The sequence below is a fragment of the Sapajus apella genome, unplaced genomic scaffold (genome assembly GCF_009761245.1).
Source record: "Sapajus apella isolate SASKATOON/1434 unplaced genomic scaffold, GSC_monkey_1.0 scaffold89, whole genome shotgun sequence".
In the NCBI taxonomy this organism is placed as follows: domain Eukaryota; kingdom Metazoa; phylum Chordata; class Mammalia; order Primates; family Cebidae; genus Sapajus; species Sapajus apella.
The window spans coordinates 3,707,065-3,808,097 of NW_022437029.1; the positions used below are offsets into that span (position 1 = coordinate 3,707,065).

The following is a 101,033-nucleotide window of genomic DNA, read 5'->3' on the forward strand; positions in this document are numbered from 1 at the left end:
GGATCACAAGGTCAGGAGTTCAAGACCAGCATGACCAATATGGTGAAGCCCTGTCTCTACTAAAAATGCAAAAAAAATTATCCAGGCATGATGGCAGACACCTGTAGTTCCAGCTACTTGGGAGGCTGAGGCAGGAAAATTGCTTGAACCTGGGAGGCAGAGGTTGCAGTGAGCCAAGATCACAACACTGCATTCCAGCCTGGGTGACAGGACAAGAGTCCATCTCAAACAAACAAACAAAAAAAACAAACCTCTCTCTGTCTGTCCTATGCCTCAGGGTGAGATACAGCAGCTGGTCTTGAGCTGGTTCGAAGATGGTTTAAAAGCCGTATTCTCTGAAGGAGGTCTGAGGGTGCAGGTGCAGTCTTGGCCTTTGCACATGCTGTTCCTCCATTTGGAATTCTTTTCCACTCCTTTATCCACTTATCTACAGCAGTAGAAGATATCATTCTAAAACTCAGTGGTTTAAAGCATAACTTATTATTTCTTACAATTCCGGTGGTTGACTGGGCTTATATAGGTGGTTCCCACTCAGGGCTTTTCCTGCAGTTACAGTCAGAGGATGGCTGGGGTTGGTACCATCAAAGCCTTCCTTACTGGATTGCCTGGGTTCTGCTGGGGTGGCAGGAACAGCAGGAGACTGGTTGGGTATCTCTCTCTCCGTGCTGTCTTTCCATGAGGCCAGCTTGGGCTTCCTCACAGTATGGTGGCCTCTGATAGCTGTACTCCTTACTTGGCCTCTGACTTCCCCCAGGCATGTTTTCTGAAAGGTCTGGGCAGAAGCTTAAGGCTTCTCATGACCTAACCTCAGAAGACCAGGAAAGTTGCTTCTACCACATTCTACGGGCAGGACTAGGGCCAGGCCAGAGTCCGGGGAAGAGGAATCCAACTCTATCTTTCAGAGAAAGGAGGAGCAAAGAATTGTGACCTTTAATGCGTGTCTTGTGACCATCTTCAAGCCATACACCCTGTTTCTCTGGCTAAGCACTGTTTCATACTTTGAGTTTCATATTAAATGCCATTTTCCTAGGAGGGTCTTTCCTGAGCCACTAGACTAGGATGATTTCTCCGTTTTGTATGTGCTTCTATAGAGCTCTAATACCCACCCCCCGACACACACATAGGTCTTTCATACTTTCACGTTTGTTTAATATCCATCTTCCCCATAGACCATAAATCCCACAGGGCAAAGTCCATGTTTTTCAGTCTTTTACTCACTGCTGGTCCCAGGCATTTATACAGTGCTGGGCTCAGTGTTCAGCTTCTGAATTGAACTGAATTGCTGTTGGGTTTTCAGTTAACTGAGGGAAGGACGAAGCAAAGATTTGCAGGGGGCTCAAAACTAATTTAGGTTGTATCCCAGAGCAGCTCCCTCATCTCAGCCTTGCTGGCCATTTCTCTGGTCATATCCTTCCCTGAGCTCTCTAAATGAAAGGCCTTGATGTTTCAGGAGGCTGATGGTCATGTGGGCCGACCCCCGTAGACTGGGAGGATTCCAAACTTTGTGGTGGGACAGATCCTAGGGGTAGACCCCTCTGCCAGGGCTGAAGGAACTCCCATCCCCCAGGCAGAACATGGCAGTAGAGGTGCTGGCACAGTCAAGAGGTGGCCAGTCATCCAGTCTGCTGTCAGACAGAGGCTACGGGGGTCCCGACAGCTGGGCAGAGCACAGACACAGGGAATTCCGAGCAGACCCTCTTCAGAAATTGAGGCTCAATGGGCCCTGGGCAACGTGGTCAGCAGATGGTGAGGCTTCATCCGTCCGCTGGCGGGTCAGCTCAGCAGGACTCCTGTCTTTGGAAGGGAGGCTCAAGTCTTTACTCTGTACCAATACAGAGATAGGGGCCAGGAAACAAGACATGCAACCATTTACTATCATCAAGGGGCGAGGTGGTGCTTGGCACATGGCAGAACTGGTCTCTGCCAGCGCCACACATCGGGAGGAACCGCTTCTCTGTTTTGATCCCTCCTGTTCGTGTGTGAGAGGCATTAGAGCTGCCTCGTGTATAGCTTTGTTCTCCAGAGTCTGAGGACAGGGAGGACCCATTTCCTCATTTTCCCTCTTGTGACTGGATGGGACCCTGCTCCCAGTTCTGATGGAGACCAACATGCTGAGGTTACCATTTTCTTTGTGGGACCAAGAAAAGAGCTCTAATTTGGCTTGAAGTGTGTGTGTGTGTGTGTGTGTATGTGTGCGCAGGAGGACAGGTGAATGTGTGTAATGAGAGTGTGTCAGTGTGTCCATGTGTGAGAGTGTGTATGTGAGTGATTGTGTATGTGTGTGTGAAATGTGTGTGATAGTGGTCTGTGAATTTGGAGAGTGTGTGTGTGGCGCATAACTGTGCATGTGGATGTGTAAATCTGAGTGTGTATGTGTGTTAATGTGTGTGTGACTAAGCTGTGTGAGTGTGGTGTGTAAGCCTGGACATGTAAGTGTGTGCGTGAGTGTGGAAATGTGTGTGTGTACATGTGTGTGAGCATGACAGAGTGTGTGAGTTTGGGTTGGGCACAGGCCACAGCCAGCCCCTCTTGGGGTGTTAGATCTCTGCAACCCAAGCACCCCAAGTCGCCCTCCTTCTTCACTCCATCCTGAGCTTCCCAGCTGACTGCCTCTGCTCCAAACTCCCACAGGGAAAGCAGCGTCTCTGGGACCAGGGGCTCTGAGCGTGGCATGGTGCCAAGTCTCGTCTCTCGCCGCCTCCTGAGAACCTGGGTGCAGCACAAAACAGTCAAATATTTTCCTCTTCTGTCATCACTAACTAGAGCTCCACAAGTTCCCAGATTGCTGTGTTAGCTCTTTGCCATAATTAGCAATTTTCTGATATCATACTAACACTCCTTAATTATTCCCTCAGAGACAAAGCAAACCTGTGGGATGCCGAGGGCACGCAGATAGCTCCTGCTTGGGAGAGAAGCTCCAACACGTGTCCCAGGCAGGGCCCGGAGACCAGGAGTGTGGCCGCCAGTAGGCATCCAGCTGGAGGACGAGCAGGTGGGTCTCAGTGGTGGCTGTGGGGTCCCTGGACGCTGCTCGCCACTGGCCTCTGGAAGCACTGGAGGCTTTGGGGACCTGCTGGTCCTCCAGCCCTAAACGTGGCCCTAAACATGGCCCTAGCATGATGACAGGAAGTTTGCCATCTCCATCTTCCTCAAGCTGCCTGTGCACCCCAGTAGCGCCCACCCTCTCTGTGCTCCTGTCTGCACCTCACGTCCTGGGTCCCTGCTCTGTGCTGCACCCGATGACAGGAACCAGTGCCCCAACTTCTCCCCTCGGGGACACACAAGCACTTTCACAGGGAGGCTGCTTCTCACGGCTTCTGCAGGCAGGGCCTCCTGCAGGGACGCTGGATTCAGAGACAGGTCCAGGATGCAGGGCTCGGCCCAGGTGCAGCTCCTCTCACACCTGGTGCAGGTGGCCACTCTCCCCGCAAGGTGCCTTGTCTCCCTGGGGAGAACGAAAAAAGGGAACTGAGAGTTCAGTGTTACATGGGACATGCCACAACCCCCCAAAGACCTATTGGGTGAAAAGACGAAAAACAACCGCAAAGATGTTTTCACCTGAGGTGGTCTTTTGGCGGAGGCAGACGCCTGGATTACTCAAACCAGGCAGAGTCTCCTGCCGGGATTACTCAAATAATGACCCGGTGTGCCCTCCTTCCACCAGTGAGAAAGTCCCTTCTCCGTGGAAAGTTCTGGGTTGAGGTCTTTTACCTGGGGCCTCTTCTTTTTGTTTAAGATGGTAGTTTAAAAGAATTAGTCTTGATGTTTTTTAGAGAAGTGTTTGTTTCCAGCAAAACTGAGAGGAAAGTACAGAGGTTTCCACATCCCCCCCACCGAGCACACGCACAGCCTCCCCACCACTCACGTGCCCCATCGGTTATTCATTTGTGACAACTGATGAACCGCCATGGACACGACATCATCACCCAAAGCCCAGTGTTAGCATCAGGGTTCATGCTTGCTGTTGTACATTCTGTGGGTGTGGAGAGCATTTAATGACATGTGTCCACCATTTTAACAGAATACTTTCTCTGCCCTAAAATCCCCCGTGCCCTTCCTGTTCATCCGTCCTTTCCCCCAGTCCCCGCCAACCACTGATCTTTTCACTGTCTTCGTTGTTTTGCCCTTCCCATAAGGCCATGTAGTTGGAAGCATTTACACTTTCTCCATTTTACTCAGTTGTGTTTAGTGCTGAATAATATTCCATTGTCTGGATGTACCTGTTTATTTATTTATTTTGAGACACAGTCTCAGTCTGTCACACATGCTGGAGTGCAATGGCGTGATCTCAGCTCACTGCAAACTCCGCCTACCCGGCTCAAGAGATTCTCCTTCCTCAGCCTCCTGAGTAGCTGGGATTACAGGGACCCACCATCACGGCTGGGTAATTTTCATATTTTTAGTAGAGACGAGGTTTTATCATGTTGGCCAGCCTGGTCTTGAACTCCTGACCTCAAGTGATCCGCCCACCTCGGCCTCACAAAGTGCTGGGATTACAGATGTCAGCCACGCGCCCAGCCAGGATGTATCTGTATTTTATCCATTTACCTACTGAAAGACACCTTGGTTACTTCCAAATTTTGTCAACAATAAACACAGCTGCTATAAACATCTGTGCCCAGGTTTCTGTGTGAACATCAGTTTTCAGTTCATCTGCACAAATACCATGGAGCATGATTGCTGGATTGAGTGGTAAGGGGATGTTTAGTTTTGAAAGAAACCGCTAAGCGGTTTTTCACAGAGTCTGTGCATTTTGCTTCCCGCTAGCAGTGAATGAGAATTCCTGTTGCTCCATGTCCCCACCACATTTGGTGCTATCAGTACCCTGGATTTGGACATTCTGATAGGTGTGTAGCATCCAGTAGGTATGTCTCGTTGTTGTTTTAATTTGCATTTCCCTGGTGCAATATGGTGTGGAATACCTTTTCATCCGCTCATTTGCCATCTATGTATTTTCTCTGAGGCGTCTGCTCGGATCTTTGCCTTTGGCCTTTCGTTAACTCTAAACACAGAGGAAGCTGCAAGTGTGTCTGGGCATGCGGGTGGCTTCGCCTCTCCCTGCTGTCTGGCCTGGGATTTCCCCAGGCTGTCTTGTCACCCAATTCTGTTTGGTTGGGGCCACCTTCACCAGGGATCCCACCATCTCAAACTCCTCTTGAACACATTGTGTGTCCAGGAGGGGTCTGTCAAACTGCAGTTTATGATCTATAGGTTCAGGCAGCTGCTGCTAAAGTGACAAGTGACTCTCTGACCTGGCTTCCTGGGACTGTACAAGATGACATCTCATATCCTGGCTTAATGGTTACAACCCCCACCCCACCAAAGTGTCTCAGTTTGGACAATAACTGTGGTCACCCTACTTGTGAAAGGACGTTTGGGCTCTGACATCTGGCCTGGCTGAATCACCTGCTCCCTGCTGGATGGGGTCAGGGATCAGGATTGCGTCCCTGCAGCTCTGGAAAGGCCAGTGAAGGTGAGGGAGGTGTGAAAGTAGAAACTGCTGGAAAGAGCAGACTGCTCTGTCCATGGGCAGGGACCTCAAAGGCTCTCACTTCACAGCCACCTCTGTGACTGTCCAGCTCCACTTTGTAAATGGCCACCAGGGTCCTGAAGCCTTTCTGAACTTCTTCCTGTGTTTCTCCAACCAGACAATGAGCTTTCTTTGAGCCTCAAGTCCACACTGAGTTTATTTCTCCTCCCTTAGGACAGTCTTTCTCCAGAGAGACAGCCTAGAGCAAGGCTCAGGGATGTGTCTGCCTCTGCTCAAACCCCAGTTCTAACATGCAGCCGCTCTGCGACCTTACGCCTCAGTTTCCCCATCTGAAAAATGAGGATTGTCATAGTGCCTGTCTCTTAGAGTCATGTCTCTGTGGTCACCCTACTTGGGAAACGACGTTTGGACTCACATCTGGCCTGGCATTCTCATGAAGAGGATAGAATACATGTGATGTGCTAAGAACAGCCTCAGATACATGGAAATGTTCCCTGTTATTTTAAGCACCGAATCTTACCTTCCCCCAGATTGTAAGCATCTTCCCTTTAAAAGAGCAAAATTCAAAGTTATTTTTTGGGTAATGATCACATGCCAGGTGCTTTCACACCCACATTAATGCTCCTGACTCTGAGAGCTGGGGGTCATTGGCTCCAGTCCATAGGGTGGAGAAGAGGAAGTTCAGAGAGGTGAACTAATAGGCCCAGGTCACACAGCAGAGCAGTGAAAAGATCATGAATCACTTAAAATACTGACCCTTCCTTCAGCCTCTCTCTCTCTCTCTCTCTGTCTCTCACACACACACACACACACACACACACACACACACACACACACTCCCTTCATAAAAATCTCACAATAGTGAGTGTCGTACACAAGACACACAGAGAAGTTCCCGTGAAGAGGGAGGCCGAGACCAGAGCATCATAGCCACAAGTCAAGGAAGGCCGACAACCACCAGAAGCTGGAAAGGGTAAGAGCAGCTTCCCCTTGCTGCTTTTAGTGGGTGCGTGACCCTGCCAATACCTTGATTTTGGACTTCTGGTTTCACAGTTGTGAGATAACACATTTTTATTGTTTTAAATCACAATTTTGTGGTAATTTGTCATGGCTGCCACAGAAAACGAATACAAATAGTTGCCCATCAGCACATCCTGGTGATGCATGTGTTTGCTTTGAAAACACGTCATTTTTACCTGCAAAGTTTCCTAAAACGGACTGTGCAGAGGGATTGCTGCAACTGAAGCCAGCATTGGCCCCATTCTGTTAGAACACCTCGCTCAGGTGCCTACTGAATGAATCCTCTGGCTCTTGAGGTGGTCTATGCCTTTACTGAATGCCTTCTTTGTTGGGGTCATTCTGCTGGGAAGATATTCCCATTGAAAGATGCTGGACCATCCCTTTACCACATCAAGCATGACACGCCTATGTTAAGAAACTGTCCATATCAAAGCTGTGACAGGCAATTCATAGAAGAAAGCAGGATGATCAATGGCCTTTGAAAGGATCCTCAGGTGGCTGTGGCCAGGCGCAGTGGCTCACCTCTGTAATCCCAGCACTTTGGGAGACCGAGGCAGGAGAATCACTTGAGCCCAGGAGCTCCAGACTGGCATGGGAAACATGGCAAAACCCCATCTCTTTAAAAACTTGGCTGGGTGTGGTGGCATGTGCCTGGAGTTCCAGCTACTTAAGAGGCTGAGGTGGAAAGGTCACCTAAGCCCAGAAGGTTGAGGCTGCAGTGAGCCACCATGGTGCCACTGCACTCCAGCCTGGGTGACAGAGTGAGATCCTATTAAAAAAAAAAAAACTCCTGCTGTGCTAAAATCAGAAGAATGCAAATGAAAATCACAGTGAGACACCTTGCAATCACATCGGATCACCTGAAATCAAAATTGTTTCACAACAGCACTGGTAAACAATGTTTTTTGTTTGTTTTTTGAGATGAAGTCTTGCTCTGTTGCACAGGCTGGAGTGCAGTGGCACCATTTTGGTTCACTGCAACCTCTGCCTCCTGGGTATAGGTAATTCTCCTGTCACAGCCTCCAGAGTAGCTGAGATTACAGGTGTGCACCACCACACCCGGCTAGTTTTTGTATTTCTGGTAGAGACAAGGTTTTGCCATGTTGGCCAGGCTGGTCTCGAACTCCTGACCTCAAGTGATCCGCCTGCCTTGGCCTCCATAAATGCTAGAATTATGTAACAATGTTAATAATTGTAGCTTTGTTTAGTTCGGGGTGGGGGGGGAAGGAAAGAACCTAAATGTTCACTGGAAAGAGGACAGACCGGTACATTGAGACATAGTTATACAATGTGAATTACCGATAAAGCAGGGCCTAGCTGCAAATTGCAGGAGATATATACAGGACACCGCAGAAGGTTGGCTGGTGTTGAGGACTGGAGTGGGTGAGAACACACACTTGGTTAAGGTGACTTTCACTTTTTTACTGAGGAACAGCAGGCAAACACCACAAAGCATGTAGCCAAGTTTAAGGATGAAGTGAATGGCTTACATTCCTTTTTAAGCCTTTAGTTCCTCCAACGAGCCCCATAGTCAGTGGTCTCTACAGCCTGTACAGAATGAGGAGTTTCCCAGGCTAGAGGCGGGATCTGAGGGCAGACTCACTGCCCGTGTGTGTGTGTGTGTGTGTGTGTGCGTGTGTGTGTGTTTGTGTGTGTGTGTGCGTGTGTGTGTGTTTACGTGCATGTATGTGCCTGTGTGTGCATGTGTGCACACACAGACATTGGGGGAAGGATACAGCAGCACTCACAAACCTGTTATGTTTATTATACTTTATTATATCGTACTAACTATAATTATTTACTTCTTAAAATCCATAAATTGTTCACTTCTTAAAATCCAATTGTTCCTTCTTAAAATCCAGGAATCAAATCCATCAACATGTTAGGATCTGATAGAGCCAACAATGGGGCCAAAGGTGAGATTATGTGCACAGGACTTTTCTGTAGTATGCAACATTTCATTTCAAAAATCTGTCCTTGGGTCCTGTCAAGTTGCCATCTGCCATCCCAGGTAGAAGTCACAAACTAAAGAACTTGCCAAGATTTGGGGACCTTTGCAAATTGACCATTTTTGTGCTTTCTTTAACATGGTCTTTCCTTGCAGGGGTTATCAAAGCAGTTCTAAAAGCAGAAGAGTCCTGTGTATATATGTTTTGGGGGTCAGAAGAAAGAACTGAGTGCCCAGGAGGTAGTGTGGAGTTTTGATGAATGACCCCCCAGGCTCGTTTCCTCCTGAACCAGAGCAGGCCACCAGACAGGTGCTCCAGCCCAGGGGAGAGCTATGCTCAGCAGACCCCAGCTCCGTGGAAAGTGATTCCCCGGGCCAGGGTGGAGGGTCCGTGTGGTGGAACCATGCTTCTAGCCCTGAGGAAGACTTGGCAGGCCTTCCTGCCCAGCGGCTTTGGTGGCTCCTGAGCCATCTTAGGAAAATGCTGCTCAGTTCTTTAGAACCTCGGAGGATCCATTAACATGCTTTTTCCTGGGCTGACCTTAGGACCAGTTGCCTTACTGACACGAAGCAGCATAGATTTAAAAATGAGCCGTGGAACCAAAGAGAACAGGAAAGCAGAGAGACCCATGTCCACACTGAGCAATGGGTACAGAGGTCCCAGCTGATCATCCCTGACCTTGACCATTCCCTCCCCTCCCTTCAGCTGCAGCCTCTCATGCCTTTTGATTACAGTGCTGATGAAAGTGGAGGAAGCAGTTCTCTCAGCATCGGCTACTCCGCCTGTGTTTGGGTTGTGCTTTTTTTTTGAGATGGAGTTTCCCTCTTGTTGCTCAGGCTGGAGTGCCACGGCGCAATCTCGGCTTACCACAACCTCCGCCTCCTGGGTTCAAGCGATTCTCCTGTCTCAGCCTCCTGAGTAGCTGGGATTATAGGCATGTGCCACCATGCCTGGCAAATTTTGTATTTTTAGTAGAGATGAAATTTCTCCATGTTGGTCAGGCTGGTCTCAAACTCCCGACCTCAGGTGATCTGCCTGCCTCAGCCTCCCAAAGTGCTGGGATTACATGTGTGAGTCACCGCACCCGGCCAGGGTTGAGCTTTTCAAGTAAGGGGACGTTGCCACTCTGGGAATCATGTTGAAGTGTTCTTCATATTTAGGGCTCCATGGCACGTGCCTGCTGACTCAGTGAAGGTCCTATTGGATGACAAAAAAAGCAGACCAAAGACTCAGAGTGACAGATGCGGTCTGAGTGGCCACAGCTTGATTTGGGCTAATTTTAGAGGTGCCCAGGCTGTGCTGTCCTGTCCCAGGGCCACTGGCTGCACACAGCTGTTGGGCGCTGGAAGGGTGGAGACTTGAGTGGAGATGGGTGTTGAGTTGAAAACCCATCTCAGATTTCAAAGACAAAACAAAGGAAAATAGCTCATAAATAGTGTTTCTATGAATTACATGTTGAAGTGCTAATTTTTAGCTAATATATTAAGTGAAATAAAATAATATTAAAATTGGTTTCATCTGTTTCTTTTCACTTTTAAAAAATATGGCTACTAGATTACCCATATGGCTTGCATGTGTGGCTGACATTGCATTAAGTTGTTTTAAGGGGATGTTACCCTATATATACTAAAGAATCCAGGCTTAAATAAACAAAAAACAAACACCCCAAAATACAGCGACCAAACCAAACACTCTGCCCAGGTGACCTTGCTGTTCCAAAGGTTATTTTTATTGATTGATTGATTTTTACCGATGGTGGTGTGAGGGGCTGGCCTGAGCACAGGAAGTAAGAGGTGCATTGTCCACAGAGAATGTAAAAATAGGAAGAAAACTAACTCAAGGATAGCATGCTTTTCATCACCACCGCAGGCCCCGCCGTGAACAATGTCAGTCCTGAATGGCGGCTCCTGCCCGGATGAGCAGCTCCTGCAGCCCTGCCAGCCCCGCCGGCCCAGGTGTACCATGTCAGGTGGCTGTGCTGTACCTTGGTGTGGCTCCTGGCCCTTTCTCCCCTCTGATCAGGGGCCCTCTGGATCTAAGTGGCCATTGCTACCTTCCTACAACCAGGCTTCCTGACTTCTCCCAGTTTCCCCTCAGCCTCCCGGCTTTGGGCTCGCTCTCCAATGTGAAGTTTCTTGCCTCCGCTTTGAATCAGTACTCTGTGGCCTCGCCACCACCTGCTAGCCACCTCCTACCCTTCCTCGGGACCCTGCCTGGCCTCTCCAAGCCTTTAGTGTCTTGGTCAGTTGGGGCTGCAATAATAAATTACCATAGACTGAGAGGCTTCAACACAAACCTTGATGCTCACAGCTCTGGACGCTGAAGTCTCAGGTCAGGGGCCACATGCTCAGGCTCTGGTGAGGGCCCTCTGACAGCTTCTCCTTGTGTCCTCGCATGGTGGAAAGAGGGCAAGAGAGCTCTTGGGGGTCACTTTTACAATGATTCCAATGTCATTTATGGGGGCTCCACCCTCATGTCTCAATTACCTCCCAAAGACCTGCCTCCCAATACAAAATTTCGGAGTTGGGACTCCAACATGTGAGTCTGGGGCACAAACGTTCTATCCATAACTGCCCCTCCATGCAGAATGCTGCTGTCAGTTCATCCATTGTGCTGGCTGCACACCTTAGGGTTGCACTTTAGTATTATGTTATACTTTTTTATCAATAAGTAGAGCCAGACTACTTGGGTACACACCCCAGCTCTCGCCCTTGAGAGCTGTGTGACCTTAGGCCAATCACTTAACCTCTCTGTGCCTCATATAAAATGGGGTAACAGTACCTCCTCCACGGGGCTGCTGGGAAGATGAAATGAATTAATATGATACAGTAGTCTCCCTCATCCGTGGCTTCACTTTCCACAGTCTCAGCTAGCAGTGATCAATGGTGGTTCAAAAATATGAAATGGAAATTTTCAGAAATAAGCAATTCCTAAGTTTCACGTTGCTGCCGATCCGAGCAGCTCGCTGGACTCCGGTTCTGTCCCGCCCCCTCCTTTTGTCTCATCGCGCATGCGTTGTACCACCTCGCTTCATCACAAGAAGGGGGTGTGGCATCATCAGATATTTTGAGAGAGAAAGAGGCCATGCTCACATAACTTTATTACAGTATATTGTTAGAATTGTTCTATTTTATTATTATTAGTTGTTAATCTCTTACGTTGCCTAATTTATAAACTGATCTCTATGCTGGGTATGTATGTTTAGGAAAAAGCAGTATTATAGGGTTTGGTACTCCCTCAGGTTCCGGCACCCAGTGGGAGTCTTGGAACTTTTCTCCCATGGACAAGGGGGCGACTATAATACACAGGGCTAGAATAATACCAGAACGGTGCGTGGCGTGCTGAGCGCCATGGAAGGTGCTAAGATCAATATTGGGGGTGACGCTGCGTCTGTCTTCCCTGGAGGGCAAGCCTGGGCTTTGCTCACTTTCCAGTATCCGGAACCCGTTACAAAGCCTGGGCAAGGGAGGTGCTTAACTGTTGTTTTCTGAGTTAATATGTTGTTTTCTGAATAAGTGATAAGAAAGGGATCTTGCAGTGCGTCTGCTCTGCCCTGGGGCCCCTCTTGGGACACTAGGGTTGGCTTTGTCCCCTGGCCCCCAACCTGATCTCTGCTGGGGCCCCCAGTGGCAGGGGCAGCATCTGAGGGGGAGGCTGCATTCCGACTTCTACTTGGGAGCCACAGGCCGACATCCCCTCTGCTCCCACCTGTCCGTCGCCGGCCCCCAATCGCTCCTAACCTCCAGTCCTGATCACGCTCCTTCACCACCCTGCCCACCTCCTGGGCCTGCATTTCCTCCCACAGCCCTTCCTGGAGGGCAGGGAGGAGGAAATGCCCTTCTCAGGGACGAAGGTCTGCTGGGCAGGGGTCCTCGGGGTTCAGAAGGCTTTTGTTGTCCCCACCATGGCTTTGATACTGCACTAAGTGTCCTGGGGCTGCAAAAAGCATAGAATAGAAAAGCCTAGATTAAGGTTCCCTGGAAAAACAGAACCAATAGAAAGTGTGTGTCTATATTCACAGAAAAAGAGTTCTTCTAGGAAATTGGCTCTCGCAATTATGGAGACTGGAAAGGCTCAAGTCCACAGGCCTGATGCTCCAGTTAGAGTTCAGAGATGGCAAGTTATTGGAGAACCAGGGGAAGCTAATGTCCCTTTCAAATCAAGGCAGTCAGGCAGGAGAGGCACCCACTTCCTCAGCCTTTTTGTTCTAGCTGAGCCATCAGTTGATGGGAACCCCCTCACCCCACATTAGGAAGGGCCATCTGCTTTACTCTGTTTATTGATTTAAATGTAAATCTCATGCACAAACAACCTCACAGAAACACCTGGAATCATGTCTGCCTAAGCATCTGGGCACCCTGTGACCCAGTCAAGTTGACGCATAAGATTGGGCATCACAGCTCCTCCCAGGTGGGTGCCAGGGAGTGATGAGGAGAGGAGGGGCCCTGCCAATGAGAGAGACCAACAAGTGGCATTGATCTTCCGGCTTGGATCCTTAGCTGCACCACTGCCCCCTGTGCAGCCCTGGGCGGGCCATGTTGCCTCTTTGTGCCTGTGTCCCTGTCTATGCAGTGGGGCCAGGGCAGCACCCACCTTGGAGGCAGCACATGCAGAGGGCGCAGGGCTGTCCCTGGCATCCTAGGTCGTGTCATTGGTAGTTTTATAGTGTGGTTGGGACCCTGGCCAGAGAAGCCAGATAAATTTGGAGCAAGGAGAATGAGGGGTGAGCCAGGAAGGGTCCCCATTAAACTAAAAATCACTCCCGTGGCTTTGCATCTTATTTTCTTTTACTGCATTTTAGCTTTTGGATTTAGGGCCTTTTGAAGGTGGAATTCCATCAGATTGAAGAACTGTGAAAACCTGCTTTTTCTGGACTAAATACACACAGGAGGGTCAGATACCCAGAAGGCCCAGAGCCCCTTCCTCTACAAGGCACTGCACCTTCCTCCTGCCCTGCACCCTCCAGGGTCTTCAGGGTCCTGCATTCATGCAGGAATGCTGAGTCCAATTCACCTCTCTGCTCTCTAATCTGACTCTTTCTAGTGGGGCATTTTAGGTGATTCGTCCTGCAGCCTGCACGAATCAAAGCTAAAAATAGGCACATTTTCATGTCAAGAGAAAACAGAGTCCTTAGAAAACACGACGACTCTCAGAAAAACCAAATCAATAATCCAGACCCTGGTGGCCCTGGGCAGATGAGCAGTCATGGGTCCGATTTGCATTTCCTGAGCACCTACTGTATACAGGGTGCTGGGGCGGGGGGTACTTTTTTCTCTCTTCTCGTGGATCACAGAAGAAGGAGTTTCCCCTCCTCTGTCACCCCAGGGGGCATCTGAAGTTAGAACTTGACATTCATGTCCATCATCCACCTGTGGGCACAGCGCTCCTGCCCCTCCCACTCCCGGCTCCATGCTCATGATCCTGGAGGCATCCTCCTGGAGGATGCTCATTCCACCGGTGTGCCCAGATAATTTCAGGTGCATAGACTTGGTTGGCCTAAAGAAAATATCTTCCAAATAAGCTATCCTGTTAGCATAATCTCTTCAGAGACACCCCACAGGGCCTGGGAGGGGGGCAGGGAGCTGGGGACGGCATTGGTACAGGGCAGGGGTAACTCTGTAACTCTGACTGTGGTGGAAAGCCTGCTCCCCCCGACCTCAGATGTGTGAATGCCAGCAGGGTCACCTAAGCTCCCGGAGTCTACCTTCCCTCTTCTGTAAAATGGGATAATATTTGTGGAGCCACATGGGCTTGTGGTGAGGAGCCCACAGGTGTCAGACGCTGTGGCTGTCCTCGTCATCATCATTATTAGGATGGCTCCACCAATGGGGTCTTTGCATTAGCCATCTGAGGAGTGTCCAAAGGCCACAGAATGTCCCCACATCTACATCCAGCCCTGTGGTTCTCTCTCCTTTTTAACGTTCTTCAGAAAGCATGCATTTTTTTTTTTTTTTTTTTTTGCAGGTGGATCTGGGATGAGACCTTATTACTCCCCTTGCACGACCAGTAAAAATCGGCACACCTTATGATCTCATTGCCACCCACTGCTGGATGCCAGAGCAGGGAATAGAGGAATTAACAAGTAACACCTGGAGCCTGATGAGGGGCATCAGGTAAGGTAGGGGTTGGGAATGCCCAAGAGGAAAGGATCACTTTAAGGAAACTGACGCTGGAGGCAGACTCCACCAACAGGAGAATGGCAGAGGCAGGGCCGTGCCCGCCACCCTTCCTTGGGTGCAGTGGTTTTCTGACTCTCAAGCACAAGTGTGGCTGCTGCAGATTTGTTAGACCCAGCTGGCTGGTCCCCACCCCAGAGCTTCTCATTTGGCAGGTCTGGGATGGAGCCCAAGACTGCATGTTTGGTGAGTTCCCAGGCGATGCAAACATGGCTGGTCTAAGGAATGTACTTTGAGAACCATTGTTTAGACCCAAATGTTTCATAAGCCAGGGAACCCTTTGGTCAAATGAAATCTTCGCAGGCAAAAATAAAGCAATGAGGCCAGGCGTGGTGGCTCCCACCTGTAATCCCAGCACTTTGGGAGGCCCAGGCAGGTGGATCACCTGAGGTCAGGAGTTGGGGACTAGCTGGGGCAACATGGTGAAACCCCATCTGTACTAAAAATACAAAAATTAGCCAGGCAAGGTGGTGCGTGCCTGTAGGTGGGAGGCTGAGGCAGGAGAATCACTTGAACCCAGGAGGCTGAGGTTGCAGTGAGCTGAGATGGTGCCATTGCACTCCAGCCTGGATGACAGAGCAAGACTCCATCTCAAAGAAACAAAAACAAACCAAACAATAAGGCATCAAACAAGGTGATGGTATAGGGCTGGGGTGCCTTGCCAGACACGTCCTAAGGCACAATTCCAAACCAAATGGAAATTCTGAAGTTCCCCCCTGGCTTTAAAGCAGGCATCACAGAGCAGAGAGTCCAGTCCTTGTGTTGTCCATCTTAAAAGAACTGGTTACAACCACATAGTATTTAGGATTGGGTGCCCCAGCAAGCTGTGTTTCAATGAACCCAGATGTTTCTGAGTGTGTAAAGGTTGAGAGGTGCATATCACTTATACTGGCTTCAGTTTCCTGTTGATGCCCACACTGGCACCTGTATCTCATCCTAGGTGGCAGCCTCAGGTCTCCCAAGCTCCTGGCTGGCTCCACCTGCACCTGCCTTTCCCAGGCTACTGAGAACTTACATCTGAACGTACAGCTGAGCTCAGCACCTTCTCCCCAGCTTCTCCTCTTCCTGGGCTCCCTAACCCGAGAAGAGCATGGCCAGTCATTTACTAATTGCTCACCATGTGCTAAGCACTGATAGGTACTCCATATACATTAACTCCAAACCAAGGTAGATATTAGAATTTCCATTCTATAAATAAGGCTATCAAGACTCCAAGAATGGAAGCAGCTTGCCCAAGGTCACCTAGCCAGCAAGGATTGAAACCCAAGCCTGGGGCCCGCAGCACAGTCCCTTCACTCTACCACACTACCTAGCATCATGCACCCAGCAGACAGAGCCAGAAACACACTCACCGTCCAGGACCTGGATTTGTTGCATTTGATATTTGCACCTTTTTACAGAGAGGATCTATATATTTCATCAGCTGTGAACAACAACAAAAAGAGTATGTAGGAATTCCAAAATCCTGTAATAACAATGAAAATCATGGTAAGAGTCATATTTTGGAAGACTGTTTTCTGGGTCAAAACCTTACACTAAGCGCCTTCCCTCCTGGCCATAGTGGGGGACTTAACTTGTCCCAGACAGCTCAGCTTTGCAGAAAAGGAGCATCTCCCATCCATTCCACAGGCAGCCGCTTCCTCCAGTCCATACTTCAGAGACAGAGGCACTCAGCTGCTGTCTCTCCATTCCTGAGGGTACAGTGACCCCATGTGGCCAATTCCAAATGTAGCCACTTGATGGTCATTGGGCTGTGACTGCTGTTTTGTCACCATTTAAACAATTCTCCAGTTGCTGTTTTTTGCTGGAAGTTTTGGTTTCATTCCACTGAGGAGGAGAGGCAACAGAGGCAGCTCGGACTGCGGAGGGCGGGGCTGAGCATGCAGGGACAATGTCCTCCTAGCATGCGGGCCACAAGAACCCTCCAGCTCTGAAGGTGGGCTGAGAGCGCCCCCTTCAGGCCACATTGGAGGGGCAGCAACAGGTGATTGGGATGGCTGGCCTAAAGCCTTGTAGGCCCCAGCCTGGCTGCTGCATCGCAGAGAAAAGAGAGACAGATGAGACCAAGGAAACTCTGCACTGAGTCACCCCCAGACTCAGGAGGTGGAAGTGGGGGGCTGTCATGTGAGAGTTGGAGGGCCCATGGGATTATCAAAGTCGTGCCCACATTTTATAAAAACAGCAAGGGCTGAGTGTGACAAGTTCTCTTCTTACGGCCACCCACTAATATGCGTGAGCCAGTGAGGAACTGCATCCAGCTGCTGCCAATATATGCCGACTCACGGGGGCTTCAGCTAGGTCGGGGGTGTCTTTCTCTTATATAATCTGAAATGTCTCAGAAGCAGGTGGTCCAGGGCTGCTATGGAGGCCCCACCATGTCATGAGAGACCCCAGTGCTGTCTTCTGCATCACCAGTCCTAAAACATGGCATTCATCCACAAGGCTACATCACGGTCACGATGTCTGTTTCAGCTTGCCCATCACTCGGGAGTCCCAGGCAGGGAAAAGAAAGAAGAGGGAAAGCTCCAACGCCAGGTGTCAGAGGCATAAGCTTCCCTTTCAACAGCATTTCCTGAGGTTTCACCCAATAACTTCCTTTTATTGTATGGACCATTGGAACTGTAGTTTGTAAGCTGAGCGTATTCCTAGAAGGAAGGGGAGAATGAAGGTGTAGATTTCTAGAGGCCTTACCCGTCTGTACTGGGGATAATAACAGCTACCATTTCTCCGGAGCTTACTATGTTTCTATGAATTTATCTATCCTCACAATAACCCAGGCAGATGGAGTTGTTATCCCATTTTACAGGTGAGGCAAGTGAAGTTTAGTGAGCTGAGGTTAACTGAACCACACCTGGTAAGGGCTGGGGACAAAGCCTGAACCTAGCTCTCACTGAAATCCCATGGTCTTCACCTCATAGCACCCAACAAAGGGCCAGAGAAACAGGACTCAGGCTTTAAAAGCTATGTTACAAAGCCGCTCTCCCTTGGCGTGGTAACCACCGATACTGCCTTGTAAATGGAGAAAGCAGCATGAAAACATGCGTTTAGAGGAAGGGGCTGTGGCCGCTGTCACCATTATTGGGAAGGACGGAGCACTGTCCTGGGTCTGTATCCAGTAAGCAAGTGTGCCCAAGAGTTCATTTTCCCAGACCCTTAATCCATCCTCTGACCTGCTGTCACTCTTACAGACTCAAGGAGAAACCTTCCACAGGACCATGGAACTAGGTGATTTTGGTTTCACCATGATCAGTAAAAGATAATCAGTCCATCATCTTTTACTATTTGTACAGCTGTGTCCAGGATTAAAAAAAATCGTTTAGATGTACAAAAAAGATGAATCCTTTGTCTTGAAGGTCTCCAGTATTTTTTAATATAAAATATTTTAAAGTATTAGCCACTCAGGAAAGAGACCCGAGGACAGAGAAACTTAAAGCTAGAGTGTGCGACACAGCGCCACCTGAAGATCAACCGGAGGTGAAGCAGCCGGCTGTGTAGGTCAGCCGGGAAATTGGTTGAGGATAGGATCTTCCAGTTGGCCTCTTTGACAGAGGGACTTCCAACTCCACCTAAGGCATGTGACAGTGGAGACACATCTAGGGTAGGCGTGCTCCACAGTGACTTGGCCTATGCTTTGTTGTCTTGAAGACATTCATCCTGGGATCTCAGCCAAGCCTTGTCAATGTCGCTGATGTATCCCAAATCTTTGGAAAGCAGGGAAATCCCTGCCTGCAGCTCATATGCGGGCACTCCAGCCCTCTGCAGTACTGCAGAATGTCCAGCAGGTGGCGCAGAAGACAAGGGCTCGCCTTATCCATTTCCTGTCCTTTAGAAGGAAATTTGACCAAAATGACAGCTCCCTCCTTTCTTCCCTTCTTCCTTTCCTTCCTTCCGTCTTCTCCTTCTCTTCTGTCCCTCTCATTCTTCTTTATTCCTTGAATCATCAAGTATCCATAAAAGCCTGCAAGCGGAGCCCTGTGCAAGATACTTGGGTGATGAATTAGGACAGGGTCCCTTGCCTTTGAGAAACCTGGAGTATAATAAAAAGTAGAAAAATAAACAACTGAAATGCAGGAGGTGGCACAGGTTTTGAGGAAACAGTGTCCGCCTTGAGCAGCATCATCGCAGCCTGCAGGTTCTGGAGTCAGACCAACCTGTCTCGTCTGTCTTCTAGTCGCGATTCCACACTTGCTGCAACCTTGTGCAAACGCCTTAGTGTCTCAGAGCCTTGGTTTCCTTATCTGTAAAATGGGGATTACAATAGATTGCCCTGAGATGCGCTCATGAGGTTGGTATAAAGGAGTTAACATACCTAAAACATTTAGCACATGTAAAAAAGCCCCCAGAACATTATTTAAAACATGAAACTCCTTCATTCTTGCAGGCATTAATTTATTCTACAGACATTTCTATGCCAACCATGTGCAGCAGGCTGTCCTTGTTATTATGGGAGGCACAAAGTAAATAGAAGGAATACTCCTGTGTGCAGGGATTTGCAGTCAGGGTGAATAGTTCTTCAACATCTTCTTGAACACTTTTCTCCACGACAGTCAAAACCAGCCTGGACTGAAAAGAGAACAGAGCAGCCCAGCTGTTAATCTGGCTGGGAGGACAGACTCCGATAAAGCCAGCTGCAGCATCCACAGAAAACGCCGTTTCTCCCAACATCAGCCTGTAGCTGGAAAATGCCAGGATGATCTCCCTTGAGTGACCACGGCCTTCTCACCAATCACGCCCCAGACGCACTTTGCGCATCCCTCTTTTACTATGAAACCCCAAATGCCTACCCCTCCTTGCTCTTGCTGACACCCAAACCATAGTCGATCCCACTTCTCCTAAGACTACCTTGGAGACAACAGCTGGCAGAGGACAGACCCCACTTTCCCAGACCCTCATCAGAGTCTCCAGGGGGAGCCCAGGTCTTCTAGAAGGGGCTGCTTCTCTCCCCACCTCCCCCCGCCGGTGTGCAGCTTCCCCAGGCTCTAGAGAGCATCCTCCCTCACCGAGTCATGCCAGTCAGCTGCATTTTGTCAAACCGAGGGGTGCATGCTGGCCCTCAGCAGATGGAAACTCACTTTTGCAGGCTCCCTGATCGTGGGGTGCGGGCCTCCACCTCCTCAGAGGGCCCTACAGGAAACCTTGGCAGGGAGGAAAGCAAGGGAGGAACAGGACCCACCTGGAACCCTGACTGAGGCAAAGGTGGTGGAGGAAGGTTCAGGGCAGTGGCTGCAGTTGTGTGAATCAGATGCAGCCCCGGCAGGGCTTCTGGTGCCCAGACTGGAGCACCCCAAGTGCCCCTTGAGCTATGAGCATCCAGCGAGACTGGACGTGCACAGCCTTATGGAAGGCTGTGGCATCGAACCACTGAATGAGAGACGGTCTCTGCTAGAATCTGCCCTTCCCTCCTTCCCTCCCTCCTGCCTTTCTTCCTACCCTCCCTTTCTCCCTTCCTCCCTCCTTCTCTCCCTTCCTCCCTCCTTCTCTCCCTTCCTCCCTCCTTCCTTCCCTCCTTGCTTCCTTCCCTCCTGCCTTCCTTCCTTCCCTCCTGCCTTCCTTCCTTCCTTCCTTCCCTCCTTCCTTCCTTCCCTCCTTCCTTCCTTCCCTCTTTCCCTCCCTCCCTCCTTCCTTCTCTGTCTCTCCTTCCCTCCCTCCTTGCTTCCTTCCCTCCTTTCCTCCTTCCCTCCCGCCTTCCTTCCTTCTCTCCTGCCTTCCTTCCTTCCCTCCCTCCTTCCTTTCTTCCTTCCCTCCTTCTCTCCCTTCCTCCCTCCTTCCTTCCCTCCTTGCTTCCTTCCCTCTCTCCTTCCCTCCTGCCTTCCTTCCCTCCTTCCTTCCTTCCTTCCTTCCCTCTCTCCCTCCTTCTTTCCCTCCCTCCTTCCTTCCTTCATTCCCTCTCTCCCTCCCTCCCTTCCTTCCTTTCCTCCTTCCCTGCTTCCCTCCCTCCTTCCTTCCCTCCTTCCATCCCTCCCTCCCTTCCTTCCACCCTCCCTCCCTCTCTCCTTCCCTCCTTCCTTCCCTCCCTTCCTTCCTTCCTTCCTCCCTCCCTCCCTCCCTCCCTCCTTCCTTCCTTCTTTCCTCCCTCCCTCCCTCCCTCCCTCTTTCCTTTCTTTCACAAGCATCTTTGTGCAGGAACTGTGTTGAGTGTTGGGAGCAGAGATCAATGCCTCTGGCCAGTCCCAACATCCCTAGGTTTCTGAAGATTTTGTTATGACACAGTGACAGTGGAGGGACAACCTCCCAGGTGGGGTGGCCTCTGGGGGCAGGTGGCACCTGCACAGCCTTGAGCATGGGTTTGAGAACAGCCTAGTGTTCCATTTCTGGGGCCTGAGCCAACACGCAGATCTGGGCCTCTGCAGGCCTGTGAGGCTGGTTCCTCTCAGCTGGTGTCTTGGTTATTTGCTGGGCAGTTGGCGACTGCTCCTTCAGGCCACAACGCATGCCACTAGGCCCATGTTAGGGACCTTAGGTCTCAGGGGTCTGTGGGATACCACGCCCATCACTCTACCTGGAAATGGAGGGGTGTGAGACACAGCACATTCTCCTTCCTGGCCAGACTGTGGAGGTCTCCACCTCCTCCCCTAGAAATAAGGGCACAGTATGTGTTGTGCTAGAAGTCAAAGCCCCCACCTCAAGACCGGGACGAGGAAGGAAAGGGACCCTGGGGCATGGAGAAATGCATGACTCCCACCTCCCCAGCACCCACCCTACCCTTCTCCTCCTGCCCAGTCCTGAGCCCTCCATCCCTGCAGGGAATGTCAGCTGGGTGCAGGTGCTCGCCCCACATATGCTGTGCTGAATCTTCTGGATGCTCCGGCACTGCCTGGCCTGGATCCACTCTTTGGAGGCCATGCACTCTATGAAAGGGCAGTGGCTGCAGCTGTCTGAATCAGAAGCAGTGGTCCTGCCTGAGACTGTGGTCAGGCCAGAAGCAGGGATCCAGGAGCCCTGGGGCCTAGCATAGGCCCAGGTTAGTGTGCGAGCTTGGCGGTTCTCTCCTTTGCTTTGAGTTCCAGTAAGGGGCTGGGTTGTTGTGCAAAAATTTCCCTTTGGGGACCCAGACATTTCAACCTGCAGAGCTCAGAATTCAGGGCATGGGAAGGCAGATGCTCCAAGTGCACTCCTGGGAACTGGAGTCAGCACGTCTTGGTTTCCAGACCCGGGGGCTTTCTACTGGGGACAAAGTTTCATGCAAAAGTGCTTGATCCCAAGTGCCTCCTGCATCCTGGAGGGCAGCATCCCATTCTTGTAAAGTAGGGCCTGTGAGCTGGCACTAGGCCTTTAACAGCCATGGCAATTTCATATAAGATCAGAAGTGCCTGTCTAGTTTAGCAGGTGACATGCGTCCACCATCACAGCTCCTGCTGCGTCCTTCATGCTGGAGATGCTGGCCACTGCTGACAAAGCCAACCCTCTGTGAGCCCTGTAATAGTGCTTCTGATGGAGGCCCTGTGGTTGGGAGAGAGAAATCTCTACTCAGAGTACCAGTCTATTTCTATTTCAGAATGAATCACTGGCCCTTTAGCTTTCTATCAAGTTCAGCATTTGTCTCCATTACTGGCAGATTGGAGATTTGGTGGAAGCAGTAGCTACATTATCTTTGGTAAGTAGAAGCCCATGCCATTGGGCTCACTCATAGCTTCCATCCCTGCCACCGTGGTGCCAGCACTGGGTGGCCAATGACTCAGGCTGGCCCGTGTCACCTGGCCGAGTCATTTTGCCTACTTGGCTATTAGAAGCCTCTTCTATGGTGGATGCTCTCCAGGGAGCACCACCACGTCATAAGACTGTCATCACGCTCTCTGCCCGTTGCTTCCCTGTGCCCACCTGCATGCCTCTACCAGAACTCCTTGCTCTGGATCTTGCAGCCTTTTCTTTCCAGGCTCCTCTAGCCAGATAAGTCATTTGGCGCTGCCCATGAGTCCATATATATTTTAACTCTGGCCTAGTTTTCTTTCCATGTGAAGTGGATGACCAGGTACTCTGCCCCAATTCTGCCCATTGGGAGGTATCTCCATCGCTGCTCTCTTTCGAGGTCACCCTTGATTGAGGCTGTATGCAGCTGCCGTCTATGTTCAGCTCACTCAAACCTATCAGGCCCCCAGACCATGAAGTAAGCTGGGATGTTTTCTTCCTCCTTTGGTTATAGAGAATCGCCCACACAGCCATGGGCACGAACTGGTAAGACGCACTGGTGCGCACAGTGGCGGAGGCTGGGCTATGTCTGTGTAGTGTGCTGTGCTCTGGTTTTGTCGTGTGAAACCGTAGGGATACCACTTCCATCTTAAGGTGGATTTTTGTGGGCCTGCCTCATCTCGTGACATGATAGGTCTGCCCAAACCTAACTCTTCGGGCAGCTGTGGCTGCATGTCCACTTTGCGCCAAGGTCAAGGGCTCTGTCTCTCGGCATGCTGGCAGTCTTCTGATTCTCCTATCGTGATTTGCCATAAATCCCACAAGCTCCTTTTCTCTGTTGTGTTATTTTGCTATGGTTGCTATAACAAAGTACCACGAACGAAAGACTTAAACAACTGCAGTGTATTTTCTTGCAGTTGTGGAGGCTAGAAGTCAGGATCAAGGTGTCAGCAGGGCTCGTCCCTTCTAAGGGCTGGGAGGGAGGGATGTGCTCCAGGCCTCTCTTCTGGGCTTGCAGATGGCTGGCTTTCCCATGTCTTCACATGAGTGTCCTCCCTGGATGTAGCTGTGTCTAAATTTTCTCTTATAAGTACACCAGTCATATTGGATTAGGGCCCACCCTAATGACCTCATTTTACCTTAATTAACTCTTCTGCAATGACACTGTTTGGGTCACATTCTAAGGTACTGGGATTTAGGACTTCAACATATGAATTCTTGTTCGAGGGGATGTCAGCTGACACAGTTCAGCCTACAATACCCCCAAGGGATCCTGCTAATGTCACAGTCGGCCAGGTTACGTGCTCAGGTGTCAGCGCTCCATGCAACACAGCCTGGGCCCAGGGCAGAGCTCTTTACTGCACTTGGCCCTCCCCAGAGCAGGCAGCCTTTTTATTTCTCCCAGGACACAAGTCTGAGCAGCCCTCCCAGATGTGTCATACGCTGCCTCCAAAACCGAAAGCAGCTTACAAGGTACTGAGCTTCTTTCCTCACGGCAGGTGCCAGATGCAGTGATTTGTCCTGAATGCCCCTCATCCCTGCCTCCCTGGAAATTTCCCTGATGTGGAAAGCCCTGGATCACTGTAAGGTTTATCTCCCATCCTCTGGGGTGCGTGTGTTTTACCCAGGCCTCTGATGTGCTAGCCACTTCTTGCTCATCCAGTTTGATTAGATGCTACCATCAGTGATGTCGTAGATTGAATATGAGGTTCTACAAATCTTCTAAATGGTCCATATCTCTTCCTACTTTAATTATGACAAAGGGCAGGTGGGTCAACATTAGCCCTGGGGCAAAACTATAAATGTACACATTGTTTGTTTCATGTGAAAGTAAAGTGCTTTTCAGATAGAAAACACACTTGCAAAATCAGTGTGTGTATAACATTTGCTTCAGTCCAAGTGACTCTGTCCTAGCAAAGATATAAAAATATATCTGGCACAGCAGATGGCAATGAGTACTAATCCTCAGTTGAGTTTACAGGAGTCTACTCTCATTTTCTAGGGTCCACCAGGAGTTTTCAATGGCAAGACTTGTAAGTTAAATAGATAAATGATGGGCCACAACCTCTGCCTCCTCTAGATATTTAACAGCGATGCTAAATTCTGCCACCCTTCCTGGGACATGATACTGTTATTTACTACAGTGGCCGAGGGGAAGAGGAAAGAGTTTTAGAGGCTTCCGTTTCTCCTCTTCACTGTAATAGCTCTTGCCTCTCCGGCCAAGAATACTCTTAAATGTGTCCCTTCTGATGATATTGGGTACCAGGAAAAAAATTAGGTACCAGGAAAATGACCCACTGTGACCCAAATCCTGACTGAAGCTGCATTTATTACCTGGTCCTCATGTACCCCATTCTAATAGGGGTCCTCATGTACCCCATTCTAGTATGTTCTATGTTCCTGGAAGCAATGTGGATTTGGACCCCCAGAGTCCTTGAAATGCACCACCTCCCTTTCCTGCAGTGTACTGTTATCTGAGCAAACGGTGACGGCACTTTCATCAACGGGAACCCAGCCATGGTACTGCAGGCCCTTCCTCCGGGAGAGTGGTTCTATTCTTCAGTCAATGGGTTCTGGGTCTGAAACCAGCTCAGACATGGAAACCAGACCAAGGGAATGTGAATATTCATGAGGACCGTGCCTCCATGGCTCCTCACCATCACTCCTTATTGCTTTTAGTGGGGCTGAGCGGCTCCCTGCCAGCTATTTTGCCCCGAGAGAGTCACTGCTTTACTAACCTCTTCTGTACCTATGAGCCAGCAGCAGCCCTCCCTCGACTCCCCAGACACAGTGCCTCATCACAGTCATTGTGCTCCCCTGGCTCCTGGTGGTTCCGCGTGGCCTCTGTTGTTTTGGAATTGTGCCATCCCGACAGCCATGAGGGAGCCGAGTTGTGTAGCAGCCTCTCCTGTCATCGTCTCTGGCTTGGACTTCAGTGTGGCTGCTGTCCCTTTCACTAGGATAATCTCCCATCCCCTGGGGTCCATGTCAGTGTGCCAAATCCTGAATCCCAGGAGAGCACGCGCAAATTGACCAGCTCTCTTTTATTCAACACTGCCTATCAGTCCCCTGGATAAAACACCCTCAGATTCCCACCCAGCAGTTTCCTGGCTTCTGCTGGTCCATGCTTGCTAGGACTTACAGCTCCTGGGGGATGTAGTGTTTCCCTCCCCCCACACCAGGCTCAGAACATCCCAGTGGGTTTCACTGGTACTTCACCCTAGCTACAGGCTAAGTGACTAGGAGGGAAGGTGAGGTAAATTCAGCGGGGCATGTGGCGTCAGCCCCTGCAAGAAGCCGCCTTTGTACCATCATCTCCAAGCTACTTCTATAGGTGCAGGGGAATGTCGATATTCAAATTCTTCCCCTGGTTTCAGCTGGTGATTAACTATTTATGCATTTAATCTTTCTTCCAGATAATTGACCAATTTTAGTGATAGCTACCCAATTCCATTGTCCTTATAGTTATGATTTACTCCATATTTCTTAAAGGGCTGATATGCTGCAGGAGCTAGTATGCCATCCCAGTTCATAACCAGCGAATGTTTTAAAAATTGGACTGTCACTTCATGACGAGGCTGTGTTCCATCTACCACCAGTGATGGGGGAAAGTGATGAGTGATCCAGCTGTAATCCCCACTCCTGGTACTAACTAAGCATTGCAGGCTGACTCTATGGAAGCAGATCTGAGACAAGGACTTAGCAGGCAGGATGCTTATTAAGGAGTGTTCTTGGGATTAATACTGGTGGGACTCATGCATGAGGAAGGAAGTGGCTGTGGGCAAAGAGAGAAGTCCAGCTGTCTGCAGGCGCAAGACAGCATCAGCTAGGCTCAGAGCTCAGAGCAACCTGGCTCTTCAGAGTTGTCCCATGTTTAGCTGAGACAGCCAGGCCTCTATGTGATGACTCTGATCAGTCACAGAATGTAAACTTTCCCAAAAAGGAAGAGACTTTGGGTGAGGTGGCCCTGTGAAGGGGCAGACAGCCGAAAGCCACTGCCGGTAGAGCTCCCAGCAGCTGCAGCAACCAGTTTCTCACTGAAGGGAAGGTGGGCCATTGACCACAGTGCCCACCACAGAGAAATATGTTGTAACAGTAAAAAATAAACCTTTGCCACTGAAAACACTGAGATTTGGGGGATGCTTGTTACCACCATGTCATGTAGCCAATCCTGAGTGAAACACCTGACTTCCTGTGAAAGGAGGGGAAGAACATAAAGAGGAACCCATCCAGAAGTATACCCGTGTTCATTTTCAAACACGTTGATTCAGCAGTCATTCCGAGCATACTCGGGTGAGTCAGGTGGATAACTTTGTTTATAATAAACTTTGGTTAGTTTTCATCAAATCCACTGGTTCAGGCCCCAGTCTGTGGACACAGTCACTGGGCCTGGAGGGAGGCCCAAATGAGGACACCAAGGTGGGCCACAGGGCCGGGAGGGGACAGCTTTCTGGGGGAAAAGCCAAGTGTTAAAATTGAATTAAATAAAAATTCAGTTTCTCAGCCACACTAACCACATCGTCAGTGCTCAACAGTGACACGTGGTTGTTGGCTACCACACTGTACAGCACAAATCCAGAGCATGTCCCTTGTCATGGAAAGTTTCATCGAACAGTGCTGAAGGATTTAAGGTTACTCACTGCATGAGGAAGTGGGAAAATGCCTGACCCTTACCGCCCAAGACTTCATCAGAGTTTTCCCAAATTTGACAACAATCCTATTTAAATGACACTACCAATAATGACTTGTGAAAACAAAAACGTCTAGTCTATGATTTTTGCCCCATATCCATGTTAGAGGAAGAACCTGAATATCATTCTCTCTTTAGCAACCAACACAAAATTGTCTTAAGAAGGAAGAGATGATTAAGGAGTATGCAGGGTTGGGTGTGCTGGCTCACGCCTGTCATCCCAACATTTTGGGAGGCCAAGGTGGGAGAATTGCTTGAACCCAGGAATTTGAGACCAGCCTGGGCAACAGAGCAAGACCTCATCTCCACAGAATGTAAAAAAAATTAGCTGAGTGAGTGGCATGCACCTGTGGTCACAGCCACTAAGAAGGTTGAGGCAGGAGAATCCTTTGAGTCCAAGAGGTTGAGGCTGCAGTGAGCTATGTTTGCACCACTGCACTCCAGCCTGGATGACAGGGCAAGACCCTGTCTCTAAAAAAGAAAAAAAAAGTATGTAGGTTTAAAAAAAAAAAAAAATGGAGGATGGAAAAAGTATCACAAAGGTGCCAGGAAGTTAATAAAAATACTTATCAGTATTCTGTAGAGTGTGTAATGCCAAGTTTTAAATATTTTAATTTATGCCTTTAAAAATTCTAAATAAATATGTGCTTTCATAGTTAACCCAGCATATACAATTTGTATTCCTTAAGAAAACAAGCCCCTTCCTCCCAAATAAACAACTAGACATGCTTCAGTTCTTGTTAAATCTTATCTGCCTTGGATAGAAATGATTTTAAAAAGTAATCATGGTTTTAAGACAAGGCCGTTGGCAGTACTCTTTCCTTTTTTTCTACTTAAATTGGAATCATTCCACATCTGCACTGGGTTGAATAGTGTTCCTCTAAAATTCATGTCCACCATGACTGGCTGTAACCTTATTTGGGAATAGGGTCTTTGCAGATGTAATCAAGTTAAGATGAGGTCATCCTGCATTAAAGTGGGTGTTAAATCCAGTAACTGGTGTCCTTCTATAAGGAAAGGGACATCTGGACACAGACACACAGAGGGAAGAAGGCTGTTGACAGACACGGAACCTGGAGTGATGCAGCCACATGCTGAGGAAGGCCGAGGTCGGCCTGCAGCCACACCAGCTGGAGCAGGCAGAGAAGGAGTCTTCCCAGGGTCTTCAGACAAAGCCCAGCCCTACTGGCACATTGGCTTTGGATGTCTCATGTCCAGAAATGTGAGTGAAGAAAACTGTTTGATTTATTGTGTGAAAAGCTGCCAGTCACATCCCTATGACACTAACACCACAGCCTAGGCACTGATTTAACCTAACTTCTCGTCAGTCTAGCCTATTACTTAGGTGTGATTATTTATTAAAGAACATTTACAACACTGTACGTTTTATTGAGTTCAAATATCACATATTAGATATACAATACCAATTAATTGAAATGAACAGTACAAGAACACATGTAGTAAATACTGTAACATTTAAGTTTGGTCTCATTTAAGCAACAAGAAATACTGAGTATTACTATAACATCTTCAAACCAGACTTAAACTTAGGAAACATAAGGCCAGATGAGTGACCTCTATCACAGGATATGACAACACACTGCCTATTCCAAACAGGAAAAAGCATGATTATTACGTTTACGTATACCAGCTTATTTATTCAAATTTGCTCTAATTAAATAGAAAAAAAGTACACATTCAATTCTTAATTGGTATAATCATTTCACAACTCTAAAATTAAGATGCTAATGACACCACTCTCCACTAGCATGAAAGAACAATATATGAATAGAGTACACAGCTTTCCAACCTATCTACTAACAGATGTTTTTTTTTTTTTTTTTTTTTTTTTCAGAATTGAGTGGAAAATTGTGTGTGGGGTAAACAGCATGACAGAGAAGTTGATCACTGGTTGAACTGTTTATAGTACAAAAGGTGACAAAACTTTAATGTATGGTAAATACTGAAGGTCCCAATGCAATTTTTTTAAAAAAATGATCTCTGAAAAGCAAAAGGTTAGAGATATTCATGTTGGAAACTCCATTTTCATCCTTTAAAGGTCACATGTGCCAACCAATTCAGACTCATGACAGCAAACTTCTCAGGGTTCTCTATTACGGTCAGGGCCAATCCCCTGCCTTGGGAACTGTCATAGTACCCAGGGAGCCTCACGTGCCTCTCCCAGCCCCTCCCTGCTCTGAGTGACTGAGAGGAGCTTCCTTTGCTGCAGGGCTGTAGGCAGGTGCTTCTGCTCCTCAGTTCCCAAACACACCAAGGGGTGCCTGAAGGTCCAGGCCCGCCCCTCTCTAGAGGAAAAACCCGCTCATTTGGAGACTACAAACCTCTTCTAGCAGCTGTATCCTGAAATGCCAGAATGAACTTATATTAATCATGCTTTTTTTTTTTTTGACAATGTATAATGTTTTGACACCTCGGGGACCTCACTGACTGGGGAGAGACTGCCCTTCCCAGGGTAAGCCAATTCTTAGAGCAAAGGGCTCTCTTGGGAGCACACCTTTGCACACTAACCAATTCAGAGCCCGTCCTCTGAGCCAACTCCTCGATCTGTCTCTTCTACCCCAGGAGGCAGTATCCCCTTGTCCTCATCACCCAGGGCCAGGCACCAGACAGCTGGAGACCACCTGTATAACTACAGCCTAAGAGAGTCAAACCTGCCAATCCTAAACTCTGCCCCTGCCCAGCTTCGCCTTTGCCATGGAGACACATGGAAAGATGCCTACCTGTGCTTGTCCCTAGTTCTGCCTCCTGACCACTCCAGTGCCTCCTCCTCCTGTGGCCCTGCATGGCATGGTACGCTCCTTTCCTCCAGAAGTGCAAGTAACAAACTTTTCTTCCAGTGACATCAGCCTTTCCTTTATGAATTAAACATGTGGGTGCATGTTGATACCACTGGCACAGTGAGCAGGTGAGTCTGTGTGTGGCAGAGGTCATGCCTTGCCTCTTGGCCACGCGTGGCTTACTAGCTGGACCCACCCTGGGGAGCATGGCCACTGCTGGTGTTTGCACTTTGGCTGCACCACGTAGGCTGTGTCTGCCAAAGCGTCTGTGACAGTCCAGCCTAATTTATAAGAGGACTGAGCTCATTCTGTTCTTGGTGCTGCAGATTAGGGTGATGTCAATCGTAGTCTCCTATGCGGCACCTTCTGGGACATATAATTGGATGCACTGGGTCCCTCTGAATTCTCTACCTGAACATACCTACTTGCTTGGCTGGTGGTCGCTGGGCAGTGAGGCTAACTCCCTCCACAAGGAGCAACGAACGTTATTCCCTGCGAGCTTGTGTTGGATGAGAGTCTGATAACTGAGCCAGCAACGCTGAAGTCAGTGGTGGGCTGCTCACCTACAGGGCCCACCCCTGACATCCAGTAAGGAATTAATTGCACTACAGGGAAAGGATCTGGCTACTGGCCTCCAAGTGCTTCAGGGATCCTCCAGCCTTGTGGCTGGTGAGAGACGCTCTCCTCACAGAAATGACGGCAGCCAAAAGGTTTAAATGTTGCTTTAGGAGCCTTGCAGCTGTTGTGACCCGTTCCTCCATCCAGTGGGATACAAAGGATCTATCCACAGAGACCAGTGGCTCAAGGTTTAAAGAAAATGGGAGGGGTGGGGCACTTTGTCCCACTCCCCTGAGACCTGCAGCAGCCCCTGAGCTATGTGAGCCTGTAACCCCACCGTGGCCAGCGTGCTTGGACACTCCGGAACACCCTGCTCTCAACATGCTGGGAGCGCCTCCTTCCAACTAAATAGCCACAAAATCAGGAAAAAAAAAAAAGAAAAGAAAAGCAAGAAAAATCCTAGGTACAAGGGGAGAAAATGAAAGGTAAATAAATAGACTGTGTGTGTATATGTGTGTGTGTGCATATATATACGCATACACACATATAGATAGAACATTTTAATGCAAATATAGAATAAATTATACACGTATTGTACATATACAACCAAACTAAAATGGAGGTCCCTTATCTGATCCAATTAGATATCCAACACTTAGGCACTAAAAATTTATGCAACAAATTATATATTAATATTACAAATAAATAAATTTTTATACTTAAAAAATTGATATAACCAAAAGTTAAAAGGGTGCCTATTGGCTTTTGTGTCTCCATAACTTAGGTTCTAAATTAACTGTAACATTTGCTAAAATGTACCCATTAAAGCTTCATAGTCTTAATACTGGGGCTCAAATTACAGTTATACCTAGAGATCCCACTAAATCTAAACACTGTACCCCCTATAATCTTTTAAAAAAGGCAACCCAACATAAAATAGGGGAAAAGAAGGTATGCTTCACTTTAACTGTAGCCTGCCTAAGTTTCCCGTGGTCATAGTACCCAGTGCCCCAATATCCCATATTGGACACAGATACTCTAATATAACACATAATAAGTTAAAACTAAAATCAGTCTTTGGCACTTATAAACTAGCTTGATAAACGATGTCCCTGGACCTCCAGTTAAAACAGTTAAATATGAGGCCTTCAAGAATTAAAATGTACTAATTAATAAAGAGTAATTACACCCATTGCCTCTCCACTGAATTTTTTCTATCCTTAAACCTGGAAAAAAAAAGGGGGTGCCTCGTGGTGGACTACTACAACCTTATTGCTGTGGTCCCATCTATTACCCAATTTCCAGTATTATTAAAATTACTAATTCTATACCTTAAATAACTGGCCAATATTTTGATCTTACAGACTTGGCTAACATGTCCCATTAAGTGCCTGCTTGCACAGCTTCTTGGCTGCAGTTTGCCTCCTGCTCTGAAGGGACACATAGACCTTTGCAGGCCACCCACAGGGAGCTCCACAGCTTTGCCACAGCACACAATCTCTGCAGACAAGGTCTATACCACATCCACCTTCTCCAGTAGCACAAATGAGGAGATTCATCATCATGCTCATTAGGGACATGCAAGTCCAACATCTTCAAATACTTTTGAGGTTCTGATGGCAATGTAGTCCTCATTTACACATTCTACTTAATTTTCTTGCTGCTGCTTACGAATCAGCTTGCTTTAAATGGTGTTCCCTCTGAAAACAACCTCTAAAATCAAACGAAATTCAAATCCATGGGCACTCCTGTTGGTGCCCTCAGAGGCCCCCTCATTATAGAAACCCCGGCAAGCTCTACGCAGGCCTGGAGTTCCAGCCCACTTAGGATGGACATAGGTGCCCAAGGGCTTCGGATGGAAGAAACTGCCCCTCTCAGACTCATGCTATACCTCATTATAACAGTAAATGGCTGGGTGCCTGCTGGGCTCTCCTGAACACAGAGGCTCCTAGAGACCTGAGCCTAAGACCCCAATCTCCAGTTGCTCATCATAAGCACCTAACAAGCTCAGCAAAACTACTGATGCCTCCTTAGGACAGGATGGATCCAAGCCTGGGCCCTCTGCTGCATTCTATCCTCAAGAGAGTGGTCTTCCATGTCCTCAGTCCCTTGTGAGGTCATCTTCCCCCAGATCCCTTGGGGTCCCTTAGATTAACTGAGTGAATAGCACTGGGAGTTCACAAACAGTAGAGATGACATTGCCAACCCTCATATAAATGATGGAGCCCAATAGAATGTTGCTTCTTTCCATCCTTTAGCCAGGATGCCCTGATACAAATCGGAACCCAAAAAGCAATGCACATGGCCAATGTCAGGCAGTCGTCTTAACGCTGGAGGCCCTGGTCAGCACAGGGCCCCAATTTCACATTTATGGCCAACTGTTGGACCACTGCTCAAGAGTTGCCCCCCTTCAGGATAAAAAACTCTGGGACTCTTCCTCACAGATATCAAAACCTAAATCTAAATCACACCTGTTCACATGTGCTACAGCTGGGATACAAGGTCTTGCCGTGGTACTCCTCGTCCCTTCAGGGTGGCTGGCATCACTGAAAGTAACTGAGACACACATTCCACGTCTCAGAATCCACCATACTAGGCTCTGGGAAAAGGCCTTCGTCACAACTTCCACAGCCCTGACAGGTTTCACACAACCGGTTTAACTAAGAGACATAATGTCTCCTCAGACAGCTCCATTTCAAATTCTGGTCTGCAAATGGACCCCGAAATGGGTCTCTATCTTGCCCCACAAACCTTAATCTCTCTTAATTTAGGGCCTCTCGGCTGACTCACACCTCACACAAACTTTAAAACACATTACCATAGCCCCCTTTAAACAAAAAGAGGACTACGTCTTGCTTTCTTGTATATAAAAGCTCATTACATATTAGGGCCTTTTATAATGTTTCTCCCTATTCCTATAAATTTTGGATCTTGTGCCCACCTGATAAGTGCTAGAGACCAGAAAGAGAATATGTTCTCTCCTGGATCCATTAACCCCAGGGCTCCCACAGGCCAGGCAGCTGCTCATCTGATACGGAGCCCACTTGAACCTAAACTTCCACCAAAAAGGAAGAATCAAAACCCTGTCAGGTGCAGCTGTACGCATTCTGGTGTCTATCGATCTTGTTACCACTGATCTGGGGGCTTTCACTGGTTTATGATCTAAAGGCCCAGACCCTCCAGGTAAGCCACTGTTTCAACCAAGTGCTGGGAACCACGTCAGCACAAGTAGGGATCCGCTTAGCCGGAGACCTCACATCCCAGAAGACACTGCCCAGCCCAGCAGCTCATGGCTGAAGATGACATGGCCCCAGCCACAGCCTCACCGTGGGAGATGACTTAGTCCCAGATATTAAAACCTCTGCCCTAGTGATGCCCATGGGCTGCCTCTTCTGAGGCACCAAGTGGGCATATGACATTTTTGTTGTTCTTCCTTTTAATATTGAGGAGTCCACTATGTTTCCTGGCCTCCCATCTGCTTAGCCCATGATCCTGACACATGCCCTGCTTTCTGCCAAAACATGGCTCCCTATACTCCCATGTCTAAATGAAAACTCTGGAAGAAGGGACTACTTAAGGGAGTGTCTTGCTTTCCCAGGAGGGAACTGCCTCCTATCAGTCAACTCCTCAACCCCTGGGGGAGGAGCACCCACTCCCAGGGCCTTCTCCTACCGCCCCAGCTGGCTTTCCACACGACCTCCTGTCCTGCGCCTCCATAGACACTCCCTCCCTGTGGTGACACATGAACACCACGAGTCTCTGCATATCCTTTACTGAACTATCACTGCGCACCCCCAACCACACAACTGCCAGACCTGCCACCCCAAGCCGAGAAACACCGCAATATCACCAGGCTCGTATGTTTAACACGTTAACAACTGCACCAAGAAATTGGTAGAGGCCCCCCAAAACTGCAGAACTATGTTCTTGACTAATGCCATATACATGAGAGCCTTAGCTATGGGCCAGCCTAAGGGACTCCTGTATTTCCATGTGTGTTCCTCCTTTCTACTCTCAGAATAAAACGTTTTCTATGCTTTTTAAGGCAATGCCCTACTCTTTAAAAGTTTTTGCTTTCGAAAGTGACCTCAGTATCTCAAAACAGCAGAGGGACCAATTGTATTAGTTGTGAGTTCTATATTTTATGATATTTTGACATCTCGGGGACCTCGCTGACCCAGGAGAAACCGCCCGTCCCAGGGCGAGTCAATTCTTAGACATAGCAAAGGGCTAGCCTGGGAGCAAAGTAACCAATGCAGAGCCCATCCTCCAAACTGCCTTCTCTATCTGGCTCTTACAAACTAGGAGGCAGTATCTCCCACCCTGATCACCCAGGGCCAGGTGCCAGATGGCTACAGACCACCCATATAGCCTAGAGTCTGAGCTGTTACTTAAATCAGACAGTCTAAGCTGTTTGCCTGCCCTGCCTGTCCTGCAGAACAACACCATAGAGGGTCTAAGCCATGCTCTCCCTCACTCCTGCTTCTGCCTGTCTCCAGTGCTTCCCCTCATGCCCTGGTGTGGTCTGCTGCCTCTCATTCTCTCGTGTCTACAGGAATTGTGAGGAACAGTAAACACTATCCATGGCATCCACCTCTCTATGTCCTCATCCAGTCACCTTTATCAGACCTGGGTGCAAATCAGAGCTAACGTCCCCAACTTGGGGAATTGCAATGGGTGCACTTCAACTTCTTCATTATTTCTGCTCTCCTAAAAGCTGAGAAACTGCTAAAAGGCTATTTGATGAAATTCAGCAGTTGAGAAGTAAAAGTCAAGGTGAGGCTGAAGTAAAGGGAAAAAGCCTTTCCCTGGGAGTCAGAGCCAGTATGCCGAATGATGTGTCTCACCCTAGTAGAGAGGGGGTGATGCTGGCAAAGGGGTTCAGTTATCTCCCTGTGTGGGCGATGGCTCACACAGCTGATCTTTCCTATCTGGAGCTGGCTTCCCTGGGAATTAGGTTTTGGTGAACAACAGAATCAGAATGTGGCCTTCAGGAAGGTGTTGAAGGGGAAGAACTCCTTCCACTGGCTGCCACTGCTGTCTATGCTAAAAAGTGGGGAGATAGGGACCTCCCTACTCAACTTGATAGCCATACTGGGGAAAAATAAAACTTTGTGCTGTCAACTAAAAGAAATCACCCACATTTATTTTCTTCTAATTTGCTTCTAATTGCCTTTCTTCTTCATATCTTTTGCATTCCTTCTTATTTGATAGACAGTATTTGAATTTTGAAGAGTAGCATTTACCCGAGTAATTTAAGTGGTGGGGCACAAAAGAAGACAAGAAGGAGAATAAACAGATGGTGCTTTATAATTTTTAAAGCACTTAAACATTATAACAAATTCTATGTAACATAGGCAATGGATTATTGTGATGGTAACAACTGCCAATTTTCCAAAAAGGTTATAATACAGTGATGATGCCGCAGTTCACTGTAATTCTACCATCCATAAACTTCAGTTGTTCCTTGATTATTCAAAAGTCCTATGGTAAGACTTGACATACGTTAAGAGTTGTATCATTTGTTAAATGGTCTTGGTGTTTTTTGTTTTTGAGGGGGAAGAGGTTTAAGTGCAAAAATGACACATTTGTGACCCTATAAATGAGATAATACTATTGAATTTGGTATATGAATTGGTTAAGAATTATTGTGTTTCTATGGATAAACCTTAACATTTTAGGTAAACCTTAACATTTTAAATTCTCTTGAAAATTTAAAAAGTATCCTAACTTTCAATTCTGAAGATGAGGACACACACAGGAGATGGGATATGATAAAAAGGCCATGGTGCCTTTGGGATCTTACTTGCATTTCAAAGACGCAGGCAGGTTTGGGCAACGAATAGAAAAATACCGAACAGCAGGTATTGTTCCTCAAGAAGAAAAATGACTCCCCCACTCTGCTATTACTCTTTTTTGCTTTTATTCCAATGTAACTAGAGCATGACTGTTGGAGCACTTTCAGTTCAATTAAGCTGGAATGTCCTGACTTTGAATGAGAAATTAAATTATTTTCTGAGAAATGCTTAGAATTGGCATCTCCCTGACAGAAAAGGGGCAGAAGAGGGCAGGCAGAGGAGGAAGCAGACGTTCTGCTTTGGCTTGATTGGCAGCAAACTGAAGCTGGGGGTTGTTTTGTTTTTCAGTTTGTAAAAGGAGGCTTCCTTCACGACATGACCATAGGACGCAGTCATCCTGACTCTGTTCCTGATGCATAATGTTTCTAAGTGCTCAGTAAGTACCAATCTACTCCCACGCTGCAGCATGTGGGGGTGGAATGCTGAACAGAGAGAGCACGATGTGATCATAGTTAATTCCCTCTGGTATCAAAAAATAAAAGCATGTGTTGCTCTCATCTGCGTCATCGTTGTTGTTCAGGCTTTTACATAACAACATGCAGAATGAGAAGACCAGAAAGGCAGGCAGAATCATGAAGAAATAACTGAATAGTTCTGATTCTAAGAACTGTGTGACATGACATTTAAAGAGTGAGGAAGAGAAAGCAACAGGTTCCAAATGTTATAGCAAGTGTACCAAGTTAACTTTAGGAAGGCTCGTGGAGAAGCTGTGATCACATTGTGGTTATCTAGACACTTCCAAATGGAAATGGCGATGATAACTATTCGGCTGTGATATGAAGGTACAAAAAGATTTTCCAAAAGAGGAAGGCAGAGAATGGTCAATGCAGATCAATTTTCATAAACCACTTCTGGTTAAGGTCTTCTGGCATGTGAGCTGCATTTTGTTTCCTTTTAAATCATTGGGTTAGGTTATAATGCCTAAGAAAGTTGAATACTATTGTTAATGCATAAATTAATAAAATCTCTTAGAAATCACTTGGCCAAACTGCCATTAAACCATCTCAAGATGATAGTTGAGATTCACAATAAGTGAGGCACTTGAAACACTGGATTGGAAAAGACTTTCACATTTTCTCTTATAATTAAGTGACGCTGTTATTTTCTAACTCTCATGATAAGACTAAGTTTTATCTACTGAAAACTACAAGAAAAATTAATAATATTGTAAAGTCTTTCTACTAAATGCTTGATGGATTGATAACCATCAACATTGTGTATTATGAGATATATATTTAAAAACTAAAACATCACATACAACTTCAATGAACAAAGCAAAACTTGCAGCTGTGATGTGCTCTTTAGTGGTTGTGACCCTCTGGTTAATAATGTCTACCTTGCAGATGAGGAAGCCAACTCAATGCACCAGCTGGTTAGGCCAGAGAGAACATATGAGTATCTCAGATTCAGTTATTCCAATCAATATCACCGATGTGCATTACAGGATGGAAGTTATAGTACTGTCCGTTAACAGATAACACATGGTCTGATCACTGTAAAACTTTCTTTCAAAAATATAATCTTAGGTTGGTGTTGGAGAAAAACCTGCTGAATATTTCCATCTCATACCGTCCATCCTCCCTTCGTATATTCTGATCTATTTTTCTGAAATAGACAGATTATCATGGTATGACAGATTGTTAATGTTTTTGTGTATTAATAAATGGATAGTAAACTGAATTTACTGATGGGTCTAATTTCTAATTAAAATCCCAGTAGAAAAGATGACTTTTCTAAATGCTTAGTAACCATTGGTCAATGAGACAAGGTTCTACTTTCAAGGCGTTCTTTGCACTTGGCGGTTTTATGTTTGACATCCCAATGTATATACAATTTTAACTCACTTTTGCTCACTTTATTGTGTGTAAATATATATATATATACATATATATATATATATATCTCCTCAAGTGAACTATACTGTTCTTAGGTTTTTCTATATCCAAGGTACACTTTCTTATATTTTGACATTCATTTGATTACAACATGCAATTTACAACACCTGGGACTACAACAGAACACTAAACACAGTTCTACCCGGTGGCTACTACTTCTTGGGTAAGGACTAGTTTGGGCTCCCACACTGAACAATGGTGTGATGATTCAATTTCACAGATAACTTCACAGCAACACACAAAGCCTAGGCGTCGTTTTAGTTAGCCTGTGTTCTAAGAAATCCACTTCCAGATAAAAACGTGCTTCCTCCTACTGTCTAGACACTTAAGCACGCCTTTTCCACCTGGCAGAGCAAGATACTGACTGGGAAGGGAATCCTTCTTTCTCGTGAAACCTAAACCACATGTAAACCATCTGCGGGGTCCTGTGCTGTCAGTGAATTGCATTCCCCAAGCATCTGCCTCTAAGAGATTTTCTTAGGTTGTTTTTCAACTATGGGCTCCATTCAGACTTCAGGCTAACCTTGTACAAGGTCAGATCCCACCAGACACAGAATTGTCATTTTTGAGGAGGACTCAATATTTGGCAAGTGTTCCATTTTGGAACCTTATCCACAAGCACTTGACAAAGCACAATGAATGGACAGCTATTCGTCCATGGCTGACATTTATGAAAGTACAAGGGCTTCCAGAAACCTTAACAGAGAGAAAAAAAAATCAATTATTTCTCTGCCTGGCATTAGCCAGCTCCTGCCGACTATTCATCTTACGCGTGATGATGACTAATATCCGTCGGATGGCAAGGAGCCGCTCTTTGAGTGAGGTCATGCCGAGGATGGCCAGCTGAGCCTTGCGCTCCAGGGGCAGCACGGCCAGGATCCACCAGGACCAGGCAGGGCCACTGGGATTACTCTGCAGAAGAGATGAGAAGAAAGCTTGATTAACACTGAAAATAAAAGCCTGTTCCCCACACAGTCTTGTGCTCCACCAACAGACACCTGAGCAAGAATTAAATGCCACCTTGTATTTTAGGGCTATTTCACAATTCATTCAGCTCTCAAAATATATAGTTCACTTTTATGGTACACATTTAAAGGTGGGAAACTCAAAAAAGGAAGAGCCTTCAAAGAGAAGCATCTTCCACGGCGAAATTCTATGAATTAGTTACTTCTCATCTCTCAAGCCTTCAGTTAAGAGTATATTCTGGTCAGAAGAGAAGACCATCATTTTTACCTTCACTTTCCAATGTTCTGTGCTATTATTTTGTACGTCTTAAGCATGCCATATAAAGCATAATGTTATAAAGGCTAAAAGTATGTGTACACATTTGAGTGACATACTCGATGTGGCAAATGAGTGTATGTATGAAACATGTATATGTATGCATGCTATATGCCAGAGTTATCATAAATTAGATACATAAGAATTATTATGCTACCAAATAACCTTTATTTTACATAATCAGACAAGCACTTCTGAGTGCTAGGCAAAAACTGATCATAAATTGTTCTCAATATTCCTGGTATTACAACCAAGATATCCAGGTCTTTTTGTTTCCAGGGTCTTGGATTCTTGACTCTTTTCCTCCTCCAAAAATGTGCAGGATGCCCAAGTTGCCTTAGTGTAGGGTGAGGTAGATTATACTGGAGGATTAGAAATAGCATTGTGGCCAAAGCTCACCAGGGGTAGCCCAGGTCACTGTGAGGAAGGCATCGACCTGCCCTTCAGAGGGAGAAAGGCACAGATGGAGAAAACAACCTTTTATATAGATTCACACTCTTTTTACCTCCTCATCTCACAGAGAAAGAAAAAAACTGAGTAGCATGCTTAACGGGAAGGACTCTAAATAAGAAAATTGATGTATTACCTAAAATCCCACTGTAGTCAGCAGAAAAATGGTCTCCCCCAAAGACTAATTCCTGAAACCTGTGAATATGGTACCTTATACGGCAAACGGACTTGGGGGATGTGATTAAGCTAAGGACTTTAGAATGGGGAGATTATCCTGATGGCCCAATGTGTTCAAATGGGGTCCTTTCTGGGCTGTGGTCAGAGGGACATGTGGCTGTGGAAGAACAGTCAGAGAGGGGCCATGTTGCCAGCTCTGATAGAGAAAGGAAGTCAAGGAATACCACCAGCTTCTATAAGCCGCAAATGCAAGGAAGCAGACTCCCTGACAACCTCCACAGAGGAATGCACGCTGCCATCACCCTGATCACAGTCTGGCCTGCAGAACCAGAACTGGAAGGCAATAGATATGTGTTGTTTTAAGCCACCATGTTTGTGGTAATTTCTTACAACAGTAGTAGGAAGCTAATGTACCGACCAAGTAGAGATTGATTAATTTGGTTAATAAACAAAAACTCCTAGGAAAAAGACTGACTTATATTCTAATGCAAGTCAGTCTAATCACCTTGCTTTCTGAATCTGAGTTTCAGGACAGTGTAGAACAAAGGCTTATGCAAACAGGGCGAGCTAGGAAGGACTTGATGGCAATCTCTGGCATTTAAAGCATTATTCTGTGTTTGGAAAAGAAAGAATTCAGGCAGTGGGTAAAATATAGACATTCCAAGAGAGAGAAAAAAAGTTAAAATGGATGGAGAAAGACACAAAAGACGTTTCACATCACCCTAAACGAGCTGGGAGCCAATCCCTGCCCCTACTGTCTTTGACAGCTGAGCAGTCATGTGCAGGTGGGAAGTATACACTCTCATGCACCATCTGAAACCAGCCCAGCCTGGCTCACCCATCTAAGGCAGAGGAGAGGGCCACCTAAGCTTAGAAATGCTCCACAAACCTGAAGGTCATTCATTGCTTAAAGAATCAGCTTCACCAAAAGCACTCGTAGGGAGCACTGGAGAAAGCCCATGACACCTGGGTAGCAGGGTACACAGAGGACAAGGAAGTCACACTTCTAATGTCACAAGAATGATAGGATTTTCTCCTCACTTATCCAACATCCGTATACCAGGTGCAAGGCAATGCTATGTGCTGAACGTAGAGTGTTCGTGCCAATGCAATAATGTTACTACTTAAATTTTAAAATGTGAGTGAAAGAAGCAAAAGGCTACGCAAGCTGACAGCCAAGCAGAATAAATTGATTGTTGTTAGAAAAGAAATTATGTTCTGTTAGAAAGCCCTTAAGCCTTTGTTGTTATGCTTCATAAGTCATGTGCTGCTACAGTAGGTGCTTCTTGGGGCTGTGAGTAGATGAGCTGGTTCATAAGCAGCCACACTGGGTACCCAGCATCATACTGCCAAGCACTCCACCAGAATCCCGGATCAGCACACTACAGCAGGAAATAATAGAATTATAAAGGAGAAAGGAGGGGATACCTGAGGCTCAGGTTCTCTCTCTGGCATCACCCCAAAATGACTTAAAATTTGTTCTCTCATGCGATCCTGGAGAGACGCAAACCAGGAAACAGCCTGTTGATGCACGGAGTCATGGAGAGCGGCAAGTTCTTCATATTCTGGACCCTCCACCTGATCGGGGAAAAGGCACAGCTCTGGGAACCATTCATGGTTACGCACACAACACAGTTAGTGACCTCTGCACCACCACTAAGTGGATTTGTGACATTTAGCACTTTAATAATTCATCAATTTCACAAAAATGGTACATGCTCAACATAGAAATGTGTATTTTTTTGCATAATTGAAATCTATCAATTGTATCCTGATTTTTCTTTTCATACCATAAGTGCATGTTTCAGGTAATTTTTGAATATTTTTCAATGGCTGCATGCAATTATATATTTAAGATATACACCAATTTACTTAGCTATTCACATAAGTTATTTAGAATATTCTAGATTTTTATTTTTGAAAATAACACAGTAATATAAGCATTTATGAAAAATTGTGGGTTTTTTTTGACAAGGGAGGGAGGTATGATTTCCTTAGAATAGTTTCCTAGAGACCTTGACAGAATTATCAAGTCAAAGAGTGACATTTTAAAAACTGTATTCCATATCACCAAGCTATATTCCTGAAGGCTTGATAGGACAACACTGTACTTATGACATCGGGCTGGGCTGATGGACCCCAGCTTGCGGTCGGCCACAGCACCTTAGACGGACCAAGCTTGGCCTCTAGTCCCTATGTCACTATCAAGTCTGTCATTTAAGTTATGCCTCCATCCTGTTCGGGAACACCTGGAAGAGGAGGAAGGGCATGGAACTGGAAATCAGGGGGCCAGGGTTCATTCTGGCTTCATCACTGACTCTCATGTGTGAATTTAGCTAGTCTCAAAGCCTCATTAGGGCAGAGTTTTCTCATCTGTAAAACAGGAATAAACCATGAAGGTCCTTTCCTGTTATAAAATTCCAGTACTACAAAAACTATGGTGGGCTGAGAAATTATAATGTAATGCATATACTACCCTCAATTTGATTTACAGAATTCAAATATTCATATGTGACAGAGGATTTTCTTTTAAAAATAAGCTAAAGTTATTTCATGTTGTAGCTAAGCCCCCATTTTAAAATAAACACATACACTATTAAAAGCTGTCATCTCCAACAACAGCCAATAAACCCTGCCGTCAGGTCTATCAACCCAGGAGAGGGATCCTGAGAACTATCACTTTCAGCTATAGCTTTGAAACCCAACTTTCTGGTCCAGGCTGGGCTCTCTGCTCTGCTCCTCTGCACTGGGATGACCAGAATCAGCAGCTGGAGGAGGCACAGAGCTAGCGTCCTGGGTGTGACTCCATTCACAAATCCTAAGCGTACACCACTGTCCACAAAATGACTTCCAGTGTGATGTGGGGTGGCTACATACCCTCACTTCCGCATTTCCAAATGTCAACCAAAGAATTTAAAAGAGGGATACAATAATTCCAAGGATTTCCTCATTTTAAGTATTTTAAAATGTCTTGCTGCAGTATAATTTACAGACCGAAAAGTACATAGATCTTGTTTAGCTCGAAGAGTTTTCTCAACTGTATACACCAGTCTGACCATCACCCAAAACCAGACAGACAATTCCACTACCTAGAAGGATTCTTCAACACCACCCTCCCCAGTCAGTTACAAAGCCAACCCCACAAGCTTTTTCTGACTTCCATCCCCAGAGTTTAGTTTTGCCTGTTCCTGAACGTATACAGATGATGTCACACAGCACACGTTCGTCCTGCGTCTGGCTTCTCTCACTTAACATCATGTCTATGAGAGTCATCCATGCTGTTTGGTGCACCAGCAGTTCATTTCTTTTTATTGACAGGTAGAATTCCATTGCATGAATGTACCACAGTGTGTTTACTGACTCAATGGAGATCAGCACCTGGGTTGCTCCTGGTTTGGGGCTACTATTGAGTAAGACTACTATGGACATCCTTGTGCAAGTCTGTCAGAGAATCTCTCAAAACATTTTGCTAATTTGTCAAATTATATGTCCTGATATTTCTATTAGACACATAAAAAGTTCTTAAGGGTAATAAACTCAAGGTTTTTATATTTAGCTTTGAAAGGTATTTTTAAGTTGCAGATTTTTGTCACATTCTGAACTAACACCAACACAGAGAACAGGAATTGACAAATTGCTGTTCATGAGTCAGCCCATGCTCACCACCATGTTTCTGGAAATAACATTTAATGGAAAACCAGTCATGCTCATGCCTTTACACATTGTCTATGGCTGCTTTTACACTGTTAGGGCAGGACTGAGTAGCTTTGACAGAGACCATATGGCCTGCAGAGTCTAAAGTATTTATTATCCGGCCCTTTACAGAAAAAGTTTGCCAGCTCCAGGTTAGAACATCCAATAACAAATCACAAGCCTATTTTTCAATGTGCAGTTTTACATGCTCCATAAGTACAGTAAGGTCACTTTTTAAAAAAGAGATTTCTCTTCCAGCTCCCAACTCAGGTAAAAAACCACTGAGAAAATAAATGACTGCCAAAGGCAGTGGCTCATGCCTGTAGTCCTAGTGCTTTGGGAGGCCAACGTGGTAGGACTGCTTGAGCCCAGGAGTTTGAGACCAGCCTGGGCAACACAGGGAGACTCTGTCTCAACAACAAAAAAAATTTAAATTAGCCACGTGTGGTGGTGTGCATCTGTAGTCCCAGCTACTTAGGAAGCTAAAGCAGGAGGATCGCTTGAGCATGCGAGGTCAAGACTGCAGTGAGCCAAGATCATGCTGCTGTACTGCAGCCTGCACGACAGAAGGATACCTTGACTCAAAAATAAATAAGTAGGTAAATAAATAACTTAAGTGATGAATTAAGGGCTTATGTAATATTGTCAATACAAGTTTGACAAAGCTTTCTTACAATGCAGAGGCAAACAAGAGGAGAGGACCGAACTCTGTAAAAATATACCAGTACAGTTAGCCTTACCCTTTCATCTTCAAGATACTCAATGTCCGCTGTGTTATAGCCATCTCTGTGGCGGTGGTTTAGCACTCGGAACCGACTGATGCCAATTGCGTCTACAACGGAACTTCCATCAGGAAATGTTCTCACATCCTTAATCTCCAGCATGCACCCGTACTCTGAAAGCCTGAAAAGACGGTTGGGAGAAATGATGGTGATTTTTAAAATGCAGGAGGCCTTTATTTTTCCCTGGATGAGAGTTTGCTTTTAAAAGGAATACAAAGCCACACAAAACAGTGTCTCCATATCAGACCAGCAAGGTTACTGTTGCTAAGAGACATGTGCAGACAGTCGCTTCTGTTAGATTCTAAATATAGTGGTGATGGTGGCTGCAGAGGAAGGGCTCCAGGGGAGACAGGACTTGTACCTTAGCAGTTCCAATGGGCTAGTGTTTTGGGAAGGACCCAAGAGATGGGAAGAGACAAAATCTTAAATGTGGCTCCTCAGCTGCCTTGGCCAGGCACCATCAGGACCGCCCAGCTGGCACCATGCACACATTCGGCTTTCCAAAGCTCTCCCCAGCTCTTACCCACACTCTGATTGTAACTATCATCCGTATCCTAGTGATATTCTTATGCTACCACGTGCCAAGCACCACACAGAGCAATACATACAAATTCAAGCCCACACTTAAAATTTGATTCATCAGAAGTCAGTAAAGTGAAAAAATAAGCTATAGAAGTTCCGTGTGCACTGAGAATATAGAACACTGAAAAGAATGTGAAAAACAACAAGAAAAATCAGATAAACCACAAAACATGTCTCTCGAACCCATCAGAGATCGGAGGTTTCTCTAGGTAACCAAACAAAGATCCCACAGGGCAAGAGTAGACAGAGCCCAGGAAGAGACATAAAAGTGTGTAGAAAGAATTCAGCTAATTTTTTTTTTTAAAACAAATTGCCAATGACCTGTGTGGGCTGGCATCAGAGTGTAGGTCCTTGAAGAGCTGCACTCACAAAGGGAGTGTGCATCACACACAGGCTCTTGTCCACAGATAAGAGGCTCCTTGGTGAGTCATGCCCTGCAGTGAGGCAGGCTTGGAGGAGCTGACGTTTATTTAGAAGGCTCTGCTGGTGCTGGTTGCTAGGGCAGCAAGCCCTCTTCCTTCAAAGGCACTCAGTTCCTCCTCCGTCATGCCTTTGCCCACAAGGTCTTCACCTCATTCCAATTCTGCCAGCTCTGCCCTCCCCAACCAAAGTGCGATAGAAAGCAGTCCCCAGCCACTGCCTTCATCTCCTTGCCTCCCTTTCACTGCTCCATATCCCACCGTTTTATTAAAATGAATCCAAAAGAAGTCAGAGATGTCCTCTGAATTGCTCAAAGCACTGGACAGTCTCCTGTCTGACCCCTCTAAGGCACAACCCTGCAGACTGTTGCTGAGCCAATGCCTCTGCTCTCCTGCACTCTCTCTAACCAGCCCAGCCTCTTATACCCCTACCTCTGTCTGTCCCTCCCGCTCCATGCTACCCAGCCCAGGGTGGTGTCCTAAGCTATGTCTATTCTCATTCCGAAGCTCTCCCCAGATCTTACCCACATTCCAGTTGTAACTATCACCGTAATCTAGTGATATTCTCTCACTACCACGTGCCAAGCACCACACACAACAGTTTATAAAACATATGAATTCAAGCCCACAAAACACGGAGGCTCAGAGGAATTAACTTATCCAAGGCCACTGGGCGATTTAGAGCCGAAATGAGAACTCAAAACAGTGTGATTCTAAAGTCCTCATGGTAAGCAGCTTTACTATACCTCTCCCAAACTAATGAGCAGCAATGATTCCCAAGTTACAGGCCTGTACGTCAAACTGCCGCCTGGATGCCTCTACTTATATACTTAATAAAACTCACTCTTCCTGTTCACCTAACAGGATGATCTCACTCATAGCATGGTGAACCTGGAGGCGTCCTGAAGATCCCTCTTCAAGAGAGGACTTGCTGCCCCAGCAACCAGCAGAGGCCTCCAAATAAATGTCAGCTCCTCCAAGCCTGCCTCGCTGCAGGGCATGACTCACCAAGGAGCCTCTTATCTGTGGACAAGAGCCTGTGTGTGATGCATGCTCCCTTTGTGAGTGCAGCTCTTCAGGGACCTACACTCTGATGCCAGCCCACACAAGGTCACCGGCAATTTGTTAAACAAAAAAAATTAGCTGAATTCTTCCTACACACTTTTATGTCTCTTCCTGGGCTCTGCCTACTCTTGCCCTGTGGGATCTTTGGTTACCCAGAGCAACCTCCAATCTCTGATGGGTTCAAGAAACAAATGTTCTGTGGTTTGTCTGCTTTTTCTTGTTGTTTGGATAGGAATAACATTCTTTTCAGAGTTCTATATTCTCAGTGCACGTGGAACTCTTATAGCTTATTTTTTCACTTTACTGACGTTTGATTAATCAAATTTTAATATATTCTAATTTATTAATCTCTTTTTCTATTGTGTATTCTCAGTACCTTGTATGAGAATCTTTCCCCATTCCTAATTATAAGGTGATCCCCAATATTTCCTCTTAAATATTTTTAAATTTTGTTTTTCACATTAGAAATGTAAATGTGTTATTTTTCATTTATGGTATAAGGTAAAGTTTTTTCCCCCCATCTTATTTGGACTACCCGATAATTTTCTGGGCACCCTTTATTGAGTAATTTGTCTTTTCTCATAAAAGTGCCTGTGAACATGGCGTCCACATATGAGTGGGCCTGTTTTGGATCTCTACATTATTGTTTCATTGGTCTACTTACTACCTACTGTTTGTAAACTTGACACTATAGGAGTGTTCGCCCGTTTGCTCAGCCGTATCTAGGCTTGGTGTTTTGCTTTTCCATACTGATTCTAAGGTCAGCTTGAGCAAGTCCATGAAGAAGCCCCCTGGGGATATTAATGGGAATTACTCTGGATTTGTGGAACTGCATAGATATGGCCTCTCCATGACATTGAGTCTGTCACCAATGGACGTGGCATTTCTTTCCATTGATTCAGAATTTCTTGAACATCTTTCAATAAAGTTTCAGAATTTTCTCCACAAAGATCCTACATATAATTTTAAAAAGATCTGTCCTTAGGTACTTATGGTAGAAAATTCTGAGTGGTCCTAAAAATGCACTCTCCTCTTCTTCCTGGGCACATGGGTGGACTATATTTGCCAGGCTCCTTTGCAGCAGGTGTGAACAGAAGGTAGCCCCCTTTCTTTACAGTCCTTTAGGGGCATGTGCATCTCCTCCACAGCTAGCACTTGGAGGCAGTGACCTCATCATGATCATGTAGGGCTGACAAGTTCCTAAGGGATGGGAGGGTCCTGAGTCCCCAAATCAGTCCACAGAGAGGAACAACCTGCTGGCTTGCAATATTCTCCCTTGACATAGACATGAAGTGAGAGGAAGTGAAAACCACATGTAGTGTGTTTTTATAAGACTGAAAATGATTTGGCTGTAGAGACAGGGAAAAAGCTTTGTAAAGGATGTAAAAATTTTTCATTTTAGAAATTTTTTGTAGAGATGGGGTCTTCCTATGCTGCCTAGGCTGGTCTCCAACTTCTGGGCTCAAGCAATTCTCCTACCTCAGCCTCTCAAAGTGCTGGGATTACAAGCATGGGCCACCGAGCCCAGCTGTAATTTTTCTAGACCTCAAAAGTTGGACTAGGTTTGTTTGTATATAGATGGGGATAAAGAAACTTGCAGGCAGAGGGAAGCACGGAGGTGTGGAAGCATGAGCTGTCACAAGAGAAGGGCAGGCAGCATGGCAGTGGACTAGCGGGTGTGACGTTGAAAGGAAGAGGTGGGCAGTGAGGGATGGGACCGCATTATGCGCAGCCTTGAACTTGGACTTCGTTACGTAATAGGAGTCACTGGAGGTTTTCAAGCATCAGCCTAAACCATTCTGCAAGAAAGATGACAAACAATGCCCTTAATTAGGACCCTTTGAATGCCGACAGTTCTTACCCTGCGTGCTCAGCAGATAAACACATGCCAAATCGCCTGGTGCCCGTTTCCATGCATCTTCTTATCATAAGCCGATAGCGGGGCTCAAAGACATGGAGTGGACATGGGACCGTGGGGAAGGCCATGGCACACACAAAGATGGGGACGTCTCTGGTCAGACTGCAGGGCAAGGGGACACGTTATCTCAGATGTATGAGCTGCTGGATCAGAGGGTAGTACTGGCCGCCAAAATAGCAAACACTCAACCTCAGTTCTCCCCGCTACAAAACAAAACCCTCAGGTTAAGAGGGACAAGAAAGCCAAGGACCACAGCCTGTGAACATTCTCTGCTCACCTAGGTTTCCTGACAAATCTGTCTTATTTAATTAGAGAAAAGGGAACCTGCTGAATTATATTACTTTGCTTGGAAAAGTTATAGCTTTTGAGCACTCTAAAAAAATTCTGATAAAAGCAAAAACTACATAATAGTCAAAGGCAATGAGTTTTAAATAGCAGAGTGGAAGAGTGATAAGATCTCTACAAAAACACAAAACTTCCACCATTTTAAGTGATGAAAACTGTCAAACCTGTTGTGATTCGCAATCCTGGGCCTTGCTTCTCGCTCTACTTTTTAAAATTGTGCTTCACTTCACTCCACTTTGCAGATATTACATTAAAACATTTTTTGAGGTAAAATATACATATATAGTCTACTATCCTTAAGTGTACAGTTCATCGGTAACAAATACATTTATATTCTTTTGTTTATTTCTAACAATTATTTTGATATAGAGAAAGGGTCTTGCTACGTTTCCCAGCTTGGTCTTGAACTCCTAAGGCTCAAGCAATCCTGCTGACTTGACCTCCCAAAATGTTAGGATTACAGGCATGAGCCACTGTGCCCAGCCTTCTCTGCTTTTTAAATCCTGAAAAATTCAGTATCACTTACTTATATACATAAAGCAACTATGTAATTTTGTTAAAACACTTTAAAAATATCTTATAAAAAATTTCTTATAACTTCTTGCAATTACGTTTCCAAAAATATTTTGCAATTAACATTTTTTTCCACCTACAGACCAAAAGAGTTCCCGGCCATGAAAAGGAAACCTGAGGTAAAGTTGAGGTTGACAAAGTTCAGTCTGAACCTAAGACCAAGGACATACGTGAGCACTTACTTTGACAGTTCCGACATTTCTTCATCATAAATTCTCTTCCTGTCAGACAATTCATCCGACAAATACCGAATTATTAATTCTTCAGCCAGAGCAGTTATATTAAAGTTTCTGCTTGCCAATAGCTGTAATAAAACAACAACAAAAAAGTCAAATGATACCGTATGGTAATTGACGCTAAAGGACCAAGTTTCCCAGTCGAACGGTGAACAAGGAGGTGGCGGATGGGATCTCTGAGCAGGTAAGGAGGAGCAGAGTGGAGAGGGAGGAGGGCCAGCTGTGCCAGGAGCAGGGGCAGCCCCTCCACTGTGAGAGGTGGTGTTCACCTGGACGAAGGATGAGGCAACTCAATCTTGACAGCATCTACATTTTCAGCCAAGTGCCACGATATTAATGAGAGGGGAGGAAGTGAAGTAGGGCATGCTGGGAGAGGAGAGACATATGCAATGATCAGCTTGGAGAGTAAAGAACTGCAACTACTAGAGAAAGAATGTAAGAATCATTACTGATGTTTTAAGTCTAAGACTTAAAATCGTTCATCTAAACTGACACCAATCTTCCCAATGCTGTGTTTTTTTTCTAGCTTTGTTGTGTTACTTAGGATGCATGCAAACGGTAAAGGTTGACTTTTTTGGGATTGAGAAAGGGAGTAAGGGACCATGGATTAAAGCTGGATGTGAAGGGAAGGTGGGAGGAGACTAAACCAGGAAGTGCTACAATTCGTGGGTTGCAGGGCCACAATGTGGCTGAACTACTACTCTGTATGTGTGCATATGTGCATGCGCGCACGCATGTGTGGACACACAGAGTAGTAGTTCGGTAGGTTGCACTGTTTTATTGCAGTCATGTATACTAGCATATAGTAGCTCTTTTCATTGACATTCTGATACACATCAGGTGCTGTTGCAGGTGCATTATTAGTCCTGAAAACAGTATAATGCTACAGTTGTTCTCTCCACTGCGCTCATAAAGCTGTGACTCAGAAAGGGTAAGGGTGAGTGCTGAGCCACCATGGCATAGTGAGGACCCCAGGCCTGGCAGGTTTCAGGGCTCTGCTCTTTGATGGCCTGCTGCATTTATGAGCTTGGGATGGCACCACGTATTTCCAACACACCTTGGCTGGGTGAGTCCTTCGAATCCTGCCAGGTTTCCCTGTAGCTGGTGTGACACAAACTAAATGTATTGCTGTGACTGAGAGCCAGGAGTTCAAACTTTGGAAAGGCCTATGTTTGGGAGCCGCTATTGCAGGTTAACTGGTTGAGAAACACGCTATCATCTAATTCACAAAACTGCCTCATAATTGTCATTATAAATGGTTTATAATGTCCTTTCATTGAAGAGTAATACAATAAAACATGCTCTACTTGGCACGATGCTAACCACTTCTGTAGATTCATATATAAATGATGATTCAGGTCCCTGGTAGTGTATGCAAAGGTGTCTATGAGCATGATGTGATTTCTGCAATGAAGAAAGACCAAATGATAATTTTGGATTTTATTTCATTTTACAGTATTCTAATCTCTGGAACATTAGTAATCCATGTATAGTTTGCATATAATCATTCATTCATTCACTGATTCATTCATTATTCAACAAAGACTTCAAGAGTCTCTGGTGTATGTGCCAGTCCCTGTAAATACAGGGAAAATGGGTCACAGGAAGTCTCAGTATATAAGCAGCTTCTATTCCAGTGCTGACTTCCAGATACTGCATCTTCACTCGGCCTCCTACAAGGCAGCACTGAAACGGAAGTGAGTTAGATCTGTGTTGTAAATAGGGCTCACGCAGACATGCATTTTATTCTTGTAAGAACAGATGAGCCTATTCTGGCCCAGGCAGGCACCAGAACAAGAGGCAATGGGTCTGAGGCATCTACTAGCAAGAAGAGACAGCAAACACCAGGAGGAGGACTGCGCAGGAGCTGCCAAAGAAACAGCTCTTCAAACTCAGACGCAGCCACCACTGTGACGCAAAGCACACAGCACAGTCATTGATGTTCATGAGAGCTCTGAAGAATTTAGAAAGATTCAGTATGCACGCAATTTAATAAAGTATGTACATATAATGTTTTAGAAAATGGTTTCAATGGTAACTGGTTATTTTAATCTTTTGGCAGTGAATTTTTTTTTTTTAGAGACAGGTTCTCGCTATGTTGCCCAGGCTGGAGTGCAGTAGCTATTCACAGGCACGATCCCACTACTGATCAGCAAGGGAGTTCTGACCTGCTTCATTTCCGACCTGGGCTGGTTCACCCCTCCTTAGGCAACCTGGTGGTTCCCCCACTCCCAGGAGGTCACCATATCGATGCCGAACTTGGTGCAGACACCCAATCGCCATAGTGCATTACAGCCCAGAACTCTTGGGCTCAAGCGATCCTCCCACCTCAGCCTCCTGAGTAGCTGGGAATACAGGCATGCACCACCGTGCCCAGCAGTAAATTTTTTTATTATACTTTAAGTTCTGGGGTACATGTGCAGATCATGCAGGATTGTTGCATAGGTACATACATGGCAAGGTGGTTTGCTGTTTTGGCAGTAAATTTTAAAGGTTATAATTATTTAAAACTTCACTTAAGTATAATACCTCCTCTTATCACATCAGATTTAAAAATATTACTGTACATTTGTATAAAGAAAAAACCTTTATCCTACATAAAATGCATTCAATAAGTTTAATCTCTGGAAAGTAATTAAGGCAAATATTATGTCACATTTAATGAATGAAAAACAAAAGAAGACACTCCCCACCCCCATAAGATGTTGAATGACTTGCTTCATATAAAGTTAGTGGCACTAATGGAACCATAGCCCAATACAGCTGATAAGAATTTGCTATTTCAGAAATTGATCAGAGGTCTTCAGCTTTTAAATATTCTTTGTTGTATTTGCCACACCTAATGTAAACAGATTTAATAGTTTATATTAGGGCTAAATATCATTAAATACCTTCCCCATGGGACCTGAATTTTACTGATTTTGATTTTAGGCCAAAGACAATAATAATTGACAATTGGTAAAAGCTCTAAGGGGACTTACCAGTGGTCAGAAATGATCAAGCCTTCAATCCTATGAAAAACTCTCAAGATGAAAATGAGAATTTCTGGAACACATTAACTGTACATGACAATGTCTCAACCATTTACAATGAACGTGATGTAAGGACTCAATAATACTAGCTATTTTCAATATCTCAACTAAAATTTATACCTAAAAATTTCCTGAAATTTTTAGCAATTTCTGCATGTAAACCTTCCTTGTGTATTTCTTGATTAATCAAAGAGATGAGAAAAGAGCTATCTTTGACTGGAGAAATCTCTTTCTTTAACAGTTGGGTGGGAAATGCAATGCAAGACAGGGAATATGCGTCTACCAAGGGATGAGAGGAGGAACTGTCTTGTCATTTCCTAAAATGTACTTACTTCCGAAAGTTTGTCTTTGCACAATGGACACTGTGGGGAATGGTCAAGGCAGCGCTCAAGGCATTTCAGGCAAAATGTGTGTCCACAGGGCGTAGTGACAGGTTCAAAGAGCAACCTGGAAGAAAATATCTGTTTTCAGCAAGAAACGTCCAGGACAGATTTTCAAATCATGGATTTGTTTTGGAAGGATTCCTCATGCAATTCCATTACTGTTCTAGAAATCACTTGCATGTACTTCCATTTTTACATCTTCTTTATCAAATCTTTAGAAAATAAATCAATTATTACTGAGCTCTACATAGTTTCCCCAATAACAAAAAGCCCATTACACTTTGGTACACATTTCAGAAATGCTGAAGTTTCAACGAGTTGCATGGAATTTGTATCATCCTACCTCATGCAGAGGGCACACTCAAAGTCAGTCACATCAAGCGAGAGCCACTGACTTTCTTCCATATCAGAGTTCAGGCTTCTTTGAGGTGAGAAATCTGAACATGAAAAAATTTAGAACGCTGTAATTAACACCTAAGCATCTGAACAACAGCAAGCAAGAAATGTATTTCCTCTGGACAAAATGGGCTGTATCAATGTAACAAATCACGTGGCCAGAAATAGTTCCTGTCCAGTTAACAGCATACAGCAATTATTTATCTGGATGATAAATGTGAATAGAATTTACAATTATAGCTAAATTTTCTCTGTTATTTTTGACTATAAAGTCTTTGCTGTGTAAAACATCTAAAATGCTCTATAATCTTAGAGCTGATATAATCATTTAATTACTAATATTAAATGGTACAGAATTTTAAAAAATATATTGAATACTAGCTAACATTCTATCACTTTGGAGTCACAGAACTGCCTGATGAAAATAATTCACTGACCTTTCTTGGGAATTTTTCCAGGAGCGTTCAGGTCAGGTGCAACCTCCATGTCATCTGGAAACTGTCCCTTTAAGCCAGCGTTGGGTGCTGTCGGAAGGATGCTTTCTAACACCTTTTTATCCTCTTCAAAGTGCAGACCCAGTATGAAATATAGAACTACAGAATTGGTATTTCCAAGCATATCAGATTTCTCAGATGAATTCTGGTTAAGTAGGAAAAAAAGAAATCCTGAATATTAAAGAAATCATAGCATAAGAGAAAAAGAATTCAGTAGCCTGTACTAGAAATATTTGGAAAAAAAAAGGGCTTACATTCTTCTTGCATAATTGGTTTCATCTATTAATTTCTAGGATGAGCTTTATTCTTTTCACAGTAAAATACAGGATAATTTCTTCCTGAGCCAAGGCAAGTGAAAAGTTATCTTCATATGCAATCTATTTATCTACACACACACACACACACACACACACACACACACACACACACTCATATACAGTATCATATTCAAATCATCCCTTTTCTTTATTTTCTCCAAGCCAAGATAACTTCAAGTCTCCTGTCGTTGTGGGTGATTTGGTGGTGTTCTAAAGCTTCTTTGAATCTTTAATCACTTTCATTACTTCCACAGACTGTGTGTAAAAGCTCCAACTCCCAGGTTGAGGAGCTACAGCTGGTCTTGAGAAATATGTCTAACTAACACAACGCCATAATGTGTGAATAATCTGTAGACTGTTTAAAATGAAGCAATTACATAAACCTTAATCAAGAGAATCTTGACAAACACATGCACTTCATACCTCAGAGCTCCCTGCGTCACCGTCTTCCGGCTGAGACTGGGCATTCACGTGGCTGTGACCTTGGGCCTCTAATCTACTTTGGATGGAAGATGTTAAATTCTCATGCACACTTTCTGCAGCTGAAAACAGCACTTCACACATTACCTATAAAATTGCCAAGAAAAGAAAACATATCTTAAAATATTTTTGTAAAACATAGTATGTCTTACAGATTCCAAGAAAACTATGAGGCTAAATAAGCCTAAAATGTTGAAAAGAATAATTTATCTGCCAACCTTTTGAAAAACAAACATTTTTGAAACCAGAGTCAATGTTTTAAGTATTTTAGCTTCCAATCCCTTTCCATCTTACACTTCCCAATGACAAAATGATAGTATTACCACTTCCTTCTGGCCGGTCCTTACACATCTGCTATATAAAGTCTCCCCTAAAAGCCACACAGATAAGAGAGAAAGAGGATGTAAAGATTGCTGGGGCCTTGAATTAAATCTAAGCTGTGATCACCCACAGGACTGAGGTCACTCTACATAACTGCTCTATTTATGAGAACCAAAAAAGCCACCTTATAAAGAACTTTAAAGGGAAAGAGAGGGAAAGGCCATAGTTCTGGCTCAAGAACCAGGGAGTGGCATTCGTTGGGGCAGGGGAAGGGTGGACAGTGATGGCCAGTTAGGCATTCTAGCTGACACCCAATTCTAGTGGACACTCACATGGTCGTGTCAAACCTCATGGCCTCAGCTGCATCCAAGGCTTGAGAAAAGCAGAAAGGAGTGACTGAAAGCTAAACAAAGACTCCTCCCACTCTCCACTGTTCCTCGTGGTTCAAGGTGGGTACACTAGAATCCATGGCTCTGTTGCAATGCGTACCAGCACTCTTAGCAGCGACATTAAGGTCCTCAGTGCCAGTTTTGAGAGCTTCAGCAAAGCTGCTGGTGATGGAGCACATTCCATGTGCTGCTGGTTGACATTCCATGTCAACAGGCTAACACTGTTTTTGGTACTGTCTGTGATACAATATATCTATCAGCCATAGAATGCCCAGGGGAAAACACCACGTCTGAAAAAGCTCCAGGCAAACAACACCCACAAGACCTAAACCCTCGACCAGGAACCTTGGTGAATATGCTTAATCTCTTTGAGCTTGGGCTGCCTTTCTCAGAAAAAGGTCATGGAATTAGTTGAGACATGTTTTAAGATTCTTAGGAAGTTTGCATACAGGACAAAGCAGGCAGAGATAGCTGAATAGCAGGCTGAAGATGCAGTATTATTTTGACAGGTTGAAATGATGTTCAAAAACCAATGAGTGACACTGGTCAACTGAACAACTGTCAGGACAACTGAACAGGACTAACACCAATCTGCCAATCAAGTACAAAAGAGAAGATAAAAAACATTGCTAGAAAGTTCTTCTTTTAAAAAAAAAAAAGATGATCTAGGTATTTAGAAATAAACATGACCCCTAATTTGAACACAAGGGAAGGTAAAATTTCACCAAATGTGGCTGTCACGTGTAGATGCTAAAATATAGGGTACATCAGAATGCATCCAGAAGAGGAAATCTTAAAAACCCCATTCTGTGAGAAAAGAATGTTTGACCCACATGGTGATGTTAAGGCAAAGACAATAGCTGTTCTCAAATATCTAATGTGGGTTGAATTGTACAAGGAAGAACTGATTCATTTTCTGTTGCTCCAGAGAAAAGAACTGGACAGGTAAGTAAAAATTACAGGGTAAGTATATGGTAGAAGTTGAAAATATACAGCGTCAAAACAGGGAAGTACAAACATAAAAACAAAAACTCCTGGTCATTGGAAGTGCTAAGTAAATATCAGGCAACCATCGTATAGGCTTTTTAACAGAATAGATTTTTATATTCAGTGTGACTGGATGATGGGTAAAAGAGACGTATTTCTGCACGGTGTTGGTGAAGCTTTGCTAAAAATTACAAGTCACCCTATAAAGCCGAGTTGATCAACTCGGCTTTATAAGACATAATGTCTTTCATAAGGCTCCTACACAAACTACATAATACATGAAACTACAAACTCTAGGACAAAATACTTTGCCTCCCTAGCCTCACACAGCAACCTTGCCTTGCCTAACGTGTGTCATTACATCAACAGAATTAAGGTATGTTTATGCTGTCTCATGAAACACTCTACTTTACCCAGGGACAAAACATAATGTTTGCCTAGAAGTGATCCAATGCATGAACCTTATAATTATTACCATGTATTCTGTAACACATTGTCATGAGCATTCAGAAATATATTTCTTGTTTATTTCACATGCAAGGGTTACTCAGCATGAACATGAAGGCCATAAATAAGACCTGAAGGAGAAAGTCCTTTAACAGAACTCATACCTTCTGTGCTTCTTTCTTCACAGCGTTACATTCAGGATTTAGAGCAAGGCAGTAGAGAAATTCCTTTAACACTTCCTTACTTCTTCCCAATCCAGAAAGAGCTTGAGCTTTTACATGATGTCCCTAGATTCAACCAAGACAAAGTATGCATTTTTAAAACCTAGCATGATTACATACTTGAATACAAACTTCCCTGAACAAATTTATTATAATAACTTGTTTTAATTTCACACTAAGTAGAATAAACAAAACCCACCAAGGATGACTCTATTGCTACTGTAACTCACTACCCTGGAAACTCAGCAAACTTCAGTAGCTCATAAATACAATCTACAGTCAGAACACAGGAGTTAACATACCTAAAATGTACTGCACAAAGGAGTTCCAAGGGACGTGCTAAGAGGAAACTGGCTATCAACTTTAAATTCATTCAGCAATTACAGGTCACTATCATCTTCCTACCTTCCAGGAGTTTACAGTCTCATGAACCAAGACAGACATGACTAAAGACAATTAGAATACAAAGCATAATATAGTAAGTGCCACAATAAAAATAAACAAAATACAATATGGGTCAGTAATTTCCCATGGCATTTGCTTTTCAACTTATGAATGCAATATTTTCTCAAATCTGTAAAAATACTATTTTTTTGTTTTCTACTGGTTTACATATAGTTGAAAGACCTTCTCTTAGCACTTTGAATATGCTGTTCCAATGTCAACTAGCTTCCACAATTTCAGATGACATGGCAACCATCAATATTATTTCCTTGTATGTCATTTTGCTCATTCTCATTTCATGTCATTTTTCTTTACTGCTTTCAAGGCTTTCTTTTTATCTTTGGCTTACAGCATAGCCATTTGATTACGATTAGAATGTATCAATGCTTATAACTTGAGTTAACCTTCTTGGAGCTGAAATTAATGTTTCCCACTAAGTTTGGAAACTTTTCACCCATTATTTCTTCATTTTTTTTCTTGCCAAACATTTTCTGTCTTCTTATGGGATTCCAATTGCACATATATTGTGCCACTTCATATTATTCCACAAGTTCCCAAGATTCTTTTCATTTTTCTTTAATCTTTTTTCTTTCTGTTCTTTGCATCAAATAATTTCTGTTTCTACAGATCTATCTTTAATTTCACTGATCATTTTGCCATGTATAATGTGCTATTGGGCCTACCTAGAAATTTTAAATTTCAGCACGGATAACTTTTATGATTTCAGCATTGATAATTTTTATCTCTAGAATTTCCTTTTTGTTAAAAGACGGGGTCTCACTGTGTTGCCCAGGCTGGAATGCCGTAGCACGATCAGATCTCCTTGTGACCTTTAACTCCTGGGTTCAAACAATCCACCTCAGCCTCCTGAGTAGCTCAGACTACAGGCACATGCCACCCTAACTGGCTAATTTTTAAATTTTTGTAGAGATGTAATCTTATGATGTTTCCCAGGCTGGTCTTGAACTCCTAATCTCAAGCGATCCTCCTGCCTCAGCCTCCCAAAGCATTGGGCATACATGCATGAGCCATGACACCCAGTCAGAATTTCCATTTTTTATAGTTTCAATTTCCCTGTTGAGATTGCTCTTAATCTCAATCAAAGATAATATATTCTCCTTCAGTTCTTTGTATGCAATTTAATACTTTGAACTTATTCATAATAGCTACTTCAAAGTCTCTTTGTGGAAAATATAATATCTGTGCCCACTCAGAGACAATTTTAATAGGCCGTTCTTTATCCCAAGTACAGGTCAACATTTTCTGTTTCTTTACATGGCAAGCATTTCTGGCTGAAACTAAACTCTGCACAAAACATGTTGCATCAACCTCTGCATTTTGTGGTACTCTTTTGAGAATTCTGGGTTTTTGTTTTAATAGGCAGTTAACCTTGCTGGATTCCACTGTGACCTGTTATCTCCTTCACTGTACAGAGCTGGGAAATCTCTGCTCTGTTAATATGCTATTCCACAGCTCCTTTATTTTTATTTTTTACTTCAGACTGAGCCTTGCTCTGTTGCTCAGGCTGGAGTGCAGTGGCACGATCTTAACTCATGCCAACCTCCGCCACCCAGGCTCAAGTGATTCTTCTGCCCCAGTCTCCCGAGTAGCTGGGACTACAGGTGCCTGCCACCACGCCCGGCTAATTTTGTAATCTTTTTTTTTTTTTTTTTAGTAGAGATTGAATTTCACCATATTGGCCAGGCCAGTCTCAAACTCCTGACCTTGTGATCCACCAGCCTCGGCCTCTGAAAGTGCTGGGATTACAGGCGTGAGCCACTGCGCCCAACTTCCACAGCTCCTTTTTAAGTCTTGTGGTTCTCCCAAATGCCTATGAAATTTGGTAATAAGCCAGGATTTGGTCAGAGCTGGGAATCATCTGCCCTGGGATTTCTCTGCGTTTAGGGATTCCCCTAATTTCCAGCTGTTCTGTTAGAACTCTGAACTCCTGGTACTTTTAGGTGGTGATGCTGAGTGTTTGTCCCACTACTGTTTTCTTGCAGCTGCAGCTGTGGAGACAGACAGAACTCAGGGGCCAAAAAGACAAAAATAAAAGAACGAACAAAAACCCCCACACAGTTCTTATCCCTTTCATGTGCAGGTTTTTTAGAAACTCTGCTCCAGCTTCTGTTTTCCGATGCTTTACAATGTATTCTTTTTAATCCAGTTTTTATAACTGCTTTCCCCTCTGGGTTCACATGACCACTTCGCTCCTTCACTGTTACTAGAGGTAAACCACAACCCCTGTTGCCATCATTTTAATTATTTCTGTACTAAAAATGCTCCAGAACATTGGTAGCCACTAATGGGTAAATGTAAAGGTCCACTTTCAGGTCCTAGCTTACCAGACTTCTCTCTCCACTGTTTAAATACCATAACCGTGCTGATGGTGCCCAGGCTCCATCTCCAGCACCAACATCTCTCCTAACATTTGCTAAGTGTCTATTCATCACATCCCTTACCTTGCAGCTCTCTAGAAGAACAGCCATTTCAAAACACATGATGAATATTTTAGACAACAAATCATCGGTTTCATCCCTGAGCTCCCTGAAGTCTCAAATACACTTCAGATAATCAACGATTCCTCTATGGGACTTTACATTTATAATAAATGTGAAGTTTTACTAATTATCTTATTCTCCTTTCGTAAGAGCAGATTCAATTTTTGTGGAGCCTTAATCTTACATAATTTGGAAAGTCTGTTTAAGGAAAAGTTCAAAATTGTTATTATTATTATTTTTTGAGATGGAGTCTCACTGTCACCGAGGCTGGAGTGAAGTGGCGCAACCTGGGCTCACTACAACCTCCACCTTCCAGGTTCAAGTGATTCTCCTGCCTCAGCCTCCTGATTAGCTGGTGTTATTGGTGTGCATCACCACGCCTGGCTCATGTGTGTGTGTGTGTGTGTGTGTGTGTGTGTGTGTGTGTGTGTGTATTTTTAGTAGAGACAGGGTTTCACCATATTGGCCAGGCTGGTCTTGAACTCCTGACCTCAAGTGATCCTTCTGCCTCAGCCTCCCAAAGTGCTGGGATTACAGCCATGAGGCACTGCACCTGGTCAGGAAGAGTACAAAATTATGAATACGAAGTTCCTAGTGCCCCTTTCAGGCCTTATAAAAGTCCCCAACTTTCATGTTTTAGTAGTGTCTAAATTTGCTTTGATTATCAAAACTTCTGAAAGAATACTGTATTATATGTACAGAGAACTTCACATAAAGTTTCAAGTATTTCATACATGTGCACAGAATCTCAATCAAGATTTACATTTTTGATACCACAGTGTATCAGTAAATGTTTGTTAACTGAATTAACTGGCTTTTATGTAATTTTAAGTCTTACAGGTTTGATGTTTGGATAAGCTCAAACTGATCATGTGCCTATATCTATTTATGCAAATGGGCAAATATTTTGCTGGCAGTGGCTTATCTCCAGTTGCTCCAAAAGCTTTGACTCATTAGCCATGATGAATATTAGCCATGACTAGCTGCTTGAAAGGGCAGTTTTGCTTGAATTAAGACACACTGCTGTAACATCCCCACCTCCCCTCAGAATCTAAAAGTACTTCTCAAAGTGCTTGATTCTAAACCAGCTTCCATCTCAGCTTGACCACACTCAGCCACCTTAGTCAGTCTTCCCCTCAGTCAACTTACTTCCCATTTCCTTAACTTATCTTCCAATAGCACTTCTTCCCTAATCCTTAGTTATAATAATACACTTAGAATTTGTCTTTTACTATCTTAAACTTACTTACTAAACTATGTTTTGGCTGAAGCTGCTCTTCACTGGGCATCTGTCAAGAACTGAGGTCCACAGATTTGCAATAAACCCTGCAGATATGACCACCATCACCAACACTAAATAGTCATTTGCTGCCTCCCTTAAAAAGTTACAATAGGCTGGGTGCGGTGGCTCATGCCTGTAATCCTAGCATTTTGGGAGGCCAAGAAGGGCAGATCACGAGGTCAAGAGATCCAGACCATCCTGGCCAACATAATGAAACCCTGTCTCTACTAAAAATACAAAAAAAATTAGCTGGGCGTGGTGGTACATGCCTGTAGACCCAGCTACTCGGGAGGCTGAGGCAGGTGAATCGCTTGAACGCGGAAGGTGGAGGTTGCAGTGAGCCAAGACTGCGCCACTGCACTCCAGCCTGGCGCCTGTCGACAGAGTAAGACTCCATCTCAAAAAAAAAAAAAAATTACAATAAGCCATGTGCTTCTGTAGGAATTAAGTCTATCTTTTGTCAGAGACATACTGTCAAGTTTTTAGCTCAACGAATAATACTATGGAGAGGAATCTAGCTTCAGAGGGCAGTGCAGGGCTGTCAGTCAGAAAGAATAGTTATAATTAATAATAACTAAGGCTTGATCATTACTGATAGAAATTACCTTAGAAGAAGAGAGGCAGGCAAGAACTGGGGAGATGTTGGTCAAAAAATACAAAATTTCAGCTAAACAGGAGAAATCAGTTCAAGAGATCTATTGCAATACAATATGTTGACTATGGTTAGTAACAACGTATCGTATTTTTGAAAACTGCTGAGAGGATAAATTTTAAGTGTTCTCACCAAAAAATGGTATGTGAGGTAATGCATGTTAATTAACTTGATTTTGCCATTTCTTAGTGTATACATATTTCAAATCAACATATTACACGATAAATATATACAAATTTTTGTTTGCCAATTAAAAACATAATTTTAAAGAATGGGTGAAGGCATATGAGAAAAGGCATTTGAAATTGGAGTCCAGATTTTGTTTTAGGAAAGCAAACAAGCAACAACATAGATTTCTGAACTTAGTCCAACAAACATCTGCTCCCATTCTTGGGCTTACCCCCAGGTTGAACTTGACACTCAGGCTAATCTGAAAACATTTGTTTTAAAACATGGGAGGGAAGAAGGGCAGGCTTCCCAGAGCTTGACTACTAACCTGGTTTATTGTCTCTTTAATGTTTCTAAGGCAAAGATGATATAAAGTAATATAGCAGAATAAATATTTTTAGTTATTAACTGACTAATAGAGCATGCTCTAGCTGTTAATTTCATCACAAGTTCTTTAACACTTTAAAATTCAAAGATTCATGAAAAAGCTTTTATTCTTTGGCTTCTTAAACTTCTTTAAGTACAACTTAAGCTATCATTCTCAGATCAGCAAAGTTCATTTTTTGTCCTGAGAGACAGAAATATTAAACCTTTCCAATCAAAACACAGAGACTAAAATTAGTGTAAAATGTACACAAAATGTTAACCCCTTCACCAAAAGCATTGATTTGCTTATATGCATATGAGAACCCAACAGCTAATCATGATCAAGTGATTTTCCTATTTACGTTGTAATTTTGAATATTTTCTCTTCACTTATAACTTTATAAAATTTGATGACTTTGTTTATATATTTTTTCAATGTAGAGAGCATATTATTCAGTTAAATATCTATTAAGTGTAATCAACATTAGTGTTTCTCAGCTAAATCCAGTTGGAGATTTAGTCTTTTAAATTAGGTTGCTTTATGAAGTAGATTGCTAAATGTAGGTACAGTAACTTGAGGGAAATGCATGTTATCTACAGGTACCTGATCACAATAATCTTACTTTAATTTTTAAGAAAATCCTATAAACTTTATATTGATTATCTCCAAGGCTAATAAATACAAATACCTTAATCAAGAGAGGTTCATTCTGACAAACTGTGCTGGCATCCTGGAGAGCTTGCTCATAGTTCTTCGTGATCAAATATAACTCTGCCCGCAGCAGCAATAATGAATTATCATCAGGAACTGAAAGATAGGAGGAATGCAAATCAATAAAAATGACTGCATTTAAAAACAAGTAATCTTAATGTCATTACATATACTAAAATATATATAGATGTATGAAGTATAAATACAATACAATAGAAAATAAGTATAAAGAAAAAATAAGAAAGAATTCCTCCCTCCAATCATATTTAGAGTTTAGTTGTTTGATAAGTATATTTTAGACAATGCCTCTCAGGAAAACAGGAAGAAGATAACAGGGCTAAAAACAGACTGCCACTGAGTATTCCTACACACACACAAGCTACAACATCATCTCCAATAATAAACTCAGCAACTGATGAATCCTCTTACTGCTATACCTAGGTATTTTTAAAAGAGATTTAAAATAACTTTTGTGAAAGTATGCAAGGAAATTCATGTTTAAGAAACAGAAAAGTAAAACATAATTTTCTTTCTTCTTCTTCTTCTTTTTGTTTTTTTTTAGGCAAAGTCTTGCTCTGATGTCCAGGCTGGAGTGCAGTGGTGCAATCTTGGCTCACTGCAACCTCGGCCTCCCAGGTTCAAGTGATTCTCCTGCCTCAGCCTCCTGAGTAGCTGGGATTACAGGTGTGTGCCACCACACCCGGCTAATTTTATGTATTCTTAATAGAGAGAGAGTTTCACCATGCTGGCCAGACTGGTCTCAAACTCCTGACCTCAGGTGATCCACTTGCCTTGGCCTCCCAAAGTGCTGGGATTACAGGCATGAGCCAACAGGCCTGGACCATAATTTGTTCTTCTACACAACTTGGTAGATGTTGATTTGTCCCCATAATTGTACCTAGCATATATTCTCTTAAGGGGAGAAAGGAAAAAAAATCCTTTCTCTCCATTCCTCAACAGCAGAGATCCTGATAATGACTCACATGCTGCTACAGACATAAGTCCACCTACACAGAAGCCAAGACTGGCTCTCTCTTTGAGCTGACTTGTAGTCTATGAAATATTGACTTGGCAGGGTCCCATGGAAAAGGCAGGAGGCCAGACCTCAGGAAGGCAGAAGTATCACAGCCATTTCCCACACTGAAGGGCTTAGCTTACTCTACCTATACCCATCTATGATCCTCGTAGGAGGGCTACAGCTATGCATTTTAGTTCATCAACAAATTTTCTGAGCTCTTAAGATGTGTTCTCATCCCTCTACATCATATATGTTTTCAGTTTCCTCCAAACCCTCCACCTTGATTCGTTTTCAAACTACCCACTTGGTCCTTTCCAAATGCTAGCAGCCTCCTTTTAGTTTATGTAGGTAACTGAGCAAGTGTGCACCAAAGAACTTATGCATAAAGATATTACATCAAGACATGATGAGCAGTAACTACTTATAAATGTGTCATCACCACATATGTGTAATATAGAGAAGGTACAACAAGAAAAAAAGCAGAAGGGGAAAGAAACAACAAGAATGAAACAATACAATTTGAATTATTAAAAGAGACATTGCCGGGTATGGACAACTGGCTACAGAAGGCAGCACTTTTTTTCTGTAACAGACCAGATAGTAAATATTTTAGGTTTTGCAGACTAAGAGGCAAACTGAAGGATATTATATAGATACTTGTTTAACAAGAAGGAAAACAAATTTTCACAGATTTCTTATTGATGCAATTTAAAATATGGTAACAGTAACAATTTAAGTACTTTTTTGTAATACAGATCAACTAATGAGAAGAATGGAATTCTTGTTTGGGGAATAACATTTTTCTTAATTAAGTTTCCACATTAGTGTTTCCTATCATCAAAACAACTGAAAATGTTCATCTGTTAATACGATCTAATGTGAGATTTTATGTATTTCATCTTTGAAATGCATATAGTAACTGTGAAATGCTGGCATCAAGTCATATGATTTTAAATTCAGCATTTTAATTGCCAGGAAGACATTATAGAATTCTATTAGATTCTCCTCATGGTATCTGCCTTTTTAACATGTTATTGGGTTATTTCCAACTAAAAGATTGGTGAAAGTGCCTCAATCGCACAGTTAAATGCATTTTGAAATATATAATTCTCCTTTGGAGATTTTTGGAAATCTAAAAAAAAAAAAAAAAGTGCTCCTGGAACTACAGGTTTTTAGGCTTGGGAACTAGGTCTGCTGCAAATCTGTGTGAGAATGGAGATCTCGTATCCTGTTTCCATTTGGCTAAAGGTTATTAGTTCAATCTTCCAGTGAATTCTCTTGAGTGTTTTAAACAAGAATGTAATGTGCAATTCGCTCTTTTTCATTCTAGTATTTACATATTGTGCCTCCTATTTCCTCACACTCTAATACTGCAATAATAGTGAGAGCATGTTCTCTTATTCTTGAACTTAAAAAGCATGTGTCTAATGTTTAAAAATAAAATCTGTTTCTTGTAAGTTTCTGAGAGAAAATATTTATCAAGTTAGGTGATTTTTCTCCTATTCCTAGTTTTCAATAAGGACTTTATAACAAGTGTAGGTGTTGAATTTTATAGACTGCTTTCAGCATCTGAGAGATTACATATAGTCTATCTCTTTCAACCTGTTGCGGTGAATTACTCTGAAAGATTTGTCTAGTGCTGAATTATCCTTACAGTCCTAGTATGAGCTCTTCTTGAGCTTAACTCCTATTACACTGCTGGACTCAAAACACTAAGAAATTTAATTAGGATTTTGACATCTATATACATATGTAAGACTGGCCTATATATTTTTTTTCTTGTGCAAGCTTTACCTGATTTTGGGGTCGAGATTATACTAACCTTATTACACGAGATGAAAATCTTCCCACATTTTTCTATGATCTGAAATAAGATGGAAATTAATCATTGAAAGCTGTAAGGACTTGCTTAACCTTAGTGCCTTTTCAGTAGAAGAGAATCCCTGAGGAGCATTTCAATTTTTTAACTGGTTCATGTCAGGCTTTTACTTTCTCATGGATAAATTTTGATAATTTGTATTTTCCTTAAAATTGTCTTTTTATATAAGTTTTTAAATCATTTTAAAATATACTTTCATATCTGCAATTATTATTCTTTATTCCTAATGGTATTTATGCTTTGCTTTTTTCTTCAACATATTTGTCAAATATTTGTTCTTTAATGGTCTTTGTAATGAACTAGTTTCTGACCTGTTAGCTCATTTTTTTCTGTTTTGCCAATATCTTGTTCATTATTCCTTTGCTTATACTATCTTTGTTAGCTTAACTAATCTTCATAAAGTTTCCAGTGTTAAAAATACATTTCACTTACATTTATTTTTAATCATTCTTTTCTAATAAATGCATTTAAGTTTCTACTCCTCACAGTCTAAAAGCTGCTTTAACTGAAGTCCAAATTTCATAAAATTCACTTCCCTGCCAGGTGCGGTGGCTCACACCTGTAATCCCAGCATTCTGGGAAGTTGAGGAGGGTAGATCACGTGAGATTAGGAGTTTGCAACCAGCCTGGGCAACACAGTGAAACGCCGTCTCCACTAAAATACCAAAAGTTAGCCGGGCATAGTGGTGTGTGCCTGTAATCCCAGCTACTGGGGAGGTTGAGGCAGGAGAACTGCTTGAACCCGGGAGGTGGAGGTTGCAGTGAGCCAAGATTGTGCCATTGCACTACAGCCTGGGTGACAGAGTGAGACCCCTTTTTTTTAAAAAAAAAAAGGAAAAAAAATTCACTTTTCATCTATACTTGATATTAGCCAAAAGGCCAAGAAGCAATCACTTCTCATCTAGACACTGAATGAATCAAACTGTCTTCTTTGTTGACTTCTACCATTTGGTGATACATTTATGCGGTCAGCACTTCACAATTTAGTCTTTTAAAACACGTAAAATAAATGCCTACACATTTTCTAAGCATTAAACCTTAGGCTTAACAAAGCTAAAGGAATTATTCAAGGGCCACTCAAAAATAAGTGGAAGAGGAAGTGCAAATTAAAAGTCTTTGTGTAGAGAAAATATGGAAGAAAAATGTACATATGTACTTTCCAAAGAAATGACATAAAATTTCAGTAGGTTTGCCAATTAACCCCTCTATGGGGAAAAGACACAAGAGAGCAGGAGCAGCCTAAGACCCAGGCTTTGTGAGGAAAAGAAGAGATATGTACCATGTTTGTGTTTAGGGTTGATCAATGGCTGTTTTCCAACTGTAACCCCTGTTGTACTAGGAGCTAGGGTTACTGCTATAAAATCTGTCAAATGTGTGCAGTGGTGAGAAATGGAGAACTGTATGTTATTTTAAATTAGTTAAATGAGCCGGGTGTGGTGGCTCACGTCTTTAATTCCCAACACTTTGGGAGGCCAAGGTGGGCGGGTCACTTGAGGTCAGAAGTTTGAGAACAGCCTGGCCAACATGGCAAGACACCATCTCTACTAAAAGTAAAAAATTAGCCAGGTGTGGTGGCACGTGCCTGTAATTCCAGCTACTCGGGAGGCTGAGGCACAAGAATCATTTAAACCTGGGAGGAGGAGGTTGCAGTGAGCAAAGATTGTGCCACTGCACTCCAGCCTGGGCAACAAAGCGAGACCCTGTTTCAAATAATAAACAAACAAACAAGTTAAATGAACGGACACATACAGCAATAAAAACAGAGCAGTGTTCCCTGTGGATAGAAAGAATGAATGGCAATACTTCTCATAGCCTATTTATTCAAATTGATGGGAGACTTACCGAGTCAAGTCCACAAATCTTAGGTATATATCTTGAACCTTTACATACATACCCATACAATCACCATACAGATCATTCCCAGGGCTTAGGAAGGTTCCCTTGAGCAATATCCCACTTAGTGTGCCCCTGCTAAAGGTAACCGCCATTCTCACCTCTATCACTATGGATTCCTTCTTCCTGTTTTCTAACTTCTATACATGGATATTTATAAATGGACTGTACATTTTTGTATCTGACTTCTCATTAAATTATCATTCTGTGAGATTCATTCATATTGTTATATCTTAGTAATATTTTAAATTAATGTTTAAATAAAATTTAAAAATTGCTGTGTAATATTACACTGTATGACTTATTTACTCATTCTACTAGTGATGAACATTTAGACTGTTCCCCAAAAGTTTCTGGCATATATAAATAAAACTGCAATGAACATTCCTGTACACATATTCTGATGGACATAGGCATTCATTTTTATCTAGAATATACTCAAAAGTGGAAGTGCCGTATCAGAGGTTGTATGTGTTTAGCGCTAGCAGGTGCTACCAAACATATTTCTTGAGTTCTTGTACAAACTTGTGCTTCCGCCAGTAATTTAAGAGTTCCAATTCCTTCAAATAAAAACGAAGTATTGCCAGTTCTTTTCATTTCAGCTACTCTGGTGGGTATGTACTAACTTATTTTCATCTTAATTTGCATTTAATCACTAATTATGTTGCACAGTCTTTTAGATGTTAATTGCTCAGTTTGAGATCTAGTTTTATAAAGCATCTGCTTAACTCTTTGCGTATCACGTAGTTTCAGCTGAAGCCGTAGTTTTCTGTCGATGGTGTTAAGTGAGCACTTACTGTGTTTAGACAGATTGGCTTTTCTTTTGGAATCACAGGCATTATGTATTCTGCATGGTCTCAGTAAGATATTTGTATACTCGTCACCTTCTCACTCTTTTGGGGGTGTGGAACAAAAGTTTCATAGCTATGCTTTTTGTATCTTATTTAAGAAATAACTGCCTACTCCAGGCCCATGGAAACAGTCTCCTATGACTCCTAGATGTTTAATTGTAATTTGGTTTTATGATGTGAGCTAGGCATTCAGGTTCATTTATTTTCCATAGAGAAAAGCAACTGACTCTTTTTTCCCCACGGAATTTTCCCCCATTGAATTCCATTGGCATCTTTGTAGTAAATCAAGACACTGTATATGTGAGAGCCAGTTTCAATGTGTTTATCTTTGAGCCAATAAAATGCTGTCCTAATTACTGCATCATTATAGTAAGTATTGGTATCTGCCAGTGTAAATCCTCCAGCTTTGCTGTTTTTCTTCATCATTGCCTTGGCCATTCATCAATTTCCATCAGAAACATTGGCTAGGATTTTCTCTGAGACTGCACTGAATTTACCATTCAATCAACAGAGAACTGACATCTTGCCAATAGAGTTTTGCAATCCATGAAAAAATGACATATCCATCCATTTAAGTCTGCTTTATTTCTCTTGGAAATGTTTCATATTTTCAGTGTATTGAAATGAAATTTTCTGTGTAGAGGTATTAAACATCTTTCAGATATTTCAGGATTTATTCCAAGGAATTTCTTTATATAAATTGTTTTAAAATTTTGTTTTCTATTTGCTTTTTGCTAAGTATATAGTTATCTTTGGTACTTCTATATTAACCTTGTAGTCAGCAATCTGGATAAATCATTTATAGTTTCTAATAGTTCATACATTCTTCTGGAGTTTCTATGTACACCATGTCATCTACAAAAATGATAGTTTTTAAAAATATTTTATTTTTCTAGTCTTAATACATAGCTAGCTAGAATCTCCAGTGCAATGCTGAATGGCAATGACAACAGAACATTGTTACCCTCTCATTCAGTGGGAAAACACTATTTTATCATTAATTATGATAGCTGCCATCTCATTTTTGTAGACTTCTAACAAATTAAGAAAGTTCCTTTTTATTTATAGTTTCCTGAGCGATACTAACATGCATCATATAATTTTTCTTTTTTCTGTAAAGATAGTGAATTACATTCCTTGATTTTCAAGGATAAAACAAAACTTAACCTGCTTGATCATGATGTGATGGTTCTTTAAGGATACCAGTGGATTCGGTTTGCTAATATTTTGTTTAGGATTTTTGCAAATATAAGAAACACTGGACTGTATTTTTTCTGTCTTTTACAGATGTTGACTCCTTTTTTCTTCTTTATATACTCTTTGGATTCTATTTGCTTTTCTTTTTCTAGCATCTTGAAAAGGAAGCCTAGAGATTACTGACTATCAGCTATTCTTTTGTAGTATAGGCACTTAAAACAATAAGTTTCCCTCTTAAGCACTGTTGCATTGCATCCCATAGTGTTTGATATTTGTATTTTCATTATCATTCAGCTAAATCAGAAAAATTTCTAATAATTAGAAAACTTTCTAATTTTTGTGATTCATTTTATCCACCATTAGATAAAAATATGTTGCTTAATTTCCAAATATTTGAAGATATTCTGTTTATCTGCTCTTTAATTTTAGCTTAAGCCCACAGTGTTTAAAGAACATATACTGATTTCAATATTTTAATATTTATTTCAACTTCTTTCATGGCCTAGCCCAGGAGTTGGCAAACACAACCACAGGCCAACTCCAGTGTCATGGGAGCCTAAATGGCTGGTATTTTTGCAATGGTTGTATGTAGTGACACATATTAATTAAATCCAAGTGCTGAAGTATGTTGTATCTATATCCTTACCTATTTTTCAATTCTTACTTTATTAGTTACTAAAAGCTTTGTTCAAAATCTCCCATTATTTCGCCTTTTGTCTCTTTTTGTTCTCTCTGCACGTGTGTGTGTACACCTGTTTTTAGGTACATAAGAATTTAGGAATATTATTATACTTTTTTTTCTGTTGAACTGACCCATTCATCATAAGTGTCTGTATTTCTTCTGATAGTCCTTGCCTTAAAGAATAGTCATTTTGCCCTACCAGGCTTTTTTTTTGTTTTTTTTTTTTGGTCAGTCTATGCATAGTATGAGTTGCCATCCTACTAATTTTAACCTTTTTTGTGTTCTTACATCTAAAGTTTACCTCATATGTAAACAGCATGTAGCTACACTTCACTTAATACAGTCTGCCAATATTTAGTTCCTAAATGGAAAATTCAGGTATTCACATTTAATGTGAATTAAACTGCCATTTTGCTGTTTCTTTTCCAGTTGTCCCATTCATTCTCTGCTGCTCTATTCTTCCCGCTCATTTTCTTTCGGATTAATCAAGTATTACTTTGCTGTTCCACTGTAGCTTTCTAATTTTACCTTCTTTCATTGTCCTGTTGGCGGTTACCCAAGAGAGTAGAATATACAAATCTGATTTAGCCGTCTGCTTTAAATGAGTACTTTTACTACCTCCAAAAAAGTGTACAAACCATACAACAATTTAACTGTATTTATCCGTTCTGGCTTTGTTCTATTGCCATATTGTTCACTTTTATGTATGTTACAAATACTACAAGACATTATTATTGTTACTTGAAACAGTCAATATTGTCTTATGTTGTTACACCTTCTAGCACTCTTTACTCTGTCCATTAGTTCCATGCTTCCAAAATATGGATAATTTTCCTTTAGCCTGAAGACTTCCCCTCAGTATATCATGAAATGCAATTCTGATGGCAATGAAATCATTTAGCTTGATTTATTTCTTTGGTTTAAAGTACCTTGATTTTGTCTTCATTTGTGAAAAATGGTAAAGAATTCCAGCTAGGTTTTTTTTTTCTTTCAGCACTTTAAAGACATTATTCCCTTATCTTCTAGCTTTAATAATTTTGTTTAAAAGCCACCTGTCAGTCTTGCTATGATTCCTTTGAAGGAAGTATGTCCTGTCTTCTCTAACTGCATTTAAATTCTCTTTATCTTTGATTTTCAGGAACTTGACTGTACTTGGATGGGTTTTGTGTATATGTTTGTGTATGCACTTGTGTCCAACTTGTGTCCACCCTGTTGGGCTTTGTGAACTTTTTGATTCAGTAATTTAAAGTTTCTCATCAGATTTGGAAAATTCCCAATTACTTTTTTCTTTAAATATTTCTCTTGCCCTTCCCCTCTCTCTTCTTCCAGGATTCCAATTTCATTGTTGTTGGAAGTTCTGTCTGTGTCTCACATAACTCTCATGCTCTCTTTTATTCTTTTTCTGTGATTCAGTTTGGATATTTTCTGCTGACTTGCTTCTGAGTTTTCTCATTCAGACTTCTGATGTGTCCCATCTGGTTTGTAACAAATCTAATTAATTCTCAACTTCAGATATTGTATTTTGAATTTCCAGAATATCCATTTGGTTCTTTTTTTTTTTTTTTAACAGAAAACTGTCTATTGAATGTTTTATATTTTCATACATTCATTTACTTCTTTTAACATACATACTAGTCATTTTAAATTCCACTAATAACTTATTGGCCAAAAGTAGTCACATGGCTCCACCTAACCACAAGTGGACCAGGAAGTGCAATCCTGTCTTGTCCGGGGAAGGTATAGAGATATACATACTTGAAGAACAGCACTAATGACTACCACACTTGGCTAAGGTCACATAAATAAGTGTTAGAGGTCAGGTGCAGTGGCTTATGCCTGTAATCCCAGCACTTTGGGAGGCTGATGCAGGCAGATCATGTGAAGACAGCAGTTGGAAATCAGCCTGGTCAACATAGTGAAACTCGTCTCTACCAAAAATACAAAAAAAATTACCAGGCGTGATGGTGCATGTCTATAATCCCAGCTACTTGAGAAGCTGAGGCACGAGAATTGCTCTCAAACCCAGGAGGCAAAGGTTGCAGTGAGCCGAGATCATGACACTGCACTCCAGCCTGGGTGACAGAGCGAGACTCTGTCTCAGAAAAAAAAAGTCAGAGCTTGGATCTAAATACAGGTATTTTTGATTCCAAACATCTTTGAACTTTTATTACGTATTTTTTACTACAACAAAACCTCTTTTGGAGCTATTGTGAAACTAAACGTTTTTATAAAATTTTATATTAACCTTTGAATAATGAATATATTGAATGGGTTCTATATAAGTTCTCATATGAATTAACTGAAATAGTCTATTAAAAAACATATTTAAATTAGGTCTAATACATACACAGAAAAGCTAAAAATATAAGTATATAATTCAATGAACTATTGCGAAGTGAACACACTTGTGTAACCATCCTCTGAGTCAAGAAACAGAACATCACCATGACCCCACAGATCCCTCTCATACTTCCTTACAATCACTACTTCCTTTTCATCCACCCAAGGTAACCACTGTCCTTACTTCTAACATAATATAGTAATTTTGTCTGTTTGGACTCACGGATAAATAGGATCAGACAGTAAAAACGCTTGAGTCTGACTTCTTTCACGTAACATTATGTTTGTGAGATCTGTCCACACTGTAGTTTGTAACTGTAGTTGGTTTATTTTCTTTCTGTAGAGTATGCTAAGAAGACACAATCATATATTCATTCCTTCTGCTCTTACTGCACATTTGGGTTGTTTGAACTTTTGGGGTATCTCTAACAATGATATACAATCTTGTACCTACTTGCACATTTTTCCTGGACACATATGCATATACCTCTTTGAAACGATTAGCCAAGGATAAGCTCAACATCTGTAGCTACTACCGAATAATTTTCAGGGGTATAATTTGCAGTCCCATCAGCAGCATATGAATATTGCAGTTTTCATTTTTCTACATCTTCTCCAACATCTAAATATAGATGAAGTTATTTCCAATGAAAATTTGGTGTTGGAATTGGGTAGTGCAGTGAATGCCAAATATATAGTGAATTTGAAAGGCTTAGTTTAAAAAAAGTAAAATCTCAATTATATTTTAAGATTGAAGGCATGTTGAAATAATATTTTGGATGCACAGGGTTAAAAATTGCTAAAATAAATTTCATCTGCTTTTTTCCCCTCCTTTTTAATGTAGCTACAAGAAAATTTCGAATTATGTGTGGCTTACACAATAGTTCTATTGGATAGTGCAGCTCTAACACCATCAATACCTAAATTAGTAGAAAACTCAAAAATATGCCTCTTAAAGTATGGATATGTTGGTTGCAAAAACCAGAATACTTGTTACATAAGCTGAGTTAAGTGTGCTATTCCAGCAGAGAATATCTCAATTAGATACAGACATTGAACACTTGCTCAATTACTAGATCATTTTTTTTTTTTTTTGTAAGACAAAGCTGAATGCTAGTCAGTTTGTAATCTGTGCCTCCTAAAAGAGAAAACCTTAACCTTAACTTTAAACTACCATGCGTATTGCCTGTAGCATGCTGGAAGATTCTTTTAGTAACGAGATTCAACAAGTCTTCTTGGCTAGTGCTTTAAATCACATATACCCTATGTTATAAAACCAGTGAAACCAGAAAGCAAACCGTTCTCCTCACACTGCCCAAAACACCTGCTAACAGAGCGCATACTCATATACCAAAGCCAAAACGATGACAGAAGTTTGTTCTTTTTAGTTTAACGGAGTTAACAGGTGGTGGTTGGGTGAAGGCAGGAGAATGTCTGTTGCTGGCCTTAGGCCTAAGATAAATAAGGGAATGAGTGAATGAATAATTAAAAACGACACACACTAGTCAGTGTAACTATCTAGTAAGTTAAATACGCCATGACATCTAATGATGGCCTTGGAGACAGAGAGCAGGCTGGAGCCTGAGCATGTGACGTGATGACAGCCGAGTGGAAGGGGTTCCGTCCTGGCTATACTAGCTGAAACCCAAAGCAAATCCTGCCCCAGCACAAGGCACCCCGTTCTGCGCCTCCAGTGTGTCAGTCAGCTACGTGCATTTTCCTTCAGGATGGGCAAAAATACTTCGTCATCCTCCCACTCCCCAACAGCACAGAAGGGGCCGAAAGGCAATTACAGGCCCTTACGGAGCTGCTCCAGGGGCCGCGAGAAAGTTATCAACATCCTGGAAAAGACAAACCCAGTGGGGTGCACGTGGCCTCTGACAGCGACCACCATCGCTGCACGGTGTGGCCGCCCCATCTTTCACTTTCCCATCGTTAGGAAGCAAAGCGACCCCTAAGCTTGGACAAAGCGCGCGAAAGCCCAAAGCCTGTCGCCTCCACCGGTCAGCTCCCCGCTCCGCTGCTGGACCCGACAGGTGTCGGGTAGGCGGGCCCGCCCCATAGCCTACTCACCCAGCTCCAGGGCCTGGTCGCACCTGAGCAGCGCGGCCTCGGGCTGCTGCTGGCGCTGCAGGCTCCGCGCCAGGCCCGCCAGCCTGCGCACCCTGCACTCGGCCGGGAAGCACCTCTCCAGCAGGCCGCACAGCACCACGTTCACGCGCCGCGCCTGAGGCCGCGCGGGCCCCGGCTCCACGCAGCGCTTGCAAACCGTGAGCCCGCAGGGCAACGTCACTGGCCTGTACAGCAGCCGCCGGCAGCGCGGGCAGCCGAGTAGGTCGCGGGGCGTGCGGGGCGCCGGGGCCGGCCCTCCCTCCGCAGGCGCCTCCGGCTCGCAGCCCGGGTTCTCAGCGGACGGCGGCCGCTCGCGCAGGTCTACGGCGCGCACCAGGCCGCCCGCCAGCTCCTCTAGTTCCTCCGGCCGCAGCGCCCCGAGCCGCGCGGCGCCACGGAAGGCGCCCAGGGCCTCGGGGAGGCGGCCGGCGCGGGCCAGCGCGTCCCCCAGCCTCAGGCACAGGCCGCGGTCCGGTTGCGCCAGCCCGGCCAGCAAGGAGCGGAAGAGCTCGGCTGCCATCTCGTACTCGCCCGCGCTGAAGGCCTCGTCGCCCTCCTCCCAGCGCTGGGCGATCGGCTCCGCGCGGTCGCAGCCGGGGCACTGGGGCGGCGGCGGCGGCGGGACGGGCTCGGGGCTCATCACCGCGGGGCTTCGACGACGCGAGTCCGGAGCGAAGGCGCGGAGCAGGGAGGATGCGCTGCTGCTGCCGCTGCCGCTGCTGCAAACTGGCCGGCGGGAGCGCGGTCTCAGCCTTCGCCAGCAGCCACGCGCGTCTGGGGGCGGCGCGCTGCCAGCCGCTGAAGTCGTGGGCGGGGGCGGGCGCCCGGCTCGGGCAGCGTCCTCAGCGCGGCGTGGGCGGCCGGCTCCGCAGGGTCGCAAGCGCTCGGGGGCGGGAGCCTCACAGCCCCGTGGGCTGAGGTAACCTAGGTCGCTGCGGGAACACGGTGACCTCGCTCCAGCTCTGAGTCTCCTCCGATGCTTTCCCCCTCTCCTGGGGGCCCTTGCGCGATTGCACGCGCGTCCTCCGCCTCCCTGCGGAGGTGCGTGGGCCCTGTGAGCAGGTGGCTTTGGCTTTGGCTGCTCGCGCGCGCGCACCGCGGCACCTGCGCTTTCCCGGAGGCCTGGTCTCTCCCACAACCTGTGGCTCTGCTTAAGCGAGAACCCAGGAAAAGTCACCAAAGAATCACGCGTCTCTAGCTTCGACTTAGGAAATTGTCCTAAATGACTGGGGAGGCTGAAGTGGGCACCCAGAGACCCCCGCCCTCAGCGAGCTTCTCTTAACGAAACTCTAGGCTGAGGCATTTTAGAACTCATTTTAACAGAAGAACGTGGAGGGCCAAGACAACCAGATGTCGGGAGGAGGAGGGATTTGAGAAATGGACAATTGTATTGTGCCCTTGATTAGAAAGCAGAAATCGAATTAGAAATAGAATTCTAATTAAAAGAATTGGAATAGAAATAGAAAGTGTGCCTTAACATGGAGTACTGCAGACAGCAGTTGCTGGAGAGAGGGAGTTAAACGCTCCGTTGGTGTACAAGCAAGGACTAAATTAAAATCCTCTGTGCGCATTAACCAGGTTCAGAATTTCTCCTCTGTAGCCTGTTCCCTTCTTCCTGTCGCAGTATGTTTTATCCTATATTTGAGTACATTAAAATGCATTACGATATTCTGGAATTCATACTACTCTCCATATTTCAAGAAGAGTTTTAAAAAAAAGATTGGAGAGGATTTTCTACATCTAAAACTACTGGCTAAAGAAAATATAAAATACCTCGACCGCATCTGGCTTTGGGAAAGGAGAAATGCATCAGTAAGTGAGAGAATATTTTAGACCAGTTCCTAAAAGGGAAAACGAGGCAACTTTTGGTCAGCCTTCTAGTTCTACAATAAACAAATGCAGAGTACCCACCTCCCTTTCCGTGAAGGATTTCCCCCAGCTGTCTCCTTAATTTAATTGATAACAGTCTACTGTTCGGGTCTCTTTTTCATTACTGAATTATTTCAAATTCTCTTTTTCAATCACTGTTTGGATTTTATCTGATTTCTTTGTTAAATAACAATTCACTTATATTTGAAGGTGATCTATCCAGCAAATTCACAACTAACAATCAGGAAGCAATAAGGAAAGAGCTTCAGAGCACAGATCATACAGTAAAGATTATGGAACCTTATGATCTCAGATCCTATTTGTTCTTATTTTAGACAAATTTCTAGCAAGAGAACAGAAAGAAGCTTGCTGGAAATATGCCTGCTGAGAGGAAGAAGTGTTTAAAGCAAAAATATTAATGTGTTGTGAGGTTTATAACATGTAGAAGTAAAATGTATCACATAACTAGCACAAAGGCAGGCAGAAGAGAAATGGCAGGATACTGTTGTAAGGTTCTAATGCTATATGTCAAATGGCATAATGTCACCTTCAGAAAGACTGTAATGAACTAAGGATGTGTACTCTAAACCCTAAAGCAACCTCCTAAATAACACAAAGAGCTATCGTTTAAAAGCCTATAGAGATTAAATGAAATTGTTAAAAAAAAACAAACAAAAAAACAAAAACTATTAATCCAAAAGAAGGCATAAAAAGGAAGGAAACAATTAGATAAAACAAATAGAGAACAAATAGCAAGATGGCAGATTTAAACCCAACTATATTGGTTAATGTTCATTAATTATTAATTATCAAAATACCTTAATTAAAAGGCAAACATTGTAAAAAGGAAGACTCAGATATATGCTGCCTACAAGAAAAACATTTAAATATGAAAATACAAATAAGGTAAAGGTAAAAGGATGGAAAAAGATGTTCTAGTTAATGCTAACTAAAATAAATCTGGAGTGACTATATTGATATCTGACAAAGTAGATTACATAGCTAAGAACATTGCTAGGAGAAAGGATGGCCATTTCATAATGATAAAGTGTCAGTTCATCAAGAGGACATAATAGTACTAACCATATGTGTTCCCAATAACAGAGCTTTAAAATATTTTAAGCAAAAACTGAAGAACTGTAAGGTGAAATAGATAAATTAATAATTATAGTTGGATATTTAAATATCACTATTTCACCACAAAAAGGAGCAAGATCATGTCCTTTGCAAGGACATGGTTGGAGCTGGAAGACATTATCCTCAGCAAACTAACCTAGGAACAGAAAAACAGACACTGAATGTTCTCACTTATAAGTAGGAGCTGAACAATGAGAACACATGGACACAGGGAAGAGAACAACACACACTGGGGCCTGTCGGGGGTGGGATTGGGGGAAGGAGAACATTAAGAAAAATAGCTAATACATGCTGGGCTTAAAACCTAGGTGATGGTTTGACAGGTGCAGCAACCCCCCATGGCACATGTTTACCTATGTAACAAACCTGCACATCCTGCACATGTAGCCAGCAACTTAAAATAAAAATAAAATACCCCACTTTCAACAATTAATACAAGTATACTGAAAATCAGTAAGGATATAGAAGACTTAAGCAATTCTACAAACCAACTCAACCTGACTTACATTTATGGAATACTCCACCCAACAATAGCAGAATACACATTCTTTTTTCTTTTTTTAATATATGTATATATAGATTTTATTGTACTTTAGGTTCTGGGGTACACCTGCAGATCATGCAGGATTATTGCGTAGGTACATACATGGCAATGCAGTTTGCTGCCTCCATCCTCCCGTCACCTATATCTGGCATTTCTCCCCATGTTATCCCTCCCCAACCTCCCTACCCCTCACTGTCCCCCCCTAGTCCCCCGCAACAGACCCCAGAGTGTGATGCTTCCCTCCCTGTGTCCATGTGTTCTCGTTCAACACCCACCTTTGAGTGAGGACATGTGGTGTTTGATTTTCTGTTCTTGTGTCAGTTTTCTGAGAATGATGGCTTCCACATTCATCCATATCCCTTAAAAGGACATGAACTCAAACATTTTTTATGGCTGCATAGTATTCCATGATGTATATGTGTCATATTTTCCTCTTCCAGTTTATCATCGATGGGCATTTGGGCTGGTTCCAGGTCTTTGCTATTGAACATACATGTGCATGTGTCTTTATAATAGAATGATTTATGAACATATGTGTGCATGTGTCTTTTTAATAGAATGATTTATAATCCTTTGGATATATACCCAATAATGGGATTGAACATACATGTGCATGTGTCTTTATAATAGAATGATTTATAAGCCTTTGGATACATACCCAGTAGTGGGATTCCTGGGTCAAATGGAATTTCTATTTCTCCATCCTTGAGGAATTGCTACACTGTCTTCCACAATGGATGAACTAATTTACACTCCCACCAACAGTGTAAAAGTGTTCCTATTTCTCCACATCCTCTCCAGCATCTGTTGTCTCAAGATTTTTTAATGATTGCCATTCTAAGTGGCATGAGATGGTATCTCAATGTGCATTTCTCTAATGACCAGTGATGATGAGCATTTTTGCATGTTTGTTGACCTCATATATGTTTTCTTTTGAACAGTGTCTGTTCATGTCCTTTGCCTGCTTTTGAATGGGTTTGTTTGTTTTTTTTCTTGTAAATCTGTTTTAGTTCTTTGTAGATTCTAGATATGAGCCCTTTGTCAGATGGGTAGATTATAAAAATGTTTTCCCATTTTGTTGGTTGCTGATTCACTCTAATCATTGTTTCCTTTGCTGTGCAGAAGCTGTGACGTTTAATTAGGTCCCATTTGTCTATTTTGGCTTTTGTTGCCTATGCCTTTGGTGTTTTAATCATGAAGTCCTTGCCTATGCCCATGTCCTGAATGATATTGCCTTAGGTTTTCTTCTAGGTTTTTTATGGTCTTAGGTCTTATGTTTAAGTCTTCAATGCATCTTGGAGTTAATTTTAGTGTAAGGTGTCAGGAAGGGGTCTAGTTTCTGTTTTCTACACATGACTAGCCAGTTTTCCCAACACCATTTATTAAACATGGAATCCTTTCCCCATTGCTTGTTTTTGTCAGGTTTGTCAAAGATCAGATGGTTGTAGATGTGTGGTGTTGCCTCTGAGGCCTCTGTTCTGTTCCATTGGTCTAGATCTCTGTTTAGGTACCAGTACTGTGCTGGTTTGATTACTGTAGCCTTGTAGTGTAGTTTGAAGTCAGGTAGCGTGATGCCTCTAGTTTTGTTCTTTTTGCTTAGGATTGTCTTGGCTATGTGGGCTCTCTTTCAGTTCCATATGAAGTTTAAGGTGGTTTTTTCCAGTTCTGTGAAGGGGGTCATTGGTAGTTTGATGGGGATAGCATTGAATCTATAAATTCCTTTGGGCAGTATGGCCATTTTCACAATATTGATTCTTCCTAACCATGAGCATGGAATGTTTTTCCATCAGTTTGTGTCCTCTCTTATTTCCTTGAGCAGTGGTTTGTAGTTCTCCTTGAAGAGGTCCTTTACATCCTTTGTTAGTTATATTCCTAGGTATTTTATTCTCTTTGTAGCAATTGTGAATGACAGTTTCTTCTTGATTTGGCCCTCTGTTAGTCTGTTATTGGTGTATAGGAATGCTTGTGATTTCTGCATATTGATTTTCTATCCTGAGACTTTGCTGAAGTTGCTTATCAGTTTAAGGAGATTTTGGGCTGATGCCATCTGCAAATAGAGACAATTTGACTTCCTCCTTTCCTACTTGAATACTCTTTCTTTTTCTTGCCTGATTGCTCTGGCTAGAACTTCCAATGCTATATGGAATAGGAGTGGTGAGAGCGGGCATCCTTGTCTAGTGCCAGATTTCAAAGGGAATGCTTCTAGTTTTTGCCCATTTAGTATGATATTGGCTGTGAGTTTGTCGTAAAGAGCTTTTATTATTTTGAGATACATTCCATCGATACCCAGTTTATTGAGAGCTTTTAGCATAAAGGGCTGTTGAATTTTGTCAAAGGCCTTATCTGCATCTATTGAGATAATCATTTGGTTTTTGTCTTTGGTTCTGTTTATGTGGTGAATTACGTTTATAGACTTGCATATGTAGAACCAGCCTTGCATCCCCAGGATGAAACCTACTTGATCATGATGGATAAACTTTTTGATGTGCTGTTGTGATTGGTTTGCCAGTATTTTATTGAAGATTTTTGCATCTATGTTCATCATGGATATTGGCCTGAAGTTTTCTTTTTTTGTTGAGTCTCTGTCAGTTTTGGTATCAGGATGATTTTGGTCTCATAAAATGATTTGGGAAGGATTCCCTCTTTTTGGATTGTTTGGAATAGTTTCAGAAGGAGTGGTACCAGCTCCTCTTTGTATGACTGGTAGAATTCTGCTGTAAACCCATCTGTACCTGGGCTTTTTTTGGTTGGCAGGCTATTAATTGCTGCCTCATCTTCAGCCGTTGTTATTGGTCTATTCAGGGTTTCAATTTCTTCCTGTTTTATGCTTGGGAGGGTGCAAGTGTCCATGAATGTACCCATTTCTTCCAGGTTTACTGGTTTATGTGCATAGAGTTGTCTATAGTAATCTCTGATGGTAGTTTGTATTTCTGTGGAATCAGTGATGATATCCCCTTTATAGTTTTTTTATTGCATCTTTTGGATTCTTCTCTCTTTTCTTTTTTATTAATCTGGCTAGCTCTCTGTCTATTTTGTTGATCTTTTCCAAAAAACCAGCTCTTGTATTTATTGATTTTTTGAAGGTTTTTTTTTTTGTCTCTATCTCCTTCAGTTCTGCTCTGATCTTAGTTATTTCTTGTCTTCTGCTGGGTTTTGAGTTTTTTTTATCTTGCTCCTCTAGCTCTTTCAATTTTGGTGATAAGGTGTTGATAGTAGCTCTTTCCTTGCTTCTCATGTGGGCATTTATTGCTATAAATTTCCCTCTAGAAACTGCTTTAAATGTGTCCCAGAGACTCTGGTATGTTGTGTGTTTGTTCTCGTTTGTTTCAAAGAACAACTTTATTTCTGCCTTTATTTCATTGTTTATCCAGTCAACATTAAAGAGCCAGTTTTTCAGTTTCCATGAAGTTGTGCGGTTCTGAGTTCTAATTTGATCTGTGATCTGAGAGACTGTTTGTTATGATTTCCATTCTTTTGCATTTGCTGAGGAGTGATTTACTTCCAATTATGTGGTCAGTTTTAGAGTAGGTGCAATGTGATGCTGAAAAGAATGTATGTTCTGTGGATTTGGGGTGGAGAGTTCTGTAAATATCTATTAGGTGTGCTTGGTCCAGGTCTGAGTTTATGTCCTCGATATCCTTGTTAATTTTTTGTCTCGTTGATCTGTCTAATATTGAGAGTGGAGTGTTAAAGTCTCCCACTATTATTGTGTGGGAGTCTAAGTCTCTTTGTAGGTGATTAAGAACTTGCTTTATGTATCTGGGTGCTCCTATATTGGGTGCGTATATATTTAGGATTGTTAGCTCTTCTTGTTGCATCGATCCTTTTACCATTATGTAATGTCCTTCTTTGTCTCTTTTGATCTTTGTTGGTTTAAAGTCTATGTTATCAGAGATGAGAATTGCAACTCCTGCTTTTTTTTGCTCTCCATGTGCTTGGTGAATCTTCCCCCATTCCTTTATTTTGAGTCTATGTGTGTCCCTGCACATCAGATGGGTTTCCTGGATACAGCACACTGATGGGTCTTGACTTTTTATCCAATTTTCAGCTCCATCAAGTTGTGTCTTTTGATTGGAGCATTCAGCCCATTTACATTTAAGGTTAATATTGTTATGTGTGAATTTGATCCTGCCATTGTGATGCTAGCTGGTAGTTTTGCCTTTTAGTTGACACAGTTTCTTCGTTGTGTCAATGGTCTTTATAATTTGGTACTTTTTTGGAGTGTGTGATACTGGTCGTTCCTTTCTATGTTTAGTGCTTCTCTCAGGAGCTCTTGTGAGGCATGCCTTTTGGTGACAAAATGTCTCAGCAATTGCTTGTTTGTAAAGGATTTTATTTCTCCTTCGCATATGAAGCTTAGTTTGGCTGGATATGACATTCTAGTTTGAAAGTTCTTTTCTTTAAGGATGTTGAATACTGGCCCCCACTCTCTTCTGGCTTGTAGGGTTTCTGCGGAGAGATCTGTTGTGAGTCTGATGGGCTTCCCTTTGTGGGTAACCCGCCCTTTCCCTCTGGCTGCCCTTAGCATTTTTTCCTTCAATTCAACCCTGGTGAATCTGGTGAATATGTGCCTTGGGGTTGCTCTTCTTGAGGAATATCTTTGTGGTGTTCTCTGTATTTCCTGAACTTGAATGTTGGCCTGTCTTGCTAGGTTGGGGAAGTTCTCCTGGATAGTAACCTGAAGAGTGTTTTCCAGCTTGGATTCATTCTCTTCGTCACGTTCCGGTACACCTATCAAACGTAGATTAGGTCTTTTCATATAATCCCATATTTCTTGGAAGTTTTGTTCATTTCTTTTCCCTCTTTTTTCTCTAATCTTGCCTCCTCATTTTATTTTATTTTATGATCTTCAATCTCTGATATCCTTTCTTCTGCTTGGTCGATTCAGCTAGTAAAATTTGTGTATCCTTCATGACGTTCTTGCGCTGTGTTTTTCAGCTCCATCAAGTCATTTATGTTTTTCTCTAAGCTGGTTATTCTAGTTAGCATTTCATCTAACCTTTTTTTCAAGGTTCTTAGTTTCTTTGCACTGGGTTAGAACGTGTTCTTTTAGCTCAGAGAAGTTTGTTATTACCCAGCTGCTGAAGCCTGTTTCTGTCAATACATCAGACTCATTCTCCGCACAGCTTTGTTCCCTTGCTGGTGAGGAGTTGTGATCCCTTGGAGCAGGAGAGGCGTTCTGGTTTTTGGTGTTTTCATCCTTTTTGTGCTGGTTTCTTCCCATCTTCATCTACCTGTGCTCTTTGTAGTTGGTGACTTTTGGATGGGGTCTCTGAGTGGACATCCATTTTGTTGATGTTGAAGTTATTTCTTTCTGTTTTTTAGTTTTCCTTCTAATAGTCAGGCCCCTCTGCTGTAGGACTTCTGGAGGTCCACTCCAGACCCTGCTTGCCTGGGGATCACCTGCAGCAGCTGCAGAACAGTAAGGGTTGCTGCCAGTTTCTTCTGTTACCTTCATCCCAGAAGGGGCCCGCCAGATGTCAGCCGGAGCTCTCCTTTATGAGGTCTGTCTTTGGATATATGGGGGTCAGGGAGCTGCTTGAGGAGACAGTCTATCCTTTATAGGAGCTCAAGTGTTGAGCTGGGAGCTCCGTTGTTCTGTTCAGAGCTGCAGGGCAGGTATATTTAAGTGTGCCTCAGTGGAACTCATAACCACCTTTTTTCCCAGGCGCTCTGTCCTGGGAAGGTGGTGCTTTATTTACAAGTTCCTGACATGCTGCTGCCTTTTTTCAGAGATGCCCTGCCCAGCAAGGAGGTAGTCTAGTCACAGTCTTCCAGCAGGAGCATTGCTGAGCTGCCATGGTCTCTGCACAGCTGCCGTGTGAACTTCCTTGCGGTTTGTTTACAGAGGTACAGTTAGAACTGCCTCAGTAATGGTGGGCTGCCTTGGTAATGGCAGATTGCCTTGGTAGTGGCAGACTGCCTCGGTAGTGGCGGACTGCCTCGGTAATGGCTGATACCCCTTCCCTTGACTGAGCTGGACCATCCTGGGTCCAGCTGCACTTGCTGCAAAACTATCAGTCCAGATTGTTTTGGATTGCTAGTCTTTGTTGAGGTGGGACCCACTGATCCAGATCACCTGGCTACCTGTTTCAGCCCCCTTTTTTTCAGCTGAATGGGTGACTCTGTCTCCCAGCATTCCAGGTACCAGTTGGAATGGCCGCCCGGATTTGTGTGAGTTTTTGTGCAGAGACAAAAACTTTTCAGCCCAGAAATCTCCTGGTCTGTGGGCAGTAAAAACTCATTTGGAAATGCAGTGATCACTCACCCTCTGCATTGCTGTCTTTGGGAATGGCACTCCAGAGTTGTCCTATTTGGTTATCTTCAGAATGTACATTATTTTCAAGTACATATGGGACATTTACCAATATAGAACATCTTAGAGCCATAAAACAAATTTCACCTTAAAAGTACTTTTTCTAGGGCACTGATAATAAATTGGATCAAATTAAGAACTTCTGCTTTTAAAAGACACTCCTAAGACATGCTGCACACTAGGAGGAAATATTTGCATATCACATAGCTGATAAAATATGATCCAAAAATATATAAAGAGCTCTAAGAACTCAATAAGAAAATACATAACTGAATTAAAAAGTGAGTGGAAGATCTGAACAGTCACTTCAGTAGAGAAATCATATTGATGGCAAATAAGCACATGAAAAGATGCTCGGCATTATGAATCATTGGGAAATGCAAATGAAACCCCAAGCAGCTAGTATTGTGCACATACTAGAATGTCTATGATTATAAAGGCTGACCATGCTGAATGCTGGCAAATACAGGGGGCATGCAGAACTCCCACACACTGCTAGAGGGAGTGTACCATGGTACAGCCACTTTGGACTACAGTGTGGCAGTTTCTTAAAATGTTAACTGTATACTTATCATATTAACCAGCCATCCCACTTCTAGGTATTTATCAAGAAATAAAAGCATATGTCATCGATGGGCATTTGGGTTGGTTCCAGGTCTTTGCTCTTGTAAACAGTGCTGCAATGAACATTCGTGTGCACGTGTCCTTATAGTAGAACAATTTATAATCCTTTGGATAGATGCCCAGTAATGGGATTGCTGGGTCAAATGGAATTTCTATTTCTAGGTCCTTGAGGAATCGCCACACTGTCTTCCACAATGGTTGAAGTAATTTACACTCCCACCAACAGTGTAAAAGTGTTCCTATTTCTCCACATCCTCTCCAGCATCTGTTGTCTCCAGATTTTTTAATGATCGCCATTCTAACTGGCGTGAGATGGTATCTCAATGTTGTTTTGAGTTGCATTTCTCTGATGACCAGTGATGATGAGCATTTTTTCATATGTTTATTGGCCTCATGTAGGGAAAATATGGCATATATACACCATGGAATATTATGCAGCCATCAAAAATGATGAGTTTGTGTCCTTTGTAGGGACATGGATGAACCTGGAAACCATCATTCTCAGCAAACTGACAGAAGAGCAGAAGATCAAACACCGCATGTTCTCACTCATAGGTGGGTGTTGAACAATGAGTACACATGGACACAGGGAGGGGAGCACTACACATGGGGGTCAGCTGGGGGGAAATAGGGGAGGGATGGTGGGGGGTGGGGAGCTGGGGAGAGATAGCAAGGGGAGAGAAGCCAGATGTAGGTGATGGAGAGGAAGGCAGCAAATCACACTGCCACGTGTGTTCCTATGCAACAATCTTGCATGTTCTTCACATGTACCCCAAAACCTAAAATGCAATAAAATAAATAAATGGGAAAAAAAAGAAAAGAAAAAAAAATAAACTAAAAAAAAAAAAAGAAATAAAAGCATATGTCCATTCAAACACTTCTACATGAATGTTTATAGCAGCTTTATTTGTAATAGCCCCAAACTAGAAATAATTCAAATATCTATCAATGGGTGAATGAACATATTATGATTTAGCTACACAATTGAAAACTATTCAGAAGTAAAAAGGAATGAACTATTACTTGTAATGTATCAAACAACATGGATGAAATCCAAAATAATTTTGCTGAGTGAAATAATACAGCAAGGGAGAGTACATATGTATAAATTATTCTATTTATACAAAAATCTTAGGCTGGCTGCGGTGGCGCACGCCTGTAATCCCAGCTCTTTGAGAGGTTGAAGTGGGCAGATTGCTTGAGCCCAGGAGTTCAAGACCACCCTGGGCGACATGGTGAAACCCCTTCTCTGCTAAAAATACAAAAAATTAACCAGGCATGATGGTGCATTCCTGTAGTCTCAGCTACTCAGGAGGCTGAGTTGGGAGGATCACCTGAACCCGCGAGGTCAAGGCTGCAGTGAGCCGTGATTGTGCCACTGCAGCCTAGGCTACAGCAGTGAGACCCTGTCTCAAAAATAATAATAATAATCTCGAAAGTATGAGTGAATCTACACTGATAAAATCTACACTACAGATCAGTGGTCATATGGGGATGGGAAGAGGAATTACAAAGATCCATGAGGAAACTTTTAGGGGTGATGCATATGTTTGTTATCTTGATTACAACAATCATCTCGTGGGTGTATTTATGTGTCAGAACTTCTCATAGTATAAGCTTTTTATTACAAAAGCCATTTTTTATTGAGATGGGGTTTCGCTGTGTTGCCCAGGCTGGTCTCCAATTCCTGAACTCAAGTGATCCATCTGCCTCAGCATCCCAAATTATTGGGATTACAGACATGAAACACTGCACCTGGCCTATATACTTTAAATATATGCATCTTATTGTATTGCAATTATATCTCATTAGGGCTGCTTTTAAATATGTGTCGACTTAAAGAGAGATACTTTAAAGGCCATTCTGATGATATACATATATAAAAAGATACTTAAAAATTAAAAATTTAAAAAATATATAGGATGCTTCTAAAGCTATATTTTACAGAATATAATAACCTTAAATGCTTATATTAAAAAAGAATAAAAACTAAAAAACAATTAATCTTGGTAAGAAAAAGATACAGGTATCAACTCAGAAGTGGGAAAAAAAGAGTAAAGGGGCAACAGAATGAAACACTATAGTTAAGAGGACAGAAGTAAGTTCAAATGTATCAGAAATGTTAATAAATGTACGAAGACTAAACTTACCAGTTAATCACTGAATGTATCAGATTGTAAAATAATCCAATCCAACTATAAGTTCTTTTAAAAAGATTCACCTAAATTATGAAAACAGATATAAGTTAACAATAAAAAGATGAAAGAAGACATAGGTAAATACTAACAAAAATAAAGCTATGATGGCTATATTAACAGCAGATAAAATAGATTCTAAGGCAAAAACATCATTAGTCACAATGATACAAGGTTCAACTCATCATACACATACTAAATTCTAAGTAGGTGTGCAATTAATAAAAGAGTCTTGAAATGTATTAAGAAAAGAAATTGATGCAACTACTTGTGTAGACAAGAAGTGGTCAGTGGAAGTGAAATTTTACTCTTTTTAAAAGGATTTTTTTTTTCTTTATAAAGTCCCTTATTATACAAGGTTTCAGGCAGGCATAGCCAAAGCAGAGAGGAGAGCAATAGCAACGCACCGTGTAACCATCTCCCAGCTTCAACTCACAGCCTATCTTGTTTCTCACTTTTCCCTCCTCTGCCCTTTTCAACGGACATCTCAGATATCAAATTGTTTCATCTGTGAATAACTCAACATGTATCCCCAAAGGGTAAGGAATTCTTTAAAAAGAAAACACCACACCTTCGTCACATAAAAAAAAAAAAAAAAGTCACGTGATGCCATCAAATATCCAGTCAGTTTGGCTGGGTGTGGTGGCTCACTCCTGTAATCCCAGCGCTTTGGGAGCTCGAGGAGGTCAGGAGATCGAGACCGTCCTGGCTAACATGGTGAAATCCTGTGTCTACTAAAAATACAGAAAAGAAAAAAAAGAAAAAAAAAATTAACTCGTTGTGGTGGTGCGCACCTGTAGTCCCAGCTACTCAGGAGGCTGAGGCAGGAGAATCACTTGAACCTGGGAGGTGGAGGTTGCAGTGAGCTGAGATGGTGCCACTGCACTTCAGCCTGGGCAGCAGAGTGGGACTCCAGAGTGAGACTCGATCTCAAATATATATGAATAATATGTATCTCCAGTCAGTTCATAAATTGACACTCCATCTCAAATATTTGTGTGTGTGTGTGTGTGTATATATACATATACATCTCCAGTCAGTTCATAATTCTCAGACTGTCTTATAACTTTTTACTTTTGTTTGCTTGAGTCAGAATCAGAATTCAAATAAGGTCCATACATTCTTATTGGTTTATATCTCTCGTCAGCGTCTTTCAACATAGAAGTTCTCCTTTATCTTTTTCACTTTGTCTTTTCACCATAAAAAGGAACAGGATCATATCCTTTTCAAGGACTTGGATGGAGCTGGAAGACATTATCCTCAGCAAACTAACGTAGGAACAGAAAAACAGACACTGAATGTTCCCTCTTATAAGTAGGAGCTGAACAATGAGAACACGTGGACACAGGGAAGAGAGCAACACACACTGCAGCCTGTCAGGGGTGGGATGGGAAGTAGAAGCTTCTGAAATTTGGGTGCTGAGATTTTTTTGACATAACCCTGGAAGTCTTTGAGAGCTTCCTTGCATTCTGGAATGACAAGATATTATAAGTTCTTTTGGTACATTTTCTGTGCTGGATTTGGAACCAGCTGTTTCTCCAAGGAGCCCTGGTTTCTTTAGTGGGAAATAGTAATCAGAAAATAATCTGGCCTTAGAGGTGCTTGTTTCATTGTTTCTTCTGGGTGGGTCACCGTTTCTAGATGTCTTCTATGGAAAATGGTTTTCATTTTCTCTTTATGCACCATGTTTTTGAAAAATATGCATATATATATGTATTTCAAAAATTTTAAGGAGTTATCTAGATTTTAGAGCTATGTTTTACATTAAAACATAATGTAAGTTTAAAACATATATGGTATTCAACTTTATGCTTTTTCTATTAAAAATAAAATAAATGTTAAAAATATATGTGGTACCCAACGTCATCTTAGTTCTCTAAGACCAAAAAAAAAATTATTTCAAGATTGGTCTGAGAGTGTGGTCTGGCATTTCAAACAAAGCACTAAGTACCTACTATTCATCTAGCAATAAATATCTTTAAGGATACCAGTAAAATAAGCAAATGAGAATTCCTGGCACTCCGACTGTCATTTAATTTAGATATTTTTAAAGGAACTGATAGTTATGAAATACCTGGTATGAAGAAGGCCATTTTCCTTTGTAATTAATTCCAGATAATTTGATAAGCAGTACTATTTTTTTCACTTACAAATAACAATGTCCTAGAGGCTGAGATGTGTCACTTCGTACAGCACTGGAATGAAAGATGCAAGTTATAAAAAGAAACTTACAATCGCATGTTCCAATCACTTCTCAGCCACATGTTCCAAGAAACATTCAAGTATGGTAACATGTATGTGGATGGTTACCTGTAAAATAAGTTAAAACACTTCGTAATAATTTTGTTATGATAGTCAGCAGAGTTTTTTTTTTTTCCAATCTGACTTGTAGATTGTTTCTAAATATTTATATCACCATAGGCTCATCATCTTACTTCTCTATGTCTTATTCTGTCTTGTATAAAAAGAAATTAATACACATTCCTTATACTACCATATATTCACTACACTCTTTTTGGAAAAATTCAACTGCAAATTCTGTGTGAAATGCCTTTGCAATGACATCTTTGGAAAAGTATACTCTTTTGCTTTTTTCCTGCACATTCTAAAGGCTGTCACAGTATCTATATCTTGGAACATGTTTTGGGGTAGCAGGGAGGGAGTTCTGCATTTGAAAGGGCCCAATACTTGGCTAGAGTGGAAGAACAGGATGCTGCAGGGCTCTGATCCTTCCTGCAGAAGGGGAGAGTCCACCTTGACAAATCTAATCTTTACCTTGTAAGATCCTCTGTGACAAAGTTTCTCATCTGGTTTCACTAGTGAACACTTTTCATGGAAATATGTAATTACAGACCCCCTCTAGATCATAAGTTTTGTAAGATGTATGAAAAAAAGGTGACTTTCAGTTAAAATCTTTTAAGAACAGGATGTTATTTTTATTTTTATTTTTTTATTTGTAGGCCGGGCATGACGGCTCACTCCTGTAATGCCAGCACTTTGGGAGGCCGAGGCAGGCGGATCACCTGAGGTTGAAAGTTTGAGACTAGCCTGACCAACATGGAGAAACCCTGTCTCTACTAAAAATACAAAATAAGCCAGATGTGGTGGTACATGCCTGTAATCCCAGCTACTAGGGAGGCTAGGCAGGAGAATCGCTTGAACCTGGGAGGTGGAGATTTTGGTGAGACAAGATCATGCCATTGCACTCCAGCATGAGCAACAAGAGCAAAACTCCATTAAAAAAAAAAACAACATTTTTTTTAAGATAGGGTCTCGCTCTGTTGCCCAAGACAGAGTGCGGTGCCGTAGACTTCACTGCAGACTTGCCCTTCCCGGGCTCAGGCGACCTTCCCACCTCAGCCTCCCTGAAGCTGGGGCTACAGCTGCACGGCGCTATACCCAGCTAATTTTTAAATTTTTGTCTTGACATGTCCTCTCTATGTTGCCCAAGCTGGTCTTGAACTCCTGGGTTCAAGTGACCCTCCCACATTAGCCTCCCAAAGTGCTAGAATTGTAGGCATGAGTCACCACACCTGGCCAGGAAATTATTTTAAAATTATATTAAAAGTAATACTAGTACCTTTATAAAGTATTATGTAAGGAAAAAAATACTGTTTTCCCAATATTAAAGATATGTCACCCAATTTGTATTAATTACGTAAGGAAAGAATGCTTTGTTGACAAATGTACAACTGCTTATTGTTCTTGTTTTCAGAAATGAATGCGCACTAAAGTGTAGATTGAAATTTAATTAAGGCTTAGGCCTAAAAATACACAAAAACCTCTGTTATGTCTTAATATTTGGAATTATTGAATTTTGTGCTTCACAAAAAGCAATAGATTTCTACTTATAAGTAATATTTGGTTACTAAGCAACCAGATGATAGAATTTCAGACTGCTTTTTGTTAGACATTTTATCTGAAGAATAATGTGTTGCAGATGTGGCTAGTTCCTCCCTCTCTCGATAAATGAGGAGCAAATTAGAAATAATTGTCACTATATTTTGTCTTTTAAAATGTTGACTTTTTAAATACTAGAGACAGCTTGTTGTTCTGTATTAGAATTTTGATGAGAGGAAAACCAGACCATCAGTTCATTGGTCTAATGAAGGTCCTTCAGACTCAAATTTTTAAGTTCCTTATGAATTTTGTGCATTTCAATAGCACTATTTATTTTTTTTTCCAAACCAACAGTCAGTTTTGGGGATGAATTAAACAACTGTTTCATGAGAATGAAGCCAATTTAAAAGTGTGTAACAGTCAACCCCCACCCTCCCCAGAAGAGAGGGGTGTTCGGTGGACACAATGAATGGGGGGTCACCTGTGTGAGCTCCTCTCTGCTGAGCCTCTCACTACATCTACACTCAAGACTCTGAGACTCCCTTGTTTTCAAAGGTAAAACCTATTAAATTGTTATTTTATTTATTGATTATTAAAACATGAAGTGGTAGCAGATGCTATTGCTACCTTTAAAACACTGCCCTAAGAGAATCAGATGTATTCACCCAAGTATCTATGACACTATTGTTTACTGGTTGGTTGGGTAACCTCTCATTTTTCATCTAAGGTCTTTTGATGGCTGAAGGATAGAATTTGAATTGGACAGAAACATGAGCACGATGTGATTTGCCCTGTTTCTTTATTTAATGATTTATTTGTGTAATTGCAAATGCTCCTAACATTTGAGAGGTTAAGTGATTTTAGTTCAAAGTCAAGTCACAAATCTATTCAATGACAGAAATACATCGAGACCCCAATTCATTTTTCTCAGATCTGGTGTCCTTCAGAGAGGAGTATTTCATGGGACTATTTGCAACTATTTATTGGATAAGTTCAAGATCACCTCTCAGAATTATAATCGCATTCCCCACTTTACCTAATTTCCATTATGGCAGGTGTGTTGGCTTTAATAGCAGACTAATTACTGCTAAGGACTTAGCAAGAACAATTGAATACACGTCATCCATCTTTTCACCAGAAGCATGAGGTATGCTGTAATCTCATTTACCAAATCTTATGCTCAAAACAGACATACTACTGAAATTTGTAAATTATTTTAAAAACTCAGTATTGCCTTACATCAGACAGAACACAGAGCAGAACTCACATCCAGGCAAGCAAGTTTTGACATTTTCCTGTACTTGTTAACACAAAGTTGAAGACAGAACAGGGCTGAAGCCTGGAGAAATCTTGAAATGGGTGAATTAGTCTTTGGAATCTGACATTCCCTTTTCCTGGGGACTTTTCTTCCTTTGTATTTCAGCTAGAATTGGTGGTGGGGCTGGTCAAGTGGTTACCAATCTGTAGCAGATAAAACACAAAAAGGTCAACACGCAGCATTCTAGCTCCCAAGCAAAAGATATTGTATATCAAATAGGAGAAAGGTGGGAAAAACAAAACCAACCTGTTCTCTTGACTATTGTGAATAGGTGGCGAATAAAGCTGATATATTATAGCTTTCTCCATCTCCACACCAGGCAGGTGAGCTGAAGTGATATGGGATGGGGGCAGGAAAGTGCTGGATAGGGTGGGGTCCCTGGCGTGGGCTCCACCCTAGATTCTATGCCCATGGACCTAAGTGAGGACAGGCACTCCTGTTTTTGTACCCAAATGTTTCATTTTCCGAGACCACTCCGGCCTGCCACACACCCCATCCTGTGCCCATAAAAACGCCGAGACTTTAGCAGGCACAGACACAAGTGGCTGGATGTCGAAAGGAGCAGAAGAGCACACTGATAGACAGCAGACACTGACAGGCCATGACAGCAGGACAACATGGAATTTGGTCAGGGGCAGTCAGAGGAGGGTCCAGCTGCTGGGCAGTCTGACTCCAGGGAAGACCACCTTCCCACTCCATCCTCCTTCTTGATCCCAATCTACCTAGCTTAGAGTAAACTCCACCACTCAGTAAAACCTTGCATCCATCCTCCAAGCCCATGTGTAATTCGATTTTTCTGGTACACTAGGTCAAGAACCCAAGATACAGAAAGCCCTCAGTCTGTGGAATAAGGCAGAGGGTCTAATTGAGCTGATTAACACAAGCCACCTGCAGATGGCGAAACTGAAAGAGCACACTGTAACACACACTCACTGGGGCTTCGGGAGCTGTAAACACTCAACCCTAGATGCTGCTATGGTGGGACCCCGAAAATGCTCCCCATGACCTGCCTGTTTGCATGCTCCTGCTAGGGGTTTGAGCAGTAGGGAACTGAAGAAGTGAGCCACACTTTTGTCACACGCCCTGTGAGGAGGATAAGGGAACTGTACCCATTTCAAAAGACAGCCAGGAGAAAGGGACCCTGGACTCACACTTCCTTTTTTAAGATATAATTATGCCATAACACTAAAGCAACAAACCAAAGACTGAATATATGAAAGAATTTAGTACTATAATCAAATCGAATTTTACAGCAAAGTTAATGTGATAGCTATTTAACAATACAAATAAGCATAGTTACCCTCAAATGCTAGAAAAACGGGTGTAATGTGCAATACTTAGAGTGGATAGTGAGAATTCATGCTAATAGCTCCAATATAACTAATTAATAGAAATTTGAATTTCCTGGGTAAATTGAGGAAATGTGGAGTGAGCAGAGGAAGAAGCCACTCTGAGTGTCTTCTGAAAATCTGTGGAGCCATAATCCTGGGGATCCTAGGGTGCTCTGTTTTGCTGGTAGGTTATCTTCATCCTGTATTTTCTAGAGACCAAGGGCCATGAACTCTCCTGTCCATTCCCCCTCCTTGGGGCCTGGCTTTATAGTACAGAAAAGTGGAGTAACTCACAGCATTGCTACCAAAGTGAGGTAGTACTCCAGTCTATGATGAGTACATAAACAGAGGGTAAACATTTAGAAACCTCTGCAGCATGTGACATGGTGACACTGTTGGGCTATCCAAGCCCTGGGTTTCTCGGGGCATCAAGTTTGGTGTTGTCAGGCCCTCAGCATAAGCCTCCTGCACAGCAGGACCACTACACAACATGTGATTTTTGCCAAATGTATCCTACAAGTGTATAAAATACAACAAAACTTAAGTATTTATTTTATTTTATAATTGTTATTTATTATACTAATTTTCACAAAGTCATTTTTAGAAATTTCTGGTTTACTGTGCTAAAACAGAGAAGTAAATCTGTATTATTTATTTGAAACTCTGATTTACAGATTGGCAAAGAAGCGTCCCTGGACTATTTTGTCAAGTGAAGACACAGGTTTTCTGCATACAGCCGTAGAAGTGAAACAGTAAAGCGTGTGATGATGATGTAATGATACGAAGAAGTAAAGACCAAAAACGTGAGCTTCAGTTTTCCTCAGAAGTGTGATTTTTCACATATTGAGCTTGGGTTTCTGGCTGTGATTGATGGTGAAAGGCTGAAACCACAGTGTGTTACTTGCAGAGATGTCCTGGTTAGTGAAACAATAAAATCATCAAAGCCTAATGGCACTTACAATTAACTGTAAAGAATTAAGAGCTAAAACTGAAATAATTCTTTAAGAAAAGGGTTGTTCTGAGGCAGGCAGATCACTTGAGGTCCAGAGTTCAAGACCAGTCTGAGTAACATAGAGTGAAACCCGTCTCTACTAAAAAATACAAAAAATTAGCTGATGTATGGCGCATGCCTGTAGTCCAAGCTACTTGGGAAGCTGAGGCAGGAGAATTTCTTGAACCCAGGAGGTGGAGGTTGCAGTGAGCCAAGATTGTGCCACTGCACTCCAGAGCCTGGGTGACTCTGTCTCTCAAAAAAACAGGATTATAAAAGCTGACAGAAGAAACATTTAATACTTTACGTATGACATGAGTGCCTCAAGCACATCTTACAAAGTAATACTTTGAAACACTAAGAAAAAAGATATAGGTACATGCACACTTATATGTTAGTGGAAAACTGCATCAAAGATGTTTGTTTAAAATGTTGAGTGAATCTGAGACAAAGAGAATACCCAGCTCAAGAACCACTTCCCAGTGACATGTAGCACAAAGGATTTAAGAACTGACTAATGTTACAGAAAACAAACAGAGCAAATGAAACTAGCAAAGCATTGTTTATTGCAACTTGATGAATGTGCAGATAGTATTAACATGGCAATTCTTTCAGTAGAATTTGAACACTGTGTTGATGTGGAGAATCCCTTATTACAACATTATTGCTAACAAACACAACGAGCTCTGAATAGTATACAGGTAGGAAGAACTGCATGAGAAAAATTACAGAAAAGTGTTTTGATTTTAGGTTTTGTGTAGGCATGTGTTCTGATGGTGAATTTGCAATGACAGGAAAACATTCTGGAGTTGTCAGATTAAGCAGTTGTACCAGAATGTAAAATAATGCACCACTGCTTTCGTGGAGAAACGCTTGCTATGAAAATAAGTCAGCTAAACTAAAGTCACATAATATAAATAGCAAAATGTGTTTAATTCAAGATTATCCTTTTTATTGTGTGAAAACATGACAGCTACCACAGATAACTATTATTATTGGATGTTGAGATATTTCAAAGAAAAAAGTTCTGCTGAGAATGTTTGAACTTCAGAATGAATACTTAGAGCTCTTGCAATATAAAAAACAAGTTCAATCCCACTTTTAAAATATGTAAATTGGACAGTCAGATTTGTTTGTCTGGTATTATTTTTTAATGGTCTTAATAATATAAGACCTATTAAGAAATTATTTTTAGGCAGCTAGAAGGGGTAAAAGAATTCTTAGTGGAATATTCCTTTAATAAAAAGCAGCCCCCTAACTATTTCTCTTTAACAGAAAGCAGCCTGAAAGATCAGGCCACAAGCATAGATACACAAACCAGAAGCTTTCATATGTCAGTGCCAGGTACATTCAATATGGCGTTTTCTGCTCTCTTTTCCTTGTTACCACGTGTGCGAGTGTCATGGAACTGTCCAGGTAAAACCATGTGTGCAGTGTCATGGCCATGGCCAGGTAGAAGTCACGTTTGCATAATAAAAGATTAGGGTGGAGGGCCAGTCTTTTCTCTGGCTATGTAAAGGGCGCAACTGGTCAAATCAATCCCCTGGACCGTATGTAAATCAATCACTGCCTCCTTAAACCTCTGTACAAAATCGATTGCGTTCCGCCCCAAACCGTGGACCTTACCTTGGGCGACCCGCTGTCCCAGCACGAGGAAGCTTTCTTTTTTTCTCTCTCTTCTTTTTTGTCTATTAAACTTTCCACCCCCAAATCCCCTCCTCGTTTGTGTCTGCATCCTGAATTCTTCCTCCGCACGAGAGAAAGAACCATGGGTAACTCCCCGCACAACGGAGCCATCTCATTAATACCTCCACTTAAGGAAGGAGTGCAACATGTTTCTCAATTTCAGATAAGATGGGGGGCAAAAGAGAAAGTTGGAAGCACGGAGGAACGGAGTTTCTGCAGATTGTTAGAACATGCGTGAGCTAACCTCAGCGATCAATTATTTAGGTGATGCTCTTGATATTACATAGCTGTAAAAAGTTATCATCACACTTTTTACACATTTGATATAATGCTTTGAAGTTTCTTTTCTTTTTTTTTTTTGAGACAAATTCTTGCTCCATTCCTTTGGCTGGAAGACTGGAACACAGTGGCACGATAATAGCTCACTGCAGCCTTGAACTCCTGGGCTCAAGCAATCCTCCTGCCATAGCCTTTGAGTAGCTGGGACTATAGGCCTGCGCCACCACAACTGATAATTTTTAATTTTTGTAGATATGGGGGGGCCTCACTATGTTGCCCAGACTGGTCTTGAACTCCTGGCTTTAAGTGATCTTCCTGCTTTGGCCTCCCAAAGTGCTGGTATCACAGGCATAAGTCATTGTGCCTAGCCCTGAATTTAATTTGTCATCAAAAGAACTTCTCAGAAGAAAGTCATAGATCAGGAATAATTTCTTTCATCAAAAGATAATTCAAATTCAATTCTAACTTTACAGGACAAATTTGTTGGAACTGGCTACTGATGAAGGATTGAAGATTAATTTTGAAAATGCAGTATAGTATCACTTGCTTCATTTTGGAAAGAGTTCAAAATAAATATCCTGAATTCCCTGAAATTCCTTTAAAATTTAAATATTTTAAAGTTAAATTCTGGTCAACATTCCTCTGTAACATGGTTTTCTCTACTGCTAATGTTATCAAAATATGGAGCAAAACAGAAAGCTTGTCTTCCACAAATGACATTGTTGGTAACCTAATTTAGATGATATTAACACACAAGAAGCAAGCTCATTTGTCACTCTAAAGACTTCATGTATTAATATACATGGTGCTTATTCAGAGGGTGCATACAGACATTTCATATGGAGAATCATCTTTCACTCACTGCATTTTATCTAGTTACATTGGTGAAACAACCAAAAGTTACAAGTATACGGACTAATAACCCATACAAATGCGTGCTTTCAATACCTGTGTATAACTTGTGTAATTCTTCCTTTTTTCTAATGTTATATTTGTGCTGATCATATTTACTGAAGTATAATTTTATGTTGAACTTATTACTAAGTAGATTCTGCTGAATCTGTTAATAAAAATCTGGGCTTGTATTTTGTGTGTCTTCAGTTATTTTCTTTTGTTTTTCTTAGTTTTTTTGTGTGTTTTACAAAAATATCTGCAGTGACTTGGAAATTAAAAATAGTTTGACAAAGACTGATTTACTGAAATCCCAACATTTTTTCCCCATCCAATACTTCCATTCTCTTTATTTAGATTAATCAGATTGAAATGATTAATGCTCACTCCTTTGCCTTCCTTCCCAACTCTTTCTGGGGTGTGTGTTTGGATTATTTAGCCAATCCTATCCTTCCCTTACCACTCCCTAAAATTACACCAATGAATTTTGGTGTAATTCAAAATTCATCCAACTTGACCATGTGAGAGAGGAGGGAACAATGCCAGCATTACTGCATACATGCTTTGGTGAATCTTTACCCCAGCTTTTTATCACTTCCTCTATCTGTTCAAAATATTTCACTGCTGAACTGCTGGCCATCTCCTCTCCAAATGCCTCTACTTTAATTCTCGAAATTTCAAAGTCTGTATACGTACTCTCTGAGAGCGGCTAATGATTACTTACTTGCAGTGGCTTGCTGTTATGAATAGGGCTTAATCCTTTAAAAGGATATTCATACTTTAAAAAATGAAATGAGTTAACCCAAGTGGATGAGGGCTGCTCCTGTATTTAGAAACCCATTTGTGACCATGCTGCTGTAATCCATCGTCTTTCCTTACCTGGTCAGGCAGCAAAACACAAAAGCCACAGAGCCACCACCCATATCCACCCTTGTCCCATTTACAAACAAAGCTCAGCTGAAATAAGGCCAAATAGTTTAATCCTAGAACCAACATGTACTGGTAGATGGTGAACACCCAACACATGGAAGCCAGACCCAGCTTACTTTGGGAGATAAAATTTGAACACATCAATACCCTAAAACTGCTTAAATAATTAAAAAATGTAAATGAGATGAACCTGGCACCAACTGCACAGGTGCTGACAATGGACAGCCGGAGGACAACCCCGATGGTGCCACACTCCCTCACCATCTGCCACATGTGCAGGCTATTCCTGTGCTTGTCTCCCTCATGAAACTGTGAGTTCATGGCAAGGGATGACATATGTCCCCAACAGCTCCTAGCAGGGGGTCTAGCCCATGGTTTACGCCTAATGTTGGATGAATATATCTCACCTCTTCCAAATCCACAAAGCTCAGTGACCCTGGAGCCATATGGCCAGTTCCATTTATAGAAAACGGGAGCCAGTGAATGAGAAACTCAGATGCTTGCCCTTTAAGAGTGGCCATCCTGGGAATTTTTCTTATCAACCTACTCCCTCACCTGAGCATATACACCAGAATGCGCTTTGCCTTTGATTTTGAAGCCTCATAGAACAGAGAGGAAATTGATTTTTATCCAGGTGCATTGTGCCTAGTGATCCCAACAGAATCAGGAGCTCTCAATGATCTTATATGTTGAATGGCATAAACAAGCCAACTGGAACAACAGGTTGACTATGCTCAGGCACCGAGTGGTCAGGGAGAAGCTGCTTCCACCATAGTAGCCACGCCACCCTGCTCTCCTTCCCTTGACAGATATCAAGAGGAGGCACTAGATGTATGGGGAGCTAGACCCCAGAGCCCAGCTGCCAGCTTGGCCTGGTGGTCCCAGCATGCTGGTGTATCAGCACACCAGCTCTGCCAGCAGCTGGACACCAAGGATCAGGGTGAGCCAGTTCCACAGCTAGGACCTCAGAAAAGAACGTTCAGATGCTGCAGTGAGCAGATGGGAGGCTGCAGCCTCTGTGTCGGCTTCCTTCCAAAGCTCCTACCCCAAACAGGAGATGTTTGCAGACACACCTGTGCTCATGAGGTGCTGAGATGCTCCCTTTCCTAATGAAAGACAAGGTCAAGAGCACACCCCTGACGCTCCCCACAAAAGGACACCAACTCCCCAACTTCTCCTCCATACTTCTCTTATTTTATGATAAAAATAAAAATGAGAAAACTGAGCACAAAAATAAAACTGAGTTTTTGTACTCCGCCTGAGAGGCCATGGAAAGGCCAGTGCTGCTATTTGAATCCAGGACAACAGGTTTCAAGTTCTCTACCTATGACCACTACGTACCCTATGCCCAATGACCAGCGATGCTCATTTCCAGGATTTAGACATCTGCAGCCTCATTTGTAGTTGGGGCTGTGTGGTGATCCAGTTGTTAGAATACTTCAGGCTTGGCATGAAATATACCTCCTATGAAAATATTTTTACAATTGCCTTCTTTTTATATATTATCTGGGTGCCTTGGTCTAACCTCAAGATTATCTACAAAATAACCCGCTTATCTTTGGCAATATTTAGAAAATGTCTGCCCTGTAATAGTCATTTTCACAGGGGTGACAACTTGGTTAGTGTAAATGAAAAATGATATGTCTTAATTCCTGAATTCAGGTGGGCCAATGAGACTGAAATCCAAATCCAATGCATTTAATAAAAGAGTACTGTTTCAGGTCCAGCTGGAAATCAAATTTGAATTTATAAAAATATTATACTGGAATATTTTAAATAACACATGTTAATTAGGTGCTGTAAAATTTAGGTACTTAATTTTTTAATTTTTATCTTTTTCTTTCTTTTTTTTTTTTTTTTTTTTTTTTTTTGACAGGGTTTTTTTTTTTTCCCCAGGGTGGGGAGCGGTGGGTGGATTCAAGCATCACTTCAGCTT

General features: G+C 42.8%; 1 protein-coding gene and 1 long non-coding RNA gene across 2 annotated transcripts; one reads left to right on the top strand and one right to left on the bottom strand.

Annotated features, from left to right (window-relative positions):
- Nucleotides 1-28,320: 28,320 nt before the first annotated feature.
- On the bottom strand, nt 28,321-75,931 carry LONRF2 (LON peptidase N-terminal domain and ring finger 2). Its single transcript, XM_032255457.1, has 12 exons — nt 75,108-75,931; nt 63,152-63,270; nt 56,993-57,115; nt 54,628-54,771; nt 53,831-54,032; nt 53,341-53,434; nt 52,947-53,061; nt 49,529-49,650; nt 48,372-48,530; nt 44,403-44,565; nt 41,398-41,547; nt 28,321-38,973 (listed from the first exon to the last, which is right to left on the bottom strand). The coding sequence occupies exons 1-12, from the start codon at nt 75,784-75,786 to the stop codon at nt 38,779-38,781; spliced, it is 2,265 nt and encodes a 754-aa protein (XP_032111348.1). The 5' UTR covers nt 75,787-75,931; the 3' UTR covers nt 28,321-38,778.
- Nucleotides 75,932-86,044: 10,113 nt separating this feature from the next.
- On the top strand, nt 86,045-89,841 carry LOC116534703. The gene is made up of 2 exons (XR_004261835.1): nt 86,045-86,090; nt 89,045-89,841. It is a non-coding gene; the product is annotated as an uncharacterized LOC116534703 (long non-coding RNA).
- The last annotated feature ends 11,192 nt before the right edge of the window (nt 89,842-101,033 follow it).

Coding starts and splice junctions, on each gene's coding strand:
- LONRF2 (XM_032255457.1), bottom strand. CDS start 75,786: ATGAGCCCCGAGCCCGTCCCGCCGCCGCCGCCGCCCCAGTGCCCCGGC. Junction 44,566..48,371: donor TTATCTGCTGAGCACGCAGG/GTAAGAACTGTC, acceptor CCGTCTTTTCAG/GCTTTCAGAGTACGGGTGCA. Junction 38,974..41,397: donor AGAGAGAACCTGAGCCTCAG/GTATCCCCTCCT, acceptor TCTCTTCTGCAG/AGTAATCCCAGTGGCCCTGC.